Source organism: Salmo trutta, chromosome 5 (genome assembly GCF_901001165.1).
Source record: "Salmo trutta chromosome 5, fSalTru1.1, whole genome shotgun sequence".
NCBI lineage: Eukaryota > Metazoa > Chordata > Actinopteri > Salmoniformes > Salmonidae > Salmo > Salmo trutta.
The window spans coordinates 64,614,383-64,758,561 of NC_042961.1; the positions used below are offsets into that span (position 1 = coordinate 64,614,383).

Genomic DNA, 144,179 nt, shown 5'->3' on the forward strand with positions numbered 1-144,179 from the left:
TCCCAGACTGAGGAAGCCCTGCACCATTACTGTCCCAGACTGAGGATGTCCTGCACCATTACTGTCCCAGACTGAGGATGTCCTGCACCATTACTGTCCCAGACTGAGGATGCCCTGCACCATTACTGTCCCAGACTGAGGAAGCCCTGCACCATTACTGTCCCAGACTGAGGATGCCCTGCACCATTACTGTCCCAGACTGAGGAAGCCCTGCACCATTACTGTCCCAGACTGAGGAAGGCCTGCACCATTACTGTCCCAGACTGAGGATGCCCTGCACCATTACTGTCCCAGACTGAGGATGCCCTGCACCATTACTGTCTCAGACTTGAACACGTTGACAGAGGTTGTTTCAATTTCCTCAATGTCTAGTATTCTGAGTTTCCACCCTGGGCCAATTCCCTCTCTCTTGACAGTAGTGTGCTTTTATAGCACTTTGCCATGCCAGGGGATGGTCTGTGTGTATCGGCTGTCGGGAGAGAGAGTAGACCAAGGCGCAGCGGAGTTAGTGTTCATCATGATTTTAATTAGAACAAAAGAGAACACTACACAAAAATAAGAAAACTGACAGCAAAACAGTCCTGTCAGGTGCAAAACACTCAACAGAAACAATTACCCACAAAACCCAAAGGAAAAACATGCTCCTTATGTGTGACTCCCAATCAGCAACAACGAGCTTCAGCTATGCCTGATTGGGAGCCACACATGGCCCAAAACAAAGAAATACAAAAACATAGAGAAAGGAACATTGAACGCCCACCCAATGTAACACCCTGGCCTAACCAAAATAAAGAACAAAAAAACCCTCTCTATGGCCAGGGCGTTATAGTACCCCCCCCAAAGTTGCGGACTCCGGCCGAAAAACCTGACTCTGAAGGGGAGGGTCCGGGTGGGCCTTCTTACGGCGGTGGCTCAGGTGCGGGACGTGGCCTCTGCTCCACCCTTGGCGTCGCCCTCTTAGGTGGCACACCTGGCCGCGCCGAAGGTATGGTGGATGACCCTGACTGCGCCCGGCTGGCGGGCGGCGATGGTTGCGCCCGGCTGGTGGGCGACCCTGGTTGCGCCCGGCTGGCGGGCGACCCTGGTTGCGCCCGGCTGGCGGCGGTGATGGTTGCGCCTGGCTGGCGGGCGACCCTGGTTGCGCCCGGCTGGCGGACGTCCCTGGCTGCACCCGGCTGGCGGGCGGCGATGGTTGCGCCCGGTTGGCGGGTGACCCTGGTTGCGCCCGGCTGGCGGACGTCCCTGGCTGCACCCGGCTGGCGGGCGTCCCTGGCGGCTCCGGCGGCACTAACCCAGGATTCACCAGGCTGGGGAAATATGGAGGCCTGGCCCTGGGCACAGGCACAGGACTCACCAGGCTGGGGAGACATGAAAGAGGCCAGGCCCTAGGCGTAGGCACAGGACTCACCGGGCTGGCGGGCGGCTCTGACTGCTCCGGACAGGTGGGCGGCTCTGGCGGCTCCGGACAGGCGGGAGGCTCTGGCGGCTCCGGACAGGCGGGCGGCTCTGGACAGGCGGGCGGCTCTGGCGGCTCCGGATAGGCGGGCGGCTCTGGCGGCTCCGGACAGGCGGGCGGCTCTGGCGGCTCCGGACAGGCGGGCGGTTCTGGCGGCTCAGGACAGGCGGGCGGCTATGGCGGCTCCGGACAGGCGGGCGGTTCTGGCGGCTCCGGACAGGCGGGCGGCTATGGCGGCTCCGGACAGGCGGGCGGCTATGGCGGCTCCGGACAGGCGGGCGGCTCTGGACAGGCGGGTGGCTCTGGCGGCTCCGGACAGGCGGGCGGCTCTGGCGGCTCCGGACAGGCGGGCGGCTCTGGACAGGCGGGCGGCTCTGGCAGCTCCGGACAGGCGGGCGGTTCTGGCGGATCCGGACAGGCGGGCGGCTATGGCGGCTCCAGATAGGCGGGCGGCTCTGACGGCTCCGGACAGGCGGGCGGCTCTGACGGCTCCTGACTGGCGGGCGGCTCTGGCATCTCCTGACTGGCAGGCGGCTCTGGCGGCTCCGGACTGGCGGGCGGCTCTGGCGGGTCCGGACTGGCGGGCAGCTCTGGCGGCTCCGGACTGGCGGGCAGCTCTGGCGGCTCTGGACTGGCGAGACCCACTGGAGGCCTAGTCCTGGGAGGTGGCACAGGACGGACTAGGATGGGGAGACCCACTGGAGTCCTAGTCTTGGGAGGTGGCACAGGACGGACTAGGCTGGAGAAATCCACTGGAGACCTGGTGCGTGGAGCAGGCACAGGACTGACCAGGATGGGGAGACCCACTGGAGGCCTAGTCCTGGGAGGTGGCACAGGACGGACCAGGCTGGAAAGATCCACTGGAGGCCTGGTCCGAGGAGGAGGCACAGGATAAACCGGGCTGTGGGGGAGCACTGGAGTTCTAGACTTGACGCTCTTTACCCATACTCCAGGCTGAATGCCCACTTTAGCCCGTCACGGGCGGAGAGTAGGCATTGGGCGAACTGGGCCCTCCCAGTGCTCCGGAGACACAGTGCGCAGCGCCGGCGCAGGATAACCTGGACCGAGGAGGCGCACTGGAGACCAGACGCGCTGAGCTGGCACCATCCGCCCTGGCTCGATGCCCACTCTCGCATGGCACTTGCGGGGGGCTGGAATGTAGCGCACCGGGCTATGCATGCGCACTGGAGACACCGTGCGCTCCACAGCATAACACGGTGCCTTACCAGTACCACGCTGCTTCAGGTAAGCACAGGGAGTTGGCTCAGGTCTACCGCCTGACTCCGCCAATCTCCCCGTGTGCCCCCCCCAATTTTTTTTGGGGGGGCCACCTCCCGTGTCCGTTGCGCTCCCTCTCTTCGTACCAGCGCCTCTCAGCTATCGCCGCCTCGATCTCCCACTGCGGGCGGCGATACTCCCCAGCTTGAGCCCATGGTCCACCTTCGTCCAGTAATTCCTCCCATCTCCAGGAATCCTGAACGTTCCTCTCCATTTTCTCCAAAGTCCATGAGTCCTTCTCCTGGTGCCTCTCCTTCCTCCGCTGCTTGGTCCGTTTTTGGTGGGTAATTCTATAAGGGCTGTCGGGAGAGAGAGTAGACCAAGGCGCAGCGGAGTTAGTGTTCATCATGATTTTAATTAGAACAAAAGAGAACACTACACAAAAATAAGAAAACTGACAGCCAAACAGTCCTGTCAGGTGCAAAACACTCAACAGAAACAATTACCCACAAAACCCAAAGGAAAAACATGCTCCTTATGTGTGACTCCCAATCAGCAACAACGAGCTTCAGCTGTGCCTGATTGGGAGCCACACACGGCCCAAAACAAAGAAATACAAAAACATAGAGAAAGGAACATATAACGCCCACCCAATGTAACACCCTGGCCTAACCAAGATAAAGAACAAAAAACCCCTCTCTATGGCCAGGGCGTTACAGTGTGGAAAATGAAGTTGCTTACATTCCCCCGCAGTCAGCAAATAGTGTCTCTGGATTGTCCTTAAGGAGCTTATTTTTGTACTTATTCCGTGCTATTTTTTTTATATCCAAGAGGACCTGTACTGTGAAGGAGCTATGCCCGCGGTGCCAGGCCCCCACCAACTACTCTCAGTGGGTGAACAGACACAGCCAGGGTTTGGGGCCCCTGGACGTGGCCTATACATTATCCTGGGTGGACCCCTGGGAGCCCTTCTACATCGGGCACCACACCGTGCCCTTGTACGACGAGAACTTCAGGCAGTACGGCTTCAACCGCATCAGCCAGGTATGTATTGTATGTATACGGGTAAGCGGGTACTCTTAGATAGCAGTGGAGACGCGGCACGTGTGTGTGTGTGTGTGTGTGTGTATGGTTGCACACAGTTAGGGCTTAATTACATCAACTGACACCGTACACTGCAGAAACCCTGGCACTGCAGTAAAATATATAGTGTCTTAGGAAAGCATTCAGACCACTCGACGTTTTTCACGTTTTGTTATGTTACAGCCTTATTCTAAAATAGCTGCGCTTAGGGCAACCGGAGGAGGGGCCATTCCCTGCACCATCTGTGGCCGCAGAGGGCACACTGCTGGTCGGTGCTGGGGGGGTTCCTCAGGGAGTCAAGGCAGCAGGCACAGCTTCAAAGGTCTCTGCATTCGGGTGGGGGGGGGGGGGGGGGGGGGGGGGCTGTGAAAATCTTCTGCCATCGTTAGGCTCAAGAGTTTTCACACATCTGACTTCACACCTCAGTGCTAATTCAAGTTGCAGCCGGGTCTGTTCTGTCCTAGTAGCTTGGTAGTTTAGTAGTCTAAATGACCAAGATATTATTGTCTTTTACTTTTTGTCTTCAGAAGTAGCTTCAGACTGAATATTACTCACTCAGTGTTGTGTTGTATGGTATTTACAGGTTCTGCTGTGTTTCTTATGCAGTGTCACGCCCTGACCATAGAGAGCCTTTTTATTCTCTATTTTGGGTATGTCGGGGTGTGACTAGGGGGGTGTTTCTATCTAGGTGTTTTATTTCTATGTTGGCCCAATCTGTAGCGGGTCTATTATGTACCACAGGAGAACCAAGAAATGAAGAGCGACACCACGGCTATCTTTTAGGCTTTTATGTTGATCTGTAATAGAATTGTGAAAAGACAGGACAGGAACACATCAGTCTCCAATGCACCACCTGACAAATTGTTCTATACAGGAGCATGAAGAAAGGTAAAACACATATCCTGTCTCACATCCCCAATACATTGTTAGGTGCTTTCAGTGTTGACAGTACCAACAACAACTCATGTACAAAAACACTGCAACACAAACAAGTTACAACGTGAAATCGCCTCTATCCCATTCTGACCTTAGAGGACCTAACTACATCTCCCATAATGCAATGCCAGCACCAGTCCGCAGCTCAGCTAACCGTCTGCATCACAGAAAGGCATGCTAGCTAGCAACAGCAGCACTCTGTAAACTATATTAATGACAACAATAAAACTCTGAAAGTTATGTGTTTCAATAGTCTCACACTTCCTTATAACAATATCTACAGCATTAACCTTGGGATGTTTTATTTATGAACTTTTACAAAGGAGTAATCTGCAACACATACCTTTTTCTCTCAGTGTTTTCTCGGACTGAGGAGAACGGGAGCTACGGGTGTTAGTAGGTGACGCAAGCACCCAGATGAAATAAAATACATTTAATGAAACAAAACCCGAAGATGTTACCATCATTCAGCTACCGTAGCTGCCTACCTAACATCAACAGGCAGCACCAGTAGCGCAACAATTAAAAATAGACACAAGAGTTGTATGGCATTGAAGCTCGTCTAGAGGTATGTTAACACATACAAGAAAGCTCAGGAAATATTACATTTTTTTGGACACATATATTTTTATTTGGATTGAAGGTTTTGATGTAGAAGGTAGTATGTATGTCATTGCGAAAAAAATCCAATATTTTTCTAATTTTCAAAAAGAACCCAAAAAGAACCCAAAAAGAACTCAAAAAGAACTCAAAAAGAACTCAGGAGCCGATGAGATCATGACCTCCCTCTCTCTTCTCTCTAGGCCCCCTCCTTCTGTCACACACATCTTTCACACATCTCAGTCCTTCTCAAGAGGAAGTAGAGACGGGTAGAGAGGAGAGGTGGGGGTGGGGTGGTGTGACATGGGGTGGGGGAAGGGACAGCCTGCAAGACATTAGAGTTTAGATAGAGTTAGTGATCAACACTTTGAGATGGAACGGACCTGTCTTCTACTCTGTGAGTTTGATATTATCTGTATGGTTTAATATTATCTATGTGGTTTAATATCTATATAGTTTAATATCTGTATAGTTTAATATATATATGGTTTAATATCTATATAGTTTAACATCTGTATAGTTTAATATCTATATGGTTTAATATCTATATAGTTTAATATCTATATAGTTTAATATCTGTATGGTTTAATATCTATATAGTTTAATATATATGGTTTAATATATATATATATATATATATATATATATATATATATATATATATATATATATATATATATGGTTTAATATCTATGGTTTAATATTTATATATATATATATATACTTTACAAGAAAAATCGCATAAAAATAGATTTTAAACAGCGTTTGACATGCTTCTAAGTACGGTAAAGGAACATTTTGCATTTTTTTGTCACGAAATGCGCCTGCGAGTCGCACGAACAAAACGGAGCTATTTGGATATAACTATGGATTATTTGGAACCAAAACAACATTTGTTGTTGAAGTAGAAGTCCTGGGAGTGCATTCTGACGAAGAACAGCAAAGGTAATCCAATTTTTTGAATAGTAATTCTGAGTTTGCTGAGCCTCGACGTTGGCGAGTGTCTGAATAGCTAGCCTAGATGGCTGAGGTATGTACTCAGAATATTGCAAAATGTGGTTTTGCCGAAAAGCTATTTTAAAATCTGACACCGCGATTGCATAAAGGAGTTCTGTACCTATAATTCTTAAAATAATTTTTATGTATTTTGTGAAGGTTTATGAAGAGTAATTTAGTAAATTCACCGGAAGTTTTCGGTGGGTATGCTAGTTCTGAACATCACATGCTAATGTAAAAAGCTGTTTTTTTATATGAACTTGATTGAACAAAACATGCATGAATTGTATAACATAATGTCCTAGGAGTGTCATCTGATGAAGATCATCAAAGGTTAGTGCTGCATTTAGCTGTGTTTTGGGTTTTTGTGACATATATGCTTGCTTGAAAAATGGCTGTGTGGTTATTTCTGGCTATGTACTCTCCTAACATAATCTAATGTTTTGTTTTCACTGTAAAGCCTTTTTGAAATCGGACAATGTGGTTAGATTAATGAGAGTCTTGTTTCAGTGTTTACATCATGTACCATAGTGATAGTTCTCTCTGTGAGTTTCAGTGCTGTTGAGTACACTGGTATACTGTAGCCTCGGGCAAGATGGAGGTGAGTACATTTCTCTATATTCATCACCTGTTCTATAATAGTAACATTTCTCTATATTCATCACCTGTTCTATAATAGTAACATTTCTCTATATTCATCACCTGTTCTATAATAGTATCATTTCTCTATATTCATAATTTTTTCATTTATTCTCCTACTCTTCTTCTTCTCTCTCTCTTTTTTCCTCATATTATTGCCTCCATCTTTCTCCTCTCATAGTAAATTCTAATTATATTGTGTTTGATCATGTTAGTACAAACATGTGCCAAACATATCAGAGTGCTAATCTTGGGTCAGGTCACCTGTTCACTTCACTGTGAATAACGTAACATCTGGTGTTTAGTCAGCAAACTTACTACAGCCTAAGGTGTTGTGATCTTTTCTGTGTATCTAGTATTAGTTCCATGTCTGATCTCCCCCAAACATTGGCATCGTCAGTTATATTACTGTATTCATCACTACTGTTCTATATTCACCCAGTGGCATCATCAGTTATATTACTGTATTCATCAGTTATATTACTGTATTCATCAGTTATATTACTGTATTCATCACTACTGTTCTATTTTCACACAGTGGCATCATCAGTTATATTACTGTATTCATCAGTTATATTACCGTATTCATCAGTTATATTACTGTATTCATCAGTTATATTACTGTATTCATCACTACTGTTCTATTTTCACCTAGTGGCATCATCACAACCCCCTGATCCTGTCCTGCAGACACATAGTTGCTTCTCTATAGACACCATGTAACAGACACAAGCTAGTTGTTTCTATATAGACACCATGTAACAGACACAAGCTAGTTGTTTCTATATAGACACCATGTAACAGACACAAGCTAGTTGTTTCTATAGACACCATGTAACAGACACAAGCTAGTTGTTTCTATAGACACCATGTAACAGACACAAGCTAGTTGTTTCTATAGACACCATGTAACAGACACAAGCTAGTTGTTTCTATAGACACCATGTAACAGACACAAGCTAGTTGTTTCTATAGACTGACGTCGGTCGTCTAATGGGGACCAAGACACGGCGTGTGACGTGCTCATAATTACTTTTATTTAACTTAAAAAATGAACAAAATAACAAACGACCGTAAACAGTCCCGTCAGGTGCAACATACACAAAACAGGAAACAACCACCCACAAAACACAGGAAAAAAACACCTCTACTAAATAGGACCTTCAATTAGAGGCAACGAGGAGCAGCTGTCTCCAATTGAAGGTCAACCCAATTAACTAAACATAGAAATAGATATACTAGAATAACCATAGAAATATACTAACATAGAACAATAACCAAAAACCCCGAAACACATAAAACAAACACCCCCTGCCACGCCCTGACCAAGCTACAATAACAAACAACCCCCTTTACTGGTCAGAACGTGACAGTACCCCCTGCAGACCCCGTATGCACCTAAACAAAAACACAAAATAAACCCCAAAAATAAAGGGAGGGAAGGGAGGGTGGCTACCGTCACCGACGGCTTCCGCGCTACACCCCCCCCCTCCCAATCCTCCAACTAGGGAGGTGGCTCAGGCTCCGGCTTTAGTCCATATACTAGCCTGCCCACCCCCCTTGAACGCTCATGGCTGTAGACCACTGCAGAAGGCTCTGAGCTAAGGTGCATTGCTGAAGACCTCGGGCTGAGGCGCGTCGCTGGAGACTCAGGGCTGATGAGCGTCTCTGGAGACTCAGGGCTGATGAGCGTCTCTGGAGACTCAGGGCTGATGAGCGTCTCTGCAGGCTCCGGACTGTGGGCCGTCTCTGTCGGTTCCGGACTGTAGGAGGTCGCCGGAAGCTCTAGACGGGGAACAGTCGCCGGAAGTTCTGGACGGGGAACTGTCGTCGGACGCTCTGGACGGGGAACTGTCTCCGGACGCTCTGCACGGTGACTGCGCACTGAAGGCCTGATGCGTGGGACTGGCTTTGGAGGCGCCAGACTAGTAGCACGCACCATAAGGCTAGTGCGAAGGGCAGGAACAGGACGTACTGGACTGGGCTGACGCACTGGAAGCCTGCTGCGTGGGGCTGGTACTGGAGGTACCACACTAGTAACACTCACCACAGGGCTAGTGCAAGGAGCAGGAACGGGGCGTACTGGACTATGGAGGCTTACCGGAGAGAGAGTGCGAGAAGCAGGCACATGTTCAACACCATAAGCACGGGGAGTTTGCTCAGTGCTTACCCCTGGCCCAGCCAAACTACCCGTGTGCCCCCCCAAAATGTTTTTGGGGCTGCCTCTCGTTCTTCCCTGGTAGGCTCCGGTAACGTTCGATAACTTGCCCCCAAGTCCAGTTTCTTCTCCCACTCCACTCCAATACCGACCAGGTGTCTATCTCTGCCCGGGCACGCCGCTTTATCCAGTCATGGTGGGTAGTTCTGTAACGTTCGTCGTAGTGAGTGGGACCAAGACACGGCGTGTGACGTGCTTTTATTTAACTTAAAAAATGAACAAAACAACAAACGACCGTAAACAGTCCCGTCAGGTGCAACATACACAAAACAGGAAACAACCACCCACAAAACACAGGAAAAAAACACCCCTACTAAATAGGACCTTCAATTAGAGACAACGAGGAGCAGCTGCCTCCAATTGAAGAACAACCCAATTAACTAAACATAGAAATAGATATACTAGAATAACCATAGAAATATACTAACATAGAACAATAACCAAAAACCCCGAAACACATAAAACAAAGACCCCCTGCCACGCCCTGACCAAGCTACAATAGCAAATAACCACTTTTATTGGTCAGGAGGTGACATAGACACCATGTAACAGACACAAGCTAGTTGTTTCTCTCTAGACACCATGTAACAGACACAAGCTAGTTGTTTCTATAGACACCATGTAGCAGACACAAGCTAGTTGTTTCTCTATAGACACCATGTAACATACACAAGCTAGTTGTTTCTCTATAGACACCATGTATCAGACACAAGCTAGTTGTTTCTCTAGACACCATGTAACAGACGCAAGCTAGTTGTTTCTCTGTGATCACTTTCCTGAAGTCTAGTCAAACTCTTCTTTGTTGATTGATTGATGAAGACTTGAATTGGCTACAAAACACAAACCAGCTGGCTAAACGTGTTTTGCTGTTCAGTAGACATTGGTTTGAACTCAGGGTCTCTCACAAAATGGAAGCAGCAGTCAAGTTCGCTGACCATCTCCCAGATGGTCAGCGAACAGGGAAATCTATCCTGCACAGCTGGTGCAACTTGGGACGGTGATGGATGTTCTTCAACAAATAGATCTTCCCCAAGAGGCGCAACAAGTGGAGGATCCTTTACCATGAGTCGACCCAGCGAGCCAGCACCTCAGCCCATTCAGCAATCCACCTAGGTTAGCGATGCCCATTTGTCACTCCTGGACAAATATGACGGGACTCCATCCAAATGCCGTGGTTTCATCCTCTATTTCACTCATCAGATGTGAGCCCCCATCTGATGTCCAAGGTTGTCACGGTTATTTCCCTGCTGAGCGTGCAGGCATTGGAGTGGGCTATGGCCGTCTGAGAGAGAGGAGAGGAGGAGCTGGGTTCCTATGAAAAAAATAAAAAGATCTATGTACAATGTGTGCAAATGTATAAGAGTAGGGAGGTAGCCAATAAATAGGCCCTAGAGGTGAAAATAATTACAATTTAGCATTAATACTGGAGTGATAGATGTGCAGATGATGATGTGCAAGTAGAGATACTGGGTTGCAAAAAAGCAAGAGGGTAAGTAATAATATGGGGATGAGGTAGTCGGGTGTGCTATATACAGATGGGCTGTGTACAGCTGCAGCGATCGATAAGCTGCTCTGACAGCTGACACTTAACTTCTATGGGCTACGCTAGCGTCCCACCCCCGGTACACACTATCAACAGCCACTGAAAAATCAAGGGCGCCAAATTTGAAAACTACTAAATGTCATAATTCAAATTTCTCAAACATACAACTATCTTACACCCTTTGAAAGATAAACATCTCCTTAATCTAACCACGTTGTCCGATTTCAAAAAGGCTTTACGGCGAAAGCATAAAGTTAGATTATGTTTGGACAGTACATTGACAAAACATTACATACAGCCATTTTCAATGCAAAGACAGGCGTCACCAAAAGCAGAAAACCAGCTAAAATTATTGACTAACCTTTGACAATCTTCATCAGATGACACTCCTAGGACATCAAGTTAGACAATACATGCATTTTTTGTTCTATCAAGTTCATATTTATATCCAAAAACAGCATTTTACAATGGCGGTGATGTTCAGAAAATATTTTCCCTCCAATACTGCCGGTGAATCAACACAACAAATTAAAAAATACTATTCATTAATGTTGATAAAATATTAAACTGTCATTCAAAGATTTATAGATGAACATCTCCTTTATGCAAACGCTGTGACAGATTTCAAAAAAGCTTCACGAGGAAAGCACACTTTGCAATAACCTGAGTACAGCGCTCAGAAAAATACACTAGGCAATACAGATACCCGCCATTTTGGAGTCATCTAAAATCATAAATAGCATTAGAAATATTCACTTACCTTTGGTGATCTTCATCAGAAGGCACTTCCAGGTATCCCAGGTCCACAACAAATGTTGCTTTGTTTGATAAAGTCCATAATTTATGTCCAAATAGCTCCTTGTTGTTAGCGCGTTCAGTAAGCTACTCCAAGTGTAGGAAGCGCGCGGAAAATGTCACGACGAAAAGTAAAAAAAGTTCTATTTACGTTTGTTCAAACATGTCAAACGTTGTATAGCATCAATCTTTAGGGCCTTTTTCACTTAGAACTTCAATAATATTCCAACCGGACGATTGCAATGTCTTGAAAAACGTTTTTGAACACATCTAACTCTCACGTGAATGTGCGCCAATGAACGCCAGTACCTTCCTGAGTCAACAACTTCCAACTTCCTCTGTTTGCTCTCTGTTCATCATAGACGCCTCAAACAACTTTCTAAAGGCTGTTGACATCTAGTGGAAGCCTTAGGAAGTGCAAAATGAACCCTAAGTCACCGTGTGTTAGATAGAAAATGACTTGAAAGGACTACAATCACCAGAATTCTCACTTCCTGGTTAGATTTTTCTCAGGTTTTTTGCCTGCCATATGAGTTCTGTTATACTCACAGACATCATTCAAACAGTTTTAGAAACTTCAGAGTGTTTTCTATCCAAATCTACTAATAATATGCATATTATAGTTCCTGGGCCCGAGTAGTAGGCCGTTTATTTTGGGTACGTTTTTCATCCGGCCGTGAAAATACTGCCCCCTACCCTAGAGAGGTTAAATTCTTAATTATCGTGGATTTATCAGTTGTGACAGTGTTTCCTAGTCTCAGTGCAGTGGGCAGCTGGGAAGAGCTACTCTTATTCTCCAGGGACTTTATAGGGTCCCAAAACTTTTTGGAATTAGTGCTGCAGGATGCACATTTTTGTTTGAAAAAGCTAGCCTATGCTTTCCTAACTGACTGTGTGTATTGGTTCCTGACTTCCCTGAAAAGTTGCATATCGCGGGGACTATTCGAAGCTAGTGCAGTACGCCACAGGGTTTTTTTGTGCTGGTCAAGGGCAGTCAAGTCTGGAGTGAACCAAGGGCTATATCTGTTCTTAGTTCTACATTTTTTGAAAGGGGCATACTTATTTAAGATGGTGAGGAAAGCACTTTTAAAGAATAACCAGGCATCCTCCACTGACGGTATGAGGTCAATATCCTTTGAGGATACCCGGGCCAGGTCGATTAGAAAGGCCTGCTCGCAGAAGTGTTTCAGGGAGCGTTTGACAGTGATGAGGGGTGGTTGTTTGAGACAGTGATCGCTGAGATCCTGGTTGAAAACAACAGAGGTGTATTTGGAGGGCAAGTTAGTCGGGAAAATATCTACGAGGGTGCCCATGTTTACGGATTTGGGGTTGTACCTGGTAGGTTACTTGATCATTTGTATGAGATTGAGGGCATCTAGCTTAGATTGTAGGACGGCCGGGGTATTAAGCATATCCCAATATAGGTCACCTAGCAGTACGAACTCTGACGATAGATGGGGGGGCAAACAATTCGCATATGGTGTCCAGGGCACAGCTGGGAGCTGAGGGGGGTCTATAACAAGCGGCAACAGTGAGGGACTTATTTCTGGAGAGTTGGATCTTTAAAAGTAGAAGCCCGAACTGTTTGGGCGTAGACCTGTATACTATGACAGAACTCTGCAGGCTATCTCTACAGTAGATTGCAATTCCGCCCCCTTTAGCAGTTCTGTCTTGACGGAAAATGTTGTAATTGGGGATGGACATTTTCAGAATGTTTGGTGGCCTTCCTAAGCCAGGAATCAAACACGGCTAGGACATCAGTGTTGGCGGAGTGTGCTGAAGCAGTGAATAAAGCAAACTTAGGGAGGAGGCTTCTGATGTTAACATGCATGAACCCAAGGCATTTACGGTTGCAGAAGTCAACAAATGAGAGCGTCTGGGGACACACAGGGCTTCGGTTAAGCTCTACATCACCAGAGGAAAGGAGGAGGAGTAGGAAGAGGGTACGGCTAAAGGCTATAAGAACTGGTCGTCTAGTGCGTTCGGAACAGAGAATGAAAGGAGCAGATTTCTGGGCGTGGTAGGATAGATTCAGGGCATAGTGTATAGACAAGGGTATGGTAGGGTGTGAGTACAGTGGGGGTAAACCTAGACATTGACTGACGATGAAAGAGGTTGTATCTCTGGAGGCACCAATTAAGCTAGGTGCGGTCTCCGCATGTGTGGGGGTGGGACAAGAGGGCTATCTGAGGCATGTTGAGCAGGACTAGGGGCTCCGCAGTAAAAAAAACAAATGAGAGCTGCCCTAAATAACAGCATAAAATGCATATTGACATTAGAGAAAGGCATAAAGCAATCACAGCTAAGACAACAACGGGTAAAGGACAACAACAAAGGGTAAATGGTGATGAATGGGCAGAGAGGGTCATTTAGCTACACACAGGGCCTGAGTTTGAGGCTGGGTCCGACAGATAAACAACATGAAGTACCGTGTTAATGGACAGTCCAGCAGGCATCAGCTGTGTAGCCGAGTGATCATAGGGTCCAATGAGCAGCAATAGATGAAACAGGGAGCCGTTCAGTAGTCGATTACTACGCTAGGCGAGCGGGAGACACGGCGTTCAGAAAGCTAGCAGGCCGGGGATCATCACCAACATCCACGATGCAGGGGCCGGTTGAGAGCACATAAGCCAGAATTACGTCAGCAGACCAGCAGACCAGTCGTGATGGATCAACGGGGCTCCGTATCGACAAAGAGTCCAGGCCAATTGGCAAGAGAGGTATTGTAGTTGGTGTTCTTCGTTTGCTAGCCCGGAGATGGGCCTAGCTTGAGGCTAGCTCGAGGCTAACTGGTGCTTCTGGACAAGGTCGTTAGCCACAATAGCCACTTGGTAGCAACTAGCTAGCTGCGAAGATCTGGTGATGTAGTGGAGGAAAAAAGAAGTCCGATATGCTCAGGGCTGGTATCGCGCTGTTCAGACTGGCAGGTATTATCCAGGCTATCCGGGCTAAAGCAGCTGGAGTCCGAGCTAAAGGTAAAGACCGCTAGCAGTGGCTAACAATGACTAAATAGCTAGTGGCTAATTAGCTGGCTAGCTTCTGATGGAGGTTCCCGTTATAAGGTCTAAAACATAGCAGATCCGTACCACATTGGGTGAGGCGGGTTGCAGGATGGTACATTTAATTTGAAAATGGAAAATGTATACAAAAAACCCAGAAAAAAACAATATTTACAAAAAGAAACACGTCTCACTGCTCCGCCATCTTGGAATGTGTTATTTCATAGTTTTGAAAATAGTAAAATAATGAAAAACCCTTGAATGAGTAGGTGTGTCCAAACCTTTGACTGATACTGTATATATTATTTAAGATATGTATTCATTGTTTTCATGGACATCTATGTTTTAAAAAAATGAAGGCTATTTATACATTGAGCAGTTGTTTTTATTCATACTGTTAGTAGGTTCTGCCCTCTTAGGTTCTATTTGTCCCTCTTATTAAATCAAAACCTCTCAGAGGTGCCAAATATGTTCAAACTATGATAAGAAACTATGACCAACACATGTCTGTGTGTGTGAGTGATGATCTATTATTTAAATGTGTTACTCTCTCTCTGTCTCTGTCTCTCTTTTTAGCCATTTATGTATTTGTTATTCAATGCGTTTCTATGGGCTATAGTAGTATCAGCCAAATTCAATATGTTATCAAATCATTTTTGTATCTATATGTTTGATACCTAAAGGGGTCCTAAAATTCCAAATCAAATTGCTAAATGATCTGAAAACAATTCCATATGTCAGCATAGAACCCCCCCTCGGCTTCCAAAAAACGGTTCTTCCGATCCATACGGTTCCCTCCGCAAAGAACACTTTTGGAACGCTCTGAGAGACTCTGGGAGAGTGTCTCGCTGGTCTGGGCGGGGTGTCTGTTGATCTGTTGCTCCTGTGTGAGGTGTCGGGGCTGCGGTTGAAGGCGGATGTCTTTTAGGGTCCGGCTCTTTAGGCCAAAGACAGATGACCTCAGACCTTGTACTTTAATAATATATATAATCAGAGTTAGGTAGGTTAGCTTCTAAGTGTAATCTGTTACTGTTACCTGTCCAAAATTGTAATCTGTAATGTAACTTTTGGATTACCCTAACTCAGTAACGTAATCTGATTACATTCTGTTAGAAGAAGACAAAAATGTATGTCACCAATTGAACGACATCTATTGCAGGATACATCAATGTTAAAGTTTACATAGCTGGCCATATATGGATGTTAAATGTAACTTTATGGGTTGGTTATGTAGGCTTCTTCCAACCCATCGCTTTCTACTACATATAATAATATGATAAAATTATATCTTTACGTTAAAAACCAAAGTCTATCAGAATTCCAGTCATTCCAATAAATGTTATACCCCTTAATCTTCAAGAATAGGACTTGGAAAATTGGAAGTATAGAATAGCCAAATTGTTTTACCTGAGCATGACCTCAAAACTAAGGACTTATTAGCCAGCCCTACTCTGTTGTTTATGATTGTGTTGTCATGGAGGACTGACTGGGCTCATTGATTAGAGTTGAAAAATAAATGCTGTGCTCATGGAATGGCTTTGAGCACTACTGAAAAGGGCTATTTACCTGTGAAAAATGAGTGCCATATGCTGCATTTGCTATAGGCCTATTGTTTACCGTTTTGTTGGTGACACTTTGATATCTTGATAATATGCAGCTGTTTGAAGGGAAAATCTACAGATGAAACAATAACAAAATGGCCCATCCCGCCTCTGTTTTGGTAAAAAGCTGAGGGATTCGCCTGGAGAAATGCAACCACTCTCAGATTAATAGACCGAGCTATGGATGCAAGGACTGACCATCCATGATATCAACATTATAGTTTTAACCATGTTATGAGGCTATACAGTGCTTGTTTACAATGTAGTAAAACAGTTTATATTTGGGATTCTGATGGAGTGTGACAGTTGAACTAAGCTCATGAGGCATTTATACGTTATATACTTCAACAATCAATGGATATATATATATATATATATATATATATGTACAATATAATATATATTATTTTCCCACGATCCATCAAACACATTTGTCATCATAGTCTTGTGCCTTTATTCAATGCTGATTTGTCATTGAGAAAACAGAGAAGTGTCAAAGATTTTTTTCCCGCAAACATTCTTTCTGAATTTAAAAGTAATTCTCGAAGTAATCATCTAGTTTCTCAAAATAATCTGTAATCTGATTACAATATTTTTGCTGGGAACGAAACGAATTACAGTTTCTGTTTTTTGTAATCTCTTACATGTAATGGATTACATGCAATCAGTTACTCCCCAACCCTGTATATAATATATTATAATAATAATATTTTCCAGGATGAGGCAGTGAAGGCTTTGAGTTCCATAGTTGTGTGTTTTGCCCTCAGACCAGTAAGTGTTAACAGAGCCTGCTGAGCATCTGGTACATGCCATTTTCTTGGACTAGTGTAAGAGTGGGGGTTGGGCCTGCTTACTGCCTGGGCGTATGTGTGACTTTCATGTTGAGGCCCTCTTTTCAGGAGTGGGGTGCATGGGGGGGGCAGGAGGGGCATCGGTCTGATCTGGGGGGGACTATATTGGGTATGGGCATGGGTGGTTTGGGGGCTTGAGTCAACTGGTTGGGGTGGGGATGTGGTTGTTGGTGCTGTGGTCTGGGTGTAGGTCTTATTGGTGTGGATCCTCTTGGTGCAGGTCCCCCAAGAGAGGGTCTCAAAGTTCTGGAAGGGTGTCTCGCTGGTCTGGGCGGGGTGTCCGTTGCTCTGTTGCTCCTGTGTGAGGTGCTGGAGCTGCGGTTGAGGGTGACGTCCTTCAGCGATGTCCTTTAGGGTCCTGGCAAAGGAGGGGACTGTTGTCTTGTAGAGGTGGACCTTGTCAAGTCCAGGATGGGCACCAGAGTTTAGACACTGTGTGTTTGGGAATAGTTTATTTTCTTGTATGTAGTTCCCGTTTGAGTCCATAAAGAGTACAATCTGTGGCTTGTGAATGTCCTCAGTGGGTGTTGGGGTGTTGTCAGGAGAGCTATCAGGGTGGCTGACATGGGGGGGATCCCTTGGGCTTGGGGTTCTTCATTTGTCTGTCCTGCTGTGGTGACAAGGCTCTTTTCAGGATCTGAAGTGGGAGGTTCTGTTGTGGTGTCAAGGCTGTGGTGCACTTTTAGAATACATGGTGCTATCTAGAACCTCAAAGGGTTCTTCTTCTGTCCCCATATGAGAACCCTTTGAATAACCTTTCCACTGAGGGTTCTACATGGAAGTCAAAAGGATTTTACCTGGAACCAAAAAGGGTTTTACCTGGAACCCTGTTTTTCTAAGAGTGTTGAGGTCTGAAGTCTTCTCCAGCTCTCTAATGGGTTGTTCACACGTCATCTTTCTCACCTTTAGCACTCTTGACCTTCTCCTCTAGTGCTCTGTCCTTCTCCTGTACTCTTTCCATGCCTTGTAAGTTTAATATCCAAGGGGTAATGTACTGTGATGACATCTGCACAGGGGGAAGTCATGGAGCATGGGGCCTCAAAGGCTTCTGCATTTGGTTGGCGGAGGCTGTAAAACTCTCCTGCCATTGTTGGGCTCAAGGGCCTTGACAACTCTCACTTCACACCTCATTGCTAATTGAAGTTGCAGACAGATATGTTCTGTCCTAGCTAGCTTGGTAGCCTCAATGTAGCATTCAGTCCATATAAAGTAAAATATATAATTGTAATGTTTTTTTCTTATTGGCTTTAAAATTTGCTTCAAACTGAACATTACTCACACAATTCCAGGTTGAAAGGTATTTTCAGGTTTTTGTTTTGTTTCTTTTGCTGGTCATTGGTTTGTCAGAAGGTTTGCTGGATAATCCTTGGTAGTAAGAAGCCGTGGCAGTAAGAATCCTTGGTAGTAGAATCCTTGGTAGTTAGAATCATTGGTAGTTAGAATCCTTGGTAGTAGAATCCTTGGTAGTAGAATCCTTGGTAGTAGAATCCTTGGTAGTAGAATCCTTGGTAGTAGAATCATTGGCAGTAAGAATCATTGGTAGTTAGAATCCTTGGTAGTAAGAATCCTTGGTAGTAGAATCCTTAGTAGTAGAATCCTTTCTAGTAAGAATCATTGGTCGTAAGAATCCTTGGTAGTAAGAATCCTTGGCAGTAACAATCCTTGGCAGTAAGAATCCTTGGCAGTAAGAATCCTTGGCAGTAGAATCCTCGGTAGTAGAATCATTGGTAGTATGAATCATTGGCAGTTATAATCCTTGAAAGTAAGAATCCTTGGCAGTAAAAATCCTTGGCAGTAAGAATCATTGGTCGTAAGAATCCTTGGTAGTAGAATCATTGTCAGTAAGAATCCTTGGTAGTTAGAATCCTTGGTAGCAGAATCCTTTGTAGTAAGAATCCTTGGTAGTAAATACCATTCCAGAATCCTTGCAGATCATTTTGTCCAAATTCAGAATGTAGGTTTGGAGTTTTCATTTGGAGTGAAGGTTATGTTTTGGAGGGTAGTCACCCTCTCACTCACTCACTCACTCACTCACTCACTCACTCACTCACTCACTCACTCACTCACTCTCTCACTCTCTCACTCTCTCTTTCTCTCCATCTCTATCTCTCAATTCAGTTAAAGTGGCTTTATTGGCATGGGAAACATATGTTAACATTGCCAAAGCAAGTGAAGTAGATAATATACAAAAGTGAAATAAACAATGAAAATAAATAGCAAATATTACACTCACAGAAGTTCCAAAAGAATAAAGACATTACAAATGTCGTATTAGGTATATATACAGTGTTGTAATGATGTGTAAATGGTTAAAGTACAAAATAGAAAAAAATAAACATAAATATGGGTTGTATTTACAATGGTGTTTGTTCTTGACTGGTTGCCCTTTTCTTGTGGCAACAGATCACAAATCTTGTTGTTATGATGGCACACGGTGGTATTTCACCCAATAGATACTGGAGTTTATCAAAATTGGACTTGTTTTCTAGTTCTTTGTGGGTCTTTGTAATCTGAGGGAAATATGTGTCTATAATATGGTCATACATTTGGCAGGTCGTTATCAAGTGCAGCTCAGAATCCACCTCATTTTCTGGGCAGTGTGCACATAGCCTGTCTTCTCTTGAGAGCCAGGTCTAAGGCTGTTCTTATTTTCTCAATAGCAATAATATTTGGAAGATAAATACACAACGCAAAGTTGGAGAGGACAAGAGTATTAACCTCTCTAGAGTCGGCGGGACGAAATCGTCCCACCTACTCAACAGCCAGTTGAATCCCGTGGCGCGTTATTCAAATACCTTAGAAATGCTATTACTTCAATTTCTCAAACATATGACTATTTTACACCATTTTAAAGACAAGACTCTCGTTAATCTAACCACACTGTACAATTTCAAAAAGGCTTTACAACGAAAGCAAAACATTAGATTATGTCAGCAGAGTACCCAGCCAGAAATAATCAGACACCGATTTTTCAAGCTAGCATATAATGTCACATAAACCCAAACCACAGCTAAATGCAGCACTAACCTTTGATGATCTTCATCAGATGACAACCCTAGGACATTATGTTATACAATACAAACATGTTTTGTTCAATCAAGTTCATATTTATATCAAAAACCAGCTTTTTACATTAGCATGTGACGTTCAGAACTAGCATACCCCCCGCAAACTTCCGGTGAATTTACTAAATTACTCACGATAAACGTTCACAAAAAACATAACAATTATTTTAAGAATTATAGATACAGAACTCCTCTATGCACTCGCTATGTCCGATTTTAAAATAGCTTTTCGGTGAAAGCACACTTTGCAATATTCTCAGTAGATAGCCCGGCATCACAGGGCTAGCTATTTAGACACCCACCAAGTTTAGCACTCACCAAAATCAGATTTACTATAAGAAAAATGTTATTACCTTTGCTGTTCTTCGTCAGAATGCACTCCCAGGACTTCTACTTCAATAACAAATGTTGGTTTGGTTCAAAATAATCCATAGTTAGATCCAAATAGCGGCGTTTTGTTTGTGCGTTCAAGACACTATCCGAAGTGTAAATAAGGGTCATGCACACAACGCATTTCGTGACAAAAAAATTCTAAATATTCCATTACCGTACTTCGAAGCATGTCAACCGCTGTTTAAAATCAATTTTTATGCCATTTTTCTCGTAAAAAAGCGATTATATTCCGACCGGGAATCTGTGTTTAGGTTCAAAGACGAAAGAAAATAAAAGCATGGGATCCCCTCGTGCACGCGCCTAAGCCCATTGTCCTCTGATAGAGCACTTGCCAAAAGCGCTAATGTTTTTCAGCCTGGGGCTGGAATTACATCATTCAGCTTTTTCCCGCCTTCTGAAAGCCAATGGGAGCCGTAGGAAGTGTCACGTTACAGCAAAGATCCTCAGTCTTCAATAAACAGAGCCAGGAAGCTCAAGGAATGGTCAGAGAGGGCACTTCCTGTAAGGAATCTTCTCAGGTTTTTGCCTGCCATATGAGTTCTGTTATACTCACAGACACCATTCAAACAGTTTTAGAAACTTTAGGGTGTTTTCTATCCAAAGCCAATAATTATATGCATATTCTAGTTTCTGGGCAGTAGTAATAACCAGATTAAATCGGGTACATTTTTTATCCGGCCGTGTAAATACTGCCCCCTACCCCCAACAGGTTAAAGTATGGGGATTCTAGTGGGGGGATATAGGTAGCACACAGGAGGACATTTTTCTCTGTTAAGATAATTTCCTTTTGAATTTTTTGCCAAATGTAAAATGTTCCTGTTCTGATTAATTTAATAGAGTGAGTTATCCTCTTACATCTACACGTTCCGCTAGCGGAACGATTGCTCCAATATCCAATGATGGGCGGGGCGCGAAATTCAAACTCCTCTAAATTCGAAAACTTCCATTTTTCAAACATATGACTATTTTACAGCTATTTAAAGACAAGACTCTCCTTTATCTAACCAAACTGTCCGATTTCAAAAAGGCTTTACAGCGAAAGCAAAACATTAGAATATGTCAGCAGAGTACCCAGCCAGAAATATTCAGACACCCATTTTTCAAGCTAGCATATCATGTCACATAAACCCAAACCATAGCTAAATGCAGCACTAACCTTTGATGATCTTCATCAGATGACACACCTAGGACATTATGTTATACAATACATGCATGTCTGTTCAATCAAGTTCATATTTATATCAAAAACCAGCTTTTTACATTAGCATGTGACGTTCAGAACTAGCATTCCCACCGAACACTTCCGGTGATTTTACTAAATTACTCACGATAAACGTTCACAAAAAGCATAACAATTATTTTAAGAATTATAGATACAGAACTCCTCTATGCACTCGATATGTCCGATTTTAAAATAGCTTTTCGGATGAAGCACATTTTGCAATAATCTAAGTACATAGCCCGGCGTTACAGGGCTAGCTATTTAGACACCCTGCAAGTTTAGCCTTCACCAAAATCACATTTCCTATAAGAAAAATGTTCTTACCTTGCTTGTTCTTCATCAGAATACACTGCCAGGACTTCTACTTCAATAACAAATGTAGGTTTGGTCCCAAATAATCCATCGTTATATCCAAACAGCGACGTTTTGTTCGTGCTTTCTAGACACTATCCCAACGCTAAATCTCGGCCACGAGCATGACGCAAAATATGACAAAAAATTTCAAAATATTCCATTACCGTACTTCGAAGCATGTCAACCGCTGTTTAAAACCAATATTTATGCAATTTATCTCGTAGAGAAGCGATAATATTCCGACCGGGAATCTGCCTGTCTGTAAACTGAGGAAAAAACCGAAAGCCGGGGGCGGGGCGTGTCACGCGCCTAAGGCTTAGTCCATTGACTGACCACTCAGCTTTTGCTCTCGTGTGCTTCAGCCAGGGCTTTGAATTACGTCATTCCTGTTTTTCCCGGGCTATGAGAGGCCATTGTTGACGTGCGAAGTGTCACGTAAGAGCAGAGATCCTTTGTAAACGATAGAGATAATAAAGAAGGGCAAGAAATGTTCAGACAGGGTACTTCCTGAACAGAAGCATCTCAGGTTTTTGCCTGCCATAGGATTTCTGTTATACTCACAGACACCATTCAAACAGTTTCAGAAACTTTGGAGTGTTTTCTCTCCAAAGCTAATAATTATATGCATATTCCAGTTTCTGGGCAGGACTAATAATCAGATTAAATCGGGTATGTTTTTTATCCAGCCGTGAAATTACTGCCCCCTAGATGTAAGAGGTTAAGTCTGCTGTATACTGAATTAGCATACCCCTGAGTCTCTTCCCTGTTTTCACACCTGGTAGTTTGGTGGATGGGACTACCAGCTCTCTGTAACCTAGAGGGCAACCAGTGGGTCCGTCTCCTCTATACCATGTTTCTTGTTGGATGACAATGTCTGTATTTCTGATTTCTTTGGTGAAGTCCAGGTTCTTACTCTTTAGGCCAAAGGCAGATGACCTCAGGCCTTGTATTTTCCAGGATGAGATAATGAAGGCTTTGTGTTCCATAAAGTGTCCTTTGTTGTTAGTGGTGTGGTTTGGCCTCAGACCAGTAAGTGTGAGCAGAGCCTGCTGAGCATCTGGGACATGCCATTGTCTTGGGCTTGTCACATCTGCTCCTGCAACGCCCTCTACTGTTCATCCTGTGTCTCAGTGACCTGCCGTCACTCCCCCAGTACTCTCTCCCCCCGTATACTCTCTTCCTCTCCCTCTCTCTCTGTGTGTGTGTGTGATTGTGTGGGCGAAGACCGGTGTGCTGGAGTCAGAGCAGGTCCCCACCAGCTGCAACCTGTTCCATAATCAAGACCTCTACAAATACTCAGCCCTGCCACTTCCACACTGCCAGATCATAATCTCTGCTCAGCCAGTCTACGGTTCTAGCCGTTTGTTACTATTCAGATCCTGTTATCCTGTTGTGCCTGTTTGTCCCTTGCCTGATGCTGTTTTCCTCTCCGCTACAGTTCTGCCCGCTCTGCCTCTGGTCCCTGTCTCTGTCCCTGTCCCACGTCTCATCATATTGCTACTCTGTCCTGGATTCCCCACTCTACTGCTCCCTTGGATTCCCCTCCAGACCTGCTTACCCTGTCTCAACCCCCATCGCTCCAGCCTCAGCCTCCGCACCTGGTTTCCAGCAACCTGCCCGAGCTTTCCCTGACCTGCACTCCATCTCCCCCTGTGTTTCAATAAATACCTTGGTTACTTCATCCCAGTGTCCTTGTCTGAGTCTGCTCTTGGGTTCCCCTGTTCCACTTCGCGTAACAGGGCTAGTGTAAGACTGGGGGCTCACAGCCTGGGTGTATGTGTGACCTTCATGTTGAGGCCCTCTTTTGCGGGAGTGGGGGGGCATGGGGTGGGCAGGAGGGGCATAGGTCTGATCTGAGGGGGCCTAAATGGGGTGTGGGCATGGTTGACTTGGGGGGGTGTTGATTGGTTGGGGTGGGGGTGTGGATGTGGCTGGTGGTGTTGTGGTCTGGATGTAGGTCCTCTTGGGATGGGTCCTCTATGTGGAGGGGTGAGGGGGTCTGGATGTAGGTCCTCTGGTCCGGGGGGGAGGGGGGGAGGGGGGAGAGTGACCTGCTGGTGCAGGAGCTCATCTGCTCATGACCTCTTTCTCTCTCTCTTGCTCTCTCTCTCTCTCTCTTCAGATATCTCTCTTCCAGCCTCTCTGAGTGTCAGTCCTGACAGATCTCAGTTCTTTAAATATGAGTCTGTCTCTCTGAGCTGTGAGGTTCAGGGGAACTCTACTGGATGGAGAGTGGTGAGGAACCCAGAGAGAGGGAACCATACAGAGTGTAATACTGACTGGGGAACACCACAAGGGTCTTCATGCATCGTGTCACTAATATCATCAGACAGTGGAGTGTACTGGTGTGAGTCTGGGTCTGGAGAACACAGCAATGCTGTCAACATCACAGTACCTGGTATGTCCACAAACACCATCTACTAACATTATAGTGTTTAGTGGTTCATCTGGTTTCAGATAGCTGATGTTATGTTTATATATGATGTTTATATATTATATACAGCTGGAGCTGTGATCCTGGAGAGACCTGTTTATATATGATGTTTATATATTATATACAGCTGGAGCTGTGACCCTGGAGAGACCTGTGTAACGATCGTCGTGCAGGAAGGAAGAAGTGGACCAAGGCGCAGCTGGGAGCGAACACATGTTATTTATTACAGACTGAAATAACACGGTCAAAACAGAGAATAAACGTATCGTTACTGCTCCAACAAAAAGAGACAACACCCCACAAACATCGTGGGGGAAAAAGGAACTTAAATGTGATTCCCCAATCAGAGGCAACTAGCGACAGCTGTCTCTGATTGGGAATCGACAGAACCCAACATAGAAATAAGCCCCAAAGCAAGGCTATACCAAAAACATAGAAAATAAACTATAGAAATGCCACACCCTGACCAAAATAGAAGAGTTCACCTGGTCAGGGCGTGACAGTACCCCCCCTCCAACGGTGCGTACTCCCGGCGCACCAACCTAAAGTCTATTAGGGGGGGGACCGGGTGGGCGCCTCACCCTCGGTGGAGGCTCTGGCCCCGGGCGTGTTTCTCCCCCTGCCTCCACCCTAGCCCTACCCCTCTGGCCCGGACTGGACCACGGTGGAGCGCCATGCTCAGGCTCCGGAGCGGAGCCGCCGACCGGAACAGGACTGGTTACCGGTGGACCGGACATAGGCCGTGCCGGACTGTGGACACGCACCGTGGGCCTGGTGCGGGGAACAGGGACGGGCCGGACTGGACCGGGGACACGCACCACCAACCTGGTGCGGGGAGCAGGGATGGGCCGGACTGGACTGGGGACACGCACCAGCAACCTGGTGCGGGTAGCAGGGACGGGCCGGACAGGACTGGGGACACGCACCACTAACCTGGTGCGGGGAGCAGGGACGGGCCGGACTGGACTGGGGACACGCACCACTGGCTTGGTGCGGGGAGCAGGGATGGGCCGGACAGGACTGGGGACACGCACCACTGGCTTGGTGCGGGGAGCAGGGATGGGCCGGACTGGACTGTGGACACGCACCACATTCGCCCGGCAAGGGCGAGGTGCTGGCACAGGACGTGCTGGACCGTGACCGCACACGGCGACACAGTGCGCATAAGCGGCGCCGGATATCCTGGACCGAGGAGGCGCACTGGAGGTCTGGAGTGCACAGCTGACATCACCCGTTCTGGCTCAACGCCCACCTTAGCCTGGCAAGTGTGGAGCGCTGGCACAGAACGCACTGGGCTGTGCAGCCGTACCGGAGACACAGTGCGCGTCCTCGGCGCAGGATACATCGGACCGAGAAGGGGCACCGGAGGCCAGGAGCGCTGAGCCGGCACAACACGTCCTCGCTGAACACTCCCCCTAGCCCGGCAAATGCGGGGCGCTGGCACAGAGCGCACTGGGCTGTGCAGGCGCACTGGCGATACCGTGCGCACCTCTGCCACCCAAGGCTCTTCCTCCACGCTGTCCCTACACAGGTCCTCCAGGACCTGCCACATCTCTGCCTCCTCCTTCGCCGTTATCCCCCACGAGAGCAGTGGTCTGGGCTCTTCCTCTGCCCTTCCGGACCACCCCATTAGCCCCCCCAAAAAAATTTCTTGGGGGTGTCTTCCGGGCCTCCTCGACCGCCGCCTGCGACTCCTTCCACCGGCTGGCATCACCTCCTCGACCTGGGAATCCTTCCGCCAGGGTCCTTTCCCCGACATGATCTCCTCCCAGGTCCAGAACTCCTTCCCCTCGCGAGCCCATCTCTCGCGCTCCTTATCCTCCCGCTGCTTGGTCCTGGTTCGGTGGGGTGTTCTGTAACGATCGTCGTGCAGGAAGGAAGAAGTGGACCAAGGCGCAGCTGGGAGCGAACACATGTTATTTATTACAGACTGAAATAACACGGTCAAAACAGAGAATAAACGTATCGTTACTGCTCCAACAAAAAGAGACAACACCCCACAAACATCGTGGGGGAAAAAGGAACTTAAATGTGATTCCCCAATCAGAGGCAACTAGCGACAGCTGTCTCTGATTGGGAATCGACAGAACCCAACATAGAAATAAGCCCCAAAGCAAGGCTATACCAAAAACATAGAAAATAAACTATAGAAATGCCACACCCTGACCAAAATAGAAGAGTTCACCTGGTCAGGGCGTGACAACCTGTTTATATATGATGTTTATATATTATATACAGCTGGAGCTGTGATCTTGGAGAGACCTGTTTATATATGATGTTTATATATAATATACAGCTGGTGCTGTGATCCTGGAGAGACCTGTTTATATATGATGTTTATATATTATATACAGCTGGAGCTATGATCCTGGAGAGACCTGTTTATATATGATGTTTATATATTATATACAGCTGGTGCTGTGATCCTGGAGAGACCTGTTTATATATGATGTTTATATATTATATACAGCTGGAGCTGTGATCCTGGAGAGACCTGTTTATATATGATGTTTATATATTATATACAGCTGGAGCTGTGATCCTGGAGAGACCTGTTTATATATGATGTTTATATATTATATACAGCTGGTGCTGTGATCCTGGAGAGACCTGTTTATATATAATGTTTATATATTATATACAGCTGGTGCTGTGATCCTGGAGAGACCTGATTATATACAGCTGGTGCTGTGATCCTGGAGAGACCTGATTATATATGATGTTTATATATTATATACAGCTGGAGCTGTGATCCTGGAGAGCCCTGTCCTTCCTGTGACTGGGGGAGATTCTGTGACTCTGCGCTGCAGATATCAGGGAACTCCCTCTGACCTCACAGCTGTTTTCTACAAAGATGGATCCCTCATCAGGACTGAGACTACAGGAGAGATGACCATCCCTGCAGTATCCAAGTCAGATGAAGGACTCTACAAGTGTTACAACTCTGAAGGAGAATCACCAGAGAGCTGGATGACTGTGACAGGTGAGAATATGAGAAACCTTTACTTTCAGATTATTTGATCCTTCTTTACACTGTTAAGAGGTGCTAAAACCTGCATTATAAACTGGGGGGTTCCAGTCCTGAATGCTGATTGGCTGGAAGCTGTGGTTTATCAGATCATATACTACGGGTGAGAGACAAAACATTAATTTTTATGCTGAAAGAGTCAGGAGTTCATCTTCTCATGACTCTTTGTCTCTCTCAGATCTCTCACGTTGGAAGAGAGACAAAATAGCAATAAGGCACCAATTTACAACGCCAGTATCGAAGCATTACGTATAAGAACAGTAATGGCCATATTGATTCAATATGACTTGGTAGTAACATGTCTAACACTGTATTTAATGTAATTTAACCATGAAAATATACTGAACATTTTACTATATTAACAGAATTGAAATAATGTGTTTATGTGTGTGTGTGTATTTTCTTGCCACTTCCATTTTACATGTCTCTCCCATCACCATCTCCAGTGTTGTCCATGTCTCTTTCCAGCACCATCTCCAGTGTTGTCCATGTCTCTACCCAGCACCATCTCCAGTGTTGTCCATGTCTCTCCAGCACCATCTCCAGTGTTGTCCATGTCTCCCTCCAGCACCATCTCTAGTGTTGTCCATGTCTCTCTCCAGCACCATCTCCAGTGTTGTCCATGTCTCTCTCCAGCACCATCTCCAGTGTTGTCCATGTCTCTACCCATCACCATCTCCAGTGTTGTCCATGTCTCTACCCAGCACCATCTCCAGTGTTGTCCATGTCTCTCTCCAGCACCATCTCCAGTGTTGTCCATGTCTCTCTCCATCACCATCTCCAGTGTTGTCCATGTCTCTACCAGCACCATCTCCAGTGTTGTCCATGTCTCTCTCCAGCACCATCTCCAGTGTTGTCCATGTCTCTACCAGCACCATCTCCAGTGTTGTCCATGTCTCTCTCCAGCACCATCTCCATTGTTGTTTTAAATAGTTTTCTTTCTCCAGATGCAGGTCTAATAACTGTGTTGTCCATGTCTCTACCCAGGCTGCTGTGTAGTTTACTGGTGGGCTCTCCCTACCTATAAATGTGCTCATAATACAGTTCTCATTCTTTCTCCAGATGCAGTTCCATCTCCAGCAGTCCCAGTGTTGTCCATGTCTCTCTCCAGGCTGCTGTGTAGTCTACTGGTAGGGTCTCCCTACCTGCTGGTGACCATCATACTGCTGGTGAAATACTGCAGGAGCAGGGCTCAAGGTGAGAACCTGAGTTTATACAGGATCACCTCATTCCAACAGAATACCTGTTGTATATCAGAAATATATCACAAGGACTGACAATACTGCAGTAGTTCTGACTGAGTTATGTTGTAAAGTGTTGATAACTGTATCTCTGATTGAACCATGTTGTAAAGTATTGATAACTGTATCTCTGATTGAACCATGTTGTAAAGTGCTGATAACTGTCTGTTTAGGGGGAACCAGGGTACCCAGGAAGACACACCAAGACCAATTAGGTGAGTTTCTACCTTACATCACAACAGCTGCAGGGAACAATATGTTATTCTGAACACAGTGTGTACTATATTATGTTACCTCTTAGTAGTAGTAGAAAGTAGGATGGATTAGAGTCAACTACGACAATATGGTATTCTGAACACAGTGTGTACTATATTATGTTACCTCTTAGTAGTAGTAGATAGTAGGATGGATTAGAGTCAACTACCACAATATGTAATGTAACTGATATGAATTCATTCATTTAGGAGTAAATATTCTGGGTGTTGTCGTGGAAATCCCCCCAAATAATGGGAGAGGTCAATCACCAATCAGCATATTACTTTATTCAAAACGCATGGAATAATACATTATGGCCTTTCTCTTGCATTTCAAAGATGATGGTACTAAAAAATACAAAAGAACGGTTGTTTTTTTCTTTGTATTATCTTCTACCAGATCTATTGTGTTATATTCTACTACACTCCTTTCACATTTCCATAAACTTCAAAGTGTTTCCTTTCAAATGGTACCAAGAATATGCATATCCTTGCTTCAGGGCGTGAGTTATAGGCAGTTTGATTTAGGTATGTTTAGGATAACATTTAAAAAAGGGTCCGATCCTTAAGAAGTTTAATAAGGAAGCAGGTCACAATACACACACAGGTGAATACATGAATAGTGAACAGAGTGCTCTGCAATAATGAGGCTGGTCGACCCAACAAACACCAACCCATTCTATGGAATGCAGGCTCCGTCAGACCAGAGGATTAGAACTACCACAACATATGTCACTGATATGAATTATTTTTTTTAACAAATCAGTTAAGAACAAATTCTTATTTTCAATGACAGCCTAGGAACAGTGGGTTAACTGCCTTGTTCAGGGGGAGAACGACAGATTATTCCCAGCTCAGGGAATCGATCTTGCAACCTTGTGATTACAAGTCCAACACTCTAACCACTAGGCTAGCTGCAATTAGAAGTAAATGGCCTGGGTATTGTCAAGGAGTAAATAGCCCAGGTATTGATAAGGAGTAAATAGCCCAGGTATTGATGAGGAGTAAATAGCCCATGTATTGATACGGGAGAACTGGACATAAGCAGGAGCCCCATTGGAAGTAATTTGATAGGATTCTAAGTAGCACAGTATTGACTAGTAAATCATCTGATATGATTTACATTTCTAAGTGGTTCTGTATTGGATAAGTAAATACATGGCCACACTGATGAACTACTTCTGTGTTGAACAGGTGATCATGTTGAAGATGATTGAGGCTGAGATCACCTGATTACCATAACAACCATCAGAATGGAACTCATGGAATTCTAATATAGAACTGTGAGTCACAATGCTGTATGTTGTTACATTGTAGCTCCACCTGCTGGAACAATAGTGGCATTTGATCAAATGTGATCTATTAACTGATACATGTATTATTCTGATTGGAATGTGTTTTAATATAATGTGTGTTGTATTATTCATTCAGCAGCTGTCCTTTAACATCAGTCATATACTGGTCATATACTGTATAGCATTATGGTTGATATATTGTAAATGCCTTCACTTTTCATGTCTATACAGATAAACTGATAGGTGTTGTGGTTCAGACATTATTGTTACAGGTTCAGTATAATGTTATATCGTTACATGTTACAGAGATAGAAAACATACAGGAGAGGAGAATTCAATTATTATCATTATTTACTTTATTTTCCCATTTTGTTCTCTATAATAGTTCCTCATTATTTTATTTAAACATGAAACTAATGTAGGCCTTTTGTTTTGTTCTGGTTGTTTTGCGCAAAACCATTATTTGTCAATGTATCATCCTGGTAAGATATTGCTTTTGTCTTTGTAGCATATAGAATTAAATAAATGATTTTCCTCAATCATGTAGCCTGTTTTTAATCTGTGCTGAATGACATCACAACTACTTCGTTTTTAATTTCATTCACTTCCCTTTATGTATCTTCTAAATACTCCATTCCAGGTTTCCCCTACAGCCCCCAGGGCCTTGAGTATCTTCTAAATGCTCCATTCCAGGTTTCCCCTACAGCCCCCAGGGCCTTGAGTATCTTCTAAATGCTCCATTCCAGGTTTCCCCTACAGCCCCCAGGGCCTTGAGTATCTTCTAAATGCTCCATTCCAGGTTTCCCCTACAGCCCCCAGGGCCTTGAGTATCTTCTAAATACTCCATTCCAGGTTTCCCCTACAGCCACCAGAGCCTTGAGTATCTTCTAAATGCTCCATTCCAGGTTTCCCCTACAGCTCCCAGGGCCTTGAGTATCTTCTAAATACTCCATTCCAGGTTCCCCCTACAGCCCCCAGGGCCTTGAGTATCTTCTAAATGCTCCATTCCAGGTTTCCCCTACAGCCCCCAGGGAGTATATCAGTATCATGCAGCAACATGGTGATAACTCTACCTTCCTCTCTGATTAAATTAGTGTAATTTCTGCCATACTGCTCACACCTGTCTAGCTAGTCAACAACTGACAGTGAAAGTCACATTAATGTTATATGATCAATGTTCTTGGGTCATTTCACATCGTAAGTTGTTACTAGTTAAAATATTTACTACAGCCTAGTTGTTGTCACATTTATTTCACGATTTACATTTCTGCTCCTATGTGTTTTAGGTTATTTGACATAAATGATGTCACTCTTGCTGCTGGTGAATCTCTGATCCACCTCTACGCAGACGACACCATTCTGTATACTTCTGGCCCTTCTTTGGACACTGTGTTAACAACCCTCCAGACGAGCTTCAATGCCATTCAACTCTCCTTCCGTGGTCTCCAACTGCTCCTAAACACAAGTAAAACTAAATGTATGCTCTTCAACCGATCGCTGCCTGCACCTGCCCGCCCATCCAGCATCACTTCTCTGGACGGTTCTAACTTAGAATTTGTGGACAACTACAAATACCTAGGTGTCTGGTTAGACTGTAAACTCTCCTTCCAGACTCACATCAATCATCTCCAATCCAAAGTGAAATCTAGAATTGGCTTCCTATTTCGCAACAAAGCATCCTTCACTCATGCTGCCAAACATACCCTCGTAAAACTGACCATCCTACCAATCCTCGACTTCGGCGATGTCATTTACAAAATAGCCTCCAATACCCTACTCAACAAGCTGGATGCAGTCTATCACAGTGCCATCCGTTTTGTCACCAAAGCCCCATATACAACCCACCACTGCGACCTGTATGCTCTCGTTGGCTGGCCTTCACTTCATCATCGTCGCCAAACACATTGGCTCCAGGTCATCTACAAGACCCTGCTAGGTAAAGTCCCCCCTTATCTCCGCTCACTGGTCACCATAGCAGCACCCACCTGTAGCACGCGCTCCAGCAGGTATATCTCTCTGGTCACCCCTAAAGCCAACTCCTCCTTTGGTCGTCTCTCCTTCCAGTTCTCAGCTGCCAATGATTGGAACGAACTACAAAAATCTCTAAAACTGGAAACACTTATCTCCCTCACTAGCTTTAAGCACCAGCTGTCAGAGCAGCTCACAGATCTCTGCACCTGTACATAGCCCATCTTTAATTGAGCCCAAACTACTACCTTTTCCCCTACTGTATTTATTTATTTTATTTATTTTGCTCCTTTGCACCATATTATTTATATTTATATTTTAACTTTAACTTTCTTCAAACTACAAATCTACCATTCCAGTGTTTTTTCTTGCCATACTTTATTTACTTTGCCACCATGGCATTTTTTTTGCCTTTACCTCCATTATCTCACATCATTTGCTCACATCGTATATAGTCTTATTTTTTTCTACTGCATCATTGATTGTATGTTGTTTTACTCCATGTGTAACTCTGTGTTTTTGTATGTTGTCGAACTGCTTTGCTTTATCTTGGCCAGGTCGCAATTGTAAATGAGAACTTGTTCTCAACTTGCCTACCTGGTTAAATAAAGGTGAAATAAATAAATAAAAATGAAGTTAATGTCCATATCAGAACACTAGATGAAGCTAGATATCGCGAGATGACATGAAGTTAATGTCCATATCAGAACACTAGATGAAGCTAGATATCGCGAGATGACATGCAACTAGAAGTACTGTAAGTGAAAGTGAAAGTAAAGTGTGAAACTCCACCGCCCTTTTCCCCCGTTATTTCAGGAACAGACGTCGTGTTACATTCTGTTCGTTGATAAATTAGCCTTTCGACTGTTTTGGTTTATTTTTCTTAACTCCTAATAGTTTTATTCACCAGTTACAAACAGCTTTACCTTGGAGTCAGACTTGTTTTGTAGTGAAATGAAGACCTTTCCGACCTCGGCGGCCTGGTGTTTAGGGATTCTGTTCATCAGTGTTTCATTGATAACGACAGGTAGGACACAACATTATTCCTTCATTATTTATCCTGTAGGCTATTTTATTATCTGAACATAATATTAACAAGAAAGAAACGGGGAGAATTGAAGTGCAGGAAATGTAGATGTCTTGTCGTCGCTGTGTTGTTGGGTAACAGGACAGGCAGGTTAACACAATACAATAGACCAGGGTAACTATCAGACAGGACAGTTTGGGGTGTGGTGGTGCTGTAGGGTGTCTGATCAGACAGGACAGTTTGGGGTGTGGTGGTGCTGTAGGGTGTCTGATCAGACAGGACAGTTTGGGGTGTGGTGGTGCTGTAGGGGGTCTGGTAGACAAACACTATTTACACAGTACTAACATACGGAAGGGACTTGTTCGTCGCAGGTTAGGATAATTTACAAAAGTAGGTTAGGAGAATTAGTTAGGTTAGGAAATAGGTTAATTAGTTAGAAAATACTCTCCTGACTTGTTACGAAAATCATTGCTGTTCTTCGGTAGGCCGTCATGGTAAATAAGAATTTGTTCTTAACTGACTTGCCTAGTTACATCAAGGTTAAACAAAAGTAATATTAAAATCGAAGTGTCGTGAAAATAGTGTGTCCGTCCAAAGTGTTAGGAAGTTGTGGCGGAAGAATCAGAATTAGTTGTGTGACATAGATAATTAAATAGTATCAAATCAAATGTATTGGTCACATACATTATATAAAGTGGCTAGTGATACATTACATCAAGATGCAGTAGATGGTATAGCGTACAGTATATACATATGAGATGAGTAATGTAGGTATGTAAACATTATATAATATAAAGTGGCTAGTGATAAATTGATTACATCAATTTTTCCATTACTAAAGTGAGATTGAGTCAGTATGTTGGCAGCAGCCACTCAATGTTAGTGATGGCTGTTTAACAGTCTGATGGCTTTGAGGTAGAAGCTGTTCTTCAGTCTCTCGGTCCCAGCATTGATGCACCTGTACTGACCTCACCTTCTGGATGATAGCGGGGTGAACAGGCAGTAGCTCGGGTGGTTGTTGTCCAGGAGGGCAGGTTGTTTGCCTCCCGGTGATGCGTTGTGCAGACCTCACTACCCTCTGGAGAGCCTTACGGTTGAGGGCGGTGCAGTTGCCGTACCAGGCGGTGATACAGCCCGACAGGATGCTCTCGATTGTGCATCTGTAAAAGTCTGTGAGTGTTTTTGGTGACAAGCCAAATTTATTCAGCCTCCTGAGGTTGAAGAGGCGCTGCTGTGCAAATCTCCTTTCTCATTTAACACCTTGTGACCCATTGTGGTTTGTTATGTAGTGGATCTTTGCTATAAGATATTTTAGTAGCCTTTGTGTGATGGCTCATCTGAATGTGGTATTGCAGAACTCTCACTAATGAAGATTCAGTTTAAGTAACTCTGACTTGTGTGATAAGTTTGTCTCTCCTCATTGATAATACAGAAATTAACCACCACAAAGTGTAGCCATGTTTATGACTACAAAGAGAAGACGTTTTACGATACTGAATTGAAGAGATAAAAATAATTTAGATCGTAAAATGTCTTCTCTTTTTAGTCATAAATATGGCTCAAGCCAAGGATGTGTAATGACCAAAACCAGACAGAGAACACAATACACCGGTTTTAAGGTCTCTGCACTGTAAAACATACAGAATGCTGCAGGGTACTGACCAAGACCAGACAGAGAACACATTACACCGGTTTTAAGGTCTCTGTACTGTTAAACATACAGAATGCTGCAGGGTACTGACCAAGACCAGACAGAGTACACATTACACCGGTTTTAAGGTCTCTGCACTGTAAAACATACAGAATGCTGCAGGGTACTGACCAAGACCAGACAGAGAACACATTACACTGGTTTTAATGTCTCTGTACTGTAAAACATACAGAATGCTGCAGGGTACTGACCAAGACCAGACAGAGTACACATTACACCGGTTTTAAGGTCTCTGTACTGTAAAACATACAGAATGCTGCAGGGTACTGACCAAGACCAGACAGAGAACACATTACACCGGTTTTAAGGTCTCTGCACTGTTAAACATACAGAATGCTGCAGGGTACTGACCAAGACCAGACTGAGTAATTTAAAAAGTATTCTATTGGTTTTTAAATCAATCCACGATTGTGCACCCCAATACATATCAGACATGCTTTTAAGTTATGTACCAAGTACCCAGGTAGCACAAATGTCAGGCCCACATCTGGCATGATTCTGGCAAGCCAGAAGCTGCTGGCCCGGGTCCCAAATTAGTGACCGTACAGAGTAGGCCAGAGTCATTCAGCCCAGATCAGGCATCTTGAACTGAGACAAAGCTGCCATTTTAGGGACTGAATCAGCCCAGCAAATGTAGAAAAAGTCAAGGGTTCTGAATACTTTCCGAATGCACTGTATGTACATACAACTCTTTGTACTAGCTATCTATTACTTGAAAACCACAGGGAACAGGGTAGAGGTCGACCGATTAATCAGAATGGCCGATTAATTAGGGCCGATTTCACGTTTTCATAACAATCGGTAATCGGTATTTTTGGCCACCGATTTGCCTATTATTTTTTTTTTTATAATTTTTTTTGTATTTCATTTATTTTAATAAAACTTTTTTTTTGTTATCCTCAACATTCTTTCTTTTTTCTTTTATTTAACCTGTTCCCCAGATTAAGAACACATTCTTATTTTCAATGACGGCCTAAGAACGGGCTTTAACTGCCTTGTTCAGGGGCAGATTTTTACCTTGTCACCTCGGGGATTCGTTTTTGCAACCTTCCGCCAACGCTCTAACCACCTGCCTTACATTTCACTCCACGAGGAGCCTGCGTGGCAGGCTGACTACCTGTTACGCGAGGGCAGCAAGAAGCCAAGGTAAGTTGCTAGCTAGCATTAAACTTATCTTATAAAAAAACTATCAATCTTAACATAATCACTAGTTAACTACACATGGTTGATGATATTACTAGTTTATCTAACGTGTCCTGCGTTGCATATAATCGATGCGGTGCCTGTTAATTTCTCATTGAATCACAGCCTACTTCGACAAATGGGTGATGATTTTAAGAAGCACATTTGTGAAAAAAGCACTGTCGTTGCACCAGTGTACCTAACCATAAACATCAATGCCTTTCTTTAAAATCAAGACACAAGTATATATATTTAAACCTGCATATTTAGTTAATATTGCCTGCTAACATGAATTTCTTATAACTAGGGGAGTTGTGTCACTTCCCTTGCGTTCCGTGGAAGCAGTCAGGGTATATACATCAGTTTGGGCCGCCTGGCTCATTGCGAACTGTGAAGTTATTCCTAACAAAGGCCGTAATTAATTTGCCAGAATTGTACATAATTATGGCATAACATTGAAGGTTGTGCAATGTAACAGGAATATTTAGACTTAGGGATGCCACCCGTTAGATAAAATACGGAACGGTTCCGTATTTCACTGAAATAATAAACGTTTCGTTTTCGAAATGATAGTTTCCGGATTCAACCATATTAACCTGTCTGGGCTAGGGGGCAGTATTTTCACGGCCGGATGAAAAACGTACCCAATTTAAACAGGTTACTACTCTGGCCCAGATACTAGAATATGCATAATATTAGTAGATTTGGATAGAAAACACTCTGAAGTTTCTAAAACTGTTTGAATGGTGTCTGTGAGTATAACAGAACTCATGGCAGGCAAAAACCTGAGAAAAATCCAAGCAGGAAGTGAAAATTCTGGGAATTGTAGTTCTTTTGATTCTCTATCGAAGCTCCAGTGTCTGTGGGGTGACGTTGCACTTCCTAAGGCTTCCATTGGCTGTCTAAAGCCTTCAGAAAGTGGAATGAGCCTTCTGTCTCTGGGCAGAGTATAGGAGCTCAGTTACTGAGTGGTTTGCCTGGCAACAAAGTGATTGGATATGCTCGGTCTCGCGAGCGTGCCCCTCCTTCTTTTTCTTGAATGAATATGCTATTGTCCGGTTGGAATATTATCGCAAGTTTACGTTAAAAATACCATACAGATTGATTTTAAACAGCGTTTGACATGCTTCTAAGTACGGTAATGGAACGTTTTGACTTTTTGTCTCTCGTTCCGCACTCGCGCGTTACCCTTTGGATAGTGCTCTGAACGCACAAACAAAACTGAGGTATTTGGACATAAATATGGATTATTTGGAACAAAAACAACATTTCTTGTGGAAGTAGCAGTCCTGGGAGTGCGTTCTGATGAAGATCAGCAAAGGTAATACAATATTTCTAATACTAATTCTGAGTTGAGTGTGCCCCGAATTTGGCGGGTGTCTGAATAGCTCGCCGTGATGGCTAAGCTATGTACTCAGAATATTGAAAAATGTGCTTTCTCCGTAAAGCTATTTTAAAATCTGACACAGCGGTTGCATAAAGGAGTAGTCATTCTATAATTCTTAAAATAATTGTTATGTGTTTTGTCAATGTTTATGATGAGTATTTTTGTAAATTGATGTGCACATTCACCGGGCGTTTTGGTGGGAATACATTTTCTGAATATCACGCGCCAATGTAAAATGCTCGCTGTGTTTTGGGTTTTATTGACACATGTCCTTGCTTGGAAAATGGCTGTGTGATAATTTTTGTCTATGTACTCTCCTAACATAGTCTAATGTTTTGCTTTCGCTGTAAAGCCTTTTTGAAATCGGACAATGTGGTTAGATTAACGAGAAGTGTATCTTTAAAATGGTGTAAAATAGTCGTATGTTTGAGAAAGTTGAATTATGACATTTTGTTGTTTTTGAATTTTCCGCCCTGATATTTCACTGGCTGTGTCCCACAGGTGGGACATAGAAGTTAATGACCAAAGGCTCGTATTTCTGTGTGTTATTATATTATAATTAAGTCTATGATTTGATGGAGCAGTCTGACTGGGCGATGGTAGGCAGCAGCAGCAGGCTCGTAAGCATTCATTCAAACAGCACCTTCGTGCGTTTGCCAGCAGCTCTTAGCAATTCTTCAAGCATTGCGCTGTTTATGACTTCAAGCCTATCAACCCCAGAGATTAGGCTGGTGTAACCGATGTGAAATGGCTAGCTAGTTAGCCGGGTGCGCGCTAATAGCGTTTCAAATGTCACTCGCTCTGAGACTTGGGAGTGGTTGTTCCCCTTGCTCTACATGGGTAACGCTGCTTCGAGGGTGGCTGTTGTCGATGTGTTCCTGGTTCGAGCCCAGGTAGGAGCGAGGAGAGGGATGGAATCTATACTGTTACACTGGCAATACTAAAGTGCCTATAAGAACATCCAATAGTCAAAGGTATATGAAATACAAATCGTATAGAGAGAAATAGTCCTATAATTCCTATAATAACTACAACCTAAAACTTCTTACCTGGGAATATTGAAGACTCATGTTAAAAGGAACCACCAGCTTTCATATGTTCTCATGTTCTGAGCAAGGAACTTAAACGTTAGCTTTTTTACATGGCACATATTGCACTTTTACTTTCTTCTCCAATACTTTGTTTTTGCATTATTTAAACCAAATTGAACATGTTAAATTATTTATTTGAGGCTAAATTGATTTGATTGATGTATTATATTAAGTTAAAATAAGTGTTCATTCAGTATTGTTGTAATTGTTGTAATTGTCATTATTATTAAAAAATAAATAAAAAAAATTGGCAGATTAATCGGCATCGGGTTTTTGGCCCTCCAATAATCGGTATCGGCATCGAAAAATCATAATCGGTCGACTTCTAGAACAGGGCATCTCTGTGCTCCTTTTGTAGAGTAATGCCAGAAGGGTTATCATCATGGTGGCACTGTGTATTTCAGATTCTCTCCTAACTAATTGTGCAACTGGATTGTGAAGACTCCTAACAAGCCGTTTACATCTACCAAGAAAGTGTTCTAAAGGAAACCCTGATATCCAAGTGGCCATGTGTCTAAGGATGTAAATAGCCACAAACACCAACATGAAGTTATTGTACAGTGGAGAACACAAAATGTCACGTAGTGCCACAGGACCTGTGTATAAAAGAGACTCATGTAACTCTGAAGCTTTCCGTCTATTTCTTTCTGCCAGAGATCTAGGCTTCCTTCCAAACTCTTTAGGCATATGAGGCTTAAAACGGAGGCTAGCTGAAATAGAACCTACTGCTCTGGAAGGAAGCCCACACTGAGGAGGCTAGAGGAAATAGAACCTGCTGTTCTGGAAGGAAGCCTACACTGAGGAGGCTAGAGGAAATAGAACCTACTGTTCTGGAAGGAAGCCTACACTGAGGAGGCTAGAGGAAATAGAACCTACTGTTCTGGAAGGAAGCCTACACTGAGGAGGCTAGAGGAAATAGAACCTACTGCTCTGGAAGGAAGTCTACACTGAGGAGGCTAGAGGAAATAGAACCTACTGCTCTGGAAGGAAGTCTACACCTCAATGGTCCACTTGTCCACAGATCTAACAGATGTTTTGTCGCCATTGGACTCTGGAGCAGTGGAAAAGGATGAGAAGCCAGCTACGACCCGGTCCGTTTTGTTTCATGTTTGTGACCTCATGAAAGACAATACAGCCACATTACCATAACTCTGTTTATACAGGTGCCTCAGTTATGAGGCTTGCATCTAATTCCTGTATAAAATGAATGAGTAAAGATTAAAGTATTTGCGAAATGATGTAATGTGATATTTAGTCTTCTAAATGAGAGAATTGTTTTCATAAGTAAACTGATGCTCACTCAGTGGCCACGCCCAAGTGAAAAGACATTGTTTGGAAATGCTGATCCAACCCCTTTTTTACATTTCTATAAAAGCCCCCGTCACGAAAAGTCACCTCAGTTCCAAATAACGGGAGGACTTGTCCTCCATGTTGAAAAGGGCTAGTTTCAACTGTACAGGCCGGGAGACGTGAGGGCTGCCTCCACACGTGAAATGGTGTGAACTCTGAACTCTGAACCTAGGGAAGAAGTGCATACTAAACTAGCATACATCAGACTGCAGCTGAACATATGTGCAAATCTAGTACGAGAACACTGACCAGCGAAGAAGCATCTCCAGAGTGAGATGAACCTCTCACATGACGACCCGGAAGAATGTACAAAGGACAATGGTGACCTCGACTGGGCAAACCAGAGCCTCACATCACCAGCTCAACTATCGAAGCCAGCTTCACGTCAATACAATGCATTGCTTTTCCGAATGTGCGATCGTTAGTGGCATATGTATTTATGTGAGAATAGCTTCCCAGGTCCGATAGAGACCCATGTTCCTTAGTCTTCCTTCCAAAACGCCCTTCTCTTCTCTCTGAGTCTATCGTGTTATAAGCAAACTGTTTTTGTTTAGTCCACTAGGGACGGTATTTACTGTATAATGTTATTATGTATTGTATGTTCTGTAATTGTTTAATTAGTTAGTAAATAAATAATTGAGCCAATTGGTGTATGGATGATTCATAGTAATCATGACTTCTTTACAATCAACCTGTGCCTGTTGTGTTCACTTAATCCCGTTTTAAAAGTCTCCCATCCTGTTTTTACATTCCCTGAGACCAACCAGAAATATTTCCCTGGCCAAATATTCCCAGATAACACACGTGGTTACGTTTCTCCAAGTGTTGTGTAAGGTAAGAGTTGGCTAAGCTTCAATTGCTCGTTCGGTGCAGCAGACTGTAGGGGTGTAGTGCTGCCAGAGCGTTGCTCTTCCACTTCTCACAGTTGTGCTCGTCAATTAAAGTTACATAAAAGCTGCATCAATGTCTTGGAAGATCACATAGGGATTCATTAGTGTTCTACATAACATCAGTGGCGATTTTAGCATAGAAATCTTGGTGGGGCAAACTCATTTTTTGTTGTTGATGCCAGCAAGCCACTCCACAACTCTAAACAATACACTCATTACACTATAACGGGGATGAATGGTGCCCACAAACTGTTAGGGCCTACGTAAAGCTGTCCCAACAGCAGAGCTCTCTTTTCAGCACCATGGAGTGAATCCTTACCACTGCTACACCTGGTTATCAGTGGAGCCTTGTCTAGCAGCAAAACAGTTAATTCAGCCTCATTAACTGCCTTTAAAAAAAACATAGCTGATATAGCTGACTTGTTTATTAAACAAATGTGGTTTCTACTGACAATTGAGATGTACAATCTATGGCATAAGGGAACGATGAGTAGATAAGAGGCAATCGTAATTTTGATTAAGACAATGAGTGAGCTGAGACGGACGTAGTCAATATTACTATTTGTTCAGCACTTTTGAAATGTACAGCGACAGAATCCAGAACATGGGCCGTTCTTAGTGTTCTCCTTGAACACCAAATCAGAACTGTAGGATAAATAAAGGGGGCATATAAGCAGACAATTATATTTCTCTAAAACAGGCTATAGGCTCCATGTGCACCACCAAGTCAGAACAGTAGGCTAAATTATGAGGGGGAAACAGACCACATTATTAGGGTGAGGCACATGGGCTACTACACAACATACACTTAGTATTACTTTCTTAGCTACAGTATACATACATATCTACCTGGCATATTACATCAGCATACAATACATTTTTGGACTCACCATTGTGCTGTGCTCACTTGAACAGGAAAGCGGCGCTGCGGTCCTTCTTGTGGGCAGATTTTATTTTGTCATCAAACTTTGTCATCAAAGTCTGGCATTCTCTTGATTTATGGTGTTTTCAAGACAACTGGGAACTATGATAAAAACAAGGTCAAATCATGACGTCAGTGATCTTCAGGTTGGAGCTCTAGAAAGAGGACGGAGTTCCTGACTTGGAATTCCGAGTTGGATGACAGTTCAAAACTTGTTTTCCCAGTCGGAGCTCATTTTTTTGCCGAGTTTCCAGTTGTCTTGAACTCACTGAAGTCTGAGATTTCCCAGTTCTGAGTTTCCAGTTGTTTTTTGAACGAGGCAGAAGTCATGTTCGATTGACAGCATGGCCAATGTATTCAACCTTTTCTGGCTCATGGTGTTGCGTGTGAATGCTTATCCTTTTAAGCTTGGTAAAGAGACTCTTAGACCCAGACTTGGACCACATACCCACTCCACTAATAGCAGGCTAGTGATTGCTTTGCAACGCTTGCAGTTAGGCACTGATTCCTTCCAAACCACTAATTGTTCAATTTGCGATTTCCAACTTGTTGTGTAATGTTTATGTCCAATTACTGGTGATCATCGATACTTTTTGACATGATCAGTCAAATCAAAGCTAATCAAATCAAATTGTATTGGTCACAACATGGTTAGCATGTTAATGCGAGAGTAGCGAAATGCTTGTGCTGTAGATATAAGGTAAGGTAGATAGATATAATGTGATTTGATGTTATTTAACTGTGGCCAATAACCTTGATTCTTCTTGGATGGGCACATCTAATGTAAATCTATGGCAGCAACCAAGGGCCTTGAATTTTCTAGCTCTCCCTGTAGATTTTGCAGTGACTTAGTGCCCCCATGAGTGACAGAACACTGAGCCAATCACGGCGCAACTAGAGAAGATTACCAACCCCAAGCTGTGTTCTGTTGGTTGCACTGGGCTGAAACACCTGCATTTTGGAGCTGCCTTACTCAAGAAAGCTAAAAAGAGACCATGCTTGTATGCAACTTTATTTACTCATATATATATATATATAAATAAAATATGGCTCACGCTGTTGAGTTTTGGCCGCATTATATATTTTTTTGACTAAAATCTGATAAGAGGTGAGGTGGTGTTTTGATGTTATACTAATTACATTTCATAACATTATGCATTCGCGACCCGTCATTCAGGGCAGGTGAGGCACATACCCGTTTGCAAACAATTTAAAAAGAAAAAATATATATATATATGGAGTATCTCAAACTGTCAACATAAATCTCCCACATGAGACGCCATCTTAACTGACTTCATTTGGCTTCAATTCTCTTTTGAGTCTTCACATAGGAATGAATGGGGTCATGTGGGCCAGAATCCATGGAACAACAGTAAGTTACCAGGTATCTTTAACTGGGTGTCATCTGTTTTTCTCCAGGGTCGTCTGAGGTTCAGGTTGTTGGACCGGCTGACCCAGTTGTTGCCTTAGCTGGTGATGACATCATTCTACCATGTTCCCTGAAACCCAGTGTCAGTGCTGAGGACATGGTAGTGAAGTGGACAAGAGTGAACCTGACAACAGGAAACAATGTTCATCGTTGTCGTCAAGGTCGAGTCTCCAATGAGGATCAGTCTACATCTTACAAGGGAAGGACATCAATGTTTAATGAAGATCTGAAGAACGGCAACGTCTCCTTAAAGCTGACCAGAGTTACTCTCTCTGATGCTGGAAGCTACAGGTGCTTCATTCCAACACTGACCAGCCAGGTGAAGGAAACCACCGTTCAACTCTTTGTTGGTGAGTCATGAATACTGGAGATGTGATCAGAGGTTGTATTGGTAAATCTGGCTAAATGATTGGCTGCTAAAATATCAACATGTCTTCCTCCCTCATCAGTCCTTCCTCTGTTATAGATCATGTATTCAGCTGGTCTTCCTTCCTCTGTTATAGATCATGTATTCAGCTGGTCTTCCTTCCTCTGTTATAGATCATGTATTCAGCTGGTCTTCCTTCCTCTGTTATAGATCATGTATTCAGCTGGTCTTCCTCCCTCATCAGTCCTTCCTCTGTTATAGATCATGTATTCAGCTGGTCTTCCTTCCTCTGTTATAGGTCATGTATTCAGCTGGTCTTCCTTCCTCTGTTATAGGTCATGTATTCAGCTGGTCTTCCTTCCTCTGTTATAAATCATGTATTCAGCTGGTCTTCCTCCCTCATCAGTCCTTCCTCTGTTATAGATCATGTATTCAGCTGGTCTTCCTTCCTCTGTTATAGGTCATGTATTCAGCTGGTCTTCCTTCCTCTGTTATAGGTCATGTATTCAGCTGGTCTTCCTTCATCTGTTATAGATCATGTATTCAGCTGGTCTTCCTTCCTCTGTTATAGATCATGTATTCAGCTGGTCTTCCTTCCTCTGTTATAGGTCATGTATTCAGCTGGTCTTCCTTCCTCTGTAATAGATCATGTATTCAGCTGGTCTTCCTTCCTCTGTTATAGGTCATGTATTCAGCTGGTCTTCCTTCCTCATCAGTCCTTCCTCTGTTATAGATCATGTATTCAGCTGGTCTTCCTTCCTCTGTTATAGATCATGTATTCAGCTGGTCTTCCTCCCTCATCAGTCCTTCCTCTGTTATAGATCATGTATTCAGCTGCTCAGCACACAGCCTTTACAACACACTTCTCACACATCAAAACCTCCCACACTGTCACACTGTCTGTGTCCTAATATTCCTACTACCTGCTGTAGTGTCCTAATATTCCTACTACCTACTGTTGACTCATAGTAGTTACTATGTACTGATAGGGATACATAATATAGAGAAGGTATTGTATAGTCAACAGCGTTGTGCTGCTTTGTTAATTGATTTGTCCAAGGCTTTTGACACAGTGAATTATTTATGTTATTCAAGTAAAGCTGTTGCTGGTTTAATGATTATCTCAGTGTTAGATCACAATGTATTCAGGTTGATGGCATGACTTCTGACCATCTTTCTGTTAATACTGGAGTGCTGCAGGGTTCTGTTCATGACTTCTGACCATCTTTCTGTTAATACTGGAGTGCTGCAGGGTTCTGTTCATGACTTCTGACCATCTTTCTGTTAATACTGGAGTGCTGCAGGGTTCTGTTCATGACTTCTGACCATCTTTCTGTTAATACTGGAGTGCTGCAGGGTTCTGTTCATGACTTCTGACCATCTTTTGTTAGTGAGGTCGGGGACTGATGTTGGGTGACAAGGCCTGGCTCGCTTTCAGCTTTCCAGTTCATAGCAAAGGTGTTTGACATGAATAAAGAGAGGGGTGGACTCAGAGTCATCAGACTAAACAAGACATGGATAAAGAGAGGGGTGGGCTCAGAGACATCAGACTAAACAAGACATGAATAAAGAGAGGGGTGGACTCAGAGACATCAGACTAAACAAGACATGAATAAAGAGAGGGGTGGACTCAGAGACATCAGACTAAACAAGACATGGATAAAGAGAGGGGTGGACTCAGACATCAGACTAAACAAGACATGGATAAAGAGAGGGGTGGGCTCAGAGACATCAGACTAAACAAGACATGAATAAAGAGAGGGGTGGACTCAGAGACATCAGACTAAACAAGACATGGATAAAGAGAGGGGTGGACTCAGACATCAGACTAAACAAGACATGAATAAAGAGAGGGGTGGACTCAGAGACATCAGACTAAACAAGACATGGATAAAGAGAGGGGTGGGCTCAGAGACATCAGACTAAACAAGACATGAATAAAGAGAGGGGTGGACTCAGAGACATCAGACTAAACAAGACATGGATAAAGAGAGGGGTGGACTCAGACATCAGACTAAACAAGACATGAATAAAGGGAGCGCGATTGTGATGTATCAACTTAATCTGGTCTTTTTTTTTCTTACTTCTTTTGTTGGATTATGGTGATGTCCTACCTGTACACACTCTACCATGCTGCTGTTAGATTGGTAACCAACACTAGACACTCTACCATGCTGCTGTTAGATTGGTAACCAACACTAGACACTCTACCATGCTGCTGTTAGATTGGTAACCAACACTAGACACTCTACCATGCTGCTGTTAGATTGGTAACCAACACTAGACACTCTACCATGCTGCTGTTAGATTGGTAACCAACACTAGACACTCTACCATGCTGCTGTTAGATTGGTAACCAACACTAGACACTCTACCATGCTGCTGTTAGATTGGTAACCAACACTAGACACTCTACCATGCTGCTGTTAGATTGGTAACCAACACTAGACACTCTACCATGCTGCTGTTAGACTGGTAACCAACACATCACTGTATATTCCTGTCTCTGTGGTTCACGACTGCTACTAAAGGCGATTGATGAGGTAGGTTTCACTTTCCTGGGAAGACTGGAGTGGACTATGGAAGACTGGAGTGGACTATGGAAGACTGGAGTGGACTATGGAAGACTGGAGGGACTATGGAAGACTGGAGGGACTATGGAAGACTGGAGACTGGAGGGTTGAGTGGACTATGGAAGACTGGAGTGGACTAGGGAAGACTGGAGTGGACTAGGGAAGACTGGAGTGGACTAGGGAAGACTGGAGCGGACTAGGGAAGACTGGAGCGGACTATGGAAGACTGGAGTGGACTATGGAAGACTGGAGTGGACTATGGAAGACTGGAGTGGACTAGGGAAGACTGGAGTGGACTATGGAAGACTGGAGGGCCCTAGGAGGGTTGGGAGGAGGAGCTGAGAGAGTTAACTAGCTGTTTTGGATGGGAATCTGAGGGGTCCTTTGGTTGACTCGGGAGACGGAGGGCACTTCATCAGGGACAGTTTGCTAGATGCTGCGCTGTCACTGTCCTGTTCAGAAAAGCTAAAGCCACTGTCGTTCAGGGAGTTCTTGACATCCCTTCGGGATTATTCACAGTGGAACCCAGGGAATCCAGGTAGAAGGTGCCGTCTGGGCTGTTAGTCTGTGGGAAGAAAACGTTTGCAGAGTGTACCCTTTCACTCTCCAGAGTACAGACGCTCGCTGATCTAGGAGCTGATGGACGAGCCCCTGCTGCCCACACACACAAATGAGTCTTCCTGTAAGGGGGTGAGCACCTCGATGTTGACCTCTGCACCCCCCACAGAAGATGTGTAGGCGTCAAACTCGTCGTTGATGCTGCTGATGATGCTGACGGGCCGGGAGCCGGAGGCAAGGGCCTGCAGGAAGCAGTCACTGTTAGAGCTGATGATGCTGGATGGCTAGCCCATTGTCTATGATGCTGCCGATGGAAAGCTCCTCTTCCACAGTGAACACCAGCTCATCCTCTCTGTTCAGCTCCACAGGCTGCTGCAGAGTGACCGTAGCCTGGAGGATGTCCCTGTCCAGGCACCTCTCTCTCAGGGTGACCGTAGCCCTGAGGATATCCCTGTCCAGACACCTCTCTCTCAGGGTGACCGTAGCCTGGAGGATGTCCCTGTCCAGGCACCTCTCTCTCAGGGTGACCGTAGCCCTGAGGATGTCCCTGTCCAGGCACCTCTCTCTCAGGGTGACCGTAGCCTGGAGGATGTCCCTGTCCAGGCACCTCTCTCTCAGGGTGACCGTAGCCCTGAGGATGTCCCTGTCCAGGCACCTCTCTCTCAGGGTGACCGTAGCCTGGAGGATGTCCCTGTCCAGACACCTCTCTCTCAGGGTGACCGTAGCCCTGAGGATGTCCCTGTCCAGGCACCTCTCTCTCAGGGTGACCGTAGCCCTGAGGATGTCCCTGTCCAGACACCTCTCTCTCAGGGTGACCGTAGCCCGGAGGATGTCCCTGTCCAGGCACCTCTCTCTCAGGGTGACCGTAGCCCGGAGGATGTCCCTGTCCAGGCACCTCTCTCTCAGGGTGGAGCGTAGCTGGCACACCTCTACAGGTCCCCTGGTCTGGGTCCTATCAAGGAAAGGGTCCCCAGACTCCCCCTGTTTTCCAACCTGATCGCTCATTCCCACGGGGGGGGACCTCTCTTCTGCCTCTCCGTTGCCCCTGCATGAGTCTCTCTGCTGTGGGGGAGCAGGCTTGGGTAAGGGTTTCTTGTTGAAGTAAACCTTCTCTCGTACTACTGGCTCAGAGGCTGGCACCGTGGCCACACCCTGTTTGATTGGGCTTGCTCTGCTCTCTGACATCATCACCTTCTCACCATCAGCACTTGTTCTACATATGCTCTGAATGTTCCAGTTTAGTCTTAGAAGGGCTACTGGATGGAGGAGTGGCTACGGATTTAGGAGCAAGTTTAGGTGATATGTTCTACTGGGCGGAGTAGGCTTTAGAAACCAGGGCATTCCTTTGCTTTGCTGTCCATCTTGGGGCTGGCCTGACTTCCCCTGCCCTCTCCAACAAACGCTGTATGCTCCTCGCTGCCGTCGATACAGCTCAGCTCAGATACAGCTCAGCTCAGATACAGCTCAGCTCAGATACAACTCCGATACAGCTCAGCTCAGATACAGCTCAGATACAGATCAGATACAGCTCAGATCAGATACAGATCAGATACAGCTCAGCAAACGTGTTGCACTTGAAGAAGTGATCCCTGTCCAGGGGCCCTCTTTCCCAGACCGCTTCCTGTTCAGTGAGGGGATGGGCCTCCAGCCTTCCCTGTGGCTCAGTTGGTAGAGCATGGTGTTTGCAACGCCAGGGTTGTGGGTTCGATTCCCACGGGGGGCCAGCACAGAAAAAAAAAAAAAATAAATGCATGAAGTTGTATAAAATGTATGTATTCACTACTGTAAGTCCCTCTGGATAAGAGCGTCTGCTAAATGACTAAAATGTAAAAAAAATTAAGTAAAATGGGATGATGGGAACGAAGGTGGGGGGGCCCTCGTTGTCACTTTGCTCCTGGTCTGAGATGACAGTGTCACAGGACTGTTCGCTGCTGGAGGAGTAGTCTGGGTCGCTGAGCAGGGAGGGCAGGTCCGGGTCCAGGGCCACCGTCCGTCCGGGGGGGGAAGGGTCTGAGGTGAGGTGGCTGACGGATCCTCCCCTCCAGAGGAACTGGATGCATTCTGCAATACAGAGACTTACAAAACAGTGTATATAGGAAATGTGCTACATACTTAGACTTTCTGCATAATAATTCACATGTTCAAGACAACATCATTACTTTAGACTTATTGAAAAAGTCTATATAATTTTCTCCACCATTTTCCCATTTCCTGCTGTAGATTTACAGTTAATTCAATCGCATAATGAATTCACGGTGGAATACATCGTGAGGCAAATATATATATATTTTTAAATTGCAATACATTTAAAGGTTGCACATGAACATCAATAGGCATGAATGTCAATAATATGAATCAGTGTGCGTAGATTATAATTATACTAAATAAATACCTGCTGTCATTACACCTAATTATCTGGAACATATATTTACCGAATCCGAGGGCAGTGATCTGTTTTATCTTGTATCTGTGTAGGTGCTGTATCTCAGCCAGTGATCTGTTTTATCTGGTATCTGTGTAGATGCTGTATCTCAGCCAGTGAGCTCTGTTTTATCTGGTATCTGTGTAGGTGCTGTATCTCAGCCAGTGATCTGTTTTATCTTGTATCTGTGTAGGTGCTGTATCTCAGCCAGTGATCTGTTTTATATTGTATCTGTGTAGGTGCTGTATCTCAGCCAGTAATCTGTTTTATCTTGTATCTGTGTAGGTGCTGTATCTCAGCCAGTGATCTGTTTTATCTGGTATCTGCAGGTGCTGTATCTCAGCCAGTGATCTCTGTTTTATCTGGTATCTGTGTAGGTGCTGTATCTCAGCCAGTGATCTGTTTTATCTTGTATCTGTGTAGGTGCTGTATCTCAGCCAGTGATCTCTATTGATGGAACTAAAGGCTGGGGGGTGGTACTGAAGTGTGAGTCTGGAGGCTGGTTTCCTGAACCTGAGATGGAGTGGCTGGACAGTTCTGGAACCATCCTCCCTGCTGATGGACCTCCAGAGAGAAACACAGGGACTCAGAGGGCCTCTTCACTGTGAGACGACATGTCACCGTGAACCAGACTGACAACAACAGGTTCACCTGTAGAGTTAATCAGACAGAGATCAACCACCCGAAGAAGACAGAGATTCATGTCTTAGGTGAGGTCTTCATTGGTTAACCCAAATACCTGAGGCCCCTTGTTAGTTAGACTAGTTAGTGGAGGACGGTTTCCTTGGGGATGACCTGATTGGTCTGTTTTCAGTAGTACTGTATTTATAAATGATGCTTTACTTCCTGTACAGTATATACGTAGGTGGTGTTGTAATGGTTTGACATGGCTTCTCTGTTTCAGATTATGTGTTTCCTAAATCAACAATCTGGTGGTTGATTGTTGTTCTACTACTAATAGCAGCAGCAGCTGTTGGAGTTCTTGCAGCTGGTGTCTGCATGTTGAGAAAATATAAAAGTGAGTTTAACCTTGATCTCTGACTGGTCCTTGATATGTCTCATCATTAAGAGTCCTCTACTGGCTGTACTGGGTAGAGAGGAACCAGGCTCTGAGGGGTGACCAGTCCTCTACTGGCTGTACTGGGTAGGACAGAGGAACCAGACTCTGAGGAGGTACCAGTCCTCTACTGGCTGTACTGGGTAGACCAGAGGAACCAGGCTCTGAGGAGGTACCAGTCCTCTACTGACTGTACTGGGTAGACCAGAGGAACCAGGCTCTGAGGGGTGACCAGTCCTCTACTGGCTGTACTGGGTAAACCAGAGGAACCAGACTCTGACGGGTGACCAGTCCTCTACTGGCTGTTCTGGGTAGACCAGAGGAACCAGGCTCTGAGGGGTGACCAGTCCTCTACTGGCTGTACTGGGTAGACCAGAGGAACCAGGCTCTGAGGGGTGACCAGTCCTCTACTGGTTGTACTGGGTAGACCAGAGGAACCAGGCTCTGAGGAGGTACCAGTCCTCTACTGGCTGTACTGGGTAGACCAGAGGAACCAGGCTCTGAGGAGGTACCAGTCCTCTACTGACTGTACTGGGTAGACCAGAGGAACCAGGCTCTGAGGGGTGACCAGTCCTCTACTGGCTGTACTGGGTAAACCAGAGGAACCAGACTCTGAGGGGTGACCAGTCCTCTACTGGCTGTTCTGGGTAGACCAGAGGAACCAGGCTCTGAGGGGTGACCAGTGCTCTACTGGCTGTACTGGGTAGACCAGAGGAACCAGGCTCTGAGGGGTGACCAGTCCTCTACTGGTTGTACTGGGTAGACCAGAGGAACCAGGCTCTGAGGGGTGACCAGTCCTCTACTGGTTGTACTGGGTAGACCAGAGGAACCAGGCTCTGAGGGGTGACCAGTCCTCTACTGGTTGTACTGGGTAGACCAGAGGAACCAGGCTGTGAGGAGGTATCAGCTTAGATAGATAGTAACATGATGGTTTTAGTGTCAACATGTCTTCTAACTATCAGTTTTTTATTTTTTCACAGATTGTTTCTGGTAAGTTTGTGTCTGTTCCTGTCTGTCTGTCTATGTTCCTGTCTGTCTGTCTGTCTATGTTCCTGTCTGTCTGTCTGTCTATGTTCCTGTTTGTCTGTCTGTTTGTCTGTCTGTCTGTGTATCTGTCTGTCTGTCTGTCTGTCTGTCTGTCTGTCTGTCTGTCTGTCTGTGTATCTGTCTGTCTGTCTGTCTGTCTGTGTATCTTGCTGTCTGTCTGTCTGTGTTCCTGTCTGTCTGTCTGTGTTCCTGTCTGTCTGTCTATGTTCCTGTCTGTCTATTTTCCTGTCTGTCTATTTTCCTGTCTGTCTGTCTGTCTGTCTGTCTGTCTGTCTGTCTGTCTGTCTGTCTGTCTGTCTGTCTGTCTGTCTGTCTGTCTGTCTGTGTTCCTGTCTGTGTTCCTGTCTGTCATTGTTCCTGTCTGTCTGTTTTCTCCTCCCCCCAGGAGAAAAACCTGACCTGACTGAACAGCTGGGTAAGTGTTGTCTCTGTGTTTTGTTATATTCATGTAATTTTCTTCATAATAAAGAAGATTCGCCTACAGTGTCTGTGTACCTGTCTTCATGTTCTAGTACCCATAATACATCATGTTTTATCTACTGTCTACAGAGCAGGTCAGAATAGAGAGGATGTAGTCTGTCTTCATGTTCTAGTACCCATAATACATCATGTTTTATCTACTGTCTACAGAGGAGGTCAGAATAGAGAGGATGTAGTCTGCCTTCATGTTCTAGTACCCATGATACATCATGTTTTATCTACTGTCTACAGAGGAGGTCAGAATAGAGAGGATGTAGTCTGTCTTCATGTTCTAGTACCCATAATACATCATGTTTTATATTCTATGCCCTCTGTCTACAGGGGCCAGAAGTGAGATGGGTGAGTTGTGTGTGAAAGTCTGTCCGTCTCCTACTTCCTGTTCTAGTAATAGTTCCTACATTCTGAATCATCCTTTATATATTTAGTCAGAGAGGATTGAAGAGATGGAGCAAAGGAGGAAGTGAGATGGAGATGAAGCCTACTGTTTTAGCTTCAACCTGTCAGCTTCTATTTTAGCTTCAACCTGTCAGCTTCTATTGTAGCTTCAACCTGTCAGCTTCTATTGTAGCTTCAACCTGTCAACTTCTATTGTAGCTTCAACCTGTCAGCTTCTATTGTAGCTTCAACCTGTCAACTTCTATTGTAGCTTCAACCTGTCAGCTTCTATTGTAGCTTCAACCTGTCAGCTTCTATTGTAGCTTCAACCTGTCAGCTTCTATTGTAGCTTTAACCTGTCAGCTTCTATTGTAGCTTCGACCTGTCAGCTTCTATTGTAGCTTCAACCTGTCAGCTTCTATTGTAGCTTCAACCTGTCAGCTTCTATTGTAGCTTCAACCTGTCAGCTTCTATTGTAGCTTCAACCTGTCAGCTTCTATTGTAGCTTCAACCTGTCAGCTTCTATTGTAGCTTCAACCTGTCAGCTTCTATTGTAGCTTCAACCTGTCAGCTTCTATTGTAGCTTTGACCTGTCAGCTTCTATTGTAGCTTCGACCTGTCAGCTTCTATTGTAGCTTCGACCTGTCAGCTTCTATTGTAGCTTCGACCTGTCAGCTTCTATTGTAGCTTCGACCTGTCAGCTTCTATTGTAGCTTCGACCTGTCAGCTTCTATTGTAGCTTCATTTTGTTATTGAAATGTTTCTATTTGATCTTCAACAAGACTGATAAATCCATTTGTTGAAATTTTTATATTTTATCTTCAACATGTCAATGTGCCTGTTTTTATTTAACTTTTTTAAGTGTTTATTTTTATATAATATAAAATAATATAATTGATATTTAATTAATTATGCAAAACTAAGAACAGATATAGCCCTTGGTTCTCCCCAGACCTGACTGCCCTTAACCAACACAAAAATATCCTGTGGCGTTCTGCATTAGCATCGAACTGCCCCCGCGATATGCAACTTTTTAGGGAAGTTAGAAACCAAATGTGTTTTGTAAAATGTGTTTTGTGAAGTGCAATAAAATATACATTTTTAGATGCAAATAGAAAGATTGCAATTGAAATACACGATAACATAATGAAGTACATTCAACAACAATAATGAAGTACATTCAACAACAAACAAAAAAAATCATACATGTTATTCATTTGCCTTGAGCAAGGCTAGCTTTTTCAAACAGAAATTTGCTTCGTGCAACTCCAACTCTAAAAAGTTCTGGGACATTGTAAAGTCCATGGAGAATAAGAACACCTCCTCCCAACTGCCCACTGCACTGAGGATAGGAAACTCTGTCACCACCGAGAAGCCCACTATAATTGAGAATTTCAATAAGCATTTTTCTACGGCTGGCCATGCTTTCCACCTAACTACCCCTACTGCATTCAACAGCACTGCACCCCCCACAGCTACTCGCCCAAGCCTCCCCCATTTCTCCTTCTCCCAAATCCATTCAGCTGATGTTCTGAAAGAGCTGCAAAATCTGGACCCCTACAAATCAGCTGGGCTTGACAATCTGGACCCTTTCTTTCTAAAATTATCTGCCGAAATTATTGCAACCCTTATTACTAGCCTGTTCAACCTCTCTTTCGTGTCGTCTGAGATTCCCATAGATTGGAAAGCAGCTGCTGTCATCCCCCTCTTCAAAGGAGGTGACACTCTTGACCCAAATTGCTACAGACCTATATCCATCCTACCCTGCCTTTCTAAGGTCTTCGAAAGCCAAGTCAACAAACAGATTACCGACTATTTTGAATCCCACCGCACCCTCTCCGCTATGCAATCTGGTTTCAGAGCTGGTCATGGGTGCACCTCAGCCACGCTCAAGGTCCTAAACGACATCGTAACCGCCATCGATAAGAAACATTACTGTGCTGCCGTATTCATTGACCTGGCCAAAGCTTTTGACTCTGTTAATCACCACATCCTCATCGGCAGACTTAGTAGCCTTGGTTTCTCAAACGATTGCGTCGCCTGGTTCACCAACTACTTCTCTGACAGAGTTCAGTGTGTCAAATCGGAGGGCCTACTGTCTGGACCTCTGGCAGTCTCTATGGGGGTACCACAGGGTTCAATTCTTGGGCCAACTCTTTTCTCTGTATACATAAATGATGTCGCTCTTGCTGCTGGTGAATCTCTGATCCACCTCTACGCAGACGACACCATTCTGTATACTTCTGGCCCTTCTTTGGACACTGTGTTAACAACCCTCCAGACGAGCTTCAATGCCATTCAACTCTCCTTCCGTGGTCTCCAACTGCTCCTAAACACAAGTAAAACTAAATGCATGCTCTTCAACCGATCGCTGCCTGCACCTGCCCGCCCATCCAGCATAACTTCTCTGGACGGTTCTAACTTAGAATTTGTGGACAACTACAAATACCTAGGTGTCTGGTTAGACTGTAAACTCTCCTTCCAGACTCACATCAATCATCTCCAATCCAAAGTGAAATCTAGAATTGGCTTCCTATTTCGCAACAAAGCATCCTTCACTCATGCTGCCAAACATACCCTCGTAAAACTGACCATCCTACCAATCCTCGACTTCGGCGATGTCATTTACAAAATAGCCTCCAATACCCTACTCAACAAGCTGGATGCAGTCTATCACAGTGCCATCCGTTTTGTCACCAAAGCCCCATATACAACCCACCACTGCGACCTGTATGCTCTCGTTGGCTGGCCTTCACTTCATCATCGTCGCCAAACACATTGGCTCCAGGTCATCTACAAGACCCTGCTAGGTAAAGTCCCCCCTTATCTCCGCTCACTGGTCACCATAGCAGCACCCACCTGTAGCACGCGCTCCAGCAGGTATATCTCTCTGGTCACCCCTAAAGCCAACTCCTCCTTTGGTCGTCTCTCCTTCCAGTTCTCAGCTGCCAATGATTGGAACGAACTACAAAAATCTCTAAAACTGGAAACACTTATCTCCCTCACTAGCTTTAAGCACCAGCTGTCAGAGCAGCTCACAGATCTCTGCACCTGTACATAGCCCATCTTTAATTGAGCCCAAACTACTACCTTTTCCCCTACTGTATTTATTTATTTTATTTATTTTGCTCCTTTGCACCATATTATTTATATTTATATTTTAACTTTAACTTTCTTCAAACTACAAATCTACCATTCCAGTGTTTTTTCTTGCCATACTTTATTTACTTTGCCACCATGGCATTTTTTTTGCCTTTACCTCCATTATCTCACATCATTTGCTCACATCGTATATAGTCTTATTTTTTTCTACTGCATCATTGATTGTATGTTGTTTTACTCCATGTGTAACTCTGTGTTTTTGTATGTTGTCGAACTGCTTTGCTTTATCTTGGCCAGGTCGCAATTGTAAATGAGAACTTGTTCTCAACTTGCCTACCTGGTTAAATAAAGGTGAAATAAATAAATAAAAATGAAGTTAATGTCCATATCAGAACACTAGATGAAGCTAGATATCGCGAGATGACATGAAGTTAATGTCCATATCAGAACACTAGATGAAGCTAGATATCGCGAGATGACATGCAACTAGAAGTACTGTAAGTGAAAGTGAAAGTAAAGTGTGAAACTCCACCGCCCTTTTCCCCCGTTATTTCAGGAACAGACGTCGTGTTACATTCTGTTCGTTGATAAATTAGCCTTTCGACTGTTTTGGTTTATTTTTCTTAACTCCTAATAGTTTTATTCACCAGTTACAAACAGCTTTACCTTGGAGTCAGACTTGTTTTGTAGTGAAATGAAGACCTTTCCGACCTCGGCGGCCTGGTGTTTAGGGATTCTGTTCATCAGTGTTTCATTGATAACGACAGGTAGGACACAACATTATTCCTTCATTATTTATCCTGTAGGCTATTTTATTATCTGAACATAATATTAACAAGAAAGAAACGGGGAGAATTGAAGTGCAGGAAATGTAGATGTCTTGTCGTCGCTGTGTTGTTGGGTAACAGGACAGGCAGGTTAACACAATACAATAGACCAGGGTAACTATCAGACAGGACAGTTTGGGGTGTGGTGGTGCTGTAGGGTGTCTGATCAGACAGGACAGTTTGGGGTGTGGTGGTGCTGTAGGGTGTCTGATCAGACAGGACAGTTTGGGGTGTGGTGGTGCTGTAGGGGGTCTGGTAGACAAACACTATTTACACAGTACTAACATACGGAAGGGACTTGTTCGTCGCAGGTTAGGATAATTTACAAAAGTAGGTTAGGAGAATTAGTTAGGTTAGGAAATAGGTTAATTAGTTAGAAAATACTCTCCTGACTTGTTACGAAAATCATTGCTGTTCTTCGGTAGGCCGTCATGGTAAATAAGAATTTGTTCTTAACTGACTTGCCTAGTTACATCAAGGTTAAACAAAAGTAATATTAAAATCGAAGTGTCGTGAAAATAGTGTGTCCGTCCAAAGTGTTAGGAAGTTGTGGCGGAAGAATCAGAATTAGTTGTGTGACATAGATAATTAAATAGTATCAAATCAAATGTATTGGTCACATACATTATATAAAGTGGCTAGTGATACATTACATCAAGATGCAGTAGATGGTATAGCGTACAGTATATACATATGAGATGAGTAATGTAGGTATGTAAACATTATATAATATAAAGTGGCTAGTGATAAATTGATTACATCAATTTTTCCATTACTAAAGTGAGATTGAGTCAGTATGTTGGCAGCAGCCACTCAATGTTAGTGATGGCTGTTTAACAGTCTGATGGCTTTGAGGTAGAAGCTGTTCTTCAGTCTCTCGGTCCCAGCATTGATGCACCTGTACTGACCTCACCTTCTGGATGATAGCGGGGTGAACAGGCAGTAGCTCGGGTGGTTGTTGTCCAGGAGGGCAGGTTGTTTGCCTCCCGGTGATGCGTTGTGCAGACCTCACTACCCTCTGGAGAGCCTTACGGTTGAGGGCGGTGCAGTTGCCGTACCAGGCGGTGATACAGCCCGACAGGATGCTCTCGATTGTGCATCTGTAAAAGTCTGTGAGTGTTTTTGGTGACAAGCCAAATTTATTCAGCCTCCTGAGGTTGAAGAGGCGCTGCTGTGCAAATCTCCTTTCTCATTTAACACCTTGTGACCCATTGTGGTTTGTTATGTAGTGGATCTTTGCTATAAGATATTTTAGTAGCCTTTGTGTGATGGCTCATCTGAATGTGGTATTGCAGAACTCTCACTAATGAAGATTCAGTTTAAGTAACTCTGACTTGTGTGATAAGTTTGTCTCTCCTCATTGATAATACAGAAATTAACCACCACAAAGTGTAGCCATGTTTATGACTACAAAGAGAAGACGTTTTACGATACTGAATTGAAGAGATAAAAATAATTTAGATCGTAAAATGTCTTCTCTTTTTAGTCATAAATATGGCTCAAGCCAAGGATGTGTAATGACCAAAACCAGACAGAGAACACAATACACCGGTTTTAAGGTCTCTGCACTGTAAAACATACAGAATGCTGCAGGGTACTGACCAAGACCAGACAGAGAACACATTACACCGGTTTTAAGGTCTCTGTACTGTTAAACATACAGAATGCTGCAGGGTACTGACCAAGACCAGACAGAGTACACATTACACCGGTTTTAAGGTCTCTGCACTGTAAAACATACAGAATGCTGCAGGGTACTGACCAAGACCAGACAGAGAACACATTACACTGGTTTTAATGTCTCTGTACTGTAAAACATACAGAATGCTGCAGGGTACTGACCAAGACCAGACAGAGTACACATTACACCGGTTTTAAGGTCTCTGTACTGTAAAACATACAGAATGCTGCAGGGTACTGACCAAGACCAGACAGAGAACACATTACACCGGTTTTAAGGTCTCTGCACTGTTAAACATACAGAATGCTGCAGGGTACTGACCAAGACCAGACTGAGTAATTTAAAAAGTATTCTATTGGTTTTTAAATCAATCCACGATTGTGCACCCCAATACATATCAGACATGCTTTTAAGTTATGTACCAAGTACCCAGGTAGCACAAATGTCAGGCCCACATCTGGCATGATTCTGGCAAGCCAGAAGCTGCTGGCCCGGGTCCCAAATTAGTGACCGTACAGAGTAGGCCAGAGTCATTCAGCCCAGATCAGGCATCTTGAACTGAGACAAAGCTGCCATTTTAGGGACTGAATCAGCCCAGCAAATGTAGAAAAAGTCAAGGGTTCTGAATACTTTCCGAATGCACTGTATGTACATACAACTCTTTGTACTAGCTATCTATTACTTGAAAACCACAGGGAACAGGGTAGAGGTCGACCGATTAATCAGAATGGCCGATTAATTAGGGCCGATTTCACGTTTTCATAACAATCGGTAATCGGTATTTTTGGCCACCGATTTGCCTATTTTTTTTTTTTTATAATTTTTTTTTGTATTTCATTTATTTTAATAAAACTTTTTTTTTGTTATCCTCAACATTCTTTCTTTTTTCTTTTATTTAACCTGTTCCCCAGATTAAGAACACATTCTTATTTTCAATGACGGCCTAAGAACGGGCTTTAACTGCCTTGTTCAGGGGCAGATTTTTACCTTGTCACCTCGGGGATTCGTTTTTGCAACCTTCCGCCAACGCTCTAACCACCTGCCTTACATTTCACTCCACGAGGAGCCTGCGTGGCAGGCTGACTACCTGTTACGCGAGGGCAGCAAGAAGCCAAGGTAAGTTGCTAGCTAGCATTAAACTTATCTTATAAAAAAACTATCAATCTTAACATAATCACTAGTTAACTACACATGGTTGATGATATTACTAGTTTATCTAACGTGTCCTGCGTTGCATATAATCGATGCGGTGCCTGTTAATTTCTCATTGAATCACAGCCTACTTCGACAAATGGGTGATGATTTTAAGAAGCACATTTGTGAAAAAAGCACTGTCGTTGCACCAGTGTACCTAACCATAAACATCAATGCCTTTCTTTAAAATCAAGACACAAGTATATATATTTAAACCTGCATATTTAGTTAATATTGCCTGCTAACATGAATTTCTTATAACTAGGGGAGTTGTGTCACTTCCCTTGCGTTCCGTGGAAGCAGTCAGGGTATATACATCAGTTTGGGCCGCCTGGCTCATTGCGAACTGTGAAGTTATTCCTAACAAAGGCCGTAATTAATTTGCCAGAATTGTACATAATTATGGCATAACATTGAAGGTTGTGCAATGTAACAGGAATATTTAGACTTAGGGATGCCACCCGTTAGATAAAATACGGAACGGTTCCGTATTTCACTGAAATAATAAACGTTTCGTTTTCGAAATGATAGTTTCCGGATTCAACCATATTAACCTGTCTGGGCTAGGGGGCAGTATTTTCACGGCCGGATGAAAAACGTACCCAATTTAAACAGGTTACTACTCTGGCCCAGATACTAGAATATGCATAATATTAGTAGATTTGGATAGAAAACACTCTGAAGTTTCTAAAACTGTTTGAATGGTGTCTGTGAGTATAACAGAACTCATGGCAGGCAAAAACCTGAGAAAAATCCAAGCAGGAAGTGAAAATTCTGGGAATTGTAGTTCTTTTGATTCTCTATCGAAGCTCCAGTGTCTGTGGGGTGACGTTGCACTTCCTAAGGCTTCCATTGGCTGTCTAAAGCCTTCAGAAAGTGGAATGAGCCTTCTGTCTCTGGGCAGAGTATAGGAGCTCAGTTACTGAGTGGTTTGCCTGGCAACAAAGTGATTGGATATGCTCGGTCTCGCGAGCGTGCCCCTCCTTCTTTTTCTTGAATGAATATGCTATTGTCCGGTTGGAATATTATCGCAAGTTTACGTTAAAAATACCATACAGATTGATTTTAAACAGCGTTTGACATGCTTCTAAGTACGGTAATGGAACGTTTTGACTTTTTGTCTCTCGTTCCGCACTCGCGCGTTACCCTTTGGATAGTGCTCTGAACGCACAAACAAAACTGAGGTATTTGGACATAAATATGGATTATTTGGAACAAAAACAACATTTCTTGTGGAAGTAGCAGTCCTGGGAGTGCGTTCTGATGAAGATCAGCAAAGGTAATACAATATTTCTAATACTAATTCTGAGTTGAGTGTGCCCCGAATTTGGCGGGTGTCTGAATAGCTCGCCGTGATGGCTAAGCTATGTACTCAGAATATTGAAAAATGTGCTTTCTCCGTAAAGCTATTTTAAAATCTGACACAGCGGTTGCATAAAGGAGTAGTCATTCTATAATTCTTAAAATAATTGTTATGTGTTTTGTCAATGTTTATGATGAGTATTTTTGTAAATTGATGTGCACATTCACCGGGCGTTTTGGTGGGAATACATTTTCTGAATATCACGCGCCAATGTAAAATGCTCGCTGTGTTTTGGGTTTTATTGACACATGTCCTTGCTTGGAAAATGGCTGTGTGATAATTTTTGTCTATGTACTCTCCTAACATAGTCTAATGTTTTGCTTTCGCTGTAAAGCCTTTTTGAAATCGGACAATGTGGTTAGATTAACGAGAAGTGTATCTTTAAAATGGTGTAAAATAGTCGTATGTTTGAGAAAGTTGAATTATGACATTTTGTTGTTTTTGAATTTTCCGCCCTGATATTTCACTGGCTGTGTCCCACAGGTGGGACATAGAAGTTAATGACCAAAGGCTCGTATTTCTGTGTGTTATTATATTATAATTAAGTCTATGATTTGATGGAGCAGTCTGACTGGGCGATGGTAGGCAGCAGCAGCAGGCTCGTAAGCATTCATTCAAACAGCACCTTCGTGCGTTTGCCAGCAGCTCTTAGCAATTCTTCAAGCATTGCGCTGTTTATGACTTCAAGCCTATCAACCCCAGAGATTAGGCTGGTGTAACCGATGTGAAATGGCTAGCTAGTTAGCCGGGTGCGCGCTAATAGCGTTTCAAATGTCACTCGCTCTGAGACTTGGGAGTGGTTGTTCCCCTTGCTCTACATGGGTAACGCTGCTTCGAGGGTGGCTGTTGTCGATGTGTTCCTGGTTCGAGCCCAGGTAGGAGCGAGGAGAGGGATGGAATCTATACTGTTACACTGGCAATACTAAAGTGCCTATAAGAACATCCAATAGTCAAAGGTATATGAAATACAAATCGTATAGAGAGAAATAGTCCTATAATTCCTATAATAACTACAACCTAAAACTTCTTACCTGGGAATATTGAAGACTCATGTTAAAAGGAACCACCAGCTTTCATATGTTCTCATGTTCTGAGCAAGGAACTTAAACGTTAGCTTTTTTACATGGCACATATTGCACTTTTACTTTCTTCTCCAATACTTTGTTTTTGCATTATTTAAACCAAATTGAACATGTTAAATTATTTATTTGAGGCTAAATTGATTTGATTGATGTATTATATTAAGTTAAAATAAGTGTTCATTCAGTATTGTTGTAATTGTTGTAATTGTCATTATTATTAAAAAATAAATAAAAAAAATTGGCAGATTAATCGGCATCGGGTTTTTGGCCCTCCAATAATCGGTATCGGCATCAAAAAATCATAATCGGTCGACTTCTAGAACAGGGCATCTCTGTGCTCCTTTTGTAGAGTAATGCCAGAAGGGTTATCATCATGGTGGCACTGTGTATTTCAGATTCTCTCCTAACTAATTGTGCAACTGGATTGTGAAGACTCCTAACAAGCCGTTTACATCTACCAAGAAAGTGTTCTAAAGGAAACCCTGATATCCAAGTGGCCATGTGTCTAAGGATGTAAATAGCCACAAACACCAACATGAAGTTATTGTACAGTGGAGAACACAAAATGTCACGTAGTGCCACAGGACCTGTGTATAAAAGAGACTCATGTAACTCTGAAGCTTTCCGTCTATTTCTTTCTGCCAGAGATCTAGGCTTCCTTCCAAACTCTTTAGGCATATGAGGCTTAAAACGGAGGCTAGCTGAAATAGAACCTACTGCTCTGGAAGGAAGCCCACACTGAGGAGGCTAGAGGAAATAGAACCTGCTGTTCTGGAAGGAAGCCTACACTGAGGAGGCTAGAGGAAATAGAACCTACTGTTCTGGAAGGAAGCCTACACTGAGGAGGCTAGAGGAAATAGAACCTACTGTTCTGGAAGGAAGCCTACACTGAGGAGGCTAGAGGAAATAGAACCTACTGCTCTGGAAGGAAGTCTACACTGAGGAGGCTAGAGGAAATAGAACCTACTGCTCTGGAAGGAAGTCTACACCTCAATGGTCCACTTGTCCACAGATCTAACAGATGTTTTGTCGCCATTGGACTCTGGAGCAGTGGAAAAGGATGAGAAGCCAGCTACGACCCGGTCCGTTTTGTTTCATGTTTGTGACCTCATGAAAGACAATACAGCCACATTACCATAACTCTGTTTATACAGGTGCCTCAGTTATGAGGCTTGCATCTAATTCCTGTATAAAATGAATGAGTAAAGATTAAAGTATTTGCGAAATGATGTAATGTGATATTTAGTCTTCTAAATGAGAGAATTGTTTTCATAAGTAAACTGATGCTCACTCAGTGGCCACGCCCAAGTGAAAAGACATTGTTTGGAAATGCTGATCCAACCCCTTTTTTACATTTCTATAAAAGCCCCCGTCACGAAAAGTCACCTCAGTTCCAAATAACGGGAGGACTTGTCCTCCATGTTGAAAAGGGCTAGTTTCAACTGTACAGGCCGGGAGACGTGAGGGCTGCCTCCACACGTGAAATGGTGTGAACTCTGAACTCTGAACCTAGGGAAGAAGTGCATACTAAACTAGCATACATCAGACTGCAGCTGAACATATGTGCAAATCTAGTACGAGAACACTGACCAGCGAAGAAGCATCTCCAGAGTGAGATGAACCTCTCACATGACGACCCGGAAGAATGTACAAAGGACAATGGTGACCTCGACTGGGCAAACCAGAGCCTCACATCACCAGCTCAACTATCGAAGCCAGCTTCACGTCAATACAATGCATTGCTTTTCCGAATGTGCGATCGTTAGTGGCATATGTATTTATGTGAGAATAGCTTCCCAGGTCCGATAGAGACCCATGTTCCTTAGTCTTCCTTCCAAAACGCCCTTCTCTTCTCTCTGAGTCTATCGTGTTATAAGCAAACTGTTTTTGTTTAGTCCACTAGGGACGGTATTTACTGTATAATGTTATTATGTATTGTATGTTCTGTAATTGTTTAATTAGTTAGTAAATAAATAATTGAGCCAATTGGTGTATGGATGATTCATAGTAATCATGACTTCTTTACAATCAACCTGTGCCTGTTGTGTTCACTTAATCCCGTTTTAAAAGTCTCCCATCCTGTTTTTACATTCCCTGAGACCAACCAGAAATATTTCCCTGGCCAAATATTCCCAGATAACACACGTGGTTACGTTTCTCCAAGTGTTGTGTAAGGTAAGAGTTGGCTAAGCTTCAATTGCTCGTTCGGTGCAGCAGACTGTAGGGGTGTAGTGCTGCCAGAGCGTTGCTCTTCCACTTCTCACAGTTGTGCTCGTCAATTAAAGTTACATAAAAGCTGCATCAATGTCTTGGAAGATCACATAGGGATTCATTAGTGTTCTACATAACATCAGTGGCGATTTTAGCATAGAAATCTTGGTGGGGCAAACTCATTTTTTGTTGTTGATGCCAGCAAGCCACTCCACAACTCTAAACAATACACTCATTACACTATAACGGGGATGAATGGTGCCCACAAACTGTTAGGGCCTACGTAAAGCTGTCCCAACAGCAGAGCTCTCTTTTCAGCACCATGGAGTGAATCCTTACCACTGCTACACCTGGTTATCAGTGGAGCCTTGTCTAGCAGCAAAACAGTTAATTCAGCCTCATTAACTGCCTTTAAAAAAAACATAGCTGATATAGCTGACTTGTTTATTAAACAAATGTGGTTTCTACTGACAATTGAGATGTACAATCTATGGCATAAGGGAACGATGAGTAGATAAGAGGCAATCGTAATTTTGATTAAGACAATGAGTGAGCTGAGACGGACGTAGTCAATATTACTATTTGTTCAGCACTTTTGAAATGTACAGCGACAGAATCCAGAACATGGGCCGTTCTTAGTGTTCTCCTTGAACACCAAATCAGAACTGTAGGATAAATAAAGGGGGCATATAAGCAGACAATTATATTTCTCTAAAACAGGCTATAGGCTCCATGTGCACCACCAAGTCAGAACAGTAGGCTAAATTATGAGGGGGAAACAGACCACATTATTAGGGTGAGGCACATGGGCTACTACACAACATACACTTAGTATTACTTTCTTAGCTACAGTATACATACATATCTACCTGGCATATTACATCAGCATACAATACATTTTTGGACTCACCATTGTGCTGTGCTCACTTGAACAGGAAAGCGGCGCTGCGGTCCTTCTTGTGGGCAGATTTTATTTTGTCATCAAACTTTGTCATCAAAGTCTGGCATTCTCTTGATTTATGGTGTTTTCAAGACAACTGGGAACTATGATAAAAACAAGGTCAAATCATGACGTCAGTGATCTTCAGGTTGGAGCTCTAGAAAGAGGACGGAGTTCCTGACTTGGAATTCCGAGTTGGATGACAGTTCAAAACTTGTTTTCCCAGTCGGAGCTCATTTTTTTGCCGAGTTTCCAGTTGTCTTGAACTCACTGAAGTCTGAGATTTCCCAGTTCTGAGTTTCCAGTTGTTTTTTGAACGAGGCAGAAGTCATGTTCGATTGACAGCATGGCCAATGTATTCAACCTTTTCTGGCTCATGGTGTTGCGTGTGAATGCTTATCCTTTTAAGCTTGGTAAAGAGACTCTTAGACCCAGACTTGGACCACATACCCACTCCACTAATAGCAGGCTAGTGATTGCTTTGCAACGCTTGCAGTTAGGCACTGATTCCTTCCAAACCACTAATTGTTCAATTTGCGATTTCCAACTTGTTGTGTAATGTTTATGTCCAATTACTGGTGATCATCGATACTTTTTGACATGATCAGTCAAATCAAAGCTAATCAAATCAAATTGTATTGGTCACAACATGGTTAGCATGTTAATGCGAGAGTAGCGAAATGCTTGTGCTGTAGATATAAGGTAAGGTAGATAGATATAATGTGATTTGATGTTATTTAACTGTGGCCAATAACCTTGATTCTTCTTGGATGGGCACATCTAATGTAAATCTATGGCAGCAACCAAGGGCCTTGAATTTTCTAGCTCTCCCTGTAGATTTTGCAGTGACTTAGTGCCCCCATGAGTGACAGAACACTGAGCCAATCACGGCGCAACTAGAGAAGATTACCAACCCCAAGCTGTGTTCTGTTGGTTGCACTGGGCTGAAACACCTGCATTTTGGAGCTGCCTTACTCAAGAAAGCTAAAAAGAGACCATGCTTGTATGCAACTTTATTTACTCATATATATATATATATATAAATAAAATATGGCTCACGCTGTTGAGTTTTGGCCGCATTATATATTTTTTTGACTAAAATCTGATAAGAGGTGAGGTGGTGTTTTGATGTTATACTAATTACATTTCATAACATTATGCATTCGCGACCCGTCATTCAGGGCAGGTGAGGCACATACCCGTTTGCAAACAATTTAAAAAGAAAAAATATATATATATATGGAGTATCTCAAACTGTCAACATAAATCTCCCACATGAGACGCCATCTTAACTGACTTCATTTGGCTTCAATTCTCTTTTGAGTCTTCACATAGGAATGAATGGGGTCATGTGGGCCAGAATCCATGGAACAACAGTAAGTTACCAGGTATCTTTAACTGGGTGTCATCTGTTTTTCTCCAGGGTCGTCTGAGGTTCAGGTTGTTGGACCGGCTGACCCAGTTGTTGCCTTAGCTGGTGATGACATCATTCTACCATGTTCCCTGAAACCCAGTGTCAGTGCTGAGGACATGGTAGTGAAGTGGACAAGAGTGAACCTGACAACAGGAAACAATGTTCATCGTTGTCGTCAAGGTCGAGTCTCCAATGAGGATCAGTCTACATCTTACAAGGGAAGGACATCAATGTTTAATGAAGATCTGAAGAACGGCAACGTCTCCTTAAAGCTGACCAGAGTTACTCTCTCTGATGCTGGAAGCTACAGGTGCTTCATTCCAACACTGACCAGCCAGGTGAAGGAAACCACCGTTCAACTCTTTGTTGGTGAGTCATGAATACTGGAGATGTGATCAGAGGTTGTATTGGTAAATCTGGCTAAATGATTGGCTGCTAAAATATCAACATGTCTTCCTCCCTCATCAGTCCTTCCTCTGTTATAGATCATGTATTCAGCTGGTCTTCCTTCCTCTGTTATAGATCATGTATTCAGCTGGTCTTCCTTCCTCTGTTATAGATCATGTATTCAGCTGGTCTTCCTTCCTCTGTTATAGATCATGTATTCAGCTGGTCTTCCTCCCTCATCAGTCCTTCCTCTGTTATAGATCATGTATTCAGCTGGTCTTCCTTCCTCTGTTATAGGTCATGTATTCAGCTGGTCTTCCTTCCTCTGTTATAGGTCATGTATTCAGCTGGTCTTCCTTCCTCTGTTATAAATCATGTATTCAGCTGGTCTTCCTCCCTCATCAGTCCTTCCTCTGTTATAGATCATGTATTCAGCTGGTCTTCCTTCCTCTGTTATAGGTCATGTATTCAGCTGGTCTTCCTTCCTCTGTTATAGGTCATGTATTCAGCTGGTCTTCCTTCATCTGTTATAGATCATGTATTCAGCTGGTCTTCCTTCCTCTGTTATAGATCATGTATTCAGCTGGTCTTCCTTCCTCTGTTATAGGTCATGTATTCAGCTGGTCTTCCTTCCTCTGTAATAGATCATGTATTCAGCTGGTCTTCCTTCCTCTGTTATAGGTCATGTATTCAGCTGGTCTTCCTTCCTCATCAGTCCTTCCTCTGTTATAGATCATGTATTCAGCTGGTCTTCCTTCCTCTGTTATAGATCATGTATTCAGCTGGTCTTCCTCCCTCATCAGTCCTTCCTCTGTTATAGATCATGTATTCAGCTGCTCAGCACACAGCCTTTACAACACACTTCTCACACATCAAAACCTCCCACACTGTCACACTGTCTGTGTCCTAATATTCCTACTACCTGCTGTAGTGTCCTAATATTCCTACTACCTACTGTTGACTCATAGTAGTTACTATGTACTGATAGGGATACATAATATAGAGAAGGTATTGTATAGTCAACAGCGTTGTGCTGCTTTGTTAATTGATTTGTCCAAGGCTTTTGACACAGTGAATTATTTATGTTATTCAAGTAAAGCTGTTGCTGGTTTAATGATTATCTCAGTGTTAGATCACAATGTATTCAGGTTGATGGCATGACTTCTGACCATCTTTCTGTTAATACTGGAGTGCTGCAGGGTTCTGTTCATGACTTCTGACCATCTTTCTGTTAATACTGGAGTGCTGCAGGGTTCTGTTCATGACTTCTGACCATCTTTCTGTTAATACTGGAGTGCTGCAGGGTTCTGTTCATGACTTCTGACCATCTTTCTGTTAATACTGGAGTGCTGCAGGGTTCTGTTCATGACTTCTGACCATCTTTTGTTAGTGAGGTCGGGGACTGATGTTGGGTGACAAGGCCTGGCTCGCTTTCAGCTTTCCAGTTCATAGCAAAGGTGTTTGACATGAATAAAGAGAGGGGTGGACTCAGAGTCATCAGACTAAACAAGACATGGATAAAGAGAGGGGTGGGCTCAGAGACATCAGACTAAACAAGACATGAATAAAGAGAGGGGTGGACTCAGAGACATCAGACTAAACAAGACATGAATAAAGAGAGGGGTGGACTCAGAGACATCAGACTAAACAAGACATGGATAAAGAGAGGGGTGGACTCAGACATCAGACTAAACAAGACATGGATAAAGAGAGGGGTGGGCTCAGAGACATCAGACTAAACAAGACATGAATAAAGAGAGGGGTGGACTCAGAGACATCAGACTAAACAAGACATGGATAAAGAGAGGGGTGGACTCAGACATCAGACTAAACAAGACATGAATAAAGAGAGGGGTGGGCTCAGAGACATCAGACTAAACAAGACATGAATAAAGAGAGGGGTGGACTCAGAGACATCAGACTAAACAAGACATGGATAAAGAGAGGGGTGGGCTCAGAGACATCAGACTAAACAAGACATGAATAAAGAGAGGGGTGGACTCAGAGACATCAGACTAAACAAGACATGGATAAAGAGAGGGGTGGACTCAGACATCAGACTAAACAAGACATGAATAAAGGGAGCGCGATTGTGATGTATCAACTTAATCTGGTCTTTTTTTTTCTTACTTCTTTTGTTGGATTATGGTGATGTCCTACCTGTACACACTCTACCATGCTGCTGTTAGATTGGTAACCAACACTAGACACTCTACCATGCTGCTGTTAGATTGGTAACCAACACTAGACACTCTACCATGCTGCTGTTAGATTGGTAACCAACACTAGACACTCTACCATGCTGCTGTTAGATTGGTAACCAACACTAGACACTCTACCATGCTGCTGTTAGATTGGTAACCAACACTAGACACTCTACCATGCTGCTGTTAGATTGGTAACCAACACTAGACACTCTACCATGCTGCTGTTAGATTGGTAACCAACACTAGACACTCTACCATGCTGCTGTTAGATTGGTAACCAACACTAGACACTCTACCATGCTGCTGTTAGACTGGTAACCAACACATCACTGTATATTCCTGTCTCTGTGGTTCACGACTGCTACTAAAGGCGATTGATGAGGTAGGTTTCACTTTCCTGGGAAGACTGGAGTGGACTATGGAAGACTGGAGTGGACTATGGAAGACTGGAGTGGACTATGGAAGACTGGAGGGACTATGGAAGACTGGAGGGACTATGGAAGACTGGAGACTGGAGGGTTGAGTGGACTATGGAAGACTGGAGTGGACTAGGGAAGACTGGAGTGGACTAGGGAAGACTGGAGTGGACTAGGGAAGACTGGAGCGGACTAGGGAAGACTGGAGCGGACTATGGAAGACTGGAGTGGACTATGGAAGACTGGAGTGGACTATGGAAGACTGGAGTGGACTAGGGAAGACTGGAGTGGACTATGGAAGACTGGAGGGCCCTAGGAGGGTTGGGAGGAGGAGCTGAGAGAGTTAACTAGCTGTTTTGGATGGGAATCTGAGGGGTCCTTTGGTTGACTCGGGAGACGGAGGGCACTTCATCAGGGACAGTTTGCTAGATGCTGCGCTGTCACTGTCCTGTTCAGAAAAGCTAAAGCCACTGTCGTTCAGGGAGTTCTTGACATCCCTTCGGGATTATTCACAGTGGAACCCAGGGAATCCAGGTAGAAGGTGCCGTCTGGGCTGTTAGTCTGTGGGAAGAAAACGTTTGCAGAGTGTACCCTTTCACTCTCCAGAGTACAGACGCTCGCTGATCTAGGAGCTGATGGACGAGCCCCTGCTGCCCACACACACAAATGAGTCTTCCTGTAAGGGGGTGAGCACCTCGATGTTGACCTCTGCACCCCCCACAGAAGATGTGTAGGCGTCAAACTCGTCGTTGATGCTGCTGATGATGCTGACGGGCCGGGAGCCGGAGGCAAGGGCCTGCAGGAAGCAGTCACTGTTAGAGCTGATGATGCTGGATGGCTAGCCCATTGTCTATGATGCTGCCGATGGAAAGCTCCTCTTCCACAGTGAACACCAGCTCATCCTCTCTGTTCAGCTCCACAGGCTGCTGCAGAGTGACCGTAGCCTGGAGGATGTCCCTGTCCAGGCACCTCTCTCTCAGGGTGACCGTAGCCCTGAGGATATCCCTGTCCAGACACCTCTCTCTCAGGGTGACCGTAGCCTGGAGGATGTCCCTGTCCAGGCACCTCTCTCTCAGGGTGACCGTAGCCCTGAGGATGTCCCTGTCCAGGCACCTCTCTCTCAGGGTGACCGTAGCCTGGAGGATGTCCCTGTCCAGGCACCTCTCTCTCAGGGTGACCGTAGCCCTGAGGATGTCCCTGTCCAGGCACCTCTCTCTCAGGGTGACCGTAGCCTGGAGGATGTCCCTGTCCAGACACCTCTCTCTCAGGGTGACCGTAGCCCTGAGGATGTCCCTGTCCAGGCACCTCTCTCTCAGGGTGACCGTAGCCCTGAGGATGTCCCTGTCCAGACACCTCTCTCTCAGGGTGACCGTAGCCCGGAGGATGTCCCTGTCCAGGCACCTCTCTCTCAGGGTGACCGTAGCCCGGAGGATGTCCCTGTCCAGGCACCTCTCTCTCAGGGTGGAGCGTAGCTGGCACACCTCTACAGGTCCCCTGGTCTGGGTCCTATCAAGGAAAGGGTCCCCAGACTCCCCCTGTTTTCCAACCTGATCGCTCATTCCCACGGGGGGGGACCTCTCTTCTGCCTCTCCGTTGCCCCTGCATGAGTCTCTCTGCTGTGGGGGAGCAGGCTTGGGTAAGGGTTTCTTGTTGAAGTAAACCTTCTCTCGTACTACTGGCTCAGAGGCTGGCACCGTGGCCACACCCTGTTTGATTGGGCTTGCTCTGCTCTCTGACATCATCACCTTCTCACCATCAGCACTTGTTCTACATATGCTCTGAATGTTCCAGTTTAGTCTTAGAAGGGCTACTGGATGGAGGAGTGGCTACGGATTTAGGAGCAAGTTTAGGTGATATGTTCTACTGGGCGGAGTAGGCTTTAGAAACCAGGGCATTCCTTTGCTTTGCTGTCCATCTTGGGGCTGGCCTGACTTCCCCTGCCCTCTCCAACAAACGCTGTATGCTCCTCGCTGCCGTCGATACAGCTCAGCTCAGATACAGCTCAGCTCAGATACAGCTCAGCTCAGATACAACTCCGATACAGCTCAGCTCAGATACAGCTCAGATACAGATCAGATACAGCTCAGATCAGATACAGATCAGATACAGCTCAGCAAACGTGTTGCACTTGAAGAAGTGATCCCTGTCCAGGGGCCCTCTTTCCCAGACCGCTTCCTGTTCAGTGAGGGGATGGGCCTCCAGCCTTCCCTGTGGCTCAGTTGGTAGAGCATGGTGTTTGCAACGCCAGGGTTGTGGGTTCGATTCCCACGGGGGGCCAGCACAGAAAAAAAAAAAAAATAAATGCATGAAGTTGTATAAAATGTATGTATTCACTACTGTAAGTCCCTCTGGATAAGAGCGTCTGCTAAATGACTAAAATGTAAAAAAAATTAAGTAAAATGGGATGATGGGAACGAAGGTGGGGGGGCCCTCGTTGTCACTTTGCTCCTGGTCTGAGATGACAGTGTCACAGGACTGTTCGCTGCTGGAGGAGTAGTCTGGGTCGCTGAGCAGGGAGGGCAGGTCCGGGTCCAGGGCCACCGTCCGTCCGGGGGGGGAAGGGTCTGAGGTGAGGTGGCTGACGGATCCTCCCCTCCAGAGGAACTGGATGCATTCTGCAATACAGAGACTTACAAAACAGTGTATATAGGAAATGTGCTACATACTTAGACTTTCTGCATAATAATTCACATGTTCAAGACAACATCATTACTTTAGACTTATTGAAAAAGTCTATATAATTTTCTCCACCATTTTCCCATTTCCTGCTGTAGATTTACAGTTAATTCAATCGCATAATGAATTCACGGTGGAATACATCGTGAGGCAAATATATATATATTTTTAAATTGCAATACATTTAAAGGTTGCACATGAACATCAATAGGCATGAATGTCAATAATATGAATCAGTGTGCGTAGATTATAATTATACTAAATAAATACCTGCTGTCATTACACCTAATTATCTGGAACATATATTTACCGAATCCGAGGGCAGTGATCTGTTTTATCTTGTATCTGTGTAGGTGCTGTATCTCAGCCAGTGATCTGTTTTATCTGGTATCTGTGTAGATGCTGTATCTCAGCCAGTGAGCTCTGTTTTATCTGGTATCTGTGTAGGTGCTGTATCTCAGCCAGTGATCTGTTTTATCTTGTATCTGTGTAGGTGCTGTATCTCAGCCAGTGATCTGTTTTATATTGTATCTGTGTAGGTGCTGTATCTCAGCCAGTAATCTGTTTTATCTTGTATCTGTGTAGGTGCTGTATCTCAGCCAGTGATCTGTTTTATCTGGTATCTGCAGGTGCTGTATCTCAGCCAGTGATCTCTGTTTTATCTGGTATCTGTGTAGGTGCTGTATCTCAGCCAGTGATCTGTTTTATCTTGTATCTGTGTAGGTGCTGTATCTCAGCCAGTGATCTCTATTGATGGAACTAAAGGCTGGGGGGTGGTACTGAAGTGTGAGTCTGGAGGCTGGTTTCCTGAACCTGAGATGGAGTGGCTGGACAGTTCTGGAACCATCCTCCCTGCTGATGGACCTCCAGAGAGAAACACAGGGACTCAGAGGGCCTCTTCACTGTGAGACGACATGTCACCGTGAACCAGACTGACAACAACAGGTTCACCTGTAGAGTTAATCAGACAGAGATCAACCACCCGAAGAAGACAGAGATTCATGTCTTAGGTGAGGTCTTCATTGGTTAACCCAAATACCTGAGGCCCCTTGTTAGTTAGACTAGTTAGTGGAGGACGGTTTCCTTGGGGATGACCTGATTGGTCTGTTTTCAGTAGTACTGTATTTATAAATGATGCTTTACTTCCTGTACAGTATATACGTAGGTGGTGTTGTAATGGTTTGACATGGCTTCTCTGTTTCAGATTATGTGTTTCCTAAATCAACAATCTGGTGGTTGATTGTTGTTCTACTACTAATAGCAGCAGCAGCTGTTGGAGTTCTTGCAGCTGGTGTCTGCATGTTGAGAAAATATAAAAGTGAGTTTAACCTTGATCTCTGACTGGTCCTTGATATGTCTCATCATTAAGAGTCCTCTACTGGCTGTACTGGGTAGAGAGGAACCAGGCTCTGAGGGGTGACCAGTCCTCTACTGGCTGTACTGGGTAGGACAGAGGAACCAGACTCTGAGGAGGTACCAGTCCTCTACTGGCTGTACTGGGTAGACCAGAGGAACCAGGCTCTGAGGAGGTACCAGTCCTCTACTGACTGTACTGGGTAGACCAGAGGAACCAGGCTCTGAGGGGTGACCAGTCCTCTACTGGCTGTACTGGGTAAACCAGAGGAACCAGACTCTGACGGGTGACCAGTCCTCTACTGGCTGTTCTGGGTAGACCAGAGGAACCAGGCTCTGAGGGGTGACCAGTCCTCTACTGGCTGTACTGGGTAGACCAGAGGAACCAGGCTCTGAGGGGTGACCAGTCCTCTACTGGTTGTACTGGGTAGACCAGAGGAACCAGGCTCTGAGGAGGTACCAGTCCTCTACTGGCTGTACTGGGTAGACCAGAGGAACCAGGCTCTGAGGAGGTACCAGTCCTCTACTGACTGTACTGGGTAGACCAGAGGAACCAGGCTCTGAGGGGTGACCAGTCCTCTACTGGCTGTACTGGGTAAACCAGAGGAACCAGACTCTGAGGGGTGACCAGTCCTCTACTGGCTGTTCTGGGTAGACCAGAGGAACCAGGCTCTGAGGGGTGACCAGTGCTCTACTGGCTGTACTGGGTAGACCAGAGGAACCAGGCTCTGAGGGGTGACCAGTCCTCTACTGGTTGTACTGGGTAGACCAGAGGAACCAGGCTCTGAGGGGTGACCAGTCCTCTACTGGTTGTACTGGGTAGACCAGAGGAACCAGGCTCTGAGGGGTGACCAGTCCTCTACTGGTTGTACTGGGTAGACCAGAGGAACCAGGCTGTGAGGAGGTATCAGCTTAGATAGATAGTAACATGATGGTTTTAGTGTCAACATGTCTTCTAACTATCAGTTTTTTATTTTTTCACAGATTGTTTCTGGTAAGTTTGTGTCTGTTCCTGTCTGTCTGTCTATGTTCCTGTCTGTCTGTCTGTCTATGTTCCTGTCTGTCTGTCTGTCTATGTTCCTGTTTGTCTGTCTGTTTGTCTGTCTGTCTGTGTATCTGTCTGTCTGTCTGTCTGTCTGTCTGTCTGTCTGTCTGTCTGTCTGTCTGTCTGTGTATCTGTCTGTCTGTCTGTCTGTCTGTGTATCTTGCTGTCTGTCTGTCTGTGTTCCTGTCTGTCTGTCTGTGTTCCTGTCTGTCTGTCTATGTTCCTGTCTGTCTATTTTCCTGTCTGTCTATTTTCCTGTCTGTCTGTCTGTCTGTCTGTCTGTCTGTCTGTCTGTCTGTCTGTCTGTCTGTCTGTCTGTCTGTCTGTCTGTCTGTCTGTCTGTCTGTCTGTGTTCCTGTCTGTGTTCCTGTCTGTCATTGTTCCTGTCTGTCTGTTTTCTCCTCCCCCCAGGAGAAAAACCTGACCTGACTGAACAGCTGGGTAAGTGTTGTCTCTGTGTTTTGTTATATTCATGTAATTTTCTTCATAATAAAGAAGATTCGCCTACAGTGTCTGTGTACCTGTCTTCATGTTCTAGTACCCATAATACATCATGTTTTATCTACTGTCTACAGAGCAGGTCAGAATAGAGAGGATGTAGTCTGTCTTCATGTTCTAGTACCCATAATACATCATGTTTTATCTACTGTCTACAGAGGAGGTCAGAATAGAGAGGATGTAGTCTGCCTTCATGTTCTAGTACCCATGATACATCATGTTTTATCTACTGTCTACAGAGGAGGTCAGAATAGAGAGGATGTAGTCTGTCTTCATGTTCTAGTACCCATAATACATCATGTTTTATATTCTATGCCCTCTGTCTACAGGGGCCAGAAGTGAGATGGGTGAGTTGTGTGTGAAAGTCTGTCCGTCTCCTACTTCCTGTTCTAGTAATAGTTCCTACATTCTGAATCATCCTTTATATATTTAGTCAGAGAGGATTGAAGAGATGGAGCAAAGGAGGAAGTGAGATGGAGATGAAGCCTACTGTTTTAGCTTCAACCTGTCAGCTTCTATTTTAGCTTCAACCTGTCAGCTTCTATTGTAGCTTCAACCTGTCAGCTTCTATTGTAGCTTCAACCTGTCAACTTCTATTGTAGCTTCAACCTGTCAGCTTCTATTGTAGCTTCAACCTGTCAACTTCTATTGTAGCTTCAACCTGTCAGCTTCTATTGTAGCTTCAACCTGTCAGCTTCTATTGTAGCTTCAACCTGTCAGCTTCTATTGTAGCTTTAACCTGTCAGCTTCTATTGTAGCTTCGACCTGTCAGCTTCTATTGTAGCTTCAACCTGTCAGCTTCTATTGTAGCTTCAACCTGTCAGCTTCTATTGTAGCTTCAACCTGTCAGCTTCTATTGTAGCTTCAACCTGTCAGCTTCTATTGTAGCTTCAACCTGTCAGCTTCTATTGTAGCTTCAACCTGTCAGCTTCTATTGTAGCTTCAACCTGTCAGCTTCTATTGTAGCTTTGACCTGTCAGCTTCTATTGTAGCTTCGACCTGTCAGCTTCTATTGTAGCTTCGACCTGTCAGCTTCTATTGTAGCTTCGACCTGTCAGCTTCTATTGTAGCTTCGACCTGTCAGCTTCTATTGTAGCTTCGACCTGTCAGCTTCTATTGTAGCTTCATTTTGTTATTGAAATGTTTCTATTTGATCTTCAACAAGACTGATAAATCCATTTGTTGAAATTTTTATATTTTATCTTCAACATGTCAATGTGCCTGTTTTTATTTAACTTTTTTAAGTGTTTATTTTTATATAATATAAAATAATATAATTGATATTTAATTAATTATGCAAAACTAAGAACAGATATAGCCCTTGGTTCTCCCCAGACCTGACTGCCCTTAACCAACACAAAAATATCCTGTGGCGTTCTGCATTAGCATCGAACTGCCCCCGCGATATGCAACTTTTTAGGGAAGTTAGAAACCAAATGTGTTTTGTAAAATGTGTTTTGTGAAGTGCAATAAAATATACATTTTTAGATGCAAATAGAAAGATTGCAATTGAAATACACGATAACATAATGAAGTACATTCAACAACAATAATGAAGTACATTCAACAACAAACAAAAAAAATCATACATGTTATTCATTTGCCTTGAGCAAGGCTAGCTTTTTCAAACAGAAATTTGCTTCGTGCAACTCCAACTCTAAAAAGTTCTGGGACATTGTAAAGTCCATGGAGAATAAGAACACCTCCTCCCAACTGCCCACTGCACTGAGGATAGGAAACTCTGTCACCACCGAGAAGCCCACTATAATTGAGAATTTCAATAAGCATTTTTCTACGGCTGGCCATGCTTTCCACCTAACTACCCCTACTGCATTCAACAGCACTGCACCCCCCACAGCTACTCGCCCAAGCCTCCCCCATTTCTCCTTCTCCCAAATCCATTCAGCTGATGTTCTGAAAGAGCTGCAAAATCTGGACCCCTACAAATCAGCTGGGCTTGACAATCTGGACCCTTTCTTTCTAAAATTATCTGCCGAAATTATTGCAACCCTTATTACTAGCCTGTTCAACCTCTCTTTCGTGTCGTCTGAGATTCCCATAGATTGGAAAGCAGCTGCTGTCATCCCCCTCTTCAAAGGAGGTGACACTCTTGACCCAAATTGCTACAGACCTATATCCATCCTACCCTGCCTTTCTAAGGTCTTCGAAAGCCAAGTCAACAAACAGATTACCGACTATTTTGAATCCCACCGCACCCTCTCCGCTATGCAATCTGGTTTCAGAGCTGGTCATGGGTGCACCTCAGCCACGCTCAAGGTCCTAAACGACATCGTAACCGCCATCGATAAGAAACATTACTGTGCTGCCGTATTCATTGACCTGGCCAAAGCTTTTGACTCTGTTAATCACCACATCCTCATCGGCAGACTTAGTAGCCTTGGTTTCTCAAACGATTGCGTCGCCTGGTTCACCAACTACTTCTCTGACAGAGTTCAGTGTGTCAAATCGGAGGGCCTACTGTCTGGACCTCTGGCAGTCTCTATGGGGGTACCACAGGGTTCAATTCTTGGGCCAACTCTTTTCTCTGTATACATAAATGATGTCGCTCTTGCTGCTGGTGAATCTCTGATCCACCTCTACGCAGACGACACCATTCTGTATACTTCTGGCCCTTCTTTGGACACTGTGTTAACAACCCTCCAGACGAGCTTCAATGCCATTCAACTCTCCTTCCGTGGTCTCCAACTGCTCCTAAACACAAGTAAAACTAAATGCATGCTCTTCAACCGATCGCTGCCTGCACCTGCCCGCCCATCCAGCATAACTTCTCTGGACGGTTCTAACTTAGAATTTGTGGACAACTACAAATACCTAGGTGTCTGGTTAGACTGTAAACTCTCCTTCCAGACTCACATCAATCATCTCCAATCCAAAGTGAAATCTAGAATTGGCTTCCTATTTCGCAACAAAGCATCCTTCACTCATGCTGCCAAACATACCCTCGTAAAACTGACCATCCTACCAATCCTCGACTTCGGCGATGTCATTTACAAAATAGCCTCCAATACCCTACTCAACAAGCTGGATGCAGTCTATCACAGTGCCATCCGTTTTGTCACCAAAGCCCCATATACAACCCACCACTGCGACCTGTATGCTCTCGTTGGCTGGCCTTCACTTCATAATCGTCGCCAAACACATTGGCTCCAGGTCATCTACAAGACCCTGCTAGGTAAAGTCCCCCCTTATCTCCGCTCACTGGTCACCATAGCAGCACCCACCTGTAGCACGCGCTCCAGCAGGTATATCTCTCTGGTCACCCCTAAAGCCAACTCCTCCTTTGGTCGTCTCTCCTTCCAGTTCTCAGCTGCCAATGACTGGAACGAACTACAAAAATCTCTAAAACTGGAAACACTTATCTCCCTCACTAGCTTTAAGCACCAGCTGTCAGAGCAGCTCACAGATCTCTGCACCTGTACATAGCCCATCTTTAATTGAGCCCAAACTACTACCTTTTCTCCTACTGTATTTATTTATTTTATTTATTTTGCTCCTTTGCACCATATTATTTATATTTTAACTTTTAACTTTCTTCAAACTACAAATCTACCATTCCAGTGTTTTTCTTGCCATACTTTATTTACTTTGCCACCATGGCCTTTTTTTGCCTTTACCTCCATTATCTCACATCATTTGCTCACATTGTATATAGTCTTATTTTTTTCTACTGCATCATTGATTGTATGTTGTTTTACTCCATGTAAAACTCTGTGTTTTTGTATGTTGTCGAACTGCTTTGCTTTATCTTGGCCAGGTCGCAATTGTAAATGAGAACTTGTTCTCAACTTGCCTACCTGGTTAAATAAAGGTGAAATAAAAAAAAATAAAAAAAAATAATGTCTCAGATGACAACCGAACAGACATCCATACTCATTAACCTGTTATGGCTAGGTGGCAGTATTTTCACGGCCGGATAAAAAACATACCCAATTTAATCTGGTTATTACTCCTGCCCAGAAACTAGAATATGCATATAATTATTAGCTTTGGATAGAAAACACTCCAAAGTTTCTAAAACTGTTTGAATGGTGTCTGTGAGTATAAAAGAACTCAAATGGCAGATCAAATCAAAATTGATTTTAAACAACGTTTGACATTCTTCGAAGTACGGTAATGGAATATTTTGACATTTTTTGTCAGGAAACGCGCCGGGCACGTCACCCTTCATTACCCTTGGATAGTGTCTTGAACGCACAAACAAAACACCGCTATTTGGATATAACTATAGATTATTTGGAACCAAAACAACATTGGGTGATGAAGTAGAAGTCCTGGGAGTGCATTCTGACGAAGAACAGCAAAGGTAATCCAATTTTTCTTATAGTAAATCTGAGTTTGGTGAGGGCTAAACTTGGTGGGTGTCAAAATAGCTAGCCATCATGGCTAGCTATATCTACTCAGAATATTGCAAAATGTGCTTTCACCGAAAAGCTATTTTAAAATCGGACACCGCGATTGCATAAAGGAGTTCGGGATCTATAATTCTTAAAATAATTCTTATGTTTTTTGTGAACGTTTATCGTGAGTAATTTAGTAAATTCACCGGAAGTGTTCGGTGGGAATGCTAGTTCTGAACGTCACATGCTAATGTAAAAAGCGGGTTTTTGATATAAATATGAACTTGATTGAACAAAACATGCATGTATTGTATAACATAATGTCCTAGGAGTGTCATCTGATGAAGATCATCAAAGGTTAGTGCTGCATTTAGCTGTGGTTTTGTTTTTTGTGACATTATATGCTAGCTTGAAAAATGGGTGTCTGATTATTTCTGGCTGGGTACTCTGCTGACATAATCTAATGTTTTGCTTTCGTTGTAAAGCCTTTTTGAAATTGGACAGTGTGGTTAGATAAAGGAGAGTCTTGTCTTTAAAATGGTGTAAAATAGTCATATGTTTGAAAAATTGAAGTTTTCGGATTTTCGAGGAATTTGTATTTCGACGCCACGCCAATCATTGGATATTGGAGCAGGTGTTCCGTTAGCGGAACGTCTAGCTATAAGAGGTTCCAACGCATATTTTCAACTGGTTCTATTACCGAAATATGGTTCCTTTCCCCCACTTGTTTGATGTTCCCAGACTCTCTATGTTTAACAAAGGCTATTCAAGAGTCCTTCAGTAGAGTCAGAGAGAGAGGGAAGGGAGAAAGGTATTTATGGGGGGGTCATAAACCTTACCCACAGGCCAACGTCATGACAGGTGCTATGGAGATGCCGTCTACTTTATTCTCTCTCAGGTCATCTTTCTGTTATATAGAGCTATGGAGACAGGTCATCAGTCTGTTATATAGAGCTATGGAGACAGGTCATCAGTCTGTTATATAGAGCTATGGAGACAGGTCATCAGTCTGTTATAAAGAGCTGAGATGATGGATAGGCCAACCTCAGGTTCAGTGGATTGATGATGGATAGGTCAACCTCAGGTTCAGTGGATTGATGATGATTGGCCAACAGGTTCAGTGGATTGATGATGATTGGTCAACAGGTTCAGTGGATTGATGATGATTGGTCAACAGGTTCAGTGGATTGATGTATGTATTACTATTGGATAACTGACCTGGTTTATAAATCAAACGCTACGGGGTCAATAATAAAATAACCCGTCAGTATATCCAGTTCCAAGCAGTAGGCCTTGATGTATTTAATCCACTAATACTAACCATGTTCATTTAACATAAAAACATCTCTACATTTAGTATTTTGATCATCAACAAGGTTTATTTGAGCTGTGGTCAGCTGGCATTATAAATCACCATAGTAACGGCAGGAATCAGCAAAGTGTATGGTGTTGAGTTTTCACCCGGAGAGTCGAAAAGTGTCACAACGTCCACAGAAGGTGGCGCCTCTCCTCGGCAGGGCGGTGCTCGGCGGTCGTCGTCGCCGGCCTACTAGCTGCCACCGATCTGTGTTTCAGTGTCTGTTAGTTATGTCTGGTTTTTGTTTGCACCTGTTTCGTGTTTGTCATTAGTGGGGGGGTATTTAGTCTGTCTGTGTTTAGTTAGGATTCGTGCGGGATTGTTCTTTGTTACGTGTGGTGTTATATTGTTTGGTTTACGACTTATTGTATAGGCATTAGGGTTGCTAGAGGGTGATGCCTGTCTACACTAGATAGAGGGTGATGCCTGTCTACACTAGATAGAGGGTGATGCCTGTCTACACTAGATAGAGGGTGCTGCCTGTCTACACTAGATAGAGGGTGATGCCTGTCTACACTAGATAGAGGGTGATGCCTGTCTACACTAGATAGAGGGTGATGCCTGGTCTACACTAGATAGCAGGTGATGCCTTTCTACACTAGATAGCAGGTGATGCCTTTCTACACTAGATAGAGGGTGATGCCTGTCTACACTAGATAGAGGGTGATGCCTGTCTACACTAGATAGAGGGTGATGCCTGGTCTACACTAGATAGAGGGTGATGCCTGTCTACACTAGATAGAGGGTGATGCCTGTCTACACTAGATAGAGGGTGATGCCTGTCTACACTAGATAGAGGGTGATGCCTGTCTACACTAGATAGCGGTAAATTGTGACTCGCTTGTGGGCTGCTGGCAGCATATGGCAGCATGTTCGTTTGTGAGTCAAGAATTCAGCATAGCAAGTTTGTATGAAGGACTGATTATTAAATGTGTAAATAGTTGAATCCATTCTCCATTTCATGAATGTATTCATGGGTAAATAGTCATTGAAGCTTTTTTAAATTATTAAAACTTCTTTCGGATCATTGGGACGCTAGCGTCCCACCTCGACAACATCCGGTGAAATTGCAGAGTGCCAAATTCAAAATACAGAAACAGTAATAATAAACATTCATGAAAATACAAGTTTTAATCATCGGTTAAAAGATTAACTTCTTGTTAATCCAGCCACTGTGTCAGATTTCAAAAAGACTTTACGGTGAAAGCATACCATGCGATTATCTGAGGACAGCACCCCGCTTACAAAAGCATACAAACATTTTCCAACCAAGTAGAGGAGTCACGAAAGTCAGAAATAGCAATAAAATAAATCGCTTGTCTTTGAAGATCTTCATCTGGTTGCAATCACAAGGGTCCCAGTTACACAATAAAGGGTTGTTTTTTCGATAAAGTCCCTCTTTATATCCCAAAAACTCAGTTTGCTGGCGCGTTTTGTTCAGTAATCCACTGGCTCAAAGGCGTTCAAAACACGCAGACGAATACATACTAATAGTACCGGTAAAGTTAGTCGAAACATGTCAAACGATGTTTATAATTAACCTCTTACATCTAGGGGGCAGTATTTTCACGGCTGGATAAAAAACGTACCCGATTTAATCTGATTATTAGTCCTGCCCAGAAACTGGAATATGCATATAATTATTAGCTTTGGAGAGAAAACACTCCAAAGTTTCTGAAACTGTTTGAATGGTGTCTGTGAGTATAACAGAACTCCTATGGCAGGCAAAAACCTGAGATGCTTCTGTTCAGGAAGTACCCTGTCTGAACATTTCTTGCCCTTCTTTATTATCTCTATCGTTTACAAAGGATCTCTGCTCTTACGTGACACTTCGCACGTCAACAATGGCCTCTCATAGCCCGGGAAAAACAGGAATGACGTAATTCAAAGCCCTGGCTGAAACAAAGGAGAGCAAAAGCTAAGTGGTCACTCAATGGACTAAGCCTTAGGCGCGTGACACGCCCCGCCCCCGGCTTTCGGTTTTTTCCTCAGTTTACAGACAGGCAGATTCCCGGTCGGAATATTATCGCTTCTCTACGAGATAAATTGCATAAAAATTGGTTTTAAACAGCGGTTGACATGCTTAGAAGTACGGTAATGGAATATTTAGAAATTTTTTGTCATATTTTGCGTCATGCTCGTGGCCGAGATTTAGCGTTGGGATAGTGTCTAGAACGCACGAACAAAACGTCTTGATGGAACATAACGATGGATTATTTGGGACCAAACCTACATTTGTTATTGAAGTAGAAGTCCTGGCAGTGTATTCTGACGAAGAACAAGCAAGGTAAGAACATTTTTCTTATAGGAAATGTGATTTTGGTGAAGGCTAAACTTGCAGGGTGTCTAAATAGCTAGCCCTGTAATGCCGGGCTATGTACTTAGATTATTGCAAAATGTGCTTCATCCGAAAAGCTATTTTAAAATCGGACATATCGAGTGCATAGAGGAGTTCTGTATCTATAATTCTTAAAATAATTGTTATGCTTTTTGTGAACGTTTATCGTGAGTAATTTAGTAAAATCACCGGAAGTGTTCGGTGGGAATGCTAGTTCTGAACGTCACATGCTAATGTAAAAAGCTGGTTTTTGATATAAATATGAACTTGATTGAACAGACATGCATGTATTGTATAACATAATGTCCTAGGTGTGTCATCTGATGAAGATCATCAAAGGTTAGTGCTGCATTTAGCTATGGTTTGGGTTTATGTGACATGATATGCTAGCTTGAAAAATGGGTGTCTGAATATTTCTGGCTGGGTACTCTGCTGACATATTCTAATGTTTTGCTTTCGCTGTAAAGCCTTTTTGAAATCGGACAGTTTGGTTAGATAAAGGAGAGTCTTGTCTTTAAATAGCTGTAAAATAGTCATATGTTTGAAAAATGGAAGTTTTCGAATTTAGAGGAGTTTGAATTTCGCGCCCCGCCCATCATTGGATATTGGAGCAATCGTTCCGCTAGCGGAACGTGTAGATGTAAGAGGTTAATTAATCCTCAGGTTGTCAATTATCTAAATAATTGATAATATTTAAACCGGACAATAGCGTATTCAATAGAAAGGAAGAACAACGAAGAGCGTCCACACAGTCACGCTTTCAATGGAAAACTACTCACATCAAAAATAATGGATTTTCCTCAGGTTTTTGCCTGCCATATCAGTTCTGTTATACTCACAGACATTATTGTAACAGTTTCAGAAACTTCAGAGTGTTTTCTATCCAAATCTACCAATTATATGCATATCCTAGCTTCTGGGCCTGAGTAACAGGCAGTTTACTCTGGACACGTTTGTCATCCAAACTTCAAAATACTGCCCCTAGCCCAAAGAAAAAAACTGTGTATAAAATCTGAAAATGTATTTAATTGTTTATTTGCATATAATAGGCACACCTTTTTAAAAGACAACATTATTGACACCTTGACACCGAATGAAATGTCTGCCCGCTAATATTTAGATTTTTGGAGGGAGTGTATTAGACTGTAAATAGTGATGTCATCTTCAAACCTGTATTTCCATCATGAATTTCAAACTGTGGAAACTCTTGGCTATTGCGGCGATCTATCAACGCAGCGACAGCGCTCCATGTGGGTTCACCCCGTCCTGATGACCCGCAGCCGGTATATAGAGAACCATCATCTGGTACAGGAGCTGTGGTTTGACGATGTGACGTTCCAGGGATATTTCAGGCATATTAGCTAATTTAACTATTAACTGTAGCTAGCTACAATCAGATTAGCTAATTTAACTATTAACTGTAGCTAGCTACAATCAGATTAGCTAATTGAACCATTAACTGTAGCTAGCTACAATCATATTAGCTAATTTAACCATTAATTGTAGCTAGCTAGTTACTTCGTAAAAGGATCTTGACAGAATCTACCTGAGAATGTGTGTATTTTCGTTAGCTTGGTTAAGTTATGCTTTGTAGCTATATTTGCACGCTAAAAATAATAGTTATTCATGTCTTCTACACAGTATCTAACGGGGGAGTATCTGATAGGGGAGTATCTGACGGGGGAGTATCTGACAGGGGAGTATCTGACGGGGGAGTATCTGACGGGGGAGTATCTGACAGGGGAGTATCTGACAGGGGAGTATCTGACAGGGGAGTATCTGACAGGGGAGTATCTGACAGGGGAGTATCTGATAGGGAGTGTCTGACGGGGGAGTATCTGACAGGGGAGTATCTGACGGGGGAGTATCTGACAGGGGAGTATCTGACAGGGGAGTATCTGACAGGGGAGTATCTGACAGGGGAGTATCTGACAGGGGAGTATCTGACAGGGGAGTATCTGATAAGGGAGCATCTGATAAGGGAGTATCTGATAAGGGAGTATCTGATAAGGGAGTATCTGACAGGGGAGATCACAGTGAGGGCTGCCTGTCACAGGTCCATGAGGAAGAGTGAAAAGCCCCACAGCATGAGAGCAGGGAAAGGTTATAGATCGCTACTAGGGACCTTGTTAACCTGTTAGGGTATAGGGGGCAGTATTGAGAATTTTTTGAAAAAATATGTGCCAATTTTTAACTGCCTCCTACACCTACCCAGTAACTACAATATGCATATACGTATTATATATGGATAGAAAACACCCTAAAGTTTCAAAAACTGTTTGAATGGTGTCTGTGAGTATAACAGAACTCATTTGGCAGGCAAAACCCTGAGACAGATTCTGACAGGAAGTGGATACCTGATGTGTTGAACTGACTTTGAGCCTATGCCATTGAAAAACAAAGGGGGATAGGAATATTCTGGCACTTCCTATTGCTTCCACAAGATGTCCCCAGCCTTTACAAAGTGTTTTGAGTGTTCTACAGTGAGATCTGACCGAATAAGAGCCATGGAACGGCGATGGCCCATTAGACACCTGGCGTGCGATTTGATGGTGGGTACTCTCATTCCGAAACGTTTTAAAAGAAAACCCAATGGTCCGCCTTGAATTTTATTCATGTTCTGGTTAAAAAAGGCCCTAATGATTTATGCGATACAACGTTTGACATGTTTGAACGAACGGAAATATATTTTTTCCGTTCTTGAAGTGAAGTGAAGTCCGGCTGGCTTAGATCATGCGCTACAACACGGAGGTTTTTCGACATAAATGATGAGCTTTTTTGAACAAAACTACATTCGTTATGGACCTGGGACTCTTTGGAAGTGACATCTGATGAAGAGAATCAAAGGTAATGGATTATTTATATAGTATTTTATTTTCGATTTTAGATTCCTCCAACATGGCGGTTAGTCTGTATCGCAATGCGTATTTTTCTGGCGCAGTGCTCAGATTATTGCAGTGTGATTTCCCAGTAAGGTTAATTTTAAATCTGACAAGTCCATTGCGTTCAAGAGATGTAAATCTATAATTCTTTGAATGACAATATAATATTTTAGCAATGTTTTCTAATATTAATTAATTATTTTGTTGTCATGACTTGACTGCCGGTATTGGAGGGAAACGATTTCCTGAACATCAACGCCATAGTAAAACACTGTTTTTAGATATAAATATGAACTTGATAGAACTAAAAATGCATGCATTGTCTAACATAATGTCCTAGGAGTGTCATCTGATGGAGATTGTAAAAGGTTAGTGCATAATTTTAGCTGATTGTATGGTTTTGGTGAAGCCTGTCTTTGAATCGACAATGCATTGCACACCGCTATTGTCAATGTACTCTCCTAACATAACCTAACTTTATGCTTTCCCCGTAAAACCTTTTTGAAATCGGTAAACGTGGTTAGATTAAGAAGATGTTTATCTTTCAAAGGCTGTAAGTTAGTTGTATGTTTGAGAAATTTGAATTTGTACATTTATTTGGTTTCAAATTTGCCGCTCTTGAAATGCACCTGCTGTTGATAGGGTGCGCCACGGGGGGCACGCTAACGTCCCAGGTAGCCTCAAGAAGTTAAACATCTCCCGTGGGACACTGCCATCATGGTAAAAATGTGTCGGAGACTGTGTCAACATTTAATCTCGACCGGAACCCAGCACCTCTCCTCCGGACCGAATCCCTCGTCCGGCACCTCGAATGAAGCACGGAGAGAAACGGAGTACGCCGGGGCCCTGGAAGGGAGAGATGTTAGTGGAGGAGTGGCGGAGCGAGTTCTGTGCCATCTCGGCCCAGGGCACGAACACCGCCCACTCCCCCGGCCGGTCCTGGCAATAGGACCGCAGAAACCTGCCCACATCCTGGTTCACTCTCTCCACCTGCCCATTACTCTAGGGGTGAAACCCTGAAGTAAGGCTGACCGTGACCCCCAGATGTTCCATGAACGCCTTCCAGACCCTAGACGTGAACTGGGGACCCCGATCAGACACTAAATCCTCAGGCACCCCGTAGTGCCGGAAGACGTGTGAAAACAAGGCCTCCGCAGTCAGTAGGGCCGTAGGGACACCGGGCAGAGGGAGGAGATGACAGGACTTAGAGAAACGATCCACAACGTCCAGGATCGCAGTGTTACACTGTGAGGGTGGAAGATCAGTCAGAAAATCCACCGACAGGTGCGACCAAGGCCGTTGTAGAACGGGTAAGGGGTGTAGCTTACCTCTGGGCAGTATGGGACTGGGATCCATGGGCCGCTCCTCTGTGTCATACAGTCGGGACAATGCGTCTGCCTTCACGTTCTGGGAGGCTGGTCTGTAAGAAAGGGTAAACACAAAACGGGTGAGTCTCCTCGCTGCCCGGATGTACTCCAGATTGCGGTGGTCAGTCCAGATGAGAAAAGGGTGTCTAACCCCCTCAAGCCAATTTTTCCACACCTTCAAGGCCTTGACGACAGCCAACAACTCCCGGTCCCCCACGTCATAGTTTCGCTCCGCCGGGCTGAGCTTCTTCGAGAAGAAGGCACAGGGACGGAGCTTCGGTGGCGTACCCGAGCGCTGAGAGAGCATGGCTCCTATCCCAACCTCGGACGCGTCCACCTCCACTATGAATGCCAAGGAGGGATCAGGATGGGCCAGCACTGGAGCCGAGGTAAACAGAGCCCTCAGGTGACTAAAAGCCCTGTCCGCCTCAGCTGTCCACTGCAAGTGCACCGGGCCCCCCTTCAGCTGTGAGGTAATGGGAGCCGCTACCTGACTAAAACCCCTCCGGTAGTAGTTGGAAAACCCTAAGAACCGCTGCACCTCCATTACCGTGGTGGGAGTTGGCCATTTACGCATGGCTGCAATGCGGTCACTCTCCATCTCCACCCCTGAGGTGGAAATGTGATACCCTAGAAAGGAGACGGACTGTTGGAAGAACAGGCATTTCTCAGCCTTGACGTACAGGTCATGCTCCAACAGGTGACCAAGCACTCTGCGCACCAGGGACACATGCTCGGCGCATGTAGCGGAGTAAATCAAAATGTCATCAATATACACCACTACACCCTGCCCGTGCAGGTCCCTGAAAATCTCGTCTACAAAGGCTTGAAAGACTGATGGCGCATTCATCAACCCGTACGAGGTACTCATAGTGCTCAGAGGTGGTATTGAAAGCTGTCTTCCACTCGTCTCCCTCTCGGATACGCAACAGGTTGTAAGCTCTCCTGAGATCTAATTTGGTGAAGAAGCGCGCCCCGTGCATTGACTCAATCGCTGTGGCTATGAGCGGTAGTGGGTAACTATACCTCACAGTGATCTGATTCAGACCCCGATAATCAATACATGGGCGCAGACTTCCCTCCTTCTTCTTCACAAAAAAGAAACTCGAGGAGGTGGGTGAAGTGGAGGAGGAGATCTATCGCACAATCGCCTCGTCGATGAGGTTGTAATTGAGTCGCCTTCTTTTTGGAGCCAAATCGGCATATTCAGGGGGAATGTGTGTGGTGGAGACCTGGTCTGGACTCTCCACCGTAGTAGCAGCAACGGAAACCCCTACACACCTACCTGAGCACTCTCGCGACCACCCCGTGAGAGCCCTCTGTGGCCAAGAAACAGTGGGGTTATGAAAAGCTAACCAGGGTAGGCCCAGCACCATGGGAAATGCAGAAGTCAATAAGGAAGAGAATAATTCTCTCCGTATGACCCCCATGCGTCACCATGCCCAAAGGAGCGGTGACTTCCCTAATCAACCCTGACCCTAATGGTCGACTATCTAAGGCTTGAACGGGGAAAGGCACATCCACGGGAACGATGGGGATTCCTAAACTATAGGCTAAAGCTCTGTCAATAAAATTCCCAGCTGCGCCTGAATCGACGAGCGCCTTATGCTGGGAATGCGGGGAAAACTCAGGGAAAGTGACAAACACAAACATCTGTGCAACAGAGGGCTCTGGGTGAGAATGGTGCCGGCTCACCTGGGGTGACGCCAGACCGCCCTGCCTGCTGCCTCGATCCCCGGAGGAACCAACCCAGCACCGACCGGCAGTGTGACCTCTGCGGCTACAACCCCCTCCGGTCTCCCTGCGCACTGCCCCTCCCAGCTCCATGGGTATCGGAGAGGGGGTGCAGGAGGATGGCACCACCAGACCCCGATCAGAACATCCGCGGGTAGCCAGCAGGTTGTCCAGCCGGATGGACAAGTCCACCAGCAGGTCGAACGTGAGGATGGTGTTTCTGCAGGCAAACTCCCGACGGATGTCCGCGCGCTGACAGCAGCGGTAATGGTCGATCAGGGCCCTGTTGTTCCATCCCTCACTGGCAGCCAGGGTCCTAAACTCCAGGGCAAACTCCTGGGCGCTCCTCGTCTCCTGCTTTAGATGGAAGAGGCGCTCACCCGCCACTCTGCCCTCGGGCGGGTGGTCGAAGACTGCGCGGAATTGGCAGGTGAACTCCTCAAACTGGTCCAACGCCACATCTCCCTCTCTCCACACAGCGTTGGCCCACTCCAGGGCTCTCCCGGTGAGGCACGAGACGAGGGCGGACACCCTCTCACAGCCCGATGGAGCCGGGTGGACAGTGGCCAGGTATAGTTCCAGTTGAAGCAGGAATCCCTGGCAGTTCGCAGCCTCTCCGTCATACTCCTGGGGAGGGAGAGACGAATCCCACTGGAACCAGGTGGAAAAGGGGCGCTCAGAGAAGACCCTGGTTGTGCTGTTGGAGGCACTGGAAGAAATCCCTGTCTCTCCCAGCGGTCCATAGTCCGGACAACGCGATCCATGGTGATGCCAAGATGGTGAAGCAATGCTGCATGCTCCTGGACGCGCTCCTCCACCTCTATAACCGGGGAACCTGCTTCTGCTGACTCCATACTGGGTCGGTGATTCTGTAAGAGTGCGTGCTGGTGTCAGGGGCAGGAGATCGAACTTGGTATAAAACTGAGCAGTTTAATAAGTGCTCAAAAACTCTGAAAACCAAAATATACCAAATAATACAATTGGGTACTGATAAGGAAATTATATGTTTATTAAGGTAATGACTAAAATATTCCACCCTATCACTGTATAATTGAGTGAAATGTATTAGAATCATAAGACTAGAATTCTCTAATGTGTGTGCATAGGACAAGTTAAGACTTTACTATTTAGCTATTTAAGTGAGACAGTGTGTGCATAGGAATAGAGGAACTGTCAACAGACAACTTGTGACAGACAACTTGTGATAGACAACTGTGAAACTGATAACAGGAAAGAGGTCTCCCCACCTAGGGAGGGGAGAAACTGTAAGGCTTGCAGTAGATTGTGCAGGATATGATAAGCAATGTATGTGTTGGAACATTCTTGTAAATAGCATTGACAGTGTTAGAGAAGAGGAGGGGCATTTATAAGGGGTACGGTATGACCAAATGTGAGGTATAAAAGGCTATGTGCATTGTATGATTTTTAGAGCTCTCTGAATAAAGAACTAACCTTTTGCAGAAATTCTGGGACTTTGTCAAATTCTTCTATTAACCGGGGCCTTACAACCCCTTAAGTATTTAATGAAGTTGTCCCTTACTGGTTTTCTTCGAGTAACACTTGTTTCAGACGGATTGGTGCTTGTGACTCTTATAAACTTGGTCTCTGCTGCCCGCTCAATCAAGTGCCAGAAGGCCATCAGGTGGGTGTAGCTTGCAGATCTAAAGACTGACCCAGAGTATTTCAATACCAAAAAAGCTCATTACTATTATTGCCCATCTTCTCTAAGCATCAAGTAGCACTAGACATGACCTAGCTGCTATTGTTGCCTGTTTTCTTGTTACTGCAATTCCAGCCCAGCCTCACGTTCAATTCGCGCATTTATGTACAAAATGTATTTCAGCAGATTTCGTGCGTTTTTGTGCATTTTTGTGTGGCTCAATTCCTTCGAAAATACACAAATGTATGAGCTACTTAATTCGTGTGAAAAGACACCAATTTAACCAGTAGGCGACACACAAGCCTTTGCATCAACCATAGATCACCTGTATTTCATTATTTATTTAACATTATGAATATATAGATATTTTGTGTTTATTTAATCCATATTAAAACATTGTGGTTGTATGCCTATATGTACTGTTTTCGATTTTTCTGAACAGACTTTTCAGTATAGAATGAATGTAAGCAATGCATGATGGTTAATGGTGTTTTGTTCGGTTGTAGTTCCGTGTATTTCTTACAAAAAACAAACGTGTAAAACATTTTTATTGACCAGAATGTAACTGAAAATACAATAGCAGCCTTGTTATTGTCCATCAATACCAAAACATGTTTTTTTTCGTTTAACATTTGAGGAAACGTATGTTGTCATTGTAGTCTTAAATCTTGTTGGCCAACCAAAATGACCAAAACGTTAACCCGTACCAAGGCTATGAGCTGTCTGAGTGTAAATACATGGCTCTGAGTGTAAATACATGGCTCTGAGTGTAAATACATGGCTCTGGGTGTAAATACATGGCTCTGGGTGTAAATACATGGCTCTGAGTGTAAATACATGGCTCTGAGTGTAAATACATGGCTCTGACTGTAAATACATGGCTCTGGGTGTAAATACATGGCTCTGAGTGTAAATACATGGCTCTGAGTGTAAATACATGGCTCTGACTGTAAATACATGGCTCTGACTGTAAATACATGGCTCTGACTGTAAATACATGGCTCTGACTGTAAATACATGGCTCTGAGTGTAAATACATGGCTCTGGGTGTAAATACATGGCTCTGGGTGTAAATACATTGCTCTGACTATAAGCACCTTTTCACTAGAAACTTTCTTGTGTTCAAATTACCGTCAGTGCGAAATAGCTAGAAAGCTTTCGTATTTCCACTTGGCTGCACCTCCGGTTATGAGAACGATAAATCAAGTGCAATACCTGCGTCGACCTGTGACGAGCAGCAAAACACCGGAAAGCTTCTAGCCCACCGGAAAGTTACAAGAAGAACAAGAACGGTTACCTCATCCGGTCATGTAACATTTGTTGTTTATAGATTTTTCTCCCACACCAGATGTCTGGACCCTGGACAGATAACAGGTAGGTCGCCAGTTCGTCTCTTGTTGTCAGAAATACAGCATACATACACATTTGTTTTGTGTTTGTTAAAGTGTTTGGTTTGAAAACGTGTTAAACCAGTAAGGAAGGTTACGTAACTAAGGTAAAGAAAGTTGCATAGACAACATAGAATGTGTGGATATTTATGTTGCATTACTTGCATATATTTGGATATCATTCTCACGTATTATTTTAGCCACCTATACATTAGGCTATATATTCACCTGTTTCCTCTTTGCATCTTCAAAGAAATACACATTTCCACTTAATCTGTATTCATCTTGTGACTTCTCCTTGGAAGAAGGAGAGAGGGACCCTAGGAGGGACGTAAAGGAGTTGATGAAATCCTGTTCAGACAGACAATCAGTTGAGAGGAGGTCCTAACTAGTCAATGATCTACATTGATCGAAACTTGTAGACACTGTAGCCTTTAAGGACTGGAGTTGCACACATGCCATAGAACAACATGAACAAGGAAGTGACAGACTAATAGTGCATTGTTGGTCAATGGTGACAGACTGACTGATCTGAAAGTAATAATAGATATGTATTTGTTATGCAAAGTGATTTGTAGATCAGTCAGTCTGCGTGTGGAGGAGGATGAAGACCTTTAGTGACGTGCAGGACATAGTAAAACACACACTATAAATGACGTGCAGCTTTTCTCATAGACAGGGGAGGTTACTATGTGAAGGAATGAGTTAGGATCTCTTTATGTTTCTTTTGAGATGGTATGGCCTCTGAGGACCCCCAAGACCAACTAGACGAGGCCATTAACGAGGCAGAACGCCTTGCTGAGGAGCTCAACCCAGAACAGGTAATGTAACAAGTCGTACATTACCGGTAATGTAACCCCTAGAGCTCCCATACGTGGACAAATATTCCCATCACAACCCCAGCACCACAGCGTTATGATTTATCATTGCTTTTTGTTTGTGCTTGTGGGAGACCTTTATTAGTTGGCCAGCCATGATAATTGAAATGCACTTTTTAGGAAAATAAGAAGAAAAAGACAAACAAGCCTCCAGGGATTCAGATGGGGATGAGAGAGGACAGATTGTTCCTCAAACCAGGAAGGCAACTACATCCACTTCTGTTGGTAACTTTCATCCCGTCTAGGTGTTTCATTTTATTGGTCCCTGATCTGACATTTTCCTTTCAAACATACTGTATCACAGCATATCAAACGTTTGTTGCCGTTCCATAGGCCGGTCTAGTGTCATCTACCCACAGCACTTAATACATTACATGCAGGTCTGATCCCACCTTTCCCTGTCTCAACTGTTGTCTCTCTGATGAAAATACATATTTAACGAAAGGAGAGTCAGAACTCCAGCAAATCTTTTGAATTAAAAACCTTTTTATTACCAATGTTTTCAGCTCCAAGGGCCAGTACATCAAGACTAGTGCAACATTTTGGGCCAGTCACTGAGGAGGAAGAATCAGGTATTGATGAGCGATTGAATATATTCATCTATACAATTCCTTGTTATTCAGTGGTCTTGTAATTCATTTATTGTATTTTTAATAAATCTGTAATTGGTAGTTGAAACAATAACAAAGCACACTCCCCTCCCCTGTTTTGGTTAAAAGCTGAGTGATGGGGTTGGCGAGATGTAACCACTTTCAATTTATTGACCGAGCTATTATTGCAATAACTTACCATCAATGTTATTAAAATAATAGTTTTAAACATGTTTTAAGGCTATACAGTGTTTGTTTTTTACATTTACTTTGTTTGCAAACATTGAAGCAGCAGGTTGGGGCTCACTCACCCCCCACATAACAAATCATTTGTTACAGAAACCTTCACAGGCCCGATGTTCCTCCAGGAAGTGAGTGCAACTACTCACCGTTGGAGATACGTTGTTCATTTATAGATGTATTGTATTTCAGAGGAAACAGCTGGGAACATGGATGGTCCCCAGGTACTACAGAGAACAATTGAAGTCGTGTTTCTGAGCATCAAACAAAGGAAACAAAACCTCTACTGTCAGTTGTTACATTTCATGAATATTGAATTGAACACACTTCATTTCTCTTTCATTTCAAAGCCATGAAATGTAACAAATAATTCCATTCTCCTTTTGTTTTGATGACAGATGGATGTAAGAAAAGACACCCTCTTGTGCAGAAAGATATCAGAAGAAAAGGCCACATTGACAGCTGCCATAGAGGAGTACAACACCTTTGTACCAGATTCAGCAATACCATCTGCAGATGAGATCCTTTCTGCAGACCTTCATGCATGGCCTTGGGAGCTGCACGGACAAAGTAAGTAGTATGTTTGTGTGTCACAATAACTATGTTTCTGTTTTGCTATCTGTGTTTGTTCAGTTGCGCAAACACAGACAGCACTGCCATTAAAGTTACAAATCCACATTGCATTCTTATGAATTTACAGCTGACCTACTCACAAAGAAAATAGCCTTTGACCGGGTGATGCTCCTGAGACGGCTTAAGGAGGAGGAGTTAACTGTCCTAAAGGAAGTCCAGCAGGACTGGGAAAGCCTAAGAGGGAATCGGAGAATGTACAAGACCTTGCTTCACATGTGGCACTTGACCTAAGCAGGCAAAGTAGGGGAAATTTCATTAATATGTACAATTGATGTTGGCACCCTGTAATTGCTATTGTATTTAAGGAATACTTCATTGTATTTAACCTACACATTACGATTGTTGGTGTTAGGCTGGCAATTGAATCAGTCGGAAGCTGGGAGCAGAGGTCTCTTCTCCATGCTTCAGAGGAGAGTAAGCAGCCTCAGAAGACACCAGGACTCTGTCAAACTGATATACAGCCAAGCTATGGGCCAAGACACCTCCCTCCTAGAAAATAACTTCATAGATGACCTCCTGGAAGAGGACCTAGATGACATCATCCACTACAGCTCTGATGACGAGGAATCTATCACAGACTGAAGGTGTTCGTTTGGGTGGGTGCAGTTTGCACTGGGTGAAAAGTGATTCCATTTGTTTTGCATATGTGCTTTATCTGCCTTCCTAAGGAAAAATAGTTTGAACATTTTTATGGAAAATAAACGTTTATGTTTCTTCCTGGTTGACAATGTGATCATGTGGCACAGATTTGAGAAGGGCGCTCGTCTGTTACTGCTTTTGCCCGGTTACATGACCAGGTCCGATGCCCCTTTAAATGGCCAGTCTACAGTTGCTACATCCACATTTGGATTCTTGAAGAATATAATTTATAAATGCCTCATGAATATAGTTCAACTGCCGTACCCCATCAGATCCCAAAATATATTTTTTTTCTACTCCAATGTTTGTAAACAAAGTAAATGTAAACATACACTAGCATGTGTCAAACTCATTCCACGGGGGAGCCAAGTGTCTGCGGGTTTTCCCATGATTGATGAATTAAGGTCACTAACTAGTAAGGTTGTCCAGGTCTCAGTAAGGAACTCCTCTCACCTGGTTGTCTAGGTCTCAGTAAGGAACTCCTCTCACCTGGTTGTCTAGGTCTCAGTAAGGAACTCCCCTCACCTGGTTGTCTAGGTCTCAGTAAGGAACTCCCCTCACCTGGTTGTCTAGGTCTCAGTAAGGAACTCTCCTCACCTGGTTGTCTAGGTCTCAGTAAGGAACTCCCCTCACCTGGTTGTCTAGGTCTCAGTAAGGAACTCCCCTCACCTGGTTGTCCAGGTCTCAGTAAGGAACTCCCCTCACCTGGTTGTCTAGGTCTCAGTAAGGAACTCTCCTCACCTGGTTGTCTAGGTCTCAGTAAGGAACTCCCCTCACCTGGTTGTCTAGGTCTCAGTAAGGAACTCTCCTCATCTGGTTGTCTAGGTCTTAATTGAAAGGAAAAAACAAAAACCAGCAGACACTAGGCTCTCCATGGAAGGAGTGGACTATAGCCTGGAAACATGGTTTAAACTATGGGTCAATTTCTCCAGCCCCCTCCCTCTGCTTTATACAGAACCACTGGACTATAGCCTGGAAACATGGTTTAAACTATGGGTCAATTTCTCCAGCCCCCTCCCTCTGCTTTATACAGAACCACTGGACTATAGCCTGGAAACATGGTTTAAACTATGGGTCCATTTTAAGTCAATGATTCCTTGTGTATGTATGAGATGTACAAACTAGTGCTGAGTACTTTGACCAGTTACTGCTTTACTCTCAAGTAGTTTTCGAGAGGGCTACTTTACTTGTACAAGAACTGACTCTCCCATCAGCTGCAGATGAAACAGGTTAGTTGAAAAATGTTGACTAGAATCTACAGGCACTCGCAATGAATCATCAAAACTATGGACACAGAATGATTGAAGTGATTATTGTATTTTATTATGCTGACCCAATTATGACCCATAACATCTGGGAAGAGTAATGCATAGCTACTTGTTTGTTAAGCTGCAAACTTGGAAATGTTCCTATTGAAATGGGGGTTGTCCCATCCTGAACAGGCCAGTTGCAGGTGACAGACTCTTATCGATACTATTAGCAACACCGTATTATTATAAAAATTAAATGGTAAAAAAAAGAAAGTTTTGCAGGCAGGTCTGACATAGTGGGAGAATTGTGAACATGCACGTATATATATCTGTGTTGTCGCAGCGTTTTGCTGCGTCGCCGGTTTGGTCGCTCAGTCCGTTTGTTTTGGTTTTGTGCGTCGTAATGCCCGTGACGTTGTGAAACTATGTTTCTGAATTTTCTGATTACATTTTTAAACTATTCATAAATTATTCTTGCAATGTTGCTTTCATTTAAATGTCGTAAACATTGTCGGATTCTATTAAATAATTGATGTAACAGATAAATTCTTATGTTACAGAAACCGGAAAAGTTGTGAACTACAAATGTGGCGCCATTTTGTATTTTTGTTTACTAACCCTAACCGGTTAGTTTTTTTTATCAATATCTTCGCCAATATCATTCTAATTGATGTGTAGAAGGATATGTACATTCATAACGCTGTACTGCATCCGCACATGCCAATTCAATGTCTGAAGTAGTGCACTTTTTGAAAGGTGTTTTTCGTCATAACTATTTAAGTTTAACATGTGTGATTCTTTTGATTTAATAAGGACCCCTTACTAAACCTTCATGTCAAATAACGTTCAGATATGTCATCTATTCTTGATTGGAAAATCCAACTGTTGGTGGCACTACTGAGCACCCCATGTCTAATTCATGCATAGGATTATTTGTGCCAAGCCATAAGACTAAGCTACAAAAAACAACAACAAAAATGACCAGAACTAACCTCTTCCTCTTTTCTTGCGTTTTATTTCAGGACCACAGACAGCTACTGTTAGCTAGTGTGGCAGAAATGCAGGGCGAGTTCAGAACCACGGCAGTGGAGACTGGAGAGTGTCACTAACAACAAAAAAGACCACAAGATGATTTTTGCTGTAAACATTGGCATTTCAAATCATGATATGAATCTGATTTTCAACCATCTGACCTACATCTGACCTACTACTCTCAGATTTTTTAATGTTTGTTCTTTATTATATCAACTGATTGCTTCTGTATGGGGTGCTTTGGCTGAAAGACCAGCACGTTTGATCTGGAGAAAAATAGACTATTAAACTTGCAAATTAACTGTCTTTAATAAATGTAATTGTATGTACTCCATAAGATAATCAGCTATGTGCATTGTGTTATAGAAATAGGCAGACTAAAGGTAAAAAATGGACAGAGAGTGAAATTAAATGTGTATATTTAATAACATAGTAAATTGAATCAATACAAACATAAAAGACAAAAATACTCAACTTCTGACTACTTTAATACACATAAGTGAATTTATCACAATACTTTTGGTCCCCTGAAATGGGAGGACTATGTACAAAACGTGCTGTAATTTATAAACAGTTTACCAGATATGGATGAAAATACACTCAAATTAAAGCTGATAGTCTGACCTTTAACCTCCTAGTCATTGGATAATTTATAATAAAACTGAGGATGGATCAACATCATTGTAGTAACGCCACAATAATGACTTAAACTACAGTGAAAAGAGGAATACAAATATACAGAATTAAAAAAAATCGAATCATGCATCTTGTATGCAACAAGGCACTGAAGTTAATACTGAAAAAAACTGCAAAGGAATATACTTTCTGGCCTAAATGCAAAGCCTGTTTCCCATCAGACACTGGGAGAGGAATCCACCTTTCAGCAGTACAATAACCTACAACACAAGGACAAATCTACACTGGAGTTGCTCACCAAGAAGACAGGGAATGTTCCTGAGTTGCCAAGTTACAGTTTGGACTTAAATCTGATTGGAAATCTATTGCAAGACTTTTAAATTGTTGTCTAGACATGATCCCCAACATATTGACAGAGCTTGAAGAATTATACAAAGAATAATGGGCTAATTTTTCACAATCCTGGTGTGTTAAGCTCTAAAAGACTCACAGCTGTAATGACTAAAAGATGTACCCAAGAAGACTCACAGCTGTAATGACTCTAAAAGACCTACCCAAGAAAACTCCCAGCTGTAATCACTGTCAAAGGCGTTTCCAAGGGGTCTGACTACTTTTGCAAGGCACTGTAACGTCCAATACCAAGGTACAGCCAAAACCATATGTATTTGGAAAGTGAAGCTAAAATGTGAAATTTGGATCTATACTCCAGAATTTAGTATTTTAAATAAAAGGTTTAATTTACTATAACTTTAATACACTTTAAGTGAATTTGTCCAAATACTTATGGCTTCTTCAAATTGGGGGGACTATATACATAAAGTGATTTCCTTTCTAAATTGTGAAAAGGTGACCTGCACTATCGCCTCATATGAAACATTTTATTTCAAATCCAAAATTCTTGAGTTTAGAGTCAAATTATAAATTTTAGTTTCACTGTCCAAATACATATGGTGTAGAGTGTTCAGTATATCCTCAATACATATGGTGTAGAGTGTTCAGTATATCCTCAATACATATGGTGTAGAGTGTTCAGTATATCCTCAATACATATGGTGTAGAGTGTTCAGTATATCATCAATACATATGGTGTAGAGTGTTCAGTATATCATCAATACATATGGTGTAGAGTGTTCAGTATATCATCAATACATATGGTGTAGTGTTCAGTATATCCTCAATACATATGGTGTAGAGTGTTCAGTATATCATCAATACATATGGTGTAGAGTGTTCAGTATATCCTCAATACATATGGTGTAGTGTTCAGTATATCCTCAACACATATGGTGTAGAGTGTTCAGTATATCATCAATACATATGGTGTAGAGTGTTCAGTATATCCTCAATACATATGGTGTAGTGTTCAGTATATCATCAATACATATGGTGTAGAGTGTTCAGTATATCATCAATACATATGGTGTAGAGTGTTCAGTATATCCTCAATACATATGGTGTAGAGTGTTCAGTATATCCTCAATACATATGGTGTAGTGTTCAGTATATCCTCAATACATATGGTGTAGTGTTCAGTATATCATCAATACATATGGTGTAGAGTGTTCAGTATATCCTCAATACATATGGTGTAGAGTGTTCAGTATATCATCAATACATATGGTGTAGAGTGTTCAGTATATCCTCAATACATATGGTGTAGAGTGTTCAGTATATCCTCAATACATATGGTGTTGAGTGTTCAGTATATCCTCAATACATATGGTGTAGTGTTCAGTATATCATCAATACATATGGTGTAGTGTTCAGTATATCCTCAATACATATGGTGTTGAGTGTTCAGTATATCATCAATACATATGGTGTAGAGTGTTCAGTATATCCTCAATACAAATGGTGTAGAGTGTTCAGTATATCATCAATACATATGGTGTAGTGTTCAGTATATCCTCAATACATATGGTGTAGTGTTCAGTATATCCTCAATACATATGGTGTTGAGTGTTCAGTATATCCTCAATACATATGGTGTAGAGTGTTCAGTATATCCTCAATACATATGGTGTAGTGTTCAGTATATCCTCAATACATATGGTGTAGAGTGTTCAGTATATCCTCAATACATATGGTGTAGAGTGTTCAGTATATCATCAATACATATGGTGTAGTGTTCAGTATATCATCAATACATATGGTGTAGTGTTCAGTATATCCTCAATACATATGGTGTAGTGTTCAGTATATCCTCAATACATATGGTGTTGAGTGTTCAGTGTATCCTCAATACATATGGTGTTGAATGTTCAGTATATCATCAATACATATGGTGTAGAGTGTTCAGTATATCCTCAATACATATGGTGTAGAGTGTTCAGTATATCCTCAATACATATGGTGTAGTGTTCAGTATATCCTCAATACATATGGTGTAGAGTGTTCAGTATATCCTCAATACATATGGTGTAGTGTTCAGTATATCCTCAATACATATGGTGTAGAGTGTTCAGTATATCATCAATACATATGGTGTAGAGTGTTCAGTATATCATCAATACATATGGTGTAGTGTTCAGTATATCCTCAATACATATGGTGTAGTGTTCAGTATATCCTCAATACATATGGTGTTGAGTGTTCAGTGTATCCTCAATACATATGGTGTTGAATGTTCAGTATATCATCAATACATATGGTGTAGAGTGTTCAGTATATCCTCAATACATATGGTGTAGAGTGTTCAGTATATCCTCAATACATATGGTGTAGTGTTCAGTATATCCTCAATACATATGGTGTAGAGTGTTCAGTATATCCTCAATACATATGGTGTAGAGTGTTCATTATATCCTCAATACATATGGTGTAGAGTGTTCAGTATATCATCAATACATATGGTGTTGAGTGTTCAGTGTATCCTCAATACATATGGTGTTGAGTGTTCAGTATATCCTCAATACATATGGTGTAGAGTGTTCATTATATCATCAATACATATGGTGTAGAGTGTTCAGTATATCATCAATACATATGGTGTTGAGTGTTCAGTATATCCTCAATACATATGGTGTTGAGTGTTCAGTATATCATCAATACATATGGTGTTGAGTGTTCAGTATATCCTCAATACATATGGTGTTGAGTGTTCAGTATATCCTCAATACATATGGTGTTGAATGTTCAGTATATCATCAATACATATGGTGTTGAGTGTTCAGTGTATCCTCAATACATATGGTGTTGAGTGTTCAGTATATCCTCAATACATATGGTGTAGAGTGTTCATTATATCATCAATACATATGGTGTAGAGTGTTCAGTATATCCTCAATACATATGGTGTAGAGTGTTCAGTATATCCTCAATACATATGGTGTAGAGTGTTCAGTATATCATCAATACATATGGTGTAGTGTTCAGTATATCATCAATACATATGGTGTAGTGTTCAGTATATCCTCAATACATATGGTGTAGTGTTCAGTATATCCTCAATACATATGGTGTTGAGTGTTCAGTGTATCCTCAATACATATGGTGTTGAATGTTCAGTATATCATCAATACATATGGTGTAGAGTGTTCAGTATATCCTCAATACATATGGTGTAGAGTGTTCAGTATATCCTCAATACATATGGTGTAGTGTTCAGTATATCCTCAATACATATGGTGTAGAGTGTTCAGTATATCCTCAATACATATGGTGTAGAGTGTTCAGTATATCCTCAATACATATGGTGTTGAGTGTTCAGTATATCCTCAATACATATGGTGTAGAGTGTTCAGTATATCCTCAATACATATGGTGTAGTGTTCAGTATATCATCAATACATATGGTGTAGAGTGTTCAGTATATCCTCAATACATATGGTGTAGAGTGTTCAGTATATCATCAATACATATGGTGTAGAGTGTTCAGTATATCCTCAATACATATGGTGTAGAGTGTTCAGTATATCCTCAATACATATGGTGTTGAGTGTTCAGTATATCATCAATACATATGGTGTAGTGTTCAGTATATCATCAATACATATGGTGTAGTGTTCAGTATATCCTCAATACATATGGTGTTGAGTGTTCAGTATATCATCAATACATATGGTGTAGAGTGTTCAGTATATCCTCAATACAAATGGTGTAGAGTGTTAAGTATATCATCAATACATATGGTGTAGAGTGTTCAGTATATCCTCAATACATATGGTGTAGTGTTCAGTATATCCTCAATACATATGGTGTTGAGTGTTCAGTGTATCCTCAATACATATGGTGTTGAATGTTCAGTATATCATCAATACATATGGTGTAGAGTGTTCAGTATATCCTCAATACATATGGTGTAGAGTGTTCAGTATATCCTCAATACATATGGTGTAGTGTTCAGTATATCCTCAATACATATGGTGTAGAGTGTTCAGTATATCCTCAATACATATGGTGTAGAGTGTTCATTATATCCTCAATACATATGGTGTAGAGTGTTCAGTATATCATCAATACATATGGTGTTGAGTGTTCAGTGTATCCTCAATACATATGGTGTTGAGTGTTCAGTATATCCTCAATACATATGGTGTAGAGTGTTCATTATATCATCAATACATATGGTGTAGAGTGTTCAGTATATCATCAATACATATGGTGTTGAGTGTTCAGTATATCCTCAATACATATGGTGTTGAGTGTTCAGTATATCATCAATACATATGGTGTAGTGTTCAGTATATCATCAATACATATGGTGTAGTGTTCAGTATATCCTCAATACATATGGTGTAGAGTGTTCAGTATATCATCAATACATATGGTGTTGAGTGTTCAGTATATCCTCAATACATATGGTGTTGAGTGTTCAGTATATCATCAATACATATGGTGTTGAGTGTTCAGTATATCCTCAATACATATGGTGTAGAGTGTTCATTATATCATCAATACATATGGTGTAGAGTGTTCAGTATATCATCAATACATATGGTGTTGAGTGTTCAGTATATCATCAATACATATGGTGTTGAGTGTTCAGTATATCATCAATACATATGGTGTTGAGTGTTCAGTATATCATCAATACATATGGTGTAGTGTTCAGTATATCCTCAATACATATGGTGTAGAGTGTTCAGTATATCATCAATACATATGGTGTAGAGTGTTCAGTATATCATCAATACATATGGTGTAGTGTTCAGTATATCCTCAATACATATGGTGTTGAGTGTTCAGTATATCATCAATACATATGGTGTTGAGTGTTCAGTATATTATCAATACATATGGTGTTGAGTGTTCAGTATATCATCAATACATATGGTGTTGAGTGTTCAGTATATCCTCAATACATATGGTGTAGAGTGTTCAGTATATCCTCAATACATATGGTGTTGAGTGTTCAGTATATCCTCAATACATATGGTGTAGTGTTCAGTATATCCTCAATACATATGGTGTAGTGTTCAGTATATCATCAATACATATGGTGTAGAGTGTTCAGTATATCCTCAATACATATGGTGTAGAGTGTTCAGTATATCATCAATACATATGGTGTAGAGTGTTCAGTATATCCTCAATACATATGGTGTAGAGTGTTCAGTATATCCTCAATACATATGGTGTTGAGTGTTCAGTATATCATCAATACATATGGTGTAGTGTTCAGTATATCATCAATACATATGGTGTAGTGTTCAGTATATCCTCAATACATATGGTGTTGAGTGTTCAGTATATCATCAATACATATGGTGTAGAGTGTTCAGTATATCCTCAATACAAATGGTGTAGAGTGTTAAGTATATCATCAATACATATGGTGTAGAGTGTTCAGTATATCATCAATACATATGGTGTAGTGTTCAGTATATCCTCAATACATATGGTGTAGTGTTCAGTATATCCTCAATACATATGGTGTTGAGTGTTCAGTATATCCTCAATACATATGGTGTAGAGTGTTCAGTATATCCTCAATACATATGGTGTAGTGTTCAGTATATCCTCAATACATATGGTGTAGAGTGTTCAGTATATCCTCAATACATATGGTGCAGAGTGTTCAGTATATCCTCAATACATATGGTGTAGTGTTCAGTATATCATCAATACATATGGTGTAGTGTTCAGTATATCCTCAATACATATGGTGTTGAGTGTTCAGTGTATCCTCAATACATATGGTGTTGAATGTTCAGTATATCATCAATACATATGGTGTAGAGTGTTCAGTATATCCTCAATACATATGGTGTAGAGTGTTCAGTATATCCTCAATACATATGGTGTAGTGTTCAGTATATCCTCAATACATATGGTGTAGAGTGTTCAGTATATCCTCAATACATATGGTGTAGTGTTCAGTATATCCTCAATACATATGGTGTAGAGTGTTCAGTATATCATCAATACATATGGTGTAGTGTTCAGTATATCCTCAATACATATGGTGTAGTGTTCAGTATATCCTCAATACATATGGTGTTGAGTGTTCAGTGTATCCTCAATACATATGGTGTTGAATGTTCAGTATATCATCAATACATATGGTGTAGAGTGTTCAGTATATCCTCAATACATATGGTGTAGAGTGTTCAGTATATCCTCAATACATATGGTGTAGTGTTCAGTATATCCTCAATACATATGGTGTAGAGTGTTCAGTATATCCTCAATACATATGGTGTAGTGTTCAGTATATCCTCAATACATATGGTGTAGAGTGTTCAGTATATCATCAATACATATGGTGTAGAGTGTTCAGTATATCATCAATACATATGGTGTTGAGTGTTCAGTATATCCTCAATACATATGGTGTTGAGTGTTCAGTATATCATCAATACATATGGTGTTGAGTGTTCAGTATATCCTCAATACATATGGTGTTGAGTGTTCAGTATATCCTCAATACATATGGTGTTGAATGTTCAGTATATCATCAATACATATGGTGTTGAGTGTTCAGTGTATCCTCAATACATATGGTGTAGAGTGTTCAGTATATCATCAATACATATGGTGTAGAGTGTTCAGTATATCATCAATACATATGGTGTTGAGTGTTCAGTATATCCTCAATACATATGGTGTTGAGTGTTCAGTATATCATCAATACATATGGTGTAGTGTTCAGTATATCATCAATACATATGGTGTAGTGTTCAGTATATCCTCAATACATATGGTGTAGAGTGTTCAGTATATCATCAATACATATGGTGTAGAGTGTTCAGTATATCATCAATACATATGGTGTAGTGTTCAGTATATCCTCAATACATATGGTGTTGAGTGTTCAGTATATCATCAATACATATGGTGTTGAGTGTTCAGTATATCATCAATACATATGTTGTTGAGTGTTCAGTATATCATCAATACATATGGTGTTGAGTGTTCAGTATATCATCAATACATATGGTGTTGAGTGTTCAGTATATCCTCAATACATATGGTGTTGAGTGTTCAGTATATCCTCAGTTCATTCTAGATTAGTTGACGTAATCTTACCATCCAGAACATGTCTTCCACCTCACTTTCTGCTCCTGGCCCTTTATTATGCAACAAGTACAAATGTCTGTTTTATTTTAGAAATCGCTCCACAATGTCATGGTAGCTAATATCAGCTGTTTGAAGCTGTTGTACAAAACCAAAGTAAAAGACTCAATAACAAAACTTAGGAACGGGAAGCATAGAAATAAGGCACACAGTAGAACAGATCTACCACTTCTTAGACTTGCTTTCAATGAGAATGATGTTCTGTAACTAACATTTCTATGTGAATTTGATCGGACCACCCAAAAAGTTACATATTGCCACTTTAACTACAAGGTCTACGCACTGCAAGTTAACTACAATTGGTGTTGCGCTGGGATTAGCCTGTAAATACAGTCACAGGAATGTCAGTGTTCTGCAGATTTACCTCCTTTGAAGTTCTATTGGCAAGAATCTTGAGAATAAGGAAAATCAATTGTTATTCTCAAGATTCTTGCCAATAGAACTTCAAAGGAGGTAAATGCAGTTAAAGTGGCAATATGTAACTTTTTGGGTGGCCCGACTAAATTCACGTAGAAATGTGTCTGCATTGTGAACAGATTTACTGATCCCGCCATGTATGCTAATTCTTTGACAGATATTCTTACAAAATAAGACTTATTTATTTATTTTAAGACATATATATTCCATAAGGTAATGGTGCCACCTGTCAATGATTTTAGAAGGCAGGATGATGATTAAAATGGTTTCACTGTCAACTCTAGACGTGGTCAGGAAGATCTGATCACAATGCTTCTTTTAATCGTCTACACCTGTCTGAAAATGTGGGAACAATCAGACTGTGGACAAGATCAGGACATATAATGTATGTTAGAACCAGGTATAAACGAGGTTAAATAGAGGGAAGAAGGGCCCAAGGAAAGGGTGTGATGTGTGCGTATGTGAGTGAGACAGCAGGTGTTGTGCGTATGTGTGAGTGTGAGTGAAACAGAAGAGGTGTTTGTGGGAATGGTGGAGGGGGAGGTATGGGTAGACCATGGTGAAGAGGTGGGTTTTTAGGAGGGACTGAAAGATGATGATGGACTCAGAGTCACGGACGGCTGGAGGGAGGGAGTTCCAGAGCCTAGGAGCAACCCTGGAGAAGGCCCTGTCACTGATACTCTGGAGAAGGCCCTGTCACTGAAACCCTGGAGAAGGCCCTGTCATTGACACCCTGGAGAAGGCCCTGTCACTGAAACCCTGGAGAAGGCCCTGTCACTGAAACCCTGGAGAAGGCCCTGTCACTGACACCCTGGAGAAGGCCCTGTCACTGATACTCTGGAGAAGGCCCTGTCACTGAAACTCTGGAGAAGGCCCTGTCACTGAAACCCTGGAGAAGGCCCTGTCACTGACACCCTGGAGAAGGCCCTGTCACTAAAACTCTGGAGAAGGCCCTGTCACTGAAACCCTGGAGAAGGCCCTGTCACTGACACCCTGGAGAAGGCCCTGTCTTTGAAACTCTGGAGAAGGCCCTGTCACTGAAACTCTGGAGAAGGCCCTGTCACTGAAACCCTGGAGAAGGCCCTGTCACTGACACCCTGGAGAAGGCCCTGTCACTAAAACTCTGGAGAAGGCCCTGTCACTGAAACCCTGGAGAAGGCCCTGTCACTGAAACCCTGGAGAAGGCCCTGTCACTGATACTCTGGAGAAGGCCCTGTCACTGAAACCCTGGAGAAGGCCCTGTCACTGACACCCTGGAGAAGGCCCTGTCACTAAAACTCTGGAGAAGGCCCTGTCACTGAAACCCTGGAGAAGGCCCTGTCACTGACACACTGGAGAAGGCCCTGTCACTGACACCCTGGAGAAGGCCCTGTCACTGACACCCTGGAGAAGGCCCTGTCACTGAAACCCTGGAGAAGGCCCTGTCACTGAAACCCTGGAGAAGGCCCTGTCACTGACACCCTGGAGAAGGCCCTGTCACTGAAACCCTGGAGAAGGCCCTGTCACTGATACTCTGGAGAAGGCCCTGTCACTGAAACCCTGGAGAAGGCCCTGTCACTGAAACTCTGGAGAAGGCCCTGTCACTGAAACCCTGGAGAAGGCCCTGTCACTGATACTCTGGAGAAGGCCCTGTCACTGAAACTCTGGAGAAGGCCCTGTCACTGAAACCCTGGAGCTTAGACCTGGGGATGACAAGATGGCCGACTGTAGTTGAGCGGAGAGAGCATGAGGGCTGGTAGGAGAGAAGGTCAGAGAGGTAAGGGTGGGGGAGAGCTTTTTAGATCAGGATGATCTTGTAATTAATGCGGTGGGAGCCACTGGAGTTCACAGAGGATGGGGTGATATGCTGCCAGGATGATTTAGTGGGTTAGAAGATGGGCTGCCAGGATGATTTAGTGGGTTATAAGACGGGCTGCTGAGTTTTGAACCATTTGGAGCTTATCGAGGGGTAGTGTGTTGGTGCCGGGGAGTAGTGAGCTGCAATAGTCTGTTCCGGAGAAGAAGAAAGCATGGATGAGTGTTTCCGCCGGCAGGACAGGAAAGGGAGGGGCTGACTTTGGAGAATTTGCCTGAGTGGAATAATTTGTTTTTTACAGTCTGACAGATGTGGTGGTTGTGGGATAGGGTCTTAAGGTAGACAAACATACATATTTCTGTCCAAATACCTTTCACAATTGCCTCATACAACCTTTGGATTGAGGTCTGATTCATCATACCACTGTGAGGACACAGTGCAGTCGACGACAAAATGCTATCCTTCTTCCTCTTGCTGAGGAGTAGCAGGGGGTACACTCCTACCTTGTGGAACGTACGTACCTGGAATCATTAATGACAAAATAACTTCCAGAAACACAACAAATATCAGTCACATAATAACATTTAGAGTAACAGTCTTAAATGACACAATGAGACAACAACAAATAAGTGCATAGGGCCTATCATTTCCCTGAGCTAGAAATGCAGAAATCTTTTTAGAGGAAAACATAATAAAGCTTAGCAGCTTGTTTGCTGCATTAACCAAGGTTGCATATCTTCCATGTTTCATAATCTTATTTGCCCATTCATCTGTAGCCTTCGTTTTCTGGGCCTCTAACTCGACCTCTAGCTGTATTTTCTGGGCCTCTAACTTGACCTCTAGCTGTATTTTCTGGCCCTCTAACTCGTTCCTCTAGCTGTATTTTCTGGGCCTCTAACTCGACCTCTAGCTGTATTTTCTGGTCCTCTAACTTGACCTCTAGCTGTATTTTCTGGGCCTCTAACTCGTTCCTCTAACTGTATTGTTGCACCACAGAACTGTCTCTTCTTTGATGCTCCTCCTATTGATGTGTTACAACTAGGACACAGCTTACGGCTGGAGCCAGGAGACATTCTGCATGAAAGGTGGACACGAAAGTGTCAGAAAGAATAGCCCCATACACATCACTTTGACTGATGGAATTCACCAGGGAGGTCCACTCTGGCAATGGGGCTTGAATTGACAAGGAGAACTAGAGACTGTGAGATAAAAACTATACTAACAATAGCAATCAATAAAGAGAGTTTGGCCAACTAAGGAGCTGACGTTGAGTTCACATTAAACATCAAGCACTGACCCTTCTCAAACCCACTAAACAAGTGCTGTGTGTTTGAAGGTGACATGGGTTTCAATGACTCAATCACATGGGTCAGATCTGATAATGGACCTCGCCTAGTAATGAAACTAAGCCTGAGGCTTTAACATGCCACACTGTAACATCATGTGTCATACTAACTGTTGACTACTATTGTAACCTAGATATAGGCTACCTGCCATAGCCTCAGGTACATAGTGCAATGAGTGTCGTTAGTTGACAGATGAAACAGTACCTGGGCCCAGGGGAATTTGGTTACAGATGAAACAGTACCTGGGCCCAGGGGGATTTGGTTACAGATGAAACAGTACCTGGGCCCAGGGGAATTTGGTTACAGATGAAACAGTACCTGGGCCCAGGGGGATTTGGTTACAGATGAAACAGTACCTGGGCCCAGGGGGATTTGGTTACAGATGAAACAGTACCTGGGCCCAGGGGGATTTGGTTACAGATGAAACAGTACCTGGGCCCAGGGGGATTTGGTTACAGATGAAACAGTACCTGGGCCCAGGGAGATTTGGTTACAGATGAAACAGTACCTGGGCCCAGGGGAATTTGGTTACAGATGAAACAGTACCTGGGCCCAGGGGAATTTGGTTACAGATGAAACAGTACCTGGGCCCAGGGGGATTTGGTTACAGATGAAACAGTACCTGGGCCCAGGGGGATTTGGTTACAGATGAAACAGTACCTGGGCCCAGGGGGATTTGGTTACAGATGAAACAGTACCTGGGCCCAGGGGGATTTGGTTATAGATGAAACAGTACCTGGGCCCAGGGAGATTTGGTTATAGATGAAACAGTACCTGGGCCCAGGGGGATTTGGTTATAGATGAAACAGTACCTGGGCCCAGGGGGATTTGGTTACAGATGAAACAGTACCTGGGCCCAGGGGGATTTGGTTACAGATGAAACAGTACCTGGGCCCAGGGGGATTTGGTTACAGATGAAACAGTACCTGGGCCCAGGGGGATTTGGTTACAGATGAAACAGTACCTGGGCCCAGGGGGATTTGGTGACAGATGAAACAGTACCTGGGCCCAGGGGGATTTGGTTACTTATTTTAAGATACAATTTAATAATCTCCTCCAGTTAGTTTGCATTTTTAAACTACAACCTGGTTTGGTTTTTGAAAACACAAGAAATGGGAAGAAATCTGAATTAAAAGAAGAAAAGTTTCCACTTACTTAAAATGCAGCCAGAGGATAGATCAAGAGATCTGTATCAAGAGGATGGATAGAAAGAGAGACAGAGACTAAAGGTGTCAGCCGTAGGTCTGAGTGGTCTGAATAGAAGGGTGGTAGGTGTGAAGAGTCTTTATTTGGAGCTGCAAAGTAAAGAGAATAGAACAAGTTTAGAATTGTATTTCACCGCTGTGTATGTAGGTAGGATACTTATTTTAATAAAATGTAACTGAGGATTTAAATGTACTTCATTTGTAAGTGGATTACATCACAAAAACTACAGGTGGTGTACAAACATGTAAAGAATGTGAAGGATGGTAACTAGATAACCATTGGATAGATACACATTCACTGTGGATGGGAGCATTGCTGTCTAGTGGTCTCTATTCATCCATCGTTTGTGTTTGAGTTTGAGTTTATTTTATTTTTACAGGGACAGTGCACATTAATCAACGTTTCAGTAAAAGTGCCGGTTTTAGCCAGCCGGCTAATTTTCAACCGCAGTCCCTGGGCAGGTTATTAAAAACAATTACAATATAGACAATCATAGAACAGTGAGCACACGCAGAGTAACATAGGACAAGCAAGACATAGCATAAAGACAGAGCAACATAGGACAATCAAGATGTAGCATACAGACAGAGCAACATAGAACAAAAAGCAACAAGACAAAATCCATAAAAACAAAGTGTTTCCGCACCTCACAAGCTACAGACAACAGACAACATGGAAAGCGGCAATACACAGCTAGGGATTATGTTCACAAATCTGATTGACCTTTAGCCATGTCTTCATGCATTTTGTGAAAGTGTGATATGTGGTGCAGTTATGTGTGTCTGATGGCAGTGTATTCCAGACATGGGACGCTCTCACAGAGAAAGCGGATTTACTAAAGGTGCTTTTCCTTAAGGGAACTATACAGTCACCTCTCATGGCAGACCTTGTGGATCTGCTGCCATATGTTTGGATTTTCTGTTTAACAAAAGTACTGAGTGGAGGGGGAGCTAGGCCATTTAGGATCTTGAATACAAGACATGCGTCGGTGTATTGCACCAGATTTTCCCAACTCAGGAGCTCATGCTTTCTGAGGATGTAACAGTGATGATGGCTATTGGGCTTCCTATCGAGCACTTTGAGAGCCTGTTTGTAGACAGACTGAATAGGTTTTAATGTTGTATGGCAAGCTTGGGTCCAACTAGTCAAGCAGTATGTTAAGTGGGGGAGTATCATCGATTTGAAGTACAGTCTTGCTACCTCTGTGGTCAAACAATTTCGTATAAATCGGAAATTAGCTAGGTTGAATTTGGTTATTTGAATTACCTTTTTCACATGCTTTTTAAAAGAGAGGTTGGAATCAAGTATGATTCCAAGGTACTTAAAATCAGATACCACCTGGAGCTTCTCCCCTGACACATAGACATCTGGCTCAGTAGCATCTGTTGCCCTCTTTGTGAAGAACATGCAAACAGTTTTTTTCACATTGAGATGCAAACACGAGTCACTGAGCCACTTTGTAACCTGGACCATTACAGTAGTGAGTTCTTGTGCAGCTTGTTGTTTGCTCTTTGCATGCACATATATCACTGTATCATCTGCATACATTTGAACTTCAGACCCAGTGCAGACGGAAGGCAGATCATTAATGTACAGGCTGAACAAGAGGGGCCCCAGTATTGACCCTTGGGGCACGCCCACATCATAGCTAAGAGTGGGCGACAGCTCATTGCTCACTCTGACACACTGAGTTCTGCCTTCAAGGTATGATTTCATCCATCTCAAGGCATCGGGGGAAAAGTTGAACTTGGACAATTTTGTGATGAGAATCTCATGGTTAACAGTATCGAAAGCCTTCCTTAGGTCCAGAAACACAGCCCCAACAACGCCCCCTTTGTCCATCTTGGACTTCACATTTTCCAGAAGAAAGCAGTTGGCCGTTTCTGTGGAGTGTTTCGCTCTGAAGCCAAACTGCATGGAGTGTAATGTGAAGGGGCTGTTGTTGAGGTGGGAAATCAGTTGTTCTGCTACACACTTTTCAACAACCTTCGACACTACAGGTAGTATACTAATGGGCCTGTAGTTACTCACGTCAGCAGGGTCGCCCGATTTAAAGATGGCCGTTATTATGGCTGACTTCCATACCCTTGGAAACACCCCCAGACCAATAGATGTGTTGGTGACCTTAGTAATGGGGCCAATGAGTGACTCTTTGTAGTTTTTAAGAAAGGTAGAATCCAGCCCAAACACATCTTTGGATTTAGAGTTCTTTAGTGAGCTAATCACCTTGTTCACCTTTGACTCAGAAACCTCCCTTATGATGAAGACAGGTTGAGCGTCATTCACTAGCACTGAGCCCAAGAAACCAGTGGAGGGGTTCTGTGTCAGTACCTTGACAGAGTCAATAAAGTAGGAATTGAAGGCTATTGCTATTTTGACTGCATCCTGTGTTAGATTGTTATTCACCATGATTTCTAGTCTTTTTGCAGTTTTACTATGGTCTTTCCCTGTTAACTTTTTTAGATTCTCCCAGATCAATTTTGAATTTCCCTTTGCCTCACCAATTATGTTAATAAAAAAGTTTGCCTTGGCCTGTCTGATTTCTTTCATCACCTTATTTCTCAACATGGTAAACCTACGTCTGTCATGCTCTAATTTGGATTTTAGGGCTGTTTTTAGAGCATAATCTCGTTCTTTCATCAATTTCCAAATTTCTCCATTTAGCCAAGGAAGAGTGCTCTTTTGGCCAGGTTTGGATTTGATTTTCTTTAGGAAACCATTTATTGTAGCCTGGATTGTGGATAGAAAAACCTCACTATCAGCTTCCACGTCTGTATAGGACAAGAGATCATTCCAGTTAATTCCATTAATTGCGTTTTCAAAATAGTTTAATTCACTCTTAGGTATTCTTAGTTGATCCGGCTTTCTAACAGTAGAGAGCTTAAACCTGATCTTAGACAACTTTCTGGCTATAAGTGTCAAATTATGATCAGACAGCCCAGTAACCATATTAAATGATTTAGTCACTCTCTCTGGTTTATTACTGAACACCAAATCAATCTGTGTTTTAGAGCAACAAGTCACCCTGGTTGGCCCTTTAACGAGCTGTGTAAGGTCAAAGGTATTAGTGATCCGTTTGAGGGTTTTCCTACAAGCCTTGTCTTCATAATTAATATTAAAATCTCCCATTAAGATGACCTCCTTCCCAAAATCACATTCCCTAAGCATGTTATTAAACTGATCAAAAAACACACTTTTGGTGGAAGGTGGTCTATACATTCCAATAAGGGTAAAAGACATTTGGGGAGACAGTGTAACGTTCAGGCCAATACATTCTAGTTCATTATCACATGACCACTCAATTTGTTTACATCGGATATGTTCTTTAATGTAAATCATCAGACCCCCTCCTCTTCCGTCAATCCTGTCTCTCCTGAAAACATTGTAGCCAGGCACAATCAAAGCAGCACATGGAGAGTTTTTATGGAGCCATGTCTCTGAGAGGCAGAGGAAGTCAAGGTTGGAGTCTGTGAGTAGATGTTGAATTTGATCACTTTTTGGAATGACACTACGAATGTTCAAGTGCCCTCCTAGTAGTCCCTTGGGCTTAGCCCGTGGGTCCCAGATGACTCGAGAGTGATTGACACATTGAAAAAAGTTAAATTTTTTGTGTTTTCTGACAGCTGGGTTTAGGCCGTTTTGTTTCGTTTTGATTAGGGGCAGTTCGGTAGCGGAACCAACAATCCCTCCCGCTTGCACTGGATGTGGGGAACTAATTAAAACGACTTGCGTACCAGAAGCAAAGTCAGGGATCGCATATAGCGGCTTGGGTATGTTTGAAGAGTTAAAATCTATCCTGGAGCCGGGTGAATCGAGAGAAACCATGGAACGATAGCACTCACCCACTTCCACAGCGGCGATGATCTGTGGACGAGGCCACCCCCTGCTTTCCACTCCGGTGAGTATCGCTGGCTCGGTGATGTTAGGCCCAGGATTAAGTTGCACATCCCCGGAGAGCAGCAGGGTAGTGAACAGGTAGTTTAACAGTTTCCGATAAATGTTGGACTTGTGTTTGTCACGCCTAAGCGGTTCAGTGGAATAGGGAGCGAGGTAGACTTGGCCATTATTCAGAACATTATGGTATGCTGTGTATAGTCCGCTCCGGTGGATCGGTGAACCAATGTGTTTGGTGTAGATATTCTCCGGCAGTAGATTTGTGTCATCCCAGCAAGGACGCACTGAGATTATCAGTAGAGCAGCTACATAACTGACAATCATGGCAAAGTACATGTTTTACCGGAGACACGTGTTACGATGAGCGAAGGGGGGGGGGGAACCCAAGAGCGGACTCAGAAGAGGAAGACGGGGTGAATGCACAAAAAGGTTTATTGATCACAGAGAAATGGGGAGTGCAGAACCGGGGTAGCTCAGATGAGTTGCAAGAACCAGGAGTGTAGAGTGAGGTTGGAGTTGGCTGAGTAGAACTGGGGAACAGGTCCTGAGGGGAATCCAAGGGAATGGTGGTGAGTGATATCCAGAGCAAGGTGGTTGGTGAGATGTGGAACAGGAGACAAAGACAGAGCGGTAACTGCAAGGAGACGACAAAAATGGTGTAAGGCAGGAAAACGAGCAAAGCAGAGCAACGGGATCTTGAGAATAGACAAAAGGCTAGAGTGATAACTGACTGAGCAGAGATTACAATCTGGCAGAGAGGAGGTGGCAGGGATGAGTATATGTAGAGGTCTTGATTTATGGGATGATTAGCTCTGACTCCAGCCACACACACACAGACAGAGACAGAGAGACAGAGACAGAGACAGAGACAGAGAGAGAGAGAGTGTGTATACAGGGGGAGAACAGCAGATTAGGAAGACACCGGATGAACACCAGAGGGCGCAGATGTGACAGTTTGGAATTGTTTTCTCCACAAGATCTAAAACTGTCTTTCACTTTTGCAAAGACAAGTTGAACTAGCTCTATAAGACAGGGGTTTTCAAACTCATTCTACAGAGGGCCGAGTGTCTGCTGCTTTTTGGTTTTTCATTTTCAACGAACACCTGGACAACCTAACCAGGTGAGGGGAGTTCCTTAGGCATTTGTGACCTTCATTTATCAATCAAGGGTGGAGCAAAAACTGCAGACACTCGGACCTCCCATGATAGGAGTTGGACACATGTGGATTAAAGTAATGAATCACTCAAACTAGTTTAATCAGGTGTGTAGATGTTGCCCAGAACAAAACCCTGCGCCCACCATGAAACTCCATAGACTGTAGCCTAGCTCGCTGCTAGCTAGCTAACTGAAACGGTTGAGTCTTAGCCTATAGCTACGATTTCCATTGAAAACCTTGACAGATCAGTGAAAATACATAGTGGTTTGAGAAATGTCGTAAAAAGCTATAAATCAATCTCCATAACATTATATACTAGCTATTACAATCACATGATTTAATTGCTTACTTCACATACCGGGAAAGAGAATGATTGCATGGGAGGATCGGGTACCTTTCTTGTTGAAGTCATGATGCGGATTTGTGTTGTAGGTCAAATTACACAGAATCTGCACAGAATATGAATATACATTCAAACGGCCTGGAAAAGCGCTTCTTAGATTCATTTAATTTGATATTCTTATATAAATTGAACAACACAGAAAGTAACCTCCCCTGCAGCCGATTGTGTTGACGAGCTGCATTACATTGGGTTGAAGTTGTCTATGTACAGTACTGATCTTGGGTCAGTTTTCTGTTATTTTCTCGTATGACTTGGGGAGAGAAAGCAACATCACCCGCAAGGGTTTTGATCGGCCAACATGTTTTCTGACTGCAATGAGCGCAACACCCCAAAAATTAAAAAGTGAAATCAAGCATAGAAAACAGTATTTGCATTGATAATGTATTTAAATGTTCCCTGGTAAAGATCCCAAAGAGTGCCATTACTTGGAGTAATCTCTGAACGGTTTCAAAATGTCTCCCTGTTGAATATCATCTTGTCTGCAGCAAATAAATGTATCGGAAGAGTGGAGTGGAAGATTAAATACATTTCTTCATCACCCATAAAATAAATCTGAAGACAGATGTAGGCTATGTAGGTAGGCTGCTATTACACACACTAATGCCTCGTTCAGGTCGGATATCGGAGTTCTCGGGAATTCCTAGTTCCGACTGGGAAGTTTCACTTGAATGACCCTCCAAATAGGAATTACAAGTGGGAAATTAGAAAATTGTGTGGCCAATCTTATTGGTTTAAGAATTGTTCAGACTTCAAAAGCACTTGAACACAATCATGTCGGAGTTACAACTACCCATTTTCCCGTTTCCCACGAGAATGTGAAACCAGCATAATACTGCATTCAAGTGCCAGTCGGTACTAGGAAACTGACATTTCTGACTTGCTAACTGGTTGAACGCGTTACAGTAGCCTAAGTATATAACATGAGTGACATGACCGTAATAATCATAATGGAAAGGCCTTGGAAGTGCCATAAGTGTAAGCCAACATAATTCATTATTTTACATTCACCTGTTTAACATGTAATACATTCATTATGAAGAAAATTGTGTGATTTAGGCTCCACGAAATATGAAATGGGTTATTAAAAAATCGTGTACTGTTGCCTACATGACAAAAAGGACTTCTGATTACAAGTGCACCAGTATCCAAAGTATTAAGCGAAATCAAGCACAGAAAACAGCATTGGCATTAATAAAACCATTTTCCCACTAATTAAGTCGCACGTAAAATGCGCATCTTTTCTATAAAATTATGTTCAGCAAGTCTAAAACAGTACATATAGGCATACAACGACACGTTTTAAAACAGGGTTAAACAAAGACAACATTTCTGTATATTCATAACGTTGAATTAGCCATTAAGAAGAACAAAAATGAAGTATAAACTATCGCGTCTATATGGTTGTTGCAAAGGCTTGTGTGTCGCTTACTGGTTAAATTTGTGTCTTTTCGCACGAATTAAGCCACACCAAAACGCACAAAAAGACACAAAATTTGCTGAAATGCATTATGTGCATATATGCACGAATTGATTGTGAGACTGTGTTGGCTAAACACGTGTAAGTGACCAATAACATTTGATTTGATATATCACGATCGCAAGGCATTTGAATTAACAGGTTATAGAGCAAACAACGCAATTATCACAACACACCAGTGATTTTGCCCACGCAGCACTGCTACAGGTGAAGACAGCAGTCAGTGGCAGGAGCACGGTAGACCAGCTGTACTACGGCTTGGCAGTCAAGTCTCACTTCCTTGTTTGAGCGCCAGCCTTATAAAAGCTCTTATAAATGGTTCTGCTGGTAGCAACATGGTGGTGTAATATAATATGTAATATAATATAATACTATAATATAATATCATGCTATAATACATACCATAATATAATACTATAATAATATAATACTATAATACTATAATATAATATAATGCCTTAATACATACCATAATATAATATAATACTATAATATAATACTATAATATAATATCATGCTATAATACATACCGGGAAACATGGATGGCCTTTTTTTACTCTGCCCTTTCTGAATAGTGAAGAGTGTTTTTTGTCTTCCTGTCTTATTATGGTGGCATGGTTGCTTGTTTTCTCTCCAACTTCCTGATGACTGAAACTGACATGGTGGGATGATTGAGTGACTGTCAGTGACATAACAGGAGGAAAATTGCTGATTTACAACCACGTTTCTAAATGGCTCTTTGTGTGTTGTACTATTCTAACTCTTAACAGCAAGTTGAGACCCCTGGCTCTATTTTAACAAACCTGATGCGATGGTACATCTTAGCGCTGCTGGTGGAGCTGTAGGTTAGGGGGTTTTGTCAGAAATTGTTTTCTATTTTCACAACCAAGAATCATGGGTGAAGTGCTGGCTGAAAGGGAAAGGTTTTGATGAAGAAACAAGTTGTCAGGGAAGCGGGTGGTGAATCACGATAGTGAATCATTCAAATTAGTTATTTGTTTTAATGAACGAAAAACAAGGAACCAGTATTTTTTTTCAACAACAACAATTAATACATGTAAAATGTAATGATATCATAAAACCGCCAGTATAGAAAAGACACAAGGCATTGCTGTTGAACCAGCCTAGGGTAAGGGGTAGCCTATGGAGGGCTTGTGTTTTGAACATATGAAACGGAAAACAAGATATTGTTACACGATCATAACTTCTAAATACGAGGTATTCACTGAGGTTCTCATATCTAGTTTCATGATGGGCCTGGACACATGCAGCCTACATGATGGAGAGGGTTTTACGCCCAAATCCGGAGCTACATGGTTAAAATAATGTAGGCCTGGACACATGTAGCCTACATGATGGAGAGGGTTTTACGCCCAAATCCGGAGCTACATGGCTAAAATAATGTTGGCCTGGACACATGCAGCCTACATGATGGAGAGGGTTTTACGCCCAAATCCGGAGCTACATGGCTAAAATAATGTTGGCCTGGACACATGCAGCCTACATGATGGAGAGGGTTTTACGCCCAAATCCGGAGCTACATGGTTAAAATAATGTAGGCCTGGACACATGTAGCCTACATGATGGAGAGGGTTTTACGCCCAAATCCGGAGCTACATGGCTAAAATAATGTTGGCCTGGACACATGTAGCCTACATGATGGAGAGGGTTTTACGCACGTCCAAATCCGAAGCTACATGGCTAAAATAATGTAGGCCTGCCTACAATATAAAAAAGGTCAGCAAATGTCAGCTCACTATTTGGCCTTCCCTGTGGCTCAGTTGGTAGAGCATGGTGTTTGCATGGTGTTTCCAATACCAGGGTTGTGGGTTTGATTCCCCTGGGGGGCCAGTACGGAGAAGAAGAAAAAATGTATGAAATGTATGCATTCACTACTGTAAGTCGCTCTGGATAGGAGCATCTGCTAAATGACTAAAATGTTAAAAAAAGTGTATTTTACTCCTCTCCAACTTGACCTTTTAATAAAGCTTTGTTGATTAAGATGCATTTCCAGTCGGTTTCACGAGACAAACAAACCCTTTATCAACAGCCTTGATTACTGATTACTGAGTTTTTGGTTGGTATTAAATATATTATATCCCAGCTGCCTGAATTGAGCACTTTGGATCCCGTTAACGTTTCCCATCTGAGCTCAAACGAGCTGATTGGTAAATTAACAATCCTTGCGCAACAGTTTGAAAATAGCAGAGTGCTGACTTTGACTTTAACAGGTCAAAATTGCCAACGAACGTATGTGCATTTCACACTAGCACCACCTTAACCCCAGCCGAAAATAAAGCCCCTCCTAATACAGTGGGGGGAAAAAGTAGTAACAAGCTTTAAGAGTGTGCTCCTAATCTCAGCCCGTTACCTGTATAAAAGACACCTGGGAGCCAGAAATCTTTCTGATTGAGAGGGGATCAAATACTTATTTCCCTCATTAAAATGCTAATCATTTTATAACAATTTTTACATGTGTTTTTCTGGATTTTTTTGTTGTTATTCTGTCTCTCACTGTTCAAATAAACCTACTATTAAAGGTATAGACTGATCATTTCTTTGTAAGTGGGCAAAGGTACAAAATCAGCAGGGGATCAAATACTTTTTTCCCCCACTGTATATATACTTTATAGGTGTATATATAGTAACCGTCAAAAGTTTGGATACACCTACTCATTCAAGGGTTTTTCTTTATTTTTATTATTTCTACATTGTAGAATAGCAGTAAAGATGTCAAACTATGAAATAACTCATAAGGAACCATGTAGTAACCCAAAAAAGTGTTGGTCGGTGGTTCCCATCGTGAAGCATGGAGTAGTTACTCTCAGTTGTATGAATGAATGTGAGTCTCTTTGTTTGGTCACCCTGTCATAAACAATATCCTAACTAACTGGCCTGTGATGATGTCAGTGGGGGCTCTAAACACAAATCAAATTTCAAATCAAATTTTAATTTTAATTTTTTTTATTTATATAGCCCTTCGTATATCAGCTGAAATCTCAAAGTGCTGTACAGAAACCCAGCCTAAAACCCCAAACAGCAAGCAATGCATGTGAAAGAGTCACGGTGGCTAGGAAAAACTCCCTAGGAAAAACTCCCTAGAAAAGCCAAAAACCTAGGAAGAAACCTAGAGAGGAACCAGGCTATGAGGGGTGGCCAGTCCTCTTCTGGCTGTGCCGGGTGGATATTATAACAGAACATGGTCAAGATGTTAAAATGTTCATAAATGACCAGCATGGTCAAATAATAATAATCATTGTAGTTGTCGAGGGTGCAACAAGCACGTCCGGTGAACAGGTCAGGGTTCCGTAGCCGCAGGCAGAACAGTTGAAACTGGAGCAGCAGCATGGCCAGGTGGACTGGGGACAGCAAGGAGTCATCATGCCAGGTAGTCCCGAGGCATGGTCCTAGGGCTCAGGTCCTCCGAGAGAAAGAAAGAAAGAGAGAAAGAAAGAAAGAGAGAATTAGAGAGAGCATATTTAAATTCACACAGGACACCGGATAAGACAAGAGAATACTCCAGATGAAACACTGACCCTAGCACCCCGGCACATAAACTACTGCAGCATAAATACTGGAGGCTGAGACAGGAGGGATCAGAAGACACTGTGCCCCCATCCGATGATACCCCCGGACAGGGCCAAACAGGCAGGATATAACCCCACCCACTTTGCCAAAGCACAGCCCCCACACCACTAGAGGGATGTCTACAACCACCAACTTACCGTCCGAAAACAAGGCCGAGTATAGCCCACAAAAATCTCCGCCATGGCACAACCCAAGGGGGGGGCGCCAACCCAGACAGGAAGACCACGTCAGTGACTCAACCCACTCAAGTGACGCACCCCTCCCATGGACGGCATGGAAGAACACCAGTAAGTCAGTGACTTAGTCCCTGTAAAAGGGTTAGAGGCAGAGAATCCCAGTGGAAAGAGGGGAACCGGCAAGGCAGAGACAGCAAGGGCGGTTCGTTGCTCCAGCCTTTCCGTTCACCTTCACACTCCTGGGCCAGACTACACTTAATCATAGGACCTACTGAAGAGATAAGTCTTCAGTAAAGAGTTAAAGGTTGAGACTGAGTCTGCGTCTCTCACATGGGTAGGCAGACCATTCCATAAAAATGGAGCTCTATAGGAGAAAGCCCTACCTCCAGCCGTTTGCTTAGAAATTCTAGGGACAATTAGGAGGCCTGCGTCTTGTGACCGTAGCGTACGTGTAGGTATGTACGGCAGGACCAAATCGGAAAGATAGGTAGGAGCAAGCCCATGTAATGCTTTGTAGGTTAGCAGTAAAACCTTGAAATCAGCCCTTGCCTTAACAGGAAGCCAGTGTAGGGAGGCTAGCACTGGAGTAATACGATCACATTTTTTGGTTCTAGTCAGGATTCTAGCAGCCGTATTTAGCACTAACTGAAGTTTGTTTAGTGCTTTATCCGGGTAGCCGGAAAGTAGAGCATTGCAGTAGTCCAGCCTAGAAGTAACAAAAGCATGGATTAATTTTTCTGTGTCATTTTTGGACAGAAAGTTTCTGATTTTTGCAATGTTACATAGATGGAAAAAAGCTGTCCTTGAAACAGTCTTGATATGTTCTTCAAAAGAGAGATCAGGGTCCAGAGTAACACCGAGGTCCACAGTTTTATTTGAGACGACTGTACAACCATCCAGATTAATTGTCAGATTGAACAGAAGATCTCTTTGTTTCTTGGGACCTAGAACAAGCATCTCTGTTTTGTCCGAGTTTAAAAGTAGAAAGTTTGCAGCCATCCACTTCCTTATGTCTGAAACACAGGCTTCTAGCGAGGGCAATTTTGGAGCTTCACCATGTTTCATTGAAATGTACAGCTGTGTGTCGTCCGCATAGCAGTGAAATTTAACATTATGTTTTCGAATGACATCCCCAAGAGGTAAAATATATAGTGAAAACAATAGTGGTCCTAAAACGGAACCTTGAGGAACACCGACATTTACAATTGATTTGTCAGAGGACAAACCATTCACAGAGACAAACTGATATCTTTCCGACAGATAAGATCTAAACCAGGCCAGAACTTGTCCATGTAGACCAATTTGGGTTTCCAATCTCTCCAAAAGAATGTGGTGATCGATGGTATCAAAAGCGGCACTAAGATCTAGGAGCACGAGGACAGATGCAGAGCCTCGGTCTGACGTCATTAAAAGGTCATTTACCACCTTCACAAGTGCAGTCTCAGTGCTATGATGGGGTCTAAAACCAGACTGAAGCGTTTCGTATACATTGTTTGTCTTCAGGAAGGCAGTGAGTTGCTGTGCAACAGCTTTTTCTAAAATTTTTGAGAGGAATGGAAGATTCGATATAGGCCGATAGTTTTTTATAATTTCTGGGTCAAGATTCGGCTTTTTCAAGAGAGGCTTTATTACTGCCACTTTTAGTGAGCTTGGTACACATCCGGTGGATAGAGAGCCGTTTATTATGTTCAACATAGGAGGGCCAAGCAGAGGAAGCAGCTCTTTCAGTAGTTTAGTTGGAATAGGGTCCAGTATGCAGCTTGAGGGTTTGGAGGCCATGATTATTTTCATCATTGTGTCAAGAGATATAGTACTAAAACACTTTAGTATCTCCCTTGAGCCAAGGTCCTGGCATAGTTGTGCAGACTCAGGACAATGGAGCTTTGGAGGAATACCCAGATTTAAAGAGGAGTCCGTAATTTGCTTTCTAATGATCATGATCATTTCCTCAAAGAAGTTCATAAATGTATTACTGCTGAAGTGAAAGCCATCCTCCATTTGCGAATGCTGCTTTTTAGTTAGCTTTGCGACAGTATCAAAAAGAAATTTCGGATTGTTCTTCTTTTCCTCAATTAAGTTGGAAAAATAGGATGATCGAGCAGCAGTGAGGGCTCTTCGATACTGCACGGTACTGTCTTTCCAAGCTAGTCGGAAGACTTCCAGTTTGGTGTGGCGCCATTTCCGTTCCAATTTTCTGGAAGCTTGCTTCAGAGCTCGTGTATTTTCTGTATACCAGGGAGCTAGTTTCTTATGACAGATGTTTTTAATTTTTAGGGGTGCAACTGCATCTAGGGTATTGCGCAAGGTTAAATTGAGTTCCTCGGTTAGGTGGTTAACCTCTCTGGCGCAGGTGGGACGAATTCGTCCCACCTACGTAACAGCCACCTGAATTCAGTGGCGCGATTTTTGAATCGTTTGAAATACTATTACTTCAATTTCTCAAACATATGACTATTTTACAGCTATTTAAAGACAAGACTCTCCTTAATCTAACCACACTGTCCGATTTCAAAAAGGCTTTACAACGAAAGCAAAACATTAGATTATGTCAGGAGAGTGCCCAGCCAGAAATAATCAGACACCCATTTTTCAAGCTAGCATAGAATGTCACAAAAACCTAAACCACAGCTAAATGCAGCACTAACCTTTTATGATCTTCATCAGATGACACACCTAGGACATTATGTTATACAATACATGCATGTCTGTTCAATCAAGTTCATATTTATATCAAAAAACAGCTTTTTACATTAGCATGTGACGTTCAGAAAAAGCATACCCCCCGCAAACTTCCGGGGAATTTACTAACAGTTTGCTAAATTACTCACGATAAACGTTCACAAAAAGCGTAACAATTATTTTAAGAATTATAGATACATTACTCCTCTATGCACTCGATATGTCCGATTTTAAAATAGCTTTTCGGATGAAGCACATTTTGCAATATTCTAAGCACATAGCCCAGCCATCACGGGCTAGCTATTTAGACACCCGGCAAGTTTAGCACTCACCAAAATCACATTTCCTATAAGAAAAATGTTATTACCTTTCTTGTTCTTCGTCAGAATGCACTCCCAGGACTTCTACTTCAATAACAAATGTAGGTTTGGTCCCAAATAATCCATCGTTATGTTCCATCAACGACGTTTTTGTTCTTGCGTTCTAGACACTATCCCAATGGTAAATCACGGCCACGAGCATGGCGCATTACGTGACAAAAAAATTCTAAATATTCCATTACCGTACTTCGAAGCATGTCAACCGCTGTTTAAAACCAATTTTTATGCCATTTATCTCGTAGAAAAGCGATAATATTCCGACCGGGAATCTGCAATGAGCCTAAACAGCCGAATGAAATTTCTCCACGGGGGCGAATCGTGCAGGCGCCTCATTCAATGACCCTCTGATCGGCCACTTGGCAAAGGCGATAATCTGTTTCAGCCAGAGGCCGCCTCGTCATCGTTCAGGTTTTTCCCGGGTTCTGAGAGCCTATTGGAGCCCTAGGAATTGTCACGTTACAGCTAAGATCCTTACTCTTCAATAAACAGATGCAAGACGCACGACTCCTTGTCAGACAGGCCACTTCCTGCATGAAACCTTGTCAGGTTTTTGCCTGCCATAGGAGTTCTGTTATACTCACAGACACCATTCAAACAGTTTTAGAAACTTTAGGGTGTTTTCTATCCAAACCTGAACAATAATATGCATATTCTAGCTTCTGAGTTGGTGTAGGAGGCAGTTAAAAATGGGCACATATTTTTTCCAAAATTCTCAATACTGCCCCCTATCCCAAACAGGTTAACTGATTTTTGTCCTCTGACGTCCTTGGGTAGGCAGAGGGAGTCTGGAAGGGCATCAAGGAATCTTTGGGTTGTCTGAGAATTTATAGCACGACTTTTATTGCTCCTTGGTTGGGGTTTGAGCAGATTATTTGTTGCAATTGTAAACGCAATAAAATGGTGGTCCGATAATCCAGGATTATGAGGAAAAACATTAAGATCCACAACATTTATTCCATGGGACAAAACTAGGTCCAGAGTATGACTGTGGCAGTGAGTAGGTCCAGAGACATGTTGGACAAAACCCACTGAGTCGATGATGGCTCCGAAAGCCTTTTGGAGTGGGTCCGTGGACTTTTCCATGTGAATGTTAAAGTCACCAAAAATTTGAATATTATCTGCTATGACTACAAGATCTGATAGGAACACTGCATATGGCCCAGGAGGCCTGTAAACAGTAGCTATAAAAAATGAGTGAGTAGGCTGCATAGATTTCATGACTAGAAGCTCAAAAGACGAAAACGTAATTGTTTTTTTTTTTGTAAATTGAAATTTGCTATCGTAGATGTTAGCAACACCTCCGCCTTTGCCAGATGCACGGGGGGTATGGTCACTAGTGTAACCAGGGGGTGAGGCCTCATTTAACACAGTAAATTCATCAGGCTTAAGCCATGTTTCAGTCAGGCCAATCACATCAAGATTATGATCAGTGATTAGTTCACAGAAAGGAGTTATTTCCTTGTTTTTTATCACCACCACCAGATAATGGGCTTTGTGTGCAATGGATCTGGTAATTATGGTGATGATAGATGTTATCCACCATTGCCAAGGGAGGGGAGGGGAGGGGGAGGGAGAGGGGGGAAAGTAAATATGTTATAATCCATTTAACAGCTTTCAACCTCAAGGTGACATGGTGAGAGAGAGGTGTTGCTGGTTGTGTTTAACTACAACCTCAAGGTGACATGGTGAGAGAGAGGTGTTGCTGGTTGTGTTTAACTACAACCTCAAGGTGACATGGTGAGAGAGAGGTGTTGCTGGTTGTGTTTAACTACAACCTCAAGGTGACATGGTGAGAGAGAGGTGTTGCTGGTTGTGTTTAACTACAACATTTGTTTTATTGCTTCTCTTCAGCTTGGACTTGATTTCCTCTATTTCTGTATCACCAGAACTAATAACCCTGAAGACTATGTTGTGGAACAGTCCAGTCAGGAGAAGGTCAGGAGATGCTTGGGACATGGTCCTTTGTAGCTTAGTTGGTAAAACATGACGCTTGTCACGCCAGGGTAGTGGGTTTGATTCCTGGGACCACCCATTCCTAAAAATGTATGAGCACATAACTTTAAGTCACTTTGTATAAAAGCATCTGCTACATGGCATATATTATGGTAAAAAAAAAAAAAAAAAATCAGGGTTTATATAGCATGAAATGAAGATATTTGATTAACCCTTTCTAGATACATGAGACAATGCATTTTTCCTATCAAATAAAACAAAATTGTATTTGTCACATGTGCCAAATACAACAGGTGTAGTAGACCTTACCATGAAATACTTACTTACAAGCCCTTAACAAACAATACAATTAAAACAATAGAAAATATTTACTAAATACACTAAAGTAAAAAATAAAAAGTAAAACAATAAATGAACAATAACGAGGCTATATATTTCTTTTTTTAATTGAACCTTTATTTAACCAGGTAAAACTCAATGAGGTTGAAAAACGGTTTTGTGAGCGCGACCTGGCAAGAAGGTAAAACAGGGAATAGCAGCGTGTCCATAAAATATTACAGAAAAATAAAAAATTGTCACAAGTTACAATTGAAGATTTGAAACAACTGCAGTTATCAAACAGTGTTGTCGATCAGAGTCTTAAAAACAGGCAAGGACACTAACTCCCCTAACTTTACAATCTTTTGAAGCATGTTCCAGCATGAAGGGGCATTATGGGAAAAAGATTGTTTCCCCATCTCAGTTCTAGCCTTAGGAACATACAAGGACAGCAGCGACTGTGAACAAAGACTATATTGAGTGACTGATCTGGTCAGTAAGGAACAGAGATACAAAGGGAGTTGTCCCATCAATACTTTGGACACAAAAGTGTACCAGTGATTTAGCCTCCTGGTGGAGGGAGAGGTCCATCGCACCATAGCATGCAGATCACAGTGATGGGGGAGTGATCTAGCGTTTGTAATACATCTTAAAGCACCATGATACAGGATCAGCATGGCAGATGTGTTGCTACCTACCCTCACCACCTGGGGCGGCCCGTCAGGAAGTCCAGGATCTAGTTGCAGAGGGAGGTGTTTAGTCCCAGAGTCCTTAGCTTAGTGATGAGCTTTGAGGGCACTATTGTGTTCAACGCTGAGCTGTAGTCAATGAACAGCATTCTCACATAGGTGTTCCTTTTTGTCCAGGTGTGAAAGGGCAGTGTGGAGTGCAATAGAGATTGCATCATCTGTGGATCTGTTTGGGTGGTATGAAAATTGGAGTGGGTCTAGGGTTTCTGGGATAATGGTGTTGATGTGAACCATTACCAGCCTTTCAAAACACTTCATGGCTATGGACGTGAGTGCTACGGGTCTGTAGTCATTTAGGCAGGTTACCTTTGTGTTCTTGGGCACAGGGACTATGGTGGTCTGCTTGAAACATGTTGGTATAACAGACTCAATCAGGGACATGTTGAAAATGTCACTGAAGACACCTGCCAGTTGGTCAGCACATGCCTGGAGCACACGTCCTGGTAATCCGTCTGGCCCCACGGCCTTGTGTATGTTGACCTGTTTAAAGGTTGTCGTGGACGAATCAGAATTAGTTGGGTAACATAGATAATTAAGATGTTTTATTAGTATAATATGCTTATTTGAGGTACTTGTCATTAGAAAGTGTCCATTGGACTCCGGTGTCTTTTCAGTTGCACGTCTCCCTTAGACACTTGGGGCCCAGAGAGGGGAGAGGTCAGACTTGTCGTCATGGGAATGTGTCTAACTATTTCTTAAACCATGTGAAGGTATGCGGGATTAATGGGGAACCAATGACTCCACAATGTCTGTGAGCAAGTCACCCCCTCCTTTTCTTTATTGTGGGGAGGATTATGCCAGTAAATGGACCCTTGTATGTCCTCTCTTAGATCTCACACTTATCCTGTGATAATATATGGCCTATAGGCTCACTCCCCCCAGTGAGCCTGTCCAGGAGTGGGGTCAAGAGGGGGTTTGCTTGAGATGGGAGTATCTAGAGTTGACAATTGATATATGCCATTGGATGAAATAGTTCTGTTCTATACCGTACCGGGGAGGGACGGTTCTAAGGAGACCAGATACTGGGCTATACCATTAATCCTGTTGACATAGCAGTTACTGCCTGTTGTGTTTTATGGATATCTGTCATACAAAACTTAACCTTTGTGAACTGTTACTAAGTATCTGTGGTTTGTCAATGTACGTTGAAGGGGGTGTATCGTTGCTATAAAAGATCCCTGTAGCCATTCTGTAATCACCTTCCTGGTTCATTCGAGAGAGTGCATTATTGAAGGTCAAGACCTTTTGCAAAAGTATCTTAAGTATTAAAGATGTAGTTTAACTCGGACTGGTGTGTTTGTAACTTCTCATTTGGTAATGCAGAAATTAGGCTTACTCACGTCGGCTACAGAGAGCATGATCACAAAGTAATCCGGAACAGCTGATGCTCTCATGCATGCCTCAGTGTTGCTTGCCTCGAAGCGAGCATAGAAGTGCTTTAGCTCGTCTGGTAGGCTCGTGTTACTGGGCAGCTCATGGCTGTGCTTCCCTTTGTAGTCTGTAATAGTTTGCAAGCCCTGCCACATCCGATGAGCGTCGGAGCCGGTGTAGTATGATTCAATCTTAGCCCTGTATTGACGCTTTGCCTGTTTGATGGTTCGTCGCAGGGCATAGCGGGATTTCTTGTAAGCTTCCGGATTAGAGTCCCGCAGCTCTACCCTTTAGCTCAGTGTGAATGTTGCCTGTAATCCATGGCTTCTGGTTGGGGTATGTACGTACAGTCACTGTGGGGATGACGTCTTCAATGCACTTATTGATGAAGCCAGTGACTGATGTGGTGTATTCCTCAATGTCATCGGAAGAATCCTGGAACATGTTCCAGTCTGTGATAGCAAAACAGTCCTGTAGTTTAGCATCTGCTTCATCTGATCACTTTATTATAGACCGAGTCACTGGTGCTTCCTGCTTTAATTTTTGCTAGTAAGCAGGAATCAGGAGGATAGAGTTGTGGTCGGATTTACCAAATGGAGGGCAAGGGAGAGCTTTGTACGCGTCTCTGTGTGTGGAGTATAGGTGATCTAGAATTTTTTTCCATCTGGTTGCACATTTAACATGTTGATAGAAATTAGGTAGAACTGATTTAAGTCTCCCTGCATGAAAGTCTCCAGCCACTAGGAGTGCGGTCTTAGTGCCAGCATCTGTTTGTGGTGGTAAATAAACAGCCATGAAAAGTATAGCTTATAACTCTCCAGGCAAGTAGTGTGGCCTGCAATTTATCACAATATACTCTACTTCAGGCGAGCAAAATGTAGAGACTTCCTTAGATTTCATGCACCAGCTGTTGTTTACAAATATGCACAGACCGCCATCCCTCTCTTTTTACCGGAGTGTGCTGTTCTATCTTGCCGGTGCAGCGTGTATCCCGCTAGCTGAATATCCATGTCGTCATTCAGCCACGATTCCGTGAAACATAGGATATTACAGTTTTTGATGTCCCGTTGGTAGGATATTCGTGATCGTACCTCGTCTAGTTTATTGTCCAATGATTGCACGTTGGCGAGTAATATTGACGGTAACGGCAGCTTTCCTACTCGCCTTCTGCGGGTCCGGACGAGGCATCCGGCTCTTCGTCCTCTGCATCGCTTCCTTTTGCGAATAATTGGGATGTCTGCCCTGTGGGGTGTTTGGAGAATATCGTGTGAGTCCTGCTTGTTGTTGAAAGAATCCGAGGTGAGTGATTGCTGTCCTGATATCCAGAAGCACTTTTCTGCCGTAAGATAAGGTTGCAGAAACATTGTGTGCAAAATAATTTACAAATATCACGAAAAAAAAACACATTATAGCACAATTGGTTAGGAGACCGTAAAACGGCGGCCATCTCCTCCGGCGCCATCTTGGACTTTGCCAGAGATCAGAGAACAATGCCAGACTGTATCTCTCACACTTCTAAAATTAATATTACGTCGTTTCTACTCATTTTTGCAGAAAACCTATATCATATTTAGTTTTTAACTTCTTGAGGCTACCTGGGACGTTAGCGTGCCACCTGTGGCGCACCCTATCAACAGCAGGTGCATTTCAAGAGCGGCAAATTTGAAACCAAATAAATGTACAAATTCAAATTTCTCAAACATACAACTAACTTACAGCCTTTGAAAGATAAACATCTTCTTAATCTAACCACGTTTACCGATTTCAAAAAGGTTTTACGGGGAAAGCATAAAGTTAGGTTATGTTAGGAGAGTACATTGACAATAGCTGTGTGCAATGCATTGTCGATTCAAAGACATGCCTCACCAAAACCATACAATCAGCTAAAATTATGCACTAACCTTTTACAATCTCCATCAGATAACACTCCTAGGACATTTTGTTAGACAATGCATGCATTTTTAGTTCTATCAAGTTCATATTTATATCTAAAAACAGTGTTTTACTATGGCGTTGATGTTCAGGAAATCGTTTCCCTCCAATACCGGCAGTCAAGTCATGACGACAAAATAATTAATTAATATTAGAAAACATTGCTAAAATATTATATTGTCATTCAAAGAATTATAGATTTACATCTCTTGAACGCAATGGACTTGTCAGATTTTAAATTAACCTTACTGGGAGATCACACTTTGCAATAATCTGAGCACTGCGCCAGACAAATACGCATCGCGATACAGACTAACCGCCATGTTGGAGGAATCTAAAATCGAAAATACTATATAAATAATCCATTACCTTTGATTCTCTTCATCAGATGTCACTTCCAAAGAGTCCCAGGTCCATAACGAATGTATTTTTGTTCAAAAAAGCTCATCATTTATGTCGAAAAACCTCCGTGTTGTAGCGCATGATCTAAGCCAGCCGGACTTCACTTCACTTCAAGAACGGAAAAAATATATTTCCGTTCGTTCAAACATGTCAAACGTTGTATCGCATAAATCATTAGGGCCTTTTTTAACCAGAACATGAATAAAATTCAAGGCGGACCATTGGGTTTTCTTTTAAAACGTTTCGGAATGAGAGTACCCACCATCAAATCGCGCGCCAGGGTGAATGATGGACCATCACGTTCCATGGCTCTTATTCGGTCAGATCTCACTGTAGAACACTCAAAACACTTTGTAAAGGCTGGGGACATCTTGTGGAAGCAATAGGAAGTGCCAGAATATAATTCACCCCCTTTGTTTTTCAATGGCATAGGCTCAAAGTCAATTCAACACATCAGGTATCCACTTCCTGTCAGAATCTGTCTCAGGGTTTTGCCTGCCAAATGAGTTCTGTTATACTCACAGACACCATTCAAACAGTTTTTGAAACTTTAGGGTGTTTTCTATCCATATATAATAAGTATATGCATATTGTAGTTACTGGGTAGGTGTAGGAGGCATTTAAAAATGGGCACATCTTTTTTCAAAAAATTCTCAATACTGCCCCCTATACCCTAACAGGTTAAGGGATTGACCTGGATCTTTGGGGCGGCAGGTAGCAGAAGTGGGACCAAGTCATTGTTTTACAAGTCACAAGTAAGTCTCAAGTCTAAGCACTCAAGTCCCAAGTCAAGTCCCAAGTCAAGACAGGCAAGTATCAAGTCCTAAACTTTGAGTTTCGCCTCCGTCTGTAATTTTCTTCCTGCATGATTTGCAAGTTGCAATCCATTTTTTGTTGGCACAGCGTCGTCTTTATATCTGAAAATAATTATAATTTAGTGTATCATCTTTCCAAGGGCTCCTTCTGAATTCAACCGTCGACGTTCCTCTGCACTGCCACGCACAATTTGATTGGTTGCTGTCCGATTCAAACTGTAATCCGTTAAATGAAGAGTTGATGCTCTGACCTCTTTTTAACAGCATCATTTTTAATATCTGGGCTTCGGGGAGGGTATCAAGTCAGGTCGAGTCATAAGGCTCAAGTCCAAGTCAAGTCACGAGTCATTGGTGTTAACGTCAAAGTCGAGTTGCAAGTCATCATTATTGTGACTCGAGTCTGACTCAAGTCCAAGTCATGTGACTAGAGTCCACACCTCTGGCAGGTAGCCTAGTGGTTAGAGTGTTGGACTAGTAACCGAAAGGTTGCAAGATCGAATCCCTGAGCTGACAAGGTAATAACTTGTCATTCTGCTGCTGAACAAGGCAGTTAACCCACTGTTCCTAGGCTGTCATTGAAAATAAGAATTTGTTCTTAACTGACTTTCCTAGTTAAATAAAGGTTAAAAATCTCAAGATTATATATGCACAGACAGGGGGTTTAAAGGTCAGATGTCAACTGGGGAAACAGAATTAGACTAACCCTAAAAGCTTCCTGTAGCCCTCCTCATCCTCCACCTGCACAGACAGGGGGGTTAAAGGTTAGAGGTCAACTGGGGAAACAGAATTAGACTAACCCTAAAAGCTGTAGCCCTCCTCATATTGTCTGAATTGGATTTGTAACATACTGTATGGTACAAATAAAAAAAATATACAAATTCAGGGACCTGTTTTGGCTCCTGAGCAGTTAAAAAAAAATACTGGCTGAAATTATACAACACCTCTACAATGCATCTCTAAAGATAGTTGGAAAGGTGTCAAGTGGTTTTATAAGGACAGATTTACTACATGGTGGAACTGTATTTTCCAAAGGAATTAAACATTGAGGACTGAAGAAAAAGGTCAAGAAAAGGGTCAATAATTTAAAAAAGAACATTTTAAATGAACACAGTTTCATGTTTTATCCTGGTTTGTTTTTGATGTTTTATCCCTGGCTGAAAAAACAGGTGTAACCTCTTCCTTTCTTTAGGAACCTGGGCTGAAGTCCCTCCAAAGGACCAGTATGGGTTGAAGGGAGGTTCAGTGTGTCTGGCTGTACCAGAACCACCTGAGGATCTGAAAGGATTTAGATGGAAGGTCAACAGTACTGTAATAGTTGATGATAAAGAGATCTCTCCTAAATACAAGGAGAAGGTGCATTATAATCTAGTGAACCACTCTCTGTGCATTAAGAATCTGAGTAAAAAAGACAGGGGAACTTACATGAGAGAAATTGGGAAGAGTCAACTACTATGTACAGACCAACAGTGCAGGGGGGGTTTTGTGCAGTTTCATTTCTGGTACAATCTACTGCATGTTTCTGCTTACATGGGGGTGCCACAGGGTTCAATTCTTGGGCCAACTCTTTTCTCTGTATACATCAATGATGTCGCTCTTGCTGCTGGTGAGTCTCTGATCCACCTCTACGCAGACGACACCATTCTGTATACTTCTGGCCCTTCTTTGGACACTTTGGACACAAAATGACAAATTAAGAAAGACTACAAAATGAAATGCTTCACCCACATATTAAACATATTCAAAGTACGTCTACAAGAACAAATAGAGCGATATACAGATAATGTTGCCATTTCAGTTGTCATTGATTGTCATTTCCCTTCATCCCAATTCACGTCTACATCTGTAGAACCTTTCCATTTAACTGCATAGTGGGCCAGCCAACATGGGACAAGTGCTGGGGAAAAACCTTTCCAAGTCACTTGGCTCTGTCATATCCTCACATGGTCTCTCCTATCATTGCTATGCAGACGACACTCAATCTTCTCCTTTCCCCCTTCTGATAACCAGGTGGCGAATCGCATTTCTGCATGTCTGGCAGACATATCAGTGTGGATGACGGATCACCACCTCAAGCTGAACCTCGGCAAGACGGAGCTGCTTTTCCTCCCGGGGAAGGACTGCCCGTTCCATGATCTCGCCATCACGGTTGACAACTCCATTGTGTCCTCCTCCCAGAGTGCTAAGAACCTTGGCGTGACCCTGGACAACACCCTGTCGTTCTCCACTAACATCAAGGCGGTGACCCGATCCTGTAGGTTCATGCTCTACAACATTCGCAGAGTACGACCCTGCCTCACACAGGAAGCAGCGCAGGTCCTAATCCAGGCACTTGTCATCTCCCGTCTGGATTACTGCAACTCGCTGTTGGCTGGGCTCCCTGCCTGTGCCATTAAACCCCTACAACTCATCCAGAACGCCGCAGCCCGTCTGGTGTTCAACCTTCCCAAGTTCTCTCACGTCACCCCGCTCCTCCGCTCTTTACACTGGCTTCCAGTTGAAGCTCGCATCCGCTACAAGACCATGGTGCTTGCCTATGGAGCTGTGAGGGGAACGGCACCTCCGTACCTTCAGGCTCTGATCAGGCCCTACACCCAAACGAGGGCACTGTGTTCATCCAGCTCTGGCCTGCTCGCCTCCCTACCTCTGCGGAAGCACAGTTCCCGCTCAGCCCAGTCAAAACTGTTCGCTGCTCTGGCACCCCAATGGTGGAACAAGCTCCCGCACGACGCCAGGACAGCGGAGTCAATCACCACCTTCCGGAGATACCTGAAACCCCACCTCTTTAAGGAATACCTGGGATAGGATAAAGTAATCCTTCTAACCCCCCCCCCCAAAAAGACTTAGATGTACTATTGTAAAGTGGTTGTTCCACTGGATATCATAAGGTGTATGCACCAATTTGTAAGTCGCTCTGGATAAGAGCGTCTGCTAAATGACTTAAATGTAAATTTGTAGCTCAGTAATTCAGTCACAATTCACCCTTCGATCACAGTCTTGATGCTCTGGAACACGGCAATCTATGATTTCATTCACTTATAACGGAGCACCTAGACTACAGACACCTGTGTAGCACTGACAACACTTCAACTTGCACTAATGTGTGGTCAATTAGACATTAACGACCAGAAATGACTAGACACCTTGTAAATACTTGACTTAACCCTGGTGTAGTCTTAACAGTCTGTTTACTCCCATTGTCCCAAAGGTAAAAAATGACCCACCTTCACTAAACCCTGAAAATAAAGCAGCTTAATTGCATTTTAAAAGGCCAAATCTATTTTGCATGAAGAAACAACGTGTCATTCATCAAACACTTTGTGAATATCTGGGTTTTCCAGAAAGACTGCATTTAGTCAGTGGACACCACTCGTTTTTATTACAACACACCTGTCATAATTGTTTTCTTTACTAAAGTAGAGGTTTATTATTATTAATGCTAAAGGTACTGCATAGGTATAAACATGTTTTTTCCCAAGAGATAGCACTCGTTCCCCATTCCTAACCAGGAGTTCCCGTCAAATAGAAGGAATGAAGTGACACCTTGTGTAGAATGTCCTTTTAATAGAGTTGTGATAACATATTATGTCGTGGAGTAACAATACAATCCTTGTCTGCAAAAGCCAACTTTTACCTGGGGGGCTTTGTAGACCCTTCAAAGGCGTTCCGATACCTGGTCCCCATGAAAAAAACCACATGTTATGACAGCTTATAGACAGTAGGAGGCAAATGAAGGGAAAAAGGTACAATAATAAGATGTTAATAGAAAATGACTCAAGTAAAAGTGAAAGTCCCCCAGTAAAATACTAAGTAAACGTCATTGCTAAAATATACTTAAGTATCAGTGGTAAAAGTATAAATGACTTGACCTTCCATATATTAAGCAAACCAGACAGCACAATTCTCTTGTTATTTAAGAAATAACCAGGGGAACACTCCAACAATCAGACATCATTTACAAATGAAGCATGTGTTTAGTGAGTCCTCCAGATCAGAGGCAGTAGGGATGACCAGGGATGTTCTCTGTTTAGTGAGTCCTCCAGATCAGAGGCAGTAGGGATGACCAGGGATGTTCTCTGTTTAGTGAGTCCTCCAGATCAGAGGCAGTAGGGATGACCAGGGATGTTCTCTGTTTAGTGAGTCCACCAGATCAGAGGCAGTAGGGATGTTCTCTGTTTAGTGAGTCCACCAGATCAGAGGCAGTAGGGATGACCAGGGATGTTCTCTGTTTAGTGAGTCCTCCAGATCAGAGGCAGTAGGGATGACCAGGGATGTTCTCTGTTTAGTGAGTCCTCCAGATCAGAGGCAGTAGGGATGACCAGTGATGTTCTCTTGATAAGTGTGTGAATTGGACCATTTTCCTGTCCGGCTCCGCATTCGAAATTAAACAAGTACTTTTGTGTGCCAGGGAAAATGTATGGAGTAAAAAATACATTATTTTATTTAGAAATATAGTGAAGTAAAATATAAAGTTGTAAAGAAACAGAAAGAGTAAAAGTACAGATACAAAATAAACAGATATATAAACGGAATGTAGTGGAGTAGTTTAAATACATTTTTGTAATAATAATAATAATTAATACTAATACTAATATTATATACTAAGTACTAATTATACTATTAATAGTAATTTACACCACTGGACTTGAAAGGAACACCTCAATTACCTCGACTAACCGGTACCCCATGTATAGAGCCTCACTATTTTGATTTTACTGCTGCTCTTTAATTATTTTTTACTTTTATTTCTGATTTTTTACTTAACACATATTTTTCTTAAAACTAAATTGTTGGTTAAGGGCTTGTAAGTCAGCATTTCACTGTAAGGTCTACACATGTAGTATTCACAACATGAAAACATGTAGTAACCTGGTGTGACATTATTGAAGCTGTGCTGACACCTAGTGGATATCAAGAGGAACTACACCACACAAACTATAACCTTAAAACAGATGGGATGCTTTACATACGTTGCTCTGTTTTATTAGACACTAATATATATGTCCAATAAACAGACGATCAAAAGACAGAATGTAGAGTCGGAATGTAGAGTCGGAATGTAGAGTCAGAATGTAAAGCAAAAACGATTGGAAAGTTCTTCAAAAGCAGCTGTAGTGAATCAAGCATCTTTAGGTTACCTGGAATAGGTCAAAGCTACCAGAACGAAGAGAGACATTTTTCAGAATAAACGTGGTGGTTGAAAAACCTTATTAAATTGTTCACTTCATACCCGGTATCTCATTCTACCGTTATACGACTTTGTTTGCGTTGTTTGTTGGCAACCTGGATATTTACAAAGTTTTTGGAACGGATTCCTGTTGGAGCATATTATACCCACCCTCATGTCACCACCTATTTCACCCCCCCCATCTGGTCTCAGTCCTCTGATAATACACTGTCATGTCACCACCTATTTCACCCCCCATCTGGTCTCAGTCCACTGATAACACACTGTCATGTCACCACCTATTTCACCCCCCATCTGGTCTCAGTCCTCTGATAACACACTGTCATGTCACCACCTATTACACCCCCCCATCTGGTCTCAGTCCTCTGATAACACACTGTCATGTCACCACCTATTACACCCCCCATCTGGTCTCAGTCCTCTAACACACTGTCATGTCACCACCTATTACACCCCCCATCTGGTCTCAGTCCTCTGATAACACACTGTCATGTCACCACCTATTACACCCCCCATCTGGTCTCAGTCCTCTGATAACACACTGTCATGTCACCACCTATTTCACCCCCCATCTGGTCTCAGTCTTCTGATAACACACTGTCATGTCACCACCTATTACACCCCCCATCTGGTCTCAGTCCTCTGATAACACACTGTCATGTCACCACCTATTACACCCCCCCATCTGGGCTCAGTCCACTAGCTCATGAAGTAGAACAGGGTCTGCAGAGCTAGCTGGCTACTGAAGTAGAACAGGGTCTGCAGAGCTAGCTGGCTACTGAAGTAGAACAGGGTCTGCAGAGCCAGCTGGCTACTGAAGTAGAACAGGGTCTGCAGAGCTAGCTGGCTACTGAAGTAGAACAGGGTCTGCAGAGCTAGCTGGCTACTGAAGTAGAACAGGGTCTGCAGAGCTAGCTGGCTACTGAAGTAGAACAGGGTCTGCAGAGCTAGCTGGCTACTGGAGTAGAACAGGGTCTGCAGAGCTAGCTGGCTACTGTTTCACTGGAAATTGTCATTTTTTTAACCTTTGTTTAAGTAGACAAGTCAGTTAAGAACAAATTCTTATTTACAATGACGGCCTACACGGGCCAAACCCGGACGACGCTGGGCCAATTGTGCGCCGCCCTATGGGATTCCTAAACACGGCCAGATGTGATACAGCCTGGAATCGAACCAGGGTCTGTAGTGACGCACTGAAATGCAGTGCCTTAGACCGCTGCACCACTCAGGAGCCACAGTTGACCATAATGTCAACATTTCTAGTTAACGTAATTGCATGCTGACCTAGTTAACGTAATGACATGCTGACCTAGTTAACGTAATGACATGCTGACCCAGTTAACTAGTTAACGTAATGACATGCTGACCCAGTTAACTAGTAAACTATAATGACATGCTGACCCAGTTAACTAGTAAACTATAATGACATGCTGACCCAGTTAACTAGTTAACTATAATGACATGCTGACCCAGTTAACTAGTTAACTATAATGACATGCTGACCCAGTTAACTAGTTAACTATAATGACATGCTGACCCAGTTAACTAGTTAACTATAATGACATGCTGACCCAGTTAACTAGTTAACTATAATGACATGCTGACCCAGTTAACTAGTTAACTATAATGACATGCTGACCCAGTTAACTAGTTAACGTTAGCTACATAAACCTGCATCTGGATGATCTAAGATGATAGCAAGTTGAGAATAACACCATATAACTTCACATCGTATTGCTAACAACATTATATCACTTCAGGATGTATCTTTGCTAGCCAGCTTACATTTTGTTTACTAGCTAACTTAGCTAGCTAGGTAGCTGAGCTTTCTGAAGCTAGCTAAGCGATGGTGTGAGCAACCCACCTTCGGATGTTGTAGAAAGACAGCAGAAGCAAAGCCAGCATGACTACAAACCATAACGAGAAATGATATCCATTTGACAAGCAATGTTACGTTTGATGCTGGTTGTTACTAGCGATTTTAGTTTCAAACACACTTTCCTTCCTCTTCAGTCTAAAGACGTACTTCCTTTTCCGTATAATTACGTTTTTCCTCTTCCGTCTAATGACGTTCCCAACAATCTTCTTCTTCTGAGGTTTAACGGCGGTTGGCATCCAATTTGTTGCATTACAGCCACCTACTAGGCTGGAGTACAACTCCCTTATACTTTACTTGAAAAATAAACAAATGTACTGAATAAATACCCTACCATCTAACACTATACTCACTAATTTCAAAATTATATAAAATAAAAGTAACACCCCCCCTACTCCACTAATTAAATGTATTTATTCCTACCTCATGCCATCACCCTGAAAGGATGGGACATCACCACTTAACACACCCTGTTACTCTTTCTATTGTCAAGTCTCCCACACACCCAAATACCTCTCTGCAGCTGCCACCACAACCTCTATTTCCTGAGACTTCAGATCCATCCCTGCTGTACAGTTCATAACCATTGCTATAAATGCAAAAAATCCAATCTTACTGAAACGTATTTCACATTTTGTCCTATCCCTCTGTATTGGTATATCTCCACTACTCTCACCACTCCTCCCCTTAACCCATCCTCCTCTACTTTCTTCACTGCCTCAGCATATGACAACTTCTGCACTACTCTAACCCTGGAATCCTCAACCTGCCTCTCTCGCACGGGACATTTCTGATCCCCAGCTCCATGGGCACCCCTACAATTAACACAAACCACTACTTTCCCCGATGCTACACATTCCTTTGTCTCGTGCCCTTCTGCACATTTCTCACACCTTGAACCCTACACACTGCTAACACCTGCCCATCAGCTTGACACCTGTAACATCGTAATGTATTCAGAACATACGCTCGTACAGGATAACTTATATATCCTAACTTCACCTTGTCAGGCAAAGACTCAACTTCAAAACTCAAAAGAACAGACAATGACTCTTCTGTTTCCCCACTCTCCCCACCCTGTCTGCGTCGCATCAAACGACGAGCATCACATACACCGGACCTCTTCACCCTTTTTCTACCATTTTTATCCGACTCAAGCTCCCCCTCTTCTTCCTTCCCTCTCTTTTTCCCTCTTTATCCGTTTTCCACGTTCACGTCTCCTTATGTTAATACTGCTGCTCCATCCCTGACACCCATCTTGGACTTGCTTTCTCTAGGGACTCCATTTTCCCCTTCCAGAGTTCTGTTCATGTCCCCAATGTGTATTGCCACCACCAATTTGACGGTTTGAAAACCCCAAATGTAAAATCCATGCGTAATAGTGAAACTAACTTAATCCATCCTAATAAAATAGTACATTGCCAAAACAAATAAACTCCCACTTCTTCCTTCCTGTAGTTCTCTATATGTCCCTTTTCAGGCTCTAGGACCTGAGAGGGTGGTATGGCTCTAGGACCTGAGAGGGTGGTACGGATCTAGGACCTGAGGGTGGAACGCCTCTAGGATCTGAGAGGGTAGTCCGGCTCTAGGGCCTGAGAGGGTGGTACGGCTCTAGGGCCTGAGAGGGTGGTACGGCTCTAGGACCTGAGAGGGTGGTACGGCTCTAGGACCTGAGAGGGTGGTGCGGCTCTAGGACCTGAGAGGGTGGTGCGGCTCTAGGACCTGAGAGGGTGGTACGGCTCCAGGACCTGAGAGGGTGGTACGACTCTAGGACCTGAGAGGGTGGAACGGCTTGTGCCAATATTCCATGTAACTCCTTCGCTGAGAAATCTTTCAGCCCCAGGAACCGCTCTGCCGCATCCACTATGATTTCAATTTTCCTGGACCTTCTCTCCACCTTGGCAGTGCCATTAATCACCATAGCCATAAAAACCACAAAGTCCACCTTCTTAACCTTTAAAATGTCTGCATCCTGCAGTGTAGGCCTATCCACTACCATGGGCTCTTCTGATGCACCATTCAACCCCTCTACCCTTTTCCCAGCTGCTGAAATGCTCTGGACAGCCCTGGTGTTGGCCACCTCATTCTGTTTCCCCCTGGTGGGGTGTTAGGAAGACGTGGCTTCATGGTTCCCTCCACAATTACAACATGTCACATGTTCATCACTTTTATAACACATGATATGACCTTTTCCACAACTTGGACATCTCGGCTTCTCCCTTCTGCAAACACTTGATACATGACCAAAAGCTTTACAATGATCCCACTGCATTGGTCTTGGGATAAATGCTCTGACTCTGTAGTTAATATACCCTAACTGCACTGGAGAGACTCCATATCAAAAAACAGAAGAACTGATAAACTATTCATTTTTTCTTCATTCGCCATGTGATTCATCCGACGTGCATCAATCCCTCCAGGAATATTTTTCATCTCTTCAACATCGACTTCCCACTAGACTCCAGATATTACCCCCTTGAGAGGTGCCCTTTTCCTAAGAAACACGACACTTCAAACATATCAAACTGGTGAGACGCAACACACATTTCTTCTGTTCCTCAGAAGCACAAAAAATCTAAACAAGACAGCCTCACTCTACCCAGAACTCTCTCCACCAGTTTGGAGACCTCAAATGGATTCCTCCAGATTGGTAATTGGTTCAGCTGCTCCTCATTTACAAACCGTACTCCTACAAGATACGAAGTAACATTCTCTTCTCTGTCTTCTCTACTTTGCTCCTTTTTCCTTTGTTTTGGACTCCACTTCTCCTTGATTCTACCGCCATTAGATTCAGACCTCATCATCCGCTTCCGCCATCTTTTTCACCTGCATGAATCTTCCCTCTTCTCCAGCCCAGACGGAGACAAATGTTTTGACCAACAACGCAACAATGATATGTGCATTCTGCCACCTACTGTACAGCTGGGTAATAAGGATTTAAAAATTAATCCATACAAACTATCAGTAACGAAATGTTAAATCATCTTTTCTGTTTTAATCAGGTCCCTACACAGGCTCAGAAGGATCATGTGATGGAGGGACAGTCCTTGCAGTACTTCTGCCATTAAGTCTTGGAGGCCCAAAAACTTCTCGGCTTCAGATATAATGATGTCCAGATTCTTGGACTTCTTGGACACTTGTCCTGTGCAATTAATCACTGTGGATATAAATACTACAAACTCCACCGTCACAATAAGTGTATCCAGATCACTTGATTGAAGTATAGCAACTAGTTGTGGTTCATTGTAACAAAACAAAACGGATGGCACTGTGATAGACTACATCCAGTTTGCTGAGTAGTGTTGGAGGCTATTTTGTAAATGACATCGCCAAAATCAAGGATCGGTAGGATAGTCAGTTTTACGAGGGTATGTTTTGCAGCATGAGTGAAGGATGCTTTGTTGCGAAATAGGAAGCCGATTCTAGATTTAATTTTGGATTGGAGATGCTTAATGTGAGTCTGGAAGGAGAGTTGACAGTCTAATCAGACACCTAGGTATTTGTAGTTGTCCACATATTCGAAGTCAGATCCTTCCAGAGTAGTGATGCTAGTTGGGCGGGCGGGTGGGGGCAGCAATCAGTTGAAGAGCATGCATTTTGTTTTACTAGCATTTAAGAGCAGTTGGAGGCCACGGAAGGAGTGTTGTATGGCATTGACAATAGTCAACCCGAGAATTGAACCCTGTGGCACCCCCATAGAGACTGCCAGAGGACCAGACAACAGCCCCAACGATTTGACACACTGAACTCTATCTGAGAAGAAGTTGGTGAACCAGGTGAGGCAATCATTTGAGAAGCCAAGGCTATGAGTCTACCGATAAGAATGCGGTGATTGACAGTCGAAAGCCTTGGCCAGGTCGATGAAGACGGCTGCACAGTACTGTCTTTTATTGATGGCGGTTATGATATCGTTTAGGACCTTGAGCGTGGCTGAGGTGCACCCATGACCAGCTCAGAAACCAGATTGCGTAGTGGAGACGGTGCGGTGGGATTCAAAATGGTCGGTGATCTTTTTGTTAACTTGTCTTTTGTTGATCTGGTTTGTTAACTTGGCTTTTGAAGATCTGGTTTGTTAACTTGGCTTTTGAAGATTTTAGAAAGGCAGGGCAGGATGGATATAGGTCTATAGCAATTTGGGTCTAGAGTGTCTCCCACTTTGAAGAGGGGGATGACCGCGGCAGCTTTCCAATCTTTTGGGATCTCAGATTATACGAAAGAGAGGTTGAACAGGCTAGTAATAGACTTCATCCACTTTCCCAACACTTCTTCACCATCCTCGTGACTTCAAAAGGGTTTCCCAAATAAACATCTTTATCCAAAAAAACGTATTCCAACAAGGAGTGATTAATCAAACTCATTTTACACAACAATTTTAGCCTTTTTTGTTCCATTGTTGGACTTCCCTGTTGTCCACTTATCTTTCTAGCTAACTGCACTCGACGCGCCTTCAGCTTCAAACGACACTTCTGCTTCCGCCATCTCAGGGTCCTGCGGTGACAACGTCCTCCCCCTCTGTATGTTCCTTCCTCCAACAGGAATCTGCTCCAAAAACTTTGTAAATAACAAGGTTGCCAACAAACAACCCATACAAAGTTGTATAGCAGCAGAATAAGATACCGGGCAGGGAGTGGGCTGTTGAATTACTTTTTTCACTGACAATATTTATTTAGAAATATTTCTGCAAACTACAGGACTGTTTTGCTATCACAGACTGGAACATGTTCCGGGATTCTTCCGATGGCATTTAGGAGTACACCACATCAGTCACTGGTTTTATCAATAAGTGCATTGAGGACGTCGTCCACACAGTGACTGTACGTACATACCCCAACCAGAAGCCATGGATTACAGGCAACATTTGCACTGAGCTAAAGGGTAGAGCTGCTGCTTTCAAGGTGCGAGACACTAACCCGGAAGCTTACAAAAAATCCTGCTATGCCCTGTGACGAACCATCAAACAGGCAAAGTGTCAATACAGGGCTAAGATTGAATCATACTACACCGGCTCTGACGCTCGTCTTATGTGGCAGGGCTTGCAAACTATTACAGACTACAAAGGGAAGCCCAGCCGCGAGCTGCCCAGTGACACGAGACTACCAGACGAGCTAAACCACTTCTATGCTCGCTTCGAGGCAAGCAACACTGAGGCATGCATGAGAACATCAGCTGTTCCGGACAACTGTGTGTTGACGCTCTCCGTAGCCAACGTGAGTAAGACCTTTAAACAGGTCAACATACACAAGGCTGCGGGGCCAGACGGATTACCAGGACGTGTGCTCCGGGCATGTGCTGACCAACTGGCAGGTGTCTTCACTGACATTTTCAACATGTCCCTGATTGAGTCTGATATACCAACATATTTCAAGCAGACCACCTTAGTCCCTGTGCCCAAGAACACAAAGGCAACCTGCCTAAATCACTACAGACCCGTAGCACTCAGGTCCGAACCCATGAAGTGCTTTGAAAGGTTGGTAATGGCTCACATCAACACCATTATCACAGAAACCCTAGACCCACTCCAATTTGCCTACCGCCCAAACAGATCCACAGATTATGCAATCTCTATTGCACTCCACACTGCCCTTTCCCACCTGGACAAAAGGAACACTTATGTGAGAATGCTATTCATTGACTACAGCTCAGCGTTCAATACCATAATACCCTCAAAGCTCATCACTAAGCTAAGGATCCTGGGACTAAACACCTTCCTCTGTAACTGGAGCCTGGACTTCCTGACGTGCCGCCCCAGGTGGTGAGGGTAGGCAACAACACATCTGCCATGCTGATCCTCAACACTGGAGCTCCCCAGGGGTGCGTGCTCAGTCCCCTCCTGTACTCCCTGTTCACCCACGACTGCATGGCCAGGCACGACTCCAACACCATCATTAAGTTTGCAGACGACACAACAGTGGTAGGCCTGATCACCGACAACGACGAGGAAGCCTATAGGGAGGAGGTCAGAGACCTGGCCGGGTGGTGCCAGAATAGCAACATATCCCTCAACGTAACCAAGACTAAGGAGATGATTGTGGACTACAGGAAAAAGAGGACCGAGCACACCCCCATTCTCATCGACGGGGCTGTAGTGGAGCAGGTTGAGAGCTTCAA

The 144,179-nt window shown here is 43.1% G+C and overlaps 1 protein-coding gene, 2 long non-coding RNA genes and 2 pseudogenes across 5 annotated transcripts; all 5 read left to right on the top strand.

Annotated features, from left to right (window-relative positions):
- Positions 1-2,141: 2,141 nt before the first annotated feature.
- LOC115195016 (low affinity immunoglobulin gamma Fc region receptor II-a-like) lies at positions 2,142-28,708 on the top strand. Its single transcript, XM_029754917.1, has 6 exons — positions 2,142-2,219; positions 3,506-3,718; positions 16,852-16,855; positions 24,092-24,367; positions 27,144-27,386; positions 28,494-28,708. The coding sequence occupies exons 1-6, from the start codon at positions 2,142-2,144 to the stop codon at positions 28,706-28,708; spliced, it is 1,029 nt and encodes a 342-aa protein (XP_029610777.1).
- Positions 28,709-32,946: 4,238 nt separating this feature from the next.
- Positions 32,947-49,828, top strand: LOC115194785 (butyrophilin subfamily 1 member A1-like; annotated as a pseudogene).
- Positions 49,829-55,656: 5,828 nt separating this feature from the next.
- Positions 55,657-72,587, top strand: LOC115194784 (butyrophilin subfamily 1 member A1-like; annotated as a pseudogene).
- Positions 72,588-91,192: 18,605 nt separating this feature from the next.
- LOC115194799 (uncharacterized) lies at positions 91,193-92,540 on the top strand. Its single transcript, XR_003878495.1, has 2 exons — positions 91,193-91,523; positions 92,270-92,540. It is a non-coding gene; the product is annotated as an uncharacterized LOC115194799 (long non-coding RNA).
- Positions 92,541-92,580: 40 nt separating this feature from the next.
- Positions 92,581-94,576, top strand: LOC115194796 (uncharacterized). 3 transcript variants are annotated; one of them, XR_003878491.1, is made up of 6 exons: positions 92,581-92,640; positions 92,922-92,987; positions 93,438-93,533; positions 93,644-93,815; positions 93,946-94,118; positions 94,231-94,576. It is a non-coding gene; the product is annotated as an uncharacterized LOC115194796 (long non-coding RNA). The 3 variants fall into 3 exon arrangements; XR_003878490.1 differs by having other exon boundaries at positions 93,438-93,469; XR_003878492.1 differs by having other exon boundaries at positions 92,591-92,636; positions 93,438-93,469.
- The last annotated feature ends 49,603 nt before the right edge of the window (positions 94,577-144,179 follow it).

What these genes read in the sequence shown, in the direction of transcription:
- LOC115195016 (XM_029754917.1), top strand. Translation starts at nt 2,142, where the DNA reads ATGGGGAGACCCACTGGAGTCCTAGTCTTGGGAGGTGGCACAGGACGG. An exon ending in AGAAATCCACTGGAGACCTG is followed by an intron (nt 2,220 to 3,505) that starts GTGCGTGGAGCA and finishes TTTATATCCAAG; the next exon opens with AGGACCTGTACTGTGAAGGA. An exon ending in GAGCTGGATGACTGTGACAG is followed by an intron (nt 27,387 to 28,493) that starts GTGAGAATATGA and finishes TTCTTTCTCCAG; the next exon opens with ATGCAGTTCCATCTCCAGCA.